A 130,528-nucleotide genomic window follows, 5' to 3' on the forward strand; every position below is an offset into this window, starting at 1 on the left:
TTCAGGTTATCCCCCTGGCTGGAGGTGTTAAAGCAAAACACGTTGCATGCCCATTAAATTCTATTTCACCCCTTCACAGTATCAGGAAAGGCCTGCACGGCCTTGTGCCTACTTCCAGCCTCCAGGCACCAATGTTACTGATAAGGGAAGAAGTCACATCTTCTACCCAGGGTTATGGAGCTCAGTGCAGGGTAAGAATTCAGGTTACCCCCCCCCCCTGGCTGGAGGTGTTAAAGCAAAACACTTCTCATGCCCAATAAAGTCTATTTCAACCCTTCACAGTATCAGGAAAAGCCTGCAAGGCCTTGGGCCTACTTCCAGCCTCCAGGCACCAATGTTACTGATGCCTGTGACATTTGGTGGTGTTAAGCTTCAAGGGGATGAAGTCACACCTTTTACCCAGGGTTATGGAGCTCAGCGCAGGGTAAGATTTTAGGTTATCCCCCTGGCTGGAGGTGTTAAAACAAAACACTTCACATGCCCAATAAATTGTATTTCACCCCTTCACAGTATCAGGAAAGGCCTGCAAGGCCTTGGGCCTACTTCCAGCGTCCAGGCACCTGTGTTACTGACACCTGTGACATTTGGTGGTGTTAAACTTCATGGGGAAGATGTCACACCTTCTACCCAGGGTTATGGAGCTCAGCGCTGGGTAAGAATTCAGGTTATCCCCCTGGCTGGAGGTGTTAAAGCAAAACACTCCACATGCCCAATAACGTTTATTTCACCCCTTCACAGTATCAGGAAAAGCCTGCAAGGCCTTGGGCCTACTTCCAGCCTCCAGGCACCAATGTTACTGATGCCTGTGACATTTGGTGGTGTTAAGCTTCAAGGGGATGAAGTCGCACCTTCTACCCAGGGTTATGGAGCTCAGCGCAGGGTAAGATTTCAGGTTATCCCCCTGGCTGGAGGTGTTAAAGCAAAACACTTCACATGCCCAATAAAGTCTATTTCACCCCTTCACAATATCAGGAAAGGCCTGCAAGGCAGTGGGCCTTCTTCCAGCCCTCAGGCACCAATTTTACTGATACCTGTGACATTTGGAGGTGTTAAGCTTCAAGGGGAAGAACTCACACCTTCTACCCAGGGTTATGGAGCTCAGTGTAGGGTAAGAATTCAGGTTACCCCCCTGGCTGGAGGTGTTAAAGCAAAACACTTCACATGCCCAATAAATTGTATTTCACCCCTTCACAGTATCAGGGAAGGCCTGCAAGGCCTTGGGCCTACTTCCAGCCTCCAGGCACCAATTTTACTGATACCTGTGACATTTGGTGTTGTTAAGCTTCAAGGGGATGAAGTCACACCTTCTACCCAGGGTTATGGAGCTCAGCGCAGGGTAATATTTTAGGTTATCCCCCTGGCTGGAGGTGTTAAAACAAAACACTTCACATGCCCAATAAAATGTATTTCACCCCTTCACAGTATCAGGAAAGGCCTGCAAGGCCTTGGGCCTACTTCCAGCCCCCAGGCACCAATGTTACTGATACCTGTGACATTTGGTGGTGTTAAGCTTCAAGGGGATGAAGTCACACCTTCTACCCAGGATTATGGAGCTCAGCGCAGGGTAAGAGTTTAGGTTATCCCCCTGGCTGGAGGTGTTTAAGCAAAACACCTCACATGCCCAGTACAGTGTATTTCACCCTTTCCCAGGATCAGTAAAGGCCTGCAAGGCCTTGTGCCTACTTCCAGCCTCCAGGCACCAATGTTATTGATACCTGTGACCTTTGGTGGTGTTAAGCTTCAAGGGGATGAAGTCGCACCTTCTACCCAGGGTTATGGAGCTCCGCGCATGGTAAGATTTCAGGTTTCACACCAGGCTTAAGGCGTGAAAATAGAACAATTACCATGCACAACAATGTGTATTTCACCCCTTCACAGTGTCTGGAAAGGCCTGCAAGGCCTTGGGCCTACGCCCAGCCTCCAGGCACCGATTTTACTGATACCTGTGACATTTGGTGGTGTTAAGCTTCAAGGGGATGAAATCACACTTTCTACCCAGGTTTATGGAGCTCAGTGCAGGGTAAGATTTCAGGTTTCACCTCTGGCTGGATGTGTTAAAGCAAAACACCTCACATGCCTTATAAAGGGTATTTCACCCATTCAAAGTATCAGGAAGTGTATTACACCCCTTCACAGTATCAGGAAAGGCCTAGTCTAGTGCGCCCTCCCGTGCAAGTCGTGGAAAAGACTTGCGTTGTAAATGCAGCGATCGAAATGTACTGCGGTGATTTGACCGCGTTGTTAAGGTCGGTTCCCGTCCAAAGATGTCACCTGAGATGTAAACCTAACTCCAGCTGTGAACATCAGCTCAGCAGAGTGCCTCCATGCAGGTACTGGGGTCACCATTTCAGGTGCATTCACACCCTCTGCTCTCATTCTGGGTGCCAATGTAGGTCTCCTCCAGCTCGGCGCTTGGCAGTCAATGCCCTTTGGCTGCATGTGAAGCTACCAGCGCTCAGCCGCCTTGTGATGCCCGTGAGTCTTGAGCCCGGCCCGTGCCCCGCTGCTTGTAAAAATCCCCCGGCTGCCCCCGAGTCGTGGGTGCCACAGCCGAGGGTGCAGGCGCGCGGCGAGGGCCCCCCAGACCCCCGGGCCGGGGCCCCCTGTTGTTGTCTTCGCTCCCCCGCTCGGCCGGCGGAGCCCTGTGTTACTTCGGCCCGTTCCAGAACGCGCTCCCCGCGTCCCCCTGAGCCCCATTGTGACGCCACAGGGCCCGCTCCCTGCAGGAGGCCCCTCCCGCCCGCGGGCCGCCGCTCCCGGCCTCAGAGCGCGAGGGTGGACCGGGGGAAAGGGGCCCGGGGCCCGGGATTCAAGGCACGGGGGCGTCAGCCATCGGGGGAGGGCAGAGATTCACGGCGGATTACAAGCCTCTGAGGACGGGGTCGGCTGAAACGGGGGCGGGCACGGGAAGGGGTTGAAGTTGGGCTTCTTTTCATGTGTGTATGGGAGCGTGTGTTTAACTGATTGTGTTTAAAAACTTAGATAATCCGATAGTAGGAAACACAAAAGTCAGCTCGGAGCAGAGAGCCGAGTGCGCCTCGCACACAGCCCTCTCTCCTCGGAACCAATCAGGGGCTGGCTCCTCCCTATATATGCATGGGGCTCGGGTTGGGAGGTACATTTCTGTTCTGTGACAGCGCCAGCGCCGAGACTTGTATTGCAATGGCAGAAACCGCTCCAGCCGCCGCGGCTCCTGCCATCAACTGGCAGGAACTCATTGCGAAGATTGCAAAAACGGTTGCAGATATGAACATCCACCCGGTGGTGACAATGGTGGCGAATATTATCGCCGGACTTTTCCAGGGCGAAGAAAACACCAGCAATGGCAGCAAAATCTAAAAGAAACTCCCTCTTCGTGATGTGGAATGCTAATGGCATTCAGAAGAAAACTGCAGAACTCCTGCACCTGATGGAAACCATGGACATGGATATAGCGCTTATCTCCGAGACCCACCTTCAAGGAAGCCAGAAGCTCAACATAGCAAACCACAGGGTATACCGCACAGATCGCACCACTGGAGCCAAGGGCGGGGGAACAGCGGTGATCGTCAGCACAAAAGTGAAGCACCACGAGATCTCTCTACCACCAGTTGGGAGCATTGAAGCAACTGGCATACAGATTCAGACAACTGCAGGCCCGCTGCGGCTGAGGCAAGCTAAGCCCAAAGGACCTGGATGCTTTACTGGACCCCAGCATCCCAACACTAATTGGAGCCGACCTTAATGCCAAGCACAAATGCTGGAACTCTCGGACGGGAAACAGCAAAGGACACGCCCTACTTGCCCACTCAAAGAAGGAGGACTTTGTAGTGGCCGGCCCGACTCAACCAACGCACTATCCAGGCTCTGCACTGCATAAACCAGATGTTCTGGACATTGTGGTCATGAAGAATCTCTCCCAGTCTATGGAGCTTGAAACCCTAACAGCGCTGACATCCGACCACAACCCAGTATTGATCACAGTTGGAGACGTACTTGAAGACCAGCAGCAGGGCATCAGACACAACTTCAAGAAGGCGGACTGGTGCCTATACAAGAGATGCCTGGAGGAGACACTGGTCCCAGGTCCCCTGCGAAGCACTGAAGACATTGACCAGGCGATTCACCACTTCACAGCTTCAATCCACACAGCTATTGAGCGCAGCATTCCAGAGCAGAAACTACAACGATGCTCTATCTACGATCTCCCGAAGGGCATCAAGCAGTCAATAGCTGCCAAGAACAGAGCCCGCAGAGAGTGGCAAAGGAACCGCACCCCCGACCTGCTGAAGAAGTATAATGAACTGACAAGACAGCTGAAGATGCAAATAAGCCAGCATAGAGGCGAAAAATGGGAAGCAGCTACAGCCAACCTTAAGGACTCAGACAACTCTCTCTGGAGAATGACCCGCCGCCTGACTGGGAAGAAGGAACCAAACCCACCGATACAAGGGACGACTCACCTGGCATGCAGCAGCAGGGATAAGGCTGAGGTCTTCGCTGACACGCTGGAGGCATCATTCAGGCCCAACCAGGCAAGCAAACTGGCACCAGAAGTAGAGCAAGAGGTCGCCAAGCATCACCGGGAGCACCCACCAGAAACAGAAACTGCACACATTGAGGAATGCTCAATGGGCGAATTACTGGACCTGGCAAAAACACTAAAAAACGGCAAGGCACCAGGGAAGGACAGAATAGTCAACCAAGCCATCAAGATGCTACCAGATACTGCAGTGGATCACCTTGCTGAGATATTTAACGCATGCATGAAGCACCAGTATTTCCCAAACACCTGGAAAGAAGCAAGAGTCGTCGTATTCCCCAAGGCTGGGAAACCACTGCGAGATCCTGCAAATTACCGGCCCATAAGTCTACTATCTGGCCTATCAAAACTCTTTGAAAAAGTTATCCACGCCCGTCTCGTGGACTTTGCGACAAGCAACAACCTCCTTGCCAAAGAACAGTTTGGGTTCCGGAAAGATCACTCAACCAATCACCAACTCCTCAGAGTTGTGGACATCATCAGCCATGGTTTCAACATCAACAAGTCTACCGGAGTAGTCTTTCTGGATGTAGCCAAAGCGTTTGACCGAGTATGGCACGAGGGACTGCTTTATAAACTTATCAAGCTCCAGTTTCCCAGCTACCTGGTCAAGCTACTGTCCAGCTACCTGACAAATCGGACCTTTCACGTGGCAGTGCGAGAAGAATGCTCATCGCCACGCCCAATTCTTGCTGGAGTGCCTCAGGGATCAATCCTAGGACCATTCCTCTTCAACATATTCACAAACGACATCCCCACGGACCTAAAGAAGACTGATCTTGCCCTTTACGCAGATGATGTTGCGGTCATCTCTCAATCCTTCAGCGACAAGGAAGTGGCTAAGAACCTGGAGACATCGCTCTGCAGACTCTCCGAATGGTACAGCGACTGGCAGATCACCTTGAACACGGGCAAAACCACTGCAACATTATTTACCAGGAAGCAGAACAGGAAACACTCACAGATCCTCCTCAACGGGGACGAGGTCAAATGGGAAAACAGCAGCTCCTACCTGGGGGTGACTCTGGACTCTAAACTCAGCTGGAGAAACCACATAGAGAAGACCTGCCAGAAAGCAGCATCCAAACTGGCTGCATTATACCCACTCCTGAAGACCAAGTCGATGCCCATGCAGAGCAAGGTGCGAGTAGTCACTGCAATAATTCGACCAACTATGACATACGCTTCACCAGTTTGGAGTGGCTGCTGCCCACAGCTTCGGATGGACCTACAGAAAGTACAGAACAAGGCCTTACGGATTGCAGCAGGTGCACCTATGTTCACACGAACAGCAGACCTCCACAGAGACTTAGGGATTGAGATGCTGGACGACCATCTCCTCAAACTCAACAGGAAATTCTACACAGGATTAGATCAAAAGGAAAACCCACTGATCAGGAAACTCGCAGACATCTCTACGAACCCATTTGACCGCTACCCGCGTCCCATTGAAGCGCTAACCTTGCGAAACTGAAACAGAAACGCAGCATCCAAAAACTCAGCACTGCTTGAAGGCAAACGCCGGCAGGTACACAAAACCCACCGCTGCCAGATGGCATAACAGCCTCGGCAAGCAACCAAAACTCAACACTATCAGAAGGAACTTGATGGACAAAGACAAGACCCCCTGAGGAAACATGCTGACAATTCTGCATACTCAATCGACCGCTACCCGCGGCCCATCACTGAGATGACCATGTGATGCAACCTCAACTGTGACAAAGCGTCACACATCAATAAGACAATCTAAACAGCGACTAAAAAAATTCAAAATGATTGTGGAGTAATGAGGCTACTGCCTCGGTATCCAAAAACTCACCACTGTCAGAAGGAATCTGACAGACGAAAACAAGACAGCAGACGGGAGGTACATTTCTGTTCTGTGACAGCGCCAGCGCCGAGACTTGTATTGCAATGGCAGAAACCGCTCCAGCCGCCGCGGCTCCTCCCGCTGAGGTCGCCCCCAAGAAGAAGCAGAAGAAAGCAGCGGGGGCCTCCAAGGCCAAGAAGCCTTCCGGTCCCAGCGTGTCCGACCTGATTTTGAAGTGTGTGACCGCCTCGGCCGAGAGGAAGGGAGTCTCCTTGGTGGCTCTGAAGAAGGCGCTGACCGCCGCCGGCTACGATGCGGACAAGAACAAGGGCCGCGTTAAGGTCTCCCTGAAGAGCCTGGTCAGCAAAGGCGCCCTAGCCCAGCTGAAGGGCACCGGGGCCTCCGGGTCCTTCAAAGTGAACAAGAAGCAGCTGGAGGGCAAGAAGGCAGCCAAGAAGACAGCTGCCAAGACCAAGAAGCCAGCGGCCAAGAAAGCTGCCCCTGCCGCCAAGAAGCCCAAAAAGGCTCCCGCGGGGGTCAAGAAGAGCCCGAAGAAGGTCAAGAAGCCAGCAGCAGCCAAGAGCCCCAAGAAGCCCAAGGCTGCCCCTGCCAAGAAGGCTGCCAAGAGCCCAGCGAAAGCCAAGGCGGCGAAGCCCAAAGTAGCCAAGAAAAGCCCTGCCAAGGTAGTCAAACCCAAGGCAGCCAAGCCCAAAGCAGCGAAGCCCAAAAAGGCAGCGCCCAAGAAGAAGTAAGGGCTGGCACCGAGACACTGCAAACACAAAGGCTCTTTTAAGGGCCACCACCCTGTCTAGAAGAGAGCGTGTTCCTCCCCACCTTTGCACCCACCCAATGGCCCCACTTCTCAAAAATAAACGGCACAATACATCCATAGCGCACTTTTCCACACGCGAGTGCCGCGTGTGATCTTGGCCATATAAACGGCTCTTTCGGTGCTGCGTGGATTGAAATCGTTATAACATAGAAAATAAGGGGGTCCGGGAGTTATAAGACCTCCGTTTATAATACATGTGCAATAACGTGTGTGTCTCTGTGCTTTCACTGTACCCGGGCAGACTCTAAATAGTGTCTGCATAAAGCAGATGATTGTGAACTTTAATTGGAGCGCAGGTAACTGCGTGCTCCTGGGTGAGGGTAAAAAGCGGGTCTGGGAGTTATAAGACCTCAGTTTATTATAAACGTGTGTGTGTTGGTGCTTTCACTGTATCCGGGCAGACTCGATATAGCGCCTGCATAAAGCAGACGATTGTGAACTTTCAATCGAGCGCAGGTAACGGGGGCGTGTTCCAGAGTGACCAAGGGCAGTGTGCTTATGACATCTCGGGCTCCTCTCCCGGTTGACCGGGGTCGAGTCGTCCGCGTGACTACAAGTGGATGGACGGACGGAGACAAAGGCTGACCGAGGCGCGGGCTCCGGCGCCATCATCCAAGGGGGGGGTCTCTTTTATCCACAGCTCATTGGACAGCTAGGCTGCAGCCTCCAGTTCAGTATCCAATCGTTGCACACCGCGGGCTATTTTCGAACGTGGGGCGGTCTCCTCAGCCAACCAGAGCAGCCCTCCGTCTGTGAGGGCATAAATAGGGCTCTTTCCCCGGTAGACGCCATTCTTCTCTGCCTTCGCTGAGAGAGACCGCTCCCGCCATGGCCCGCACCAAGCAGACAGCCCGCAAGTCCACCGGCGGCAAAGCGCCCCGCAAGCAGCTGGCCACCAAGGCAGCCCGCAAGAGCGCGCCTGCCACCGGAGGAGTCAAGAAGCCTCACCGCTACCGGCCAGGCACCGTGGCTCTCCGCGAGATCCGCCGCTACCAGAAGTCCACCGAGCTCCTCATCCGCAAGCTGCCCTTCCAGCGCTTGGTGAGGGAGATCGCCCAGGACTTCAAGACCGACCTGCGCTTCCAGAGCTCCGCCGTCATGGCCCTGCAGGAGGCCAGCGAGGCCTACCTGGTCGGGCTCTTCGAGGACACCAACCTGTGCGCCATCCACGCCAAGAGGGTGACCATCATGCCCAAGGACATCCAGCTGGCCCGTCGCATCCGAGGCGAGAGGGCCTAAGGAGACGGACCGACCCGAACAACCACCACCACAACGGCTCTTTTAAGGGCCACCACCCTGTCACCTACGAGCTTCTCTTATCTGTCATGGCATGTGTTTTACAGGTTAGGGAGGGTGTGCTGTGAGTACCACGGTCACTGGGCAACTTATACCGGCTCTGGGGAAACCAGAGCACTCTGTGTTCACAGTGCATAAACGCCTGTTCAATGTGTCCATCTAATAATAAAAAGCCTTTTTATAGGGGGTTGTGCAGGGATCCGCTGGTCTCAAGCCACCGCTTAAGGGGCATCTGTGTCCCCGGTACATCGGGTTCGTGTGTCTGATTTCGGGAACGTTTGCCCCGGGGTGAACTAACGCCGTTCCCCAGGGTCTTAAAAGTACAAACACAACGTTAAACCCGCTCACAGAGACACTGTTCGCCCCCAACATGGAAAACCATAAGCCCGGGGGGGGGGCAGATGTGTGAATTCCCCAGGGGGTTTATTGAACCTCATCGTTACAGTGCTCATGTGACACTTGGTCCCATTCATATAGACATGTTAATTTAAAGAGGCGGAACGGGTTGCCTGCTGTCGGCCCTCGGTCTGCAGCAAGCCCCGTGAGAGCGGGCCTTTCTGCACTTAACATTACCCTTATAAAACACATATTCCAAAACCCATATTTCTCCGGTCATAATAGAAGCACGTTAGCTCTTAGGGGAGGAAGTGGTTGGCCCTTAAAAGAGCCGTTGTGTTTGTTGGGGTGCGCCTGGAACCCTTACTTGGCGCTGGTGTACTTGGTGACGGCCTTGGTGCCCTCCGACACGGCGTGCTTGGCCAGCTCTCCGGGGAGCAGAAGGCGGACTGCGGTCTGGATCTCCCGGGAGGTGATGGTGCGCCGCGAGTTGTAGTGAGCCAGTTTGGAAGCCTCTGCAGCGATGCGCTCGAAGATGTCGTTCACGAAGGAGTTCATGATGCCCATGGCCTTGGAGGAAATGCCGGTATCCGGGTGCACCTGCTTCATCACTTTGTAAATGTAGATGGCATAGCTTTCCTTCCTGCTCCTCTTGCGCTTCTTCCCGTCCTTCTTGGGCGGCTTGGAGAGCGCTTTCTTGGAGCCCTTCTTGGGTGCCGGCGCGGACTTGGCTGGCTCAGGCATGGTCGACGCTCTTTCGCTGCTTGCTGTGGAGCCGAGAGAAATGATGCCTGGGCGTCCGGCACTTGTATTTATAGGCTGGGCGTGCAAAGCAGCTTCTTCCCGTTTCTCCTTTCTCATTGGCAGGCATAGGCAGGGCCCCCACTTCCCATTGTAATGCGGTTCTGGGACACTGATTGGTTAAACAGAAGCCCGCCTCCCTCCATTGAAAAGTACTATCGGCGCCTAGCTGTCAACCAATCAGACGCTCCCGAAGTCTTTATATTACCGGAGTCCAGCAGAAGGAGCAGTACCATTCTCTCTGTTGTGTGACTGAGACCCTAGATCGATCGCCATGTCTGGACGCGGAAAGCAAGGAGGAAAGGCCCGCGCCAAGGCCAAGACACGCTCTTCCAGAGCCGGGCTCCAGTTCCCCGTGGGCCGTGTGCACAGGCTGCTCAGGAAGGGAAGCTACGCCGAGAGGGTGGGCGCCGGTGCCCCCGTCTATCTGGCTGCAGTGCTGGAGTACCTGACCGCTGAGATTCTGGAGCTGGCTGGCAACGCCGCCCGGGACAACAAGAAGACACGCATCATCCCCAGACACCTCCAGTTGGCCATCCGCAACGACGAGGAGCTGAACAAGCTGCTGGGCCGAGTCACCATCGCCCAGGGAGGAGTCCTGCCCAACATCCAGGCCGTGCTGCTGCCCAAGAAAACCGAGAGCCACAAGGCACAGGGCAAAGCAAGCAAGTAAAGGCCCGCAGACCACCGTGGAAACGCACCCTAAACACAAAGGCTCTTTTCAGGGCCATCCACAGACTCCATCAAAGAGCGTATCCGTGCCGAGGTGTTACTCTGGCGGCTTCATAGATGCGGCAGCGCCCGCCACCGTAGCTTTGTAGTGGAGGGCATGCCCAAGCTCTGGCCGTACACTTTAATGTTGTCCCGTCCCAAAGCCTAGCATGAGGCAGACCATATCAATGTTTTTTTTTATACATATATAATTTGTAATTTTCAGGGACACGTTTTGCAGACGTGCCCCAGCCGAGCGGGCACCGAACGCGAGGGTTAGGCGGGCCGCGGTGACAAGTGTGTGGGGGGGGGGCTGGAAGGTAGGAGTGTGCGTGTTTGACTGATCAGTGCACCGGCGGCAGCTGCTGAGCCCCCCATCGGGAGCCCCTGACAGAGAGGCGGGCTGGGAGCGCGCTCTTTTTCAAACAATGTATACATATATATTTTTTTCTTTTCATTTTTGGGGGACACATTTTGCAGGCTTGCCCCAGCCGGGCGCGGGATGTGGGCAGTGCTACGAGGTTGCAGGCGGCCAAACGCAGCGGGGTGGTGCCGGTGAGGCCGCTAACGTGTGTGGCTCCATTAAAACATACAGAGCCTTCTGCTTATATTGGACAGGGGGCTCCGAACGCAGGGGATCGGTGGCCCGCGGTCACAAGGGGAGGCCGGGAAGGGAGGTGCTTGCGTGTGTTTGACTGTGATCTGTGCACCGGCGGCAGCTGCTGAGCCAGCCCATGACAAAGGCGGGCTGGGAGCCTGCTCTTTTTCAGAAGGCAACGGCCGCTCCAGCCCCCGCTTCCTGCAGAAGGCGGGCCGGGTCCGAGCTCTCCCGCCTCACAGGGCGTCACGTGGGCGCTTGGAGCTCCCGCGCAGGTCCGCTGATCCTCCATATAAAGCAGCCGGTGCTGGTTTTCCTCTTCATTTCTGCTCCCAGCACAGAGAAGAGAACATGTCTGGACGCGGCAAAGGAGGGAAGGGGCTGGGCAAAGGCGGCGCCAAGAGACACCGCAAGGTGCTCCGGGACAACATCCAGGGCATCACCAAGCCGGCCATTCGCCGCCTGGCGCGCCGTGGCGGAGTCAAGCGCATCTCCGGCCTCATCTACGAGGAGACCCGCGGGGTGCTCAAGGTTTTCCTGGAGAACGTGATCCGGGACGCCGTCACCTACACCGAGCACGCCAAGAGGAAGACCGTCACCGCCATGGATGTGGTCTATGCTCTGAAGCGCCAGGGCCGCACTCTCTACGGATTCGGCGGTTAAACACTCGACTGGCCCACGGAAAAAAAGGAAAAAAAAAAACAACCCAAAGGCTCTTTTAAGAGCCGACCACCATGTCGTGTGAGAGCTGTGTTTATGAACTATTATCCCCGCAGCGCAGGGCTGCTATCTAGGCCCACACTCGCTCGGGAGGGGAGGAGGGGGGGACCCGGGGAGTTGCTCCGCAGCCACTCTGCTCTGGAAGGCACGGCCGGGAAGGCGGGTTTACCCCGTCCCACGGGCCCGCCACCATGGAGCTCTAAACTAGGGACCAAAGGTGGGTTCAGCCCGGCCCAGGGGCCAGCCACCGTGGAGCCCTTGCCTGGGGACCTACGGTGGGTTTAGCCCGGCCCGGCTGCCCGCCATCATGGAGCCCTTGTCTGGGGACCTACGGTGGGTTTAGCCCCGACCAGGGGCCCGCCATCATGGAGCCCTTGCCTGGGGACCTACGGTGGGTTTAGCCCGGACCAGGGGCCCGCCATCATGGAGCCCTTGCCTGGGGACCTAGGGTGGGTTTAGCCCGGAGCAGGTGCCCGCCATCATGGAGCCCTTGCATGTGGACCTAAGGCGGGTTTAGCCCGGCACAGGGCCCCACGAGTCACGCAGTTCTAAGGGGGGGTGTTTAGACCGGCCCAGGTGGCCGCCATCATGGAGCCCTTGCATGGGGACCTAAGGCGGGTTTAGCCCGGCACAGGGCCCCACGAGTCACGCAGTTCTAAGGGGGGTGTTTAGACCGGCCCAGGTGCCCGCCATCATGGAGCCCTTGCATGGGGACCTAAGGCGGGTTTAGCCCGGCACAGGGCCCCACGAGTCACGCAGTTCACCGACTATTAAGCCCCCCACGCAGTGGGGGCTTACAGCGCCTGCCTGGGAGACAAAGTTGGAGATAGCGCGGGCGTTCCGCCGCCCGGCCATCTGGTCGCCCCTCTGTGGGTCGACCAGATGGCCCAGTGAGCTGCGGCGACCAGATGGCCGGGCGGCGGATTGGCCGCGCTAACTCCGACTTTGTTCTCCACCCAGGAGCTGTAAGCCCCCACTACGTGGGGGGCTTAATAGTCGATAAAATAGGGTTCCCATGCAGGCCCAAGGAAGAGGGTGTGGGATCCTAATTTTTGTGGTGAACCGCCATGTCCGTTTAGGGGTCCCTGTGGGCCTTTAAGCCCCCGTTTTAGTATTTTTATTTTTTGTGTGTGGGCATTTTGGTTCAAGGGGACGATGGCACTAATTCTACCCAGGGCTGGGGAGCTCAGATTCGGGTACAATTTCAGGTTTCCCCCCGTAGATGGAGGTCGGCAAAAAAAACAAAAAAAAAAACATACACGCATTTCTTTTTTTTTTTTAACTAATACCTTAGGTTCAAGGGGACAAAGTCACTTTTTCTTCCCGGGGCTATGGAGCTCCGATTCGGGTAAAATGTCCGGTTTCGCCCCTTAGCTGGAGGTCGGCAACATTTTTTTACATAAACACACACACACATTTCTTTTATTTTTTTTTATTTTACGAACTCCTTAGGTTCAAGGGGACAAAGTCACTTTTTCTTCCCGGGGCTATGGAGCTCCGATTCGGGTAAAATGTCCGGTTTCCCCCCCTTAGCTGGAGGTCGGCAAAAAATGTTTTAATAAACACACACACACATTTCTTTTATTTTTTTTATTTTACGAACTCCTTAGGATCAAGGGGACAAAGTCACTTTTTCTTCCCGGGGCTATGGAGCTCCGATTCGGGTAAAATCTCCGGTTTCCCCCCTTAGCTGGAGGTCGGCAAAAAAAAAAAAAAACACACATTTCTTTTTTTTTTTTTTACTAACTCCTTAGGTTCAAGGGGACAAAGTCACTTTTTCTTCCCGGGGCTATGGAGCTCCGATTCGGGTAAAATTTCCGGTTTCCCCCCTTAGCTGGAGGTCGGCAAAAAAAAAAAAATAAACACACACATTTCTTTTTTTTTTTTTTAATAACTCCTTAGGTTCAAGGGGACAAAGTCACTTTTTCTACCCGGGGCTGTGGAGCTCCAATCCGGGTAAAAATCCTGGTTTAACCCCTAAGCTGAAGGAGGGCCAAAAAAATAATAATTGTATATATATATATATATTTATCACAAAATAATTACAATAAGTCCCTCACAGTATGGGATCTGAAAAAGTGTCTCTGTTCCATTTTTAGTCTCCAGGCACCCGTTTAAAACTGTTAACATTTATCACATTTTATTACGGTTCAAGGGGACTAAGTCACTTTTTCTACAGAGGGCTATGGAGCTCCGATTAGGGTTATATTTCAGGATTTACCCCTTGGCTGGAGGTGGAGAAATACAAAACGTCATTCAAAAACCCTTTTACATTATCAGACATCAGTCTCCCAAGCCCATTTCTAGCCTCCAGGCACAGAGTGGCTATTTCTACGCAGAGCTATGGTGCTCCGCGCAATGTGAGATTCCCCCCAGTTACAGTATCAGCTCAAGGCTGTGGGCCCGTTTGCAGCCTCCATACACCTCTTTTAGTGATACTTGTAACATTTGGCGGAGTTAATCTTCAAAGGGGATACAGTTGCTCCTACTAGCCTGGACTATGGAGCTCCGCGCAGGGTAAGATGTCAGGTTCCACTCCTGGCTGGAGGTGGGAAAACATAATAATTCTTTATTCCAACACTGTATCTAACCCCTTTACAGTATCAGACCTAGGCCTGCAAGACCGTAGGCACATTTCCAGCCTCCAGGCACCTGTTTTAGTGATACTTGTGACATTAGGAAGCCTGCAGCTTCAAGGGGACAGAGTCACTCCTTCTACCCAGGGTAATGGAGCTCCGCGCAGGGTAAGATTTCTGGTTATTCCCCTGGCTGGAGGTGTTTAAGCAAAACACCTCACATGCCCAGTACAGTGTATTTCACCCTTTCCCAGTATCAGGATAGTCCTGCAAGGCCTTGTGCCTACTTCCAGCCTCCAGGCACCAATGTTACTGATACCTGTGACATGTGGTGGTGTTAAGCTTCAAGGGGATGAAGTCACACCTTCTACCCAGGGTTATGGAGCTCAGCGCAGGGTAAGATTTCAGGTTATTCCCCCTGGCTCGAGGTGTTAAAGCAAAACACTTCACATGCCCAATAAATTGTATTCCACCCCTTCACAGTATCAGGAAAGGCCTGCAAGGCCTTGGGCCTACTTGCAGCCTCCAGGCACCAATGTTACTGACACCTGTGACATTTGGTGGTGTTAAGCTTCAAGGGGAAGATGTCACACCTTCTACCCAGGGTTATGGAGCTCAGCGCTGGGTAAGAATTCAGGTTATCCCCCTGGCTGGAGGTGTTAAAGCAAAACACTCCACATGCCCAATAAAGTTTATTTCACCCCTTCACAGTATCAGGAAAAGCCTTCAAGGCCTTGGGCCTACTTCCAGCCTCCAGGCACCAATGTTACTGATGCCTGTGACATTTGGTGGTGTTAAGCTTCAAGGGGATGAAGTCACACCTTTTACCCAGGGTTATGGAGCTCAGCGCAGGGTAAGATTTCAGGTTATCGCCCTGGCTTGAGGTGTTAAAGCAAAACACTTCACATGCCCAATAAAGTCTAGTTCACCCCTTTCACAGTATCAGGAAAGGCCTGCAAGGCCTTGGACCTACTTCCAGCCTACAGGCACCAATGTTACTGATACCTGTGACATTTGGTGGTGTTAAGCTTCAAGGGGATGAAATCGCACCTTCTACCCAGGGTTATGGAGCTCAGCGCAGGGTATGATTTTAGGTTAGCCCCCTGGCTGGAGGTGTTTAAGCAAAACACCTCACATGCCCAGTACAGTGTATTTCACCCTTTCCCAGTATCAGTAAAGGCCTGCAAGGCCTTGTGCCTACTTCCAGCCTCCAGGCACCAATGTTACTGATACCTGTGACATTTGGTGGTGTTAAGCTTCAAGGGGATGAAGTCGCACCTTCTACCCAGGGTTATGGAGCTCCGCGCAGGGTAAGATTTCAGGCTTCACCCCAGGCTTAAGGCGTGAACATAGAACAATTACCATACACAACAATGTGTATTTCACCCATTCACAGTATCAGGAAAGGCCTGCAAGGCCTTGGGCCTACTTCCAGCCACCAATGTTACTGATACCTGTGACATTTGGTGGTGTTAAGCTTCAAGGGGAAGAAGTCACACCTTCAACCCAGGGTTATGGAGCTCAGTGCAGGGTAAGATTTCAGGTTATCGCCCTTGCTTGAGGTGTTAAAGCAAAACACTACACATGCCAAGTAAAGTCTATTTCACCCCTTCACAGTATCAGGAAAGGCCTGCAAGGCCTTGGGCCTACATCTATTCTCCAGGCACCAATTGTACTGATACCTGTGACATTTGGTGTTGTTCAACTTCAAGGGGATGAAGTCACACCTTCTACCCAGGGTTATGGAGCTCAGCGCAGGGTAAGATTTCAGCTTTTCACCCTTAGCTGGAAGTGATGAAGCAAAACACTACACATGCCAAGTAAAGTCTATTTCACCCCTTCACAGTATCAGGAAAGGCCTGCAAGGCCTTGTGCCTACTTCCAGCCTCCAGGCACCAATGATACTGATACCTGTGACATGTGGTGGTGTTAAGCTTCAAGGGGATGAAGTCACACCTTCTACTCAGGGTTATGGAGCTTAGTGCAGGGTAAGAATTCGGGTTATCCCCCTGGCTGGAGGTGTTAAGGAAAAACACTTCACATGCCCAATAAAGCGAATTTCACCCCATCACAGTATCAGGAAGGACCTCCAGGCACCAATTGTACTGATACCTGTGACATTTGGTGTTGTTCAACTTCAAGGGGATGAAGTCACACCTTCTACCCAGGGTTATGGAGCTCAGCGCAGGGTAAGATTTCAGGTTATCGCCCTGGCTTGAGGTGTTAAAGCAAAACACTTCACATGCCCAATAAAGTCTAGTTCACCCCTTTCACAGTATCAGGAAAGGCCTGCAAGGCCTTGGACCTACTTCCAGCCTACAGGCACCAATGTTACTGATACATGTGACATTTGGTGGTGTTAAGCTTCAAGGGGATGAAATCGCACCTTCTACCCAGGGTTATGGAGCTCAGCGCAGGGTATGATTTTAGGTTAGCCCCCTGGCTGGAGGTGTTTAAGCAAAACACCTCACATGCCCAGTACAGTGTATTTCACCCTTTCCCAGTATCAGTAAAGGCCTGCAAGGCCTTGTGCCTACTTCCAGCCTCCAGGCACCAATGTTACTGATACCTGTGACATTTGGTGGTGTTAAGCTTCAAGGGGATGAAGTCGCACCTTCTACCCAGGGTTATGGAGCTCCGCGCAGGGTAAGATTTCAGGCTTCACCCCAGGCTTAAGGCGTGAACATAGAACAATTACCATACACAACAATGTGTATTTCACCCATTCACAGTATCAGGAAAGGCCTGCAAGGCCTTGGGCCTACTTCCAGCCTCCAGGCACCAATGTTACTGATACCTGTGACATTTGGTGGTGTTAAGCTTCAAGGGGAAGAAGTCACACCTTCAACCCAGGGTTATGGAGCTCAGTGCAGGGTAAGATTTCAGGTTATCGCCCTTGCTTGAGGTGTTAAAGCAAAACACTACACATGCCAAGTAAAGTCTATTTCACCCCTTCACAGTATCAGGAAAGGCCTGCAAGGCCTTGGGCCTACATCTATTCTCCAGGCACCAATTGTACTGATACCTGTGACATTTGGTGTTGTTCAACTTCAAGGGGATGAAGTCACACCTTCTACCCAGGGTTATGGAGCTCAGCGCAGGGTAAGATTTCAGCTTTTCACCCTTAGCTGGAAGTGATGAAGCAAAACACTACACATGCCAAGTAAAGTCTATTTCACCCCTTCACAGTATCAGGAAAGGCCTGCAAGGCCTTGTGCCTACTTCCAGCCTCCAGGCACCAATGATACTGATACCTGTGACATGTGGTGGTGTTAAGCTTCAAGGGGATGAAGTCACACCTTCTACTCAGGGTTATGGAGCTTAGTGCAGGGTAAGAATTCGGGTTATCCCCCTGGCTGGAGGTGTTAAGGAAAAACACTTCACATGCCCAATAAAGCGAATTTCACCCCATCACAGTATCAGGAAGGACCTCCAGGCACCAATTGTACTGATACCTGTGACATTTGGTGTTGTTCAACTTCAAGGGGATGAAGTCACACCTTCTACCCAGGGTTATGGAGCTCAGCGCAGGGTAAGATTTCAGCTTTTCACCCCTAGTTGGAAGTGATGAAGCAAAACACTACACATGCCAAGTACAGTCTATTTCACCCCTTCACAGTATCAGGAAAGGCCTGCAAGGCCTTGTGCCTACTTCCAGCCTCCAGGCACCAATGTTACTGATACCTGTGACATGTGGTGGTGTTAAGCTTCAAGGGGATGAAGTCACACCTTCTACCAAGTGTTATGGAGCTCAGTGCAGGGTAAGAATTCAGGTTATCCCCCTGGCTGGAGGTGTTAAAGCAAAACACTCCACATGCCCAATAAAGTCTATTTCACCCCTTCACAGTGTCAGGAAAGGCCTGAAAGGCCTTGGGCCTACTTCCAGCCCCCAGGCACCAATGTTACTGATACCTGTGACATTTTGTGGTGTTAAGCTTCAAGGGGATGAAGTCGCACCTTCTACCCAGGGTTATGGAGCTCAGCGCAGGGTAAGATTTTAGGTTATCCCCCTGGCTGGAGGTGTTTAAGCAAAACACCTCACATGCCCAGTACAGTGTATTTCACCCTTTCCCAGGATCAGTAAAGGCCTGCAAGGCCTTGTGCCTACTTCCTGCCTCCAGGCACCAATGTAACTGATACCTGTGACCTTTGGTGGTGTTAAGCTTCAAGGGGATGAAGTCGCACCTTCTACCCAGGGTTATGGAGCTCCGTACAGGGTAAGATTTCAGGCTTCACACCAGGCTTAAGGCGTGAAAATAGAACAATTACCATACACAACAATGTGTATTTCACCCCTTCACAGTGTCTGGAAAGGCCTGCAAGGCCTTGGGCCTACTTCCAGCCTCCAGGCACCAATGTTACTGATACCTGTGACATTTGGTGGTGTTAAGCTTCAAGGGGATGAAGTCACACCTTCTACCCAGGGTTATGGAGCTCAGCGCAGGGTAAGATTTCAGGTTATTCCCCCTGGCTCGAGGTGTTAAAGCAAAACACTTCACATGCCCAATAAATTGTATTCCACCCCTTCACAGTATCAGGAAAGGCCTGCAAGGCCTTGGGCCTACTTGCAGCCTCCAGGCACCAATGTTACTGACACCTGTGACATTTGGTGGTGTTAAGCTTCAAGGGGAAGATGTCACACCTTCTACCCAGGGTTATGGAGCTCAGCGCTGGGTAAGAATTCAGGTTATCCCCCTGGCTGGAGGTGTTAAAGCAAAACACTCCACATGCCCAATAAAGTTTATTTCACCCCTTCACAGTATCAGGAAAAGCCTGCAAGGCCTTGGGCCTACTTCCAGCCTCCAGGCACCAATGTTACTGATGCCTGTGACATTTGGTGGTGTTAAGCTTCAAGGGGATGAAGTCACACCTTTTACCCAGGGTTATGGAGCTCAGCGCAGGGTAAGATTTCAGGTTATCGCCCTGGCTTGAGGTGTTAAAGCAAAACACTTCACATGCCCAATAAAGTCTAGTTCACCCCTTTCACAGTATCAGGAAAGGCCTGCAAGGCCTTGGACCTACTTCCAGCCTACAGGCACAAATGTTACTGATACCTGTGACATTTGGTGGTGTTAAGCTTCAAGGGGAAGAAGTCACACCTTCAACCCAGGGTTATGGAGCTCAGTGCAGGGTAAGATTTCAGGTTATCGCCCTTGCTTGAGGTGTTAAAGCAAAACACTACACATGCCAAGTAAAGTCTATTTCACCCCTTCACAGTATCAGGAAAGGCCTGCAAGGCCTTGGGCCTACATCTATTCTCCAGGCACCAATTGTACTGATACCTGTGACATTTGGTGTTGTTCAACTTCAAGGGGATGAAGTCACACCTTCTACCCAGGGTTATGGAGCTCAGCGCAGGGTAAGATTTCAGCTTTTCACCCTTAGCTGGAAGTGATGAAGCAAAACACTACACATGCCAAGTAAAGTCTATTTCACCCCTTCACAGTATCAGGAAAGGCCTGCAAGGCCTTGTGCCTACTTCCAGCCTCCAGGCACCAATGATACTGATACCTGTGACATTTGGTGGTGTTAAGCTTCAAGGGGATGAAGTCACACCTTCTACCCAGGGTTATGGAGCTTAGTGCAGGGTAAGAATTCGGGTTATCCCCCTGGCTGGAGGTGTTAAGGAAAAACACTTCACATGCCCAATAAAGCGAATTTCACCCCATCACAGTATCAGGAAGGACCTGCAAGGCCTTGGGCCTACTTCCAGCCTCCAGGCACCAATTGTACTGATACCTGTGACATTTGGTGTTGTTCAACTTCAAGGGGATGAAGTCACACCTTCTACCCAGGGTTATGGAGCTCAGCGCAGGGTAAGATTTCAGCTTTTCACCCCTAGTTGGAAGTGATGAAGCAAAACACTACACATGCCAAGTACAGTCTATTTCACCCCTTCACAGTATCAGGAAAGGCCTGCAAGGCCTTGTGCCTACTTCCAGCCTCCAGGCACCAATGTTACTGATACCTGTGACATGTGGTGGTGTTAAGCTTCAAGGGGATGAAGTCACACCTTCTACCAAGTGTTATGGAGCTCAGTGCAGGGTAAGAATTCAGGTTATCTCCCTGGCTGGAGGTGTTAAAGCAAAACACTCCACATGCCCAATAAAGTCTATTTCACCCCTTCACAGTGTCAGGAAAGGCCTGAAAGGCCTTGGGCCTACTTCCAGCCCCCAGGCACCAATGTTACTGATACCTGTGACATTTTGTGGTGTTAAGCTTCAAGGGGATGAAGTCGCACCTTCTACCCAGGGTTATGGAGCTCAGCGCAGGGTAAGATTTTAGGTTATCCCCCTGGCTGGAGGTGTTTAAGCAAAACACCTCACATGCCCAATAAGGTCTATTTCTCCCCTTCGCAGTATCGGGAAAGGCCTGTAATGCCTTTGGCCTATTTCCAACCTCCAGGCACCATTTTTTGGGATACATGTAACATTTGGAGGTGTTAATCTTCAAAGGGATACAGTTGCTCCTTCTACCCAGGGCTATGGAACTACGCACAGGGGGAGATCGCAGGTTTTCCCCTTGGAAGGAGGCGGAGAAGTAAAACACTTCCCTCAAATCCAAGGTGAAAGGCTGAAATCTTACCCTATGCAGAGCTCCGTAGTTCTGGGTAGACGGAGTGCCATTGTCCCCTTGCAGCTGAGCACATCATAATTTCACATTTATCACTAAAACATGTGTTTGGTGGATAGAAATGTGCCCATGTCTCTGCAGGCCAAGGCCTGATCTTTCAAATGGGTGTATGTACCTTTTAGGTTAGGTGAAGTGTTTTCATTTCTTCACCTCCACTCGTGAGGGAAATCTTGAATCTTACCCTGCCTGGAGCTCCAAATCCCTGGGTAGAAAGAGTGACTTAGTGCCCTTGAATCTGAAAACCTCATAATGTCACAAATATCACTAAAGCAGGTCCCTGGTGGCTAGAAATGCCCCAGAGCCCTGAAGGCTCTATTCTGATATGGTGACTGGGTTATTTTGTGCTGTTTTGGGCCGTGTGAAGTATTTTATTCTTACACCGCCACCCCAGGGAAAGACGTGAAATATTTTCCTGTGCGGAGCTCTATATCTCTGGGAAGAAGGGCTTACTTTGTCCCCTTTATTCTGGAAACCTCATAGTATCAGATATATTACTAAAACAGGTTCCTGGAAGCTAGGGATGGGCCAGGGTACCTGAAGGCTAAGATCTGAAACTGTGAATGGTGTTCATGTACGTCTTGGACTATGAGAAGTGTTTTATTTTTGTTTCCCTCTACCTACATATAAGGCGAAAACCTGTAATTAGCAGTAGACCTCAATCAGGCTGCCAGGCGCAGAATCTGATTTGTCGGCGCAGGTCGCACTCTTGACATGCCATTTGATTCAGGAGTGGTCCCCACCCCAGCAATCGGGCTCAATACAACATTGATAGTCACAGGCCTCACTCTGTACTGTGGGATGTATGATGTAACAATTAGATTGCGGTACATTACATTGCTGTTTTAGGCGCTTTCCACGACTTGCACGGGAGGGCGCTCTAGACTTAGGAATAGTATGATTTACTATTCGAACTCCAGCCTAAGTAAGGTAGGGAAGGTGTTGGAATAGTAAATCGCACTATTCCATAGTCTAGTGCGCCCTCCCGTGCAAGTCGTGGAAAAGACTTGCGTTGTAAATGCAGCGATCGAAATGTACTGCGGTGTTTTGACCGCGTTGTTAAGGTCGGTTCCCGTCCAAAGATGTCACCTGAGATGTAAACCTAACTCCAGCTGTGAACATCAGCTCAGCAGAGTGCCTCCATGCAGGTACTGGGGTCACCATTTCAGGTGCATTCACACCCTCTGCTCTCACGCTGGGTGCCAATGTAGGTCTAACTCGGCCGCCTGCCTCTATTGTGTCACTGTGTGTTTATTATGTTTAGTGTGCCCCCGTCTCCTCCAGCTCGGCGCTTGGCAGTGAATGCCCTCTGGCTGCATGTGAAGCTACCAGCGCGCAGCCGCCTTGTGATGCCCGTGAGTCTTGAGCCCGGCCCGTGCCCCGCTGCTTGTAAAAATCCCCCGGCTGCTTCCGAGTCGTGGGTGCCACAGCCGAGGGTGCAGGCGCGCGGCGAGGGCCCCCCTGACCCCCGGGCCGGGGCCCCCTGTTGTTGTCTTCGCTCCCCCGCTCGGCCGGCGGAGCCCTGTGTTACTTCGGCCCGTTCCAGAACGCGCTCCCCGCGTCCCCCTGAGCCCCATTGTGACGCCACAGGGCCCACTCCCTGCAGGAGGCCCCTCCCGCCCGCGGGCCGCCGCTCCCGGACTCAGAGCGCGAGGGTGGACCGGGGGAAAGGGGCCCGGGGCCCGGGATTCAAGGCTCGGGGGCGTCAGCCATCGGGGGAGGGCAGAGATTCACGGCGGATTACAAGCCTCTGAGGACGGGGTCGGCTGAAACGGGGGAGGGCACGGGAAGGGGTTGAAGTTGGGCTTCTTTTCATGTGTGTATGGGAGCGTGTGTTTAACGGATTGTGTTTAAAAACTTAGATAATCCGATAGTAGGAAACACAAAAGTCAGCTCGGAGCAGAGAGCCGAGTGCGCCTCGCACACAGCCGTCACTCCTCGGAACCAATCAGGGGCTGGCTCCTCCCTATATATGCACGGGGCTCGGGTTGGGAGGTACATTTCTGTTCTGTGACAGCGCCGAGACTTGTATTGCAATGGCAGAAACCGCTCCAGCCGCCGCGGCTCCTCCCGCTGAGGTCGCCCCCAAGAAGAAGCAGAAGAAAGCAGCGGGGGCCTCCAAGGCCAAGAAGCCTTCCGGTCCCAGCGTGTCCGACCTGATTTTGAAGTGTGTGACCGCCTCGGCCGAGAGGAAGGGAGTCTCCCTGGTGGCTCTGAAGAAGGCGCTGACCGCCGCCGGCTACGATGCGGACAAGAACAAGGGCCGCGTTAAGGTCTCCCTGAAGAGCCTGGTCAGTAAAGGCGCCCTAGCCCAGCTGAAGGGCACCGGGGCCTCCGGGTCCTTCAAAGTGAACAAGAAGCAGCTGGAGGGCAAGAAGGCAGCCAAGAAGACAGCTGCCAAGACCAAGAAGCCAGCGGCCAAGAAAGCTGCCCCTGCCGCCAAGAAGCCCAAAAAGGCTCCCGCGGGGGTCAAGAAGAGCCCGAAGAAGGTCAAGAAGCCAGCAGCAGCCAAGAGCCCCAAGAAGCCCAAGGCTGCCCCTGCCAAGAAGGCTGCCAAGAGCCCAGCGAAAGCCAAGGCGGCGAAGCCCAAAGTAGCCAAGAAAAGCCCTGCCACGGTAGTCAAACCCAAGGCAGCCAAGCCCAAAGCAGCGAAGCCCAAAAAGGCAGCGCCCAAGAAGAAGTAAGGGCTGGCACCGAGACACTGCAAACACAACGGCTCTTTTAAGGGCCACCACCCTGTCTAGAAGAGAGCGTGTTCCTCCCCACCTTTGCACCCACCCAATGGCCCCACTTCTCAAAAATAAACTGCACCATACATCCATAGCGCACTTTTCCACACGCGAGTGCCGCGTGTGATCTTGGCCATATAAACGGCTCTTTCGGTGCTGCGTGGATTGAAATCGTTATTACATAGAAAATAAGGGGGTCCGGGAGTTATAAGACCTCCGTTTATAATACATGTGCAATAACGTGTGTGTCTCTGTGCTTTCACTGTACCCGGGCAGACTCTAAAAAGTGTCTGCATAAAGCAGATGATTGTGAACTTTAATTGGAGCGCAGGTAACTGCGTGCTCCAGGGTGAGGGTAAAAAGCGGGTCTGTGAGTTATAAGACCTCAGTTTATTATAAACGTGTTTGTGTTGGTGCTTTCACTGTATCCGGGCAGACTCGATATAGCGCCTGCATAAAGCAGACGATTGTGAACTTTCAATCGAGCGCAGGTAACGGGGGCGTGTTCCAGAGTGACCAAGGGCAGTGTGCTTATGACATCTCGGGCTCCTCTCCCGGTTGACCGGGGTCGAGTCGTCCTCGTGACTACAAGTGGATGGACGGACGGAGACAAAGGCTGACCGAGGCGCGGGCTCCGGCGCCATCATCCAAGGGGGGGGTCTCTTTTATCCACAGCTCATTGGACAGCTAGGCTGCAGCCTCCAGTTCAGTATCCAATCGTTGCACACCGCGGGCTATTTTCGAACGTGGGGCGGTCTCCTCAGCCAACCAGAGCAGCCCTCCATCTGTGAGGGCATAAATAGGGCTCTTTCCCTGGTAGACGCCATTCTTCTCTGCCTTCGCTGAGAGAGACCGCTCCCGCCATGGCCCGCACCAAGCAGACAGCCCGCAAGTCCACCGGCGGCAAAGCGCCCCGCAAGCAGCTGGCCACCAAGGCAGCCCGCAAGAGCGCGCCTGCCACCGGAGGAGTCAAGAAGCCTCACCGCTACCGGCCAGGCACCGTGGCTCTCCGCGAGATCCGCCGCTACCAGAAGTCCACCGAGCTCCTCATCCGCAAGCTGCCCTTCCAGCGCTTGGTGAGGGAGATCGCCCAGGACTTCAAGACCGACCTGCGCTTCCAGAGCTCCGCCGTCATGGCCCTGCAGGAGGCCAGCGAGGCCTACCTGGTCGGGCTCTTCGAGGACACCAACCTGTGCGCCATCCACGCCAAGAGGGTGACCATCATGCCCAAGGACATCCAGCTGGCCCGTCGCATCCGAGGCGAGAGGGCCTAAGGAGACGGACCGACCCGAACAACCACCACCACAACGGCTCTTTTAAGGTCCATCACCCTGTCACCTACGAGCTTCTCTTATCTGTCATGGCATGTGTTTTACAGGTTAGGGAGGGTGTGCTGCGAGTACCACGGTCACTGGGCAACTTATACCGGCTCTGGGTTAACCAGAGCACTCTGTGTTCACAGTGCATAAACGCCTGTTCAATGTGTCCATCTAATAATAAAAAGCCTTTTTATAGGGGGTTGTGCAGGGATCCGCTGGTCACAAGCCACCGCTTAAGGGGCATCTGTGTCCCCGGTACATCGGGTTTGTGTGTCTGATTTCGGGAACGTTTGCCCCGGGGTGAACTAACGCCGTTCCCCAGGGTCTTAAAAGTACAAACACAACGTTAAACCTGCTCACACAGACACTGTTCGCCCCCAACATGGAAAACCATAAGCCCGGGGGGGGGGGGCAGATGTGTGAATTCCCCAGTGGGTTTATTGAACCTCATCGTTACAGTGCTCATGTGACACTTGGTCCCATTCATATAGACATGTTAATTTAAAGAGGCGGAACGGGTTGCCTGCTGTCGGCCCTCGGTCTGCAGCAAGCCCCGTGAGAGCGGGCCTTTCTGCACTTAACATTACCCTTATAAAACACATATTCCAAAACCCATATTTCTCCGGTCATAATAGAAGCACGTTAGCTCTTAGGGGAGGAAGTGGTTGGCCCTTAAAAGAGCAGTTGTGTTCGTTGGGGTGCGCCTGGAAGCCTTACTTGGCGCTGGTGTACTTGGTGACGGCCTTGGTGCCCTCCGACACGGCGTGCTTGGCCAGCTCTCCGGGGAGCAGAAGGCGGACTGCGGTCTGGATCTCCCGGGAGGTGATGGTGCGCCGCGAGTTGTAGTGAGCCAGTTTGGAAGCCTCTGCAGCGATGCGCTCGAAGATGTCGTTCACGAAGGAGTTCATGATGCCCATGGCCTTGGAGGAAATGCCGGTATCCGGGTGCACCTGCTTCATCACTTTGTAAATGTAGATGGCATAGCTTTCCTTCCTGCTCCTCTTGCGCTTCTTCCCGTCCTTCTTGGGCGGCTTGGAGAGCGCTTTCTTGGAGCCCTTCTTGGGTGCCGGCGCGGACTTGGCTGGTTCAGGCATGGTCGACGCTCTTTCGCTGCTTGCTGTGGAGCCGAGAGAAATGATGCCTGGGCGTCCGGCACTTGTATTTATAGGCTGGGCGTGCAAAGCAGCTTCTTCCCGTTTCTCCTTTCTCATTGGCAGGCATAGGCAGGGCCCCCACTTCCTATTGTAATGCGGTTCTGGGACACTGATTGGTTAAACAGAAGCCCGCCTCCCTCCATTGAAAAGTACTATCGGCGCCTAGCTGTCAACCAATCAGACGCTCCCGAAGTCTTTATATTACCGGAGTCCAGCAGAAGGCGCAGTACCATTCTCTCTGTTGTGTGACTGAGACCCTAGATCGATCGCCATGTCTGGACGCGGAAAGCAAGGAGGAAAGGCCCGCGCCAAGGCCAAGACACGCTCTTCCAGAGCCGGGCTCCAGTTCCCCGTGGGCCGTGTGCACAGGCTGCTCAGGAAGGGAAGCTACGCCGAGAGGGTGGGCGCCGGTGCCCCCGTCTATCTGGCTGCAGTGCTGGAGTACCTGACCGCTGAGATTCTGGAGCTGGCTGGCAACGCCGCCCGGGACAACAAGAAGACCCGCATCATCCCCAGACACCTCCAGCTGGCCATCCGCAACGACGAGGAGCTGAACAAGCTGCTGGGCCGAGTCACCATCGCCCAGGGAGGAGTCCTGCCCAACATCCAGGCCGTGCTGCTGCCCAAGAAAACCGAGAGCCACAAGGCACAGGGCAAAGCAAGCAAGTAAAGGCCCGCAGACCACCGTGGAAACGCACCCTAAACACAAAGGCTCTTTTCAGGGCCATCCACAGACTCCATCAAAGAGCGTATCCGTGCCGAGGTGTTACTCTGGCGGCTTCATAGATGCGGCAGCGCCCGCCACCGTAGCTTTGTAGTGGAGGGCATGCCCAAGCTCTGGCCGTACACTTTAATGTTGTCCCGTCCCAAAGCCTAGCATGAGGCAGACCATATCAATGTTTTTTTTTATACATATATAATTTGTAATTTTCAGGGACACGTTTTGCAGACGTGCCCCAGCCGAGCGGGCACCGAACGCGAGGGTTAGGCGGGCCGCGGTGACAAGTGGGGTCCTGGAAGGGAGGAGTGTGTGTGTTTGACTGATCAGTGCACCGGCGGCAGCTGCTGAGCCGAGCCGAGCGGGCACCGAACGCGAGGGTTAGGCAGGCCGCGGTGACAAGTGTGTGGGGGGGGGGCTGGAAGGTAGGAGTGTGCGTGTTTGACTGATCAGTGCACCGGCGGCAGCTGCTGAGCCCCCCATCGGGAGCCCCTGACAGAGAGGCGGGCTGGGAGCGCGCTCTTTTTCAAACAATGTATACATATATATTTTTTTCTTTTCATTTTTGGGGGACACATTTTGCAGGCTTGCCCCAGCCGGGCGCGGGATGTGGGCAGTGCTACGAGGTTGCAGGCGGCCAAACGCAGCGGGGTGGTGCCGGTGAGGCCGCTAACGTGTGTGGCTCCATTAAAACATACAGAGCCTTCTGCTTATATTGGACAGGGGGCTCCGAACGCAGGGGATGGGTGGCCCGCGGTCACAAGGGGAGGCCGGGAAGGGAGGTGCTTGCGTGTGTTTGACTGTGATCTGTGCACCGGCAGCGGCAGCTGCTGAGCCAGCCCATGACAAAGGCGGGCTGGGAGCCTGCTCTTTTTCAGAAGGCAACGGCCGCTCCAGCCCCCGCTTCCTGCAGAAGGCGGGCCGGGTCCGAGCTCTCCCGCCTCACAGGGCGTCACGTGGGCGCTTGGAGCTCCCGCGCAGGTCCGCTGATCCTCCATATAAAGCAGCCGGTGCTGGTTTTCCTCTTCATTTCTGCTCCCAGCACAGAGAAGAGAACATGTCTGGACGCGGCAAAGGAGGGAAGGGGCTGGGCAAAGGCGGCGCCAAGAGACACCGCAAGGTGCTCCGGGACAACATCCAGGGCATCACCAAGCCGGCCATTCGCCGCCTGGCGCGCCGTGGCGGAGTCAAGCGCATCTCCGGCCTCATCTTCGAGGAGACCCGCGGGGTGCTCAAGGTTTTCCTGGAGAACGTGATCCGGGACGCCGTCACCTACACAGAGCACGCCAAGAGGAAGACCGTCACCGCCATGGATGTGGTCTATGCTCTGAAGCGCCAGGGCCGCACTCTCTACGGATTCGGCGGTTAAACACTCGACTGGCCCACGGAAAAAAAGGAAAAAAAAAACAACCCAAAGGCTCATTTAAGAGCCGACCACCATGTCGTGTGAGAGCTGTGTTTATGAACTATTATCCCCGCAGCGCAGGGCTGCTATCTAGGCCCACACTCGCTCGGGAGGGGAGGAGGGGGGGACCCGGGGAGTTGCTCCGCAGCCACTCTGCTCTGGAAGGCACGGCCGGGAAGGCGGGTTTACCCCGTCCCACGGGCCCGCCACCATGGAGCTCTAAACTAGGGACCAAAGGTGGGTTCCGCCCGGCCCAGGGGCCAGCCACCGTGGAGCCCTTGCCTGGGGACCTACGGTGGGTTTAGCCCGGCCCGGCTGCCCGCCATCATGGAGCCCTTGTCTGGGGACCTACGGTGGGTTTAGCCCCGACCAGGGGCCCGCCATCATGGAGCCCTTGCCTGGGGACCTACGGTGGGTTTAGCCCGGACCAGGGGCCCGCCATCATGGAGCCCTTGCCTGGGGACCTAGGGTGGGTTTAGCCCGGAGCAGGTGCCCGCCATCATGGAGTCCTTGCATGTGGACCTAAGGCGGGTTTAGCCCGGCACAGGGCCCCACGAGTCACGCAGTTCTAAGGGAGGGGTGTTTAGACCGGCCCAGGTGGCCGCCATCATGGAGCCCTTGCATGGGGACCTAAGGCGGGTTTAGCCCGGCACAGGGCCCCACGAGTCACGCAGTTCTAAGGGGGGTGTTTAGACCGGCCCAGGTGCCCGCCATCATGGAGCCCTTGCATGGGGACCTAAGGCGGGTTTAGCCCGGCACAGGGCCCCACGAGTCACGCAGTTCTAAGGGGGGTGTTTAGACCGGCCCAGGTGCCCGCCATCATGGAGCCCTTGCAAGGGGACCTAAGGCGGGTTTAGCCCGGCACAGGGCCCCACGAGTCACGCAGTTCACCGACTATTAAGCCCCCCACGCAGTGGGGGCTTACAGCGCCTGCCTGGGAGACAAAGTTGGAGATAGCGCGGCCGTTCCGCCGCCCGGCCATCTGGTCGCCCCTCTGTGGGTCGACCAGATGGCCCAGTGAGCTGCGGCGACCAGATGGCCGGGCGGCGGATTGGCCGCGCTAACTCCGACTTTGTTCTCCACCCAGGAGCTGTAAGCCCCCACTACGTGGGGGGCTTAATAGTCGATAAAATAGGGTTCCCATGCAGGCCCAAGGAAGAGGGTGTGGGATCCTAATTTTTGTGGTGAACCGCCATGTCCGTTTAGGGGTCCCTGTGGGCCTTTAAGCCCCCGTTTTAGTATTTTTATTTTTGGTGTGTGGGCATTTTGGTTCAAGGGGACGATGGCACTAATTCTACCCAGGGCTGGGGAGCTCAGATTCTGGTACAATTTCAGGTTTCCCCCCGTAGGTGGAGGTCGGCAAAAAAAACTAAAAAAAAAACATACACGCATTTCTTTTTTTTTTTTAACTAATACCTTAGGTTCAAGGGGACAAAGTCACTTTTTCTTCCCGGGGCTATGGAGCTCCGATTCGGGTAAAATGTCCGGTTTCGCCCCTTAGCTGGAGGTCGGCAATTTTTTTTTACATAAACACACACACACATTTCTTTTATTTTTTTTTATTTTACGAACTCCTTAGGTTCAAGGGGACAAAGTCACTTTTTCTTCCCGGGGCTATGGAGCTCCGATTCGGGTAAAATCTCCGGTTTTCCCCCTTAGCTGGAGGTCGGCAAAAAAAATTTCAATAAACACACACACACATTTCTTTTATTTTTTTTTTTATTTTACGAACTCCTTAGGTTCAAGGGGACAAAGTCACTTTTTCTTCCCGGGGCTATGGAGCTCCGATTCGGGTAAAATGTCCGGTTTCCCCCCTTAGCTGGAGGTCGGCAAAAAATGTTTTAATAAACACACACACACATTTCTTTTATTTTTTTTATTTTACGAACTCCTTAGGATCAAGGGGACAAAGTCACTTTTTCTTCCCGGGGCTATGGAGCTCCGATTCGGGTAAAATCTCCGGTTTCCCCCCTTAGCTGGAGGTCGGCAAAAAAAAAAAAAAACACACACATTTCTTTTCTTTTTTTTTACTAACTCCTTAGGTTCAAGGGGACAAAGTCACTTTTTCTTCCCGGGGCTATGGAGCTCCGATTCGGGTAAAATTTCCGGTTTCCCCCCTTAGCTGGAGGTCGGCAAAAAAAATAAAATAAACACACACATTTCTTTTTTTTTTTTTTAATAACTCCTTAGGTTCAAGGGGACAAAGTCACTTTTTCTACCCGGGGCTGTGGAGCTCCAATCCGGGTAAAATTCCTGGTTTAACCCCTAAGCTGAAGGAGGGCCAAAAAAATAATAATTGTATATATATATATTTATCACAAAATAATTACAATAAGTCCCTCACAGTATGGGATCTGAAAAAGTGTCTCTGTTCCATTTTTAGTCTTCAGGCACCCGTTTAAAACTGTTAACATTTATCACATTTTATTACGGTTCAAGGGGACTAAGTCACTTTTTCTACAGAGGGCTATGGAGCTCCGATTAGGGTTATATTTCAGGATTTACCCCTTGGCTGGAGGTGGAGAAATACAAAACGTAATTCAAAAACCCTTTTACATTATCAGACATCAGTCTCCCAAGCCCATTTCTAGCCTCCAGGCACAGAGTGGCTATTTCTACGCAGAGCTATGGTGCTCCGCGCAATGTGAGATTCCCCCCAGTTACAGTATCAGCTCAAGGCTGTGGGCCCGTTTGCAGCCTCCATACACCTCTTTTAGTGATACTTGTAACATTTTGCGGAGTTAATCTTCAAAGGGGATACAGTTGCTCCTACTAGCCTTGACTATGGAGCTCCGCGCAGGGTAAGATGTCAGGTTCCACTCCTGGCTGGAGGTGGGAAAACATAATAATTCTTTATTCCAACACTGTATCTAACCCCTTTACAGTATCAGACCTAGGCCTGCAAGACCGTAGGCACATTTCCAGCCTCCAGGCACCTGTTTTAGTGATACTTGTGACATTAGGAAGCCTGCAGCTTCAAGGGGACAGAGTCACTCCTTCTACCCAGGGTAATGGAGCTCCGCGCAGGGTAAGATTTCTGGTTATTCCCCTGGCTGGAGGTGTTTAAGCAAAACACCTCACATGCCCAGTACAGTGTATTTCACCCTTTCCCAGTATCAGGATAGTCCTGCAAGGCCTTGTGCCTACTTCCAGCCTCCAGGCACCAATGTTACTGATACCTGTGACATGTGGTGGTGTTAAGCTTCAAGGGGATGAAGTCACACCTTCTACCCAGGGTTATGGAGCTCAGCGCAGGGTAAGATTTCAGGTTATTCCCCCTGGCTCGAGGTGTTAAAGCAAAACACTTCACATGCCCAATAAATTGTATTCCACCCCTTCACAGTATCAGGAAAGGCCTGCAAGGCCTTGGGCCTACTTGCAGCCTCCAGGCACCAATGTTACTGACACCTGTGACATTTGGTGGTGTTAAGCTTCAAGGGGAAGATGTCACACCTTCTACCCAGGGTTATGGAGCTCAGCGCTGGGTAAGAATTCAGGTTATCCCCCTGGCTGGAGGTGTTAAAGCAAAACACTCCACATGCCCAATAAAGTTTATTTCACCCCTTCACAGTATCAGGAAAAGCCTTCAAGGCCTTGGGCCTACTTCCAGCCTCCAGGCACCAATGTTACTGATGCCTGTGACATTTGGTGGTGTTAAGCTTCAAGGGGATGAAGTCACACCTTTTACCCAGGGTTATGGAGCTCAGCGCAGGGTAAGATTTCAGGTTATCGCCCTGGCTTGAGGTGTTAAAGCAAAACACTTCACATGCCCAATAAAGTCTAGTTCACCCCTTTCACAGTATCAGGAAAGGCCTGCAAGGCCTTGGACCTACTTCCAGCCTACAGGCACCAATGTTACTGATACCTGTGACATTTGGTGGTGTTAAGCTTCAAGGGGATGAAATCGCACCTTCTACCCAGGGTTATGGAGCTCAGCGCAGGGTATGATTTTAGGTTAGCCCCCTGGCTGGAGGTGTTTAAGCAAAACACCTCACATGCCCAGTACAGTGTATTTCACCCTTTCCCAGTATCAGTAAAGGCCTGCAAGGCCTTGTGCCTACTTCCAGCCTCCAGGCACCAATGTTACTGATACCTGTGACATTTGGTGGTGTTAAGCTTCAAGGGGATGAAGTCGCACCTTCTACCCAGGGTTATGGAGCTCCGCGCAGGGTAAGATTTCAGGCTTCACCCCAGGCTTAAGGCGTGAACATAGAACAATTACCATACACAACAATGTGTATTTCACCCATTCACAGTATCAGGAAAGGCCTGCAAGGCCTTGGGCCTACTTCCAGCCTCCAGGCACCAATGTTACTGATACCTGTGACATTTGGTGGTGTTAAGCTTCAAGGGGAAGAAGTCACACCTTCAACCCAGGGTTATGGAGCTCAGTGCAGGGTAAGATTTCAGGTTATCGCCCTTGCTTGAGGTGTTAAAGCAAAACACTACACATGCCAAGTAAAGTCTATTTCACCCCTTCACAGTATCAGGAAAGGCCTGCAAGGCCTTGGGCCTACATCTATTCTCCAGGCACCAATTGTACTGATACCTGTGACATTTGGTGTTGTTCAACTTCAAGGGGATGAAGTCACACCTTCTACCCAGGGTTATGGAGCTCAGCGCAGGGTAAGATTTCAGCTTTTCACCCTTAGCTGGAAGTGATGAAGCAAAACACTACACATGCCAAGTAAAGTCTATTTCACCCCTTCACAGTATCAGGAAAGGCCTGCAAGGCCTTGTGCCTACTTCCAGCCTCCAGGCACCAATGATACTGATACCTGTGACATGTGGTGGTGTTAAGCTTCAAGGGGATGAAGTCACACCTTCTACCCAGGGTTATGGAGCTTAGTGCAGGGTAAGAATTCGGGTTATCCCCCTGGCTGGAGGTGTTAAGGAAAAACACTTCACATGCCCAATAAAGCGAATTTCACCCCATCACAGTATCAGGAAGGACCTCCAGGCACCAATTGTACTGATACCTGTGACATTTGGTGTTGTTCAACTTCAAGGGGATGAAGTCACACCTTCTACCCAGGGTTATGGAGCTCAGCGCAGGGTAAGATTTCAGCTTTTCACCCCTAGTTGGAAGTGATGAAACAAAACACTACACATGCCAAGTACAGTCTATTTCACCCCTTCACAGTATCAGGAAAGGCCTGCAAGGCCTTGTGCCTACTTCCAGCCTCCAGGCACCAATGTTACTGATACCTGTGACATGTGGTGGTGTTAAGCTTCAAGGGGATGAAGTCACACCTTCTACCAAGTGTTATGGAGCTCAGTGCAGGGTAAGAATTCAGGTTATCCCCCTGGCTGGAGGTGTTAAAGCAAAACACTCCACATGCCCAATAAAGTCTATTTCACCCCTTCACAGTGTCAGGAAAGGCCTGAAAGGCCTTGGGCCTACTTCCAGCCCCCAGGCACCAATGTTACTGATACCTGTGACATTTTGTGGTGTTAAGCTTCAAGGGGATGAAGTCGCACCTTCTACCCAGGGTTATGGAGCTCAGCGCAGGGTAAGATTTTAGGTTATCCCCCTGGCTGGAGGTGTTTAAGCAAAACACCTCACATGCCCAGTACAGTGTATTTCACCCTTTCCCAGGATCAGTAAAGGCCTGCAAGGCCTTGTGCCTACTTCCTGCCTCCAGGCACCAATGTAACTGATACCTGTGACCTTTGGTGGTGTTAAGCTTCAAGGGGATGAAGTCGCACCTTCTACCCAGGGTTATGGAGCTCCGCACAGGGTAAGATTTCAGGCTTCACACCAGGCTTAAGGCGTGAAAATAGAACAATTACCATACACAACAATGTGTATTTCACCCCTTCACAGTGTCTGGAAAGGCCTGCAAGGCCTTGGGCCTACTTCCAGCCTCCAGGCACCAATGTTACTGATACCTGTGACATTTGGTGGTGTTAAGCTTCAAGGGGATGAAGTCACACCTTCTACCCAGGGTTATGGAGCTCAGCGCAGGGTAAGATTTCAGGTTATTCCCCCTGGCTCGAGGTGTTAAAGCAAAACACTTCACATGCCCAATAAATTGTATTCCACCCCTTCACAGTATCAGGAAAGGCCTGCAAGGCCTTGGGCCTACTTGCAGCCTCCAGGCACCAATGTTACTGACACCTGTGACATTTGGTGGTGTTAAGCTTCAAGGGGAAGATGTCACACCTTCTACCCAGGGTTATGGAGCTCAGCGCTGGGTAAGAATTCAGGTTATCCCCCTGGCTGGAGGTGTTAAAGCAAAACACTCCACATGCCCAATCAAGTTTATTTCACCCCTTCACAGTATCAGGAAAAGCCTGCAAGGCCTTGGGCCTACTTCCAGCCTCCAGGCACCAATGTTACTGATGCCTGTGACATTTGGTGGTGTTAAGCTTCAAGGGGATGAAGTCACACCTTTTACCCAGGGTTATAGAGCTCAGCGCAGGGTAAGATTTCAGGTTATCGCCCTGGCTTGAGGTGTTAAAGCAAAACACTTCACATGCCCAATAAAGTCTAGTTCACCCCTTTCACAGTATCAGGAAAGGCCTGCAAGGCCTTGGACCTACTTCCAGCCTACAGGCACCAATGTTACTGATACCTGTGACATTTGGTGGTGTTAAGCTTCAAGGGGAAGAAGTCACACCTTCAACCCAGGGTTATGGAGCTCAGTGCAGGGTAAGATTTCAGGTTATCGCCCTTGCTTGAGGTGTTAAAGCAAAACACTACACATGCCAAGTAAAGTCTATTTCACCCCTTCACAGTATCAGGAAAGGCCTGCAAGGCCTTGGGCCTACATCTATTCTCCAGGCACCAATTGTACTGATACCTGTGACATTTGGTGTTTTTCAACTTCAAGGGGATGAAGTCACACCTTCTACCCAGGGTTATGGAGCTCAGCGCAGGGTAAGATTTCAGCTTTTCACCCTTAGCTGGAAGTGATGAAGCAAAACACTACACATGCCAAGTAAAGTCTATTTCACCCCTTCACAGTATCAGGAAAGGCCTGCAAGGCCTTGTGCCTACTTCCAGCCTCCAGGCACCAATGATACTGATACCTGTGACATTTGGTGGTGTTAAGCTTCAAGGGGATGAAGTCACACCTTCTACCCAGGGTTATGGAGCTTAGTGCAGGGTAAGAATTCGGGTTATCCCCCTGGCTGGAGGTGTTAAGGAAAAACACTTCACATGCCCAATAAAGCGAATTTCACCCCATCACAGTATCAGGAAGGACCTGCAAGGCCTTGGGCCTACTTCCAGCCTCCAGGCACCAATTGTACTGATACCTGTGACATTTGGTGTTGTTCAACTTCAAGGGGATGAAGTCACACCTTCTACCCAGGGTTATGGAGCTCAGCGCAGGGTAAGATTTCAGCTTTTCACCCCTAGTTGGAAGTGATGAAGCAAAACACTACACATGCCAAGTACAGTCTATTTCACCCCTTCACAGTATCAGGAAAGGCCTGCAAGGCCTTGTGCCTACTTCCAGCCTCCAGGCACCAATGTTACTGATACCTGTGACATGTGGTGGTGTTAAGCTTCAAGGGGATGAAGTCACACCTTCTACCAAGTGTTATGGAGCTCAGTGCAGGGTAAGAATTCAGGTTATCCCCCTGGCTGGAGGTGTTAAAGCAAAACACTCCACATGCCCAATAAAGTCTATTTCACCCCTTCACAGTGTCAGGAAAGGCCTGAAAGGCCTTGGGCCTACTTCCAGCCCCCAGGCACCAATGTTACTGATACCTGTGACATTTTGTGGTGTTAAGCTTCAAGGGGATGAAGTCGCACCTTCTACCCAGGGTTATGGAGCTCAGCGCAGGGTAAGATTTTAGGTTATCCCCCTGGCTGGAGGTGTTTAAGCAAAACACCTCACATGCCCAGTACAGTGTATTTCACCCTTTCCCAGGATCAGTAAAGGCCTGCAAGGCCTTGTGCCTACTTCCTGCCTCCAGGCACCAATGTAACTGATACCTGTGACCTTTGGTGGTGTTAAGCTTCAAGGGGATGAAGTCGCACCTTCTACCCAGGGTTATGGAGCTCCGCACAGGGTAAGATTTCAGGCTTCACACCAGGCTTAAGGCGTGAAAATAGAACAATTACCATACACAACAATGTGTATTTCACCCCTTCACAGTGTCTGGAAAGGCCTGCAAGGCCTTGGGCCTACTTCCAGCCTCCAGGCACCAATGTTACTGATACCTGTGACATTTGGTGGTGTTAAGCTTCAAGGGGATGAAGTCACACCTTCTACCCAGGGTTATGGAGCTCAGCGCAGGGTAAGATTTCAGGTTATTCCCCCTGGCTCGAGGTGTTAAAGCAAAACACTTCACATGCCCAATAAATTGTATTCCACCCCTTCACAGTATCAGGAAAGGCCTGCAAGGCCTTGGGCCTACTTGCAGCCTCCAGGCACCAATGTTACTGACACCTGTGACATTTGGTGGTGTTAAGCTTCAAGGGGAAGATGTCACACCTTCTACCCAGGGTTATGGAGCTCAGCGCTGGGTAAGAATTCAGGTTATCCCCCTGGCTGGAGGTGTTAAAGCAAAACACTCCACATGCCCAATCAAGTTTATTTCACCCCTTCACAGTATCAGGAAAAGCCTGCAAGGCCTTGGGCCTACTTCCAGCCTCCAGGCACCAATGTTACTGATGCCTGTGACATTTGGTGGTGTTAAGCTTCAAGGGGATGAAGTCACACCTTTTACCCAGGGTTATAGAGCTCAGCGCAGGGTAAGATTTCAGGTTATCGCCCTGGCTTGAGGTGTTAAAGCAAAACACTTCACATGCCCAATAAAGTCTAGTTCACCCCTTTCACAGTATCAGGAAAGGCCTGCAAGGCCTTGGACCTACTTCCAGCCTACAGGCACCAATGTTACTGATACCTGTGACATTTGGTGGTGTTAAGCTTCAAGGGGAAGAAGTCACACCTTCAACCCAGGGTTATGGAGCTCAGTGCAGGGTAAGATTTCAGGTTATCGCCCTTGCTTGAGGTGTTAAAGCAAAACACTACACATGCCAAGTAAAGTCTATTTCACCCCTTCACAGTATCAGGAAAGGCCTGCAAGGCCTTGGGCCTACATCTATTCTCCAGGCACCAATTGTACTGATACCTGTGACATTTGGTGTTTTTCAACTTCAAGGGGATGAAGTCACACCTTCTACCCAGGGTTATGGAGCTCAGCACAGGGTAAGATTTCAGCTTTTCACCCTTAGCTGGAAGTGATGAAGCAAAACACTACACATGCCAAGTAAAGTCTATTTCACCCCTTCACAGTATCAGGAAAGGCCTGCAAGGCCTTGTGCCTACTTCCAGCCTCCAGGCACCAATGATACTGATACCTGTGACATTTGGTGGTGTTAAGCTTCAAGGGGATGAAGTCACACCTTCTACCCAGGGTTATGGAGCTTAGTGCAGGGTAAGAATTCGGGTTATCCCCCTGGCTGGAGGTGTTAAGGAAAAACACTTCACATGCCCAATAAAGCGAATTTCACCCCATCACAGTATCAGGAAGGACCTGCAAGGCCTTGGGCCTACTTCCAGCCTCCAGGCACCAATTGTACTGATACCTGTGACATTTGGTGTTGTTCAACTTCAAGGGGATGAAGTCACACCTTCTACCCAGGGTTATGGAGCTCAGCGCAGGGTAAGATTTCAGCTTTTCACCCCTAGTTGGAAGTGATGAAGCAAAACACTACACATGCCAAGTACAGTCTATTTCACCCCTTCACAGTATCAGGAAAGGCCTGCAAGGCCTTGTGCCTACTTCCAGCCTCCAGGCACCAATGTTACTGATACCTGTGACATGTGGTGGTGTTAAGCTTCAAGGGGATGAAGTCACACCTTCTACCAAGTGTTATGGAGCTCAGTGCAGGGTAAGAATTCAGGTTATCCCCCTGGCTGGAGGTGTTAAAGCAAAACACTCCACATGCCCAATAAAGTCTATTTCACCCCTTCACAGTGTCAGGAAAGGCCTGAAAGGCCTTGGGCCTACTTCCAGCCCCCAGGCACCAATGTTACTGATACCTGTGACATTTTGTGGTGGTAAGCTTCAAGGGGATGAAGTCGCACCTTCTACCCAGGGTTATGGAGCTCAGCGCAGGGTAAGATTTTAGGTTATCCCCCTGGCTGGAGGTGTTTAAGCAAAACACCTCACATGCCCAGTACAGTGTATTTCACCCTTTCCCAGGATCAGTAAAGGCCTGCAAGGCCTTGTGCCTACTTCCTGCCTCCAGGCACCAATGTAACTGATACCTGTGACCTTTGGTGGTGTTAAGCTTCAAGGGGATGAAGTCGCACCTTCTACCCAGGGTTATGGAGCTCCGCACAGGGTAAGATTTCAGGCTTCACACCAGGCTTAAGGCGTGAAAATAGAACAATTACCATACACAACAATGTGTATTTCACCCCTTCACAGTGTCTGGAAAGGCCTGCAAGGCCTTGTGCCTACTTCCAGCCTCCAGGCACCAATGTTACTGATACCTGTGACATGTGGTGGTGTTAAGCTTCAAGGGGATGAAGTCACACCTTCTACCCAGGGTTATGGAGCTCCGCGCAGGGTAAGAATTTAGGTCATCCCCCTGGCTGGAGGTGTTAAAGGAAAACACTTCACATGCCAAATAAAGTCTATTTCACCCCTCCACAGTATCAGGGAAGGCCTGCAAGGCCTTGTGCCTACTTCCAGCCTCCAGGCACCAATGTTACTGATACCTGTGAGATTTGGTGGTGTTAAGCTTCAAGGGGAAGAAGTCACATCTTCTACCCAGGGTTATGGAGCTCAGCGCAGGGTAAGAATTTGGGTTATCCCCCTGGCTGGAGGTGTTAAATTAAAACACTTCACATGCCCAATAAAGTCTGTTTCACCCCTTCACAGTATCAGGAAAGGCCTGCAAGGCCTTGTGCCTACTTCCAGCCTCCAGGCACCAATGTTACTGATACCTGTGACATGTGGTGGTGTTAAGCTTCAAGGGGATGAAGTCACACCTTCTACCCAGGGTTATGGAGCTCAGTGCAGGGTAAGAATTCGGGTTATCCCCCTGGCTGGAGGTGTTAAAGCAAAACACTTCACATGCCCAATAAAGTCTATTTCACCCATTCACAGTATCAGGAAAGGCCTGCAAGGCCTTGGGCTACTTCCAGCCTCCAGGCACCAATGTTACTGATACCTGGGACATTTGGAGGTGTTAAGCTTCAAGGGGAAGAAGTCACACCTTCTACCCAGGGTTATGGAGCTCAGCGCAGGGTAAGATTTCAGCTTTTCACCCCTAGCTGGATGTGTTGAAGCAAAACACTTCTCATGCCCAATAAAGTCTATTTCAACCCTTCACAGTATCAGGAAAGGCCTGCAAGGCCTTGGGCCTACTTCCAGCGCCAAGGCGCTTGTGTTTGTGATACTTGTGACATTTGGAGGTGTTCAGCTTCAAGGGGATGAAGTCACACCTTCTACCCAGGGTTATGGAGCTCAGCGCAGGGTAAGATTTCAGCTTTTCACCCCTAGCTGGATGTGTTGAAGCAAAACACTTCTCATGCCCAATAAAGTCTATTTCAACCCTTCACAGTATCAGGAAAGGCCTGTAAGGCCTTGGGCCTACATCCATTCTCCAGGCACCAATGTCACTGACACCTGTGACATTTGGTGGTGTTAAGCTTCATGGGGAAGAAGTCACACCTTCTACCCAGGGTTATGGAGCTCAGCGCAGGGTAAGATTTCAGGTTATTCCCCCTGGCTCGAGGTGTTAAAGCAAAACACTTCACATGCCCAATAAATTGTATTTCACCCCTTCACAGTATCAGGAAAGGCCTGCAAGGCCTTGGGCCTACTTGCAGCCACCAGGCACCAATGTTACTGACACCTCTGACATTTGGTGGTGTTAAGCTTCAAGGGGAAGATGTCACACCTTCTACCCAGGGTTATGGAGCTCAGCGCAGGGTATGATTTTAGGTTATCCCCCTGGCTGGAGGTGTTTAAGCAAAACACCTCACATGCCCAGTACAGTGTATTTCACCCTTTCCCAGTATCAGTAAAGGCCTGCAAGGCCTTGTGCCTACTTCCAGCCTCCAGGCACCAATGTTACTGATACCTGTGACATTTGGTGGTGTTAAGCTTCAAGGGGATGAAGTCGCACCTTCTACCCAGGGTTATGGAGCTCCGCGCAGGGTAAGATTTCAGGCTTCATCCCAGGCTTAAGGCGTGAACATAGAACAATTACCATACACAACAATGTGTATTTCACCCATTCACAGTATCAGGAAAGGCCTGCTAGGCCTTGGGCCTACTTCCAGCCTCCAGGCACCAATGTTACTGATACCTGTGACATTTTGTGGTGTTAAGCTTCAAGGGGATGAAGTCGCACCTTCTACCCAGGGTTATGGAGCTCAGCGCAGGGTAAGATTTTAGGTTATCCCCCTGGCTGGAGGTGTTTAAGCAAAACACCTCACATGCCCAGTACAGTGTATTTCACCCTTTCCCAGGATCAGTAAAGGCCTGCAAGGCCTTGTGCCTACTTCCTGCCTCCAGGCACCAATGTAACTGATACCTGTGACCTTTGGTGGTGTTAAGCTTCAAGGGGATGAAGTCGCACCTTCTACCCAGGGTTATGGAGCTCCGCACAGGGTAAGATTTCAGGCTTCACACCAGGCTTAAGGCGTGAAAATAGAACAATTACCATACACAACAATGTGTATTTCACCCCTTCACAGTGTCTGGAAAGGCCTGCAAGGCCTTGTGCCTACTTCCAGCCTCCAGGCACCAATGTTACTGATACCTGTGACATGTGGTGGTGTTAAGCTTCAAGGGGATGAAGTCACACCTTCTACCCAGGGTTATGGAGCTCCGCGCAGGGTAAGAATTTAGGTCATCCCCCTGGCTGGAGGTGTTAAAGGAAAACACTTCACATGCCAAATAAAGTCTATTTCACCCCTCCACAGTATCAGGGAAGGCCTGCAAGGCCTTGTGCCTACTTCCAGCCTCCAGGCACCAATGTTACTGATACCTGTGAGATTTGGTGGTGTTAAGCTTCAAGGGGAAGAAGTCACATCTTCTACCCAGGGTTATGGAGCTCAGCGCAGGGTAAGAATTTGGGTTATCCCCCTGGCTGGAGGTGTTAAATTAAAACACTTCACATGCCCAATAAAGTCTGTTTCACCCCTTCACAGTATCAGGAAAGGCCTGCAAGGCCTTGTGCCTACTTCCAGCCTCCAGGCACCAATGTTACTGATACCTGTGACATGTGGTGGTGTTAAGCTTCAAGGGGATGAAGTCACACCTTCTACCCAGGGTTATGGAGCTCAGTGCAGGGTAAGAATTCGGGTTATCCCCCTGGCTGGAGGTGTTAAAGCAAAACACTTCACATGCCCAATAAAGTCTATTTCACCCATTCACAGTATCAGGAAAGGCCTGCAAGGCCTTGGGCTACTTCCAGCCTCCAGGCACCAATGTTACTGATACCTGGGACATTTGGAGGTGTTAAGCTTCAAGGGGAAGAAGTCACACCTTCTACCCAGGGTTATGGAGCTCAGCGCAGGGTAAGATTTCAGCTTTTCGCCCCTAGCTGGATGTGTTGAAGCAAAACACTTCTCATGCCCAATAAAGTCTATTTCAACCCTTCACAGTATCAGGAAAGGCCTGCAAGGCCTTGGGCCTACTTCCAGCGTCCAGGCGCTTGTGTTTGTGATACTTGTGACATTTGGAGGTGTTCAGCTTCAAGGGGATGAAGTCACACCTTCTACCCAGGGTTATGGAGCTCAGCGCAGGGTAAGATTTCAGCTTTTCACCCCTAGCTGGATGTGTTGAAGCAAAACACTTCTCATGCCCAATAAAGTCTATTTCAACCCTTCACAGTATCAGGAAAGGCCTGTAAGGCCTTGGGCCTACATCCATTCTCCAGGCACAAATGTCACTGACACCTGTGACATTTGGTGGTGTTAAGCTTCATGGGGAAGAAGTCACACCTTCTACCCAGGGTTATGGAGCTCAGCGCAGGGTAAGATTTCAGGTTATTCCCCCTGGCTCGAGGTGTTAAAGCAAAACACTTCACATGCCCAATAAATTGTATTTCACCCCTTCACAGTATCAGGAAAGGCCTGCAAGGCCTTGGGCCTACTTGCAGCCACCAGGCACCAATGTTACTGACACCTCTGACATTTGGTGGTGTTAAGCTTCAAGGGGAAGATGTCACACCTTCTACCCAGGGTTATGGAGCTCAGCGCAGGGTATGATTTTAGGTTATCCCCCTGGCTGGAGGTGTTTAAGCAAAACACCTCACATGCCCAGTACAGTGTATTTCACCCTTTCCCAGTATCAGTAAAGGCCTGCAAGGCCTTGTGCCTACTTCCAGCCTCCAGGCACCAATGTTACTGATACCTGTGACATTTGGTGGTGTTAAGCTTCAAGGGGATGAAGTCGCACCTTCTACCCAGGGTTATGGAGCTCCGCGCAGGGTAAGATTTCAGGCTTCATCCCAGGCTTAAGGCGTGAACATAGAACAATTACCATACACAACAATGTGTATTTCACCCATTCACAGTATCAGGAAAGGCCTGCTAGGCCTTGGGCCTACTTCCAGCCTCCAGGCACCAATGTTACTGATACCTGTGACATGTGGTGGTGTTAAGCTTCAAGGGGATGAAGTCACACTTTCTACCCAGGGTTATGGAGCTCAGCGCAGGGTAAGAATTCAGGTTATCCCCCTGGCTGGAGGTGTTAAAGCAAAATACTTCACATGCCCATTAAACTCTATTTCACCCCTTCACAGTATCAGGAAAGGCCTGCAAGGCCTTGTGCCTACTTCCAGCCCCCAGGCACCAATGTTACTGATGCCTGTGACATTTGGTGGTGTAAAGCTTCAAGGGGATGAAGTCGCACCTTCTACCCAGGGTTATGGAGCTCTGCGCAGGGTAAGATTTCAGGTTATCCGCCTGGCTGGAGGTGTTCAAGCAAAACACTCCACATGCCCAATAAAGTCCATTTCACCCCTTCACTGTATCAGGAAAGGCCTGCAAGGCCTTGGGCCTACTTCCAGCCTCCAGGCACCAATGTTACTGATGCCTGTGACATTTGGTGGTGTTAAGCTTCAAGGGGATGAAGTCACACCTTTTACCCAGGGTTATGGAGCTCAGTGCAGGGTAAGAATTCAGGGTATCCCCCTGGCTGGAGGTGTTAAAGCAAAACACTTCACATGCCCAGTACAGTGTATTTCACCCCTTCACAGTATCAGGAAGGACCTCCAGGCACCAATTGTACTGATACCTGTGACATTTTGTGTTGTTCAACTTCAAGGGGATGAAGTCACACCTTCTACCCAGGGTTATGGAGCTCAGCGCAGGGTAAGATTTCAGCTTTTCACCCCTAGTTGGAAGTGATGAAACAAAACACTACACATGCCAAGTACAGTCTATTTCACCCCTTCACAGTATCAGGAAAGGCCTGCAAGGCCTTGTGCCTACTTCCAGCCTCCAGGCAACAATGTTACTGATACCTGTGACATGTGGTGGTGTTAAGCTTCAAGGGGATGAAGTCACACCTTCTACCAAGTGTTATGGAGCTCAGTGCAGGGTAAGAATTCAGGTTATCCCCCTGGCTGGAGGTGTTAAAGCAAAACACTCCACATGCCCAATAAAGTCTATTTCACCCCTTCACAGTGTCAGGAAAGGCCTGAAAGGCCTTGGGCCTACTTCCAGCCCCCAGGCACCAATGTTACTGATACCTGTGACATTTTGTGGTGTTAAGCTTCAAGGGGATGAAGTCGCACCTTCTACCCAGGGTTATGGAGCTCAGCGCAGGGTAAGATTTTAGGTTATCCCCCTGGCTGGAGGTGTTTAAGCAAAACACCTCACATGCCCAGTACAGTGTATTTCACCCTTTCCCAGGATCAGTAAAGGCCTGCAAGGCCTTGTGCCTACTTCCTGCCTCCAGGCACCAATGTAACTGATACCTGTGACCTTTGGTGGTGTTAAGCTTCAAGGGGATGAAGTCGCACCTTCTACCCAGGGTTATGGAGCTCCGTACAGGGTAAGATTTCAGGCTTCACACCAGGCTTAAGGCGTGAAAATAGAACAATTACCATACACAACAATGTGTATTTCACCCCTTCACAGTGTCTGGAAAGGCCTGCAAGGCCTTGGGCCTACTTCCAGCCTCCAGGCACCAATGTTACTGATACCTGTGACATTTGGTGGTGTTAAGCTTCAAGGGGATGAAGTCACACCTTCTACCCAGGGTTATGGAGCTCAGCGCAGGGTAAGATTTCAGGTTATTCCCCCTGGCTCGAGGTGTTAAAGCAAAACACTTCACATGCCCAATAAATTGTATTCCACCCCTTCACAGTATCAGGAAAGGCCTGCAAGGCCTTGGGCCTACTTGCAGCCTCCAGGCACCAATGTTACTGACACCTGTGACATTTGGTGGTGTTAAGCTTCAAGGGGAAGATGTCACACCTTCTACCCAGGGTTATGGAGCTCAGCGCTGGGTAAGAATTCAGGTTATCCCCCTGGCTGGAGGTGTTAAAGCAAAACACTCCACATGCCCAATCAAGTTTATTTCACCCCTTCACAGTATCAGGAAAAGCCTGCAAGGCCTTGGGCCTACTTCCAGCCTCCAGGCACCAATGTTACTGATGCCTGTGACATTTGGTGGTGTTAAGCTTCAAGGGGATGAAGTCACACCTTTTACCCAGGGTTATGGAGCTCAGCGCAGGGTAAGATTTCAGGTTATCGCCCTGGCTTGAGGTGTTAAAGCAAAACACTTCACATGCCCAATAAAGTCTAGTTCACCCCTTTCACAGTATCAGGAAAGGCCTGCAAGGCCTTGGACCTACTTCCAGCCTACAGGCACCAATGTTACTGATACCTGTGACATTTGGTGGTGTTAAGCTTCAAGGGGAAGAAGTCACACCTTCAACCCAGGGTTATGGAGCTCAGTGCAGGGTAAGATTTCAGGTTATCGCCCTTGCTTGAGGTGTTAAAGCAAAACACTACACATGCCAAGTAAAGTCTATTTCACCCCTTCACAGTATCAGGAAAGGCCTGCAAGGCCTTGGGCCTACATCTATTCTCCAGGCACCAATTGTACTGATACCTGTGACATTTGGTGTTGTTCAACTTCAAGGGGATGAAGTCACACCTTCTACCCAGGGTTATGGAGCTCAGCGCAGGGTAAGATTTCAGCTTTTCACCCTTAGCTGGAAGTGATGAAGCAAAACACTACACATGCCAAGTAAAGTCTATTTCACCCCTTCACAGTATCAGGAAAGGCCTGCAAGGCCTTGTGCCTACTTCCAGCCTCCAGGCACCAATGTTACTGATACCTGTGACATGTGGTGGTGTTAAGCTTCAAGGGGATGAAGTCACACCTTCTACCAAGTGTTATGGAGCTCAGTGCAGGGTAAGAATTCAGGTTATCCCCCTGGCTGGAGGTGTTAAAGCAAAACACTCCACATGCCCAATAAAGTCTATTTCACCCCTTCACAGTGTCAGGAAAGGCCTGAAAGGCCTTGGGCCTACTTCCAGCCCCCAGGCACCAATGTTACTGATACCTGTGACATTTTGTGGTGTTAAGCTTCAAGGGGATGAAGTCGCACCTTCTACCCAGGGTTATGGAGCTCAGCGCAGGGTAAGATTTTAGGTTATCCCCCTGGCTGGAGGTGTTTAAGCAAAACACCTCACATGCCCAGTACAGTGTATTTCACCCTTTCCCAGGATCAGTAAAGGCCTGCAAGGCCTTGTGCCTACTTCCTGCCTCCAGGCACCAATGTAACTGATACCTGTGACCTTTGGTGGTGTTAAGCTTCAAGGGGATGAAGTCGCACCTTCTACCCAGGGTTATGGAGCTCCGTACAGGGTAAGATTTCAGGCTTCACACCAGGCTTAAGGCGTGAAAATAGAACAATTACCATACACAACAATGTGTATTTCACCCCTTCACAGTGTCTGGAAAGGCCTGCAAGGCCTTGGGCCTACTTCCAGCCTCCAGGCACCAATGTTACTGATACCTGTGACATTTGGTGGTGTTAAGCTTCAAGGGGATGAAGTCACACCTTCTACCCAGGGTTATGGAGCTCAGCGCAGGGTAAGATTTCAGGTTATTCCCCCTGGCTCGAGGTGTTAAAGCAAAACACTTCACATGCCCAATAAATTGTATTCCACCCCTTCACAGTATCAGGAAAGGCCTGCAAGGCCTTGGGCCTACTTGCAGCCTCCAGGCACCAATGTTACTGACACCTGTGACATTTGGTGGTGTTAAGCTTCAAGGGGAAGATGTCACACCTTCTACCCAGGGTTATGGAGCTCAGCGCTGGGTAAGAATTCAGGTTATCCCCCTGGCTGGAGGTGTTAAAGCAAAACACTCCACATGCCCAATCAAGTTTATTTCACCCCTTCACAGTATCAGGAAAAGCCTGCAAGGCCTTGGGCCTACTTCCAGCCTCCAGGCACCAATGTTACTGATGCCTGTGACATTTGGTGGTGTTAAGCTTCAAGGGGATGAAGTCACACCTTTTACCCAGGGTTATGGAGCTCAGCGCAGGGTAAGATTTCAGGTTATCGCCCTGGCTTGAGGTGTTAAAGCAAAACACTTCACATGCCCAATAAAGTCTAGTTCACCCCTTTCACAGTATCAGGAAAGGCCTGCAAGGCCTTGGACCTACTTCCAGCCTACAGGCACCAATGTTACTGATACCTGTGACATTTGGTGGTGTTAAGCTTCAAGGGGAAGAAGTCACACCTTCAACCCAGGGTTATGGAGCTCAGTGCAGGGTAAGATTTCAGGTTATCGCCCTTGCTTGAGGTGTTAAAGCAAAACACTACACATGCCAAGTAAAGTCTATTTCACCCCTTCACAGTATCAGGAAAGGCCTGCAAGGCCTTGGGCCTACATCTATTCTCCAGGCACCAATTGTACTGATACCTGTGACATTTGGTGTTGTTCAACTTCAAGGGGATGAAGTCACACCTTCTACCCAGGGTTATGGAGCTCAGCGCAGGGTAAGATTTCAGCTTTTCACCCTTAGCTGGAAGTGATGAAGCAAAACACTACACATGCCAAGTAAAGTCTATTTCACCCCTTCACAGTATCAGGAAAGGCCTGCAAGGCCTTGTGCCTACTTCCAGCCTCCAGGCACCAATGATACTGATACCTGTGACATTTGGTGGTGTTAAGCTTCAAGGGGATGAAGTCACACCTTCTACCCAGGGTTATGGAGCTTAGTGCAGGGTAAGAATTCGGGTTATCCCCCTGGCTGGAGGTGTTAAGGAAAAACACTTCACATGCCCAATAAAGCGAATTTCACCCCATCACAGTATCAGGAAGGACCTGCAAGGCCTTGGGCCTACTTCCAGCCTCCAGGCACCAATTGTACTGATACCTGTGACATTTGGTGTTGTTCAACTTCAAGGGGATGAAGTCACACCTTCTACCCAGGGTTATGGAGCTCAGCGCAGGGTAAGATTTCAGCTTTTCACCCCTAGTTGGAAGTGATGAAGCAAAACACTACACATGCCAAGTACAGTCTATTTCACCCCTTCACAGTATCAGGAAAGGCCTGCAAGGCCTTGTGCCTACTTCCAGCCTCCAGGCACCAATGTTACTGATACCTGTGACATGTGGTGGTGTTAAGCTTCAAGGGGATGAAGTCACACCTTCTACCAAGTGTTATGGAGCTCAGTGCAGGGTAAGAATTCAGGTTATCCCCCTGGCTGGAGGTGTTAAAGCAAAACACTCCACATGCCCAATAAAGTCTATTTCACCCCTCACAGTGTCAGGAAAGGCCTGAAAGGCCTTGGGCCTACTTCCAGCCCCCAGGCACCAATGTTACTGATACCTGTGACATTTTGTGGTGTTAAGCTTCAAGGGGATGAAGTCGCACCTTCTACCCAGGGTTATGGAGCTCAGCGCAGGGTAAGATTTTAGGTTATCCCCCTGGCTGGAGGTGTTTAAGCAAAACACCTCACATGCCCAGTACAGTGTATTTCACCCTTTCCCAGGATCATTAAAGGCCTGCAAGGCCTTGTGCCTACTTCCTGCCTCCAGGCACCAATGTAACTGATACCTGTGACCTTTGGTGGTGTTAAGCTTCAAGGGGATGAAGTCGCACCTTCTACCCAGGGTTATGGAGCTCCGCACAGGGTAAGATTTCAGGCTTCACACCAGGCTTAAGGCGTGAAAATAGAACAATTACCATACACAACAATGTGTATTTCACCCCTTCACAGTGTCTGGAAAGGCCTGCAAGGCCTTGTGCCTACTTCCAGCCTCCAGGCACCAATGTTACTGATACCTGTGACATGTGGTGGTGTTAAGCTTCAAGGGGATGAAGTCACACCTTCTACCCAGGGTTATGGAGCTCCGCGCAGGGTAAGAATTTAGGTCATCCCCCTGGCTGGAGGTGTTAAAGGAAAACACTTCACATGCCAAATAAAGTCTATTTCACCCCTCCACAGTATCAGGGAAGGCCTGCAAGGCCTTGTGCCTACTTCCAGCCTCCAGGCACCAATGTTACTGATACCTGTGAGATTTGGTGGTGTTAAGCTTCAAGGGGAAGAAGTCACATCTTCTACCCAGGGTTATGGAGCTCAGCGCAGGGTAAGAATTTGGGTTATCCCCCTGGCTGGAGGTGTTAAATTAAAACACTTCACATGCCCAATAAAGTCTGTTTCACCCCTTCACAGTATCAGGAAAGGCCTGCAAGGCCTTGTGCCTACTTCCAGCCTCCAGGCACCAATGTTACTGATACCTGTGACATGTGGTGGTGTTAAGCTTCAAGGGGATGAAGTCACACCTTCTACCCAGGGTTATGGAGCTCAGTGCAGGGTAAGAATTCGGGTTATCCCCCTGGCTGGAGGTGTTAAAGCAAAACACTTCACATGCCCAATAAAGTCTATTTCACCCATTCACAGTATCAGGAAAGGCCTGCAAGGCCTTGGGCTACTTCCAGCCTCCAGGCACCAATGTTACTGATACCTGGGACATTTGGAGGTGTTAAGCTTCAAGGGGAAGAAGTCACACCTTCTACCCAGGGTTATGGAGCTCAGCGCAGGGTAAGATTTCAGCTTTTCACCCCTAGCTGGATGTGTTGAAGCAAAACACTTCTCATGCCCAATAAAGTCTATTTCAACCCTTCACAGTATCAGGAAAGGCCTGCAAGGCCTTGGGCCTACTTCCAGCGCCAAGGCGCTTGTGTTTGTGATACTTGTGACATTTGGAGGTGTTCAGCTTCAAGGGGATGAAGTCACACCTTCTACCCAGGGTTATGGAGCTCAGCGCAGGGTAAGATTTCAGCTTTTCACCCCTAGCTGGATGTGTTGAAGCAAAACACTTCTCATGCCCAATAAAGTCTATTTCAACCCTTCACAGTATCAGGAAAGGCCTGTAAGGCCTTGGGCCTACATCCATTCTCCAGGCACCAATGTCACTGACACCTGTGACATTTGGTGGTGTTAAGCTTCATGGGGAAGAAGTCACACCTTCTACCCAGGGTTATGGAGCTCAGCGCAGGGTAAGATTTCAGGTTATTCCCCCTGGCTCGAGGTGTTAAAGCAAAACACTTCACATGCCCAATAAATTGTATTTCACCCCTTCACAGTATCAGGAAAGGCCTGCAAGGCCTTGGGCCTACTTGCAGCCACCAGGCACCAATGTTACTGACACCTCTGACATTTGGTGGTGTTAAGCTTCAAGGGGAAGATGTCACACCTTCTACCCAGGGTTATGGAGCTCAGCGCAGGGTATGATTTTAGGTTATCCCCCTGGCTGGAGGTGTTTAAGCAAAACACCTCACATGCCCAGTACAGTGTATTTCACCCTTTCCCAGTATCAGTAAAGGCCTGCAAGGCCTTGTGCCTACTTCCAGCCTCCAGGCACCAATGTTACTGATACCTGTGACATTTGGTGGTGTTAAGCTTCAAGGGGATGAAGTCGCACCTTCTACCCAGGGTTATGGAGCATCTGCGCAGGGTAAGATTTCAGGCTTCATCCCAGGCTTAAGGCGTGAACATAGAACAATTACCATACACAACAATGTGTATTTCACCCATTCACAGTATCAGGAAAGGCCTGCTAGGCCTTGGGCCTACTTCCAGCCTCCAGGCACCAATGTTACTGATACCTGTGACATTTTGTGGTGTTAAGCTTCAAGGGGATGAAGTCGCACCTTCTACCCAGGGTTATGGAGCTCAGCGCAGGGTAAGATTTTAGGTTATCCCCCTGGCTGGAGGTGTTTAAGCAAAACACCTCACATGCCCAGTACAGTGTATTTCACCCTTTCCCAGGATCAGTAAAGGCCTGCAAGGCCTTGTGCCTACTTCCTGCCTCCAGGCACCAATGTAACTGATACCTGTGACCTTTGGTGGTGTTAAGCTTCAAGGGGATGAAGTCGCACCTTCTACCCAGGGTTATGGAGCTCCGCACAGGGTAAGATTTCAGGCTTCACACCAGGCTTAAGGCGTGAAAATAGAACAATTACCATACACAACAATGTGTATTTCACCCCTTCACAGTGTCTGGAAAGGCCTGCAAGGCCTTGTGCCTACTTCCAGCCTCCAGGCACCAATGTTACTGATACCTGTGACATGTGGTGGTGTTAAGCTTCAAGGGGATGAAGTCACACCTTCTACCCAGGGTTATGGAGCTCCGCGCAGGGTAAGAATTTAGGTCATCCCCCTGGCTGGAGGTGTTAAAGGAAAACACTTCACATGCCAAATAAAGTCTATTTCACCCCTCCACAGTATCAGGGAAGGCCTGCAAGGCCTTGTGCCTACTTCCAGCCTCCAGGCACCAATGTTACTGATACCTGTGAGATTTGGTGGTGTTAAGCTTCAAGGGGAAGAAGTCACATATTCTACCCAGGGTTATGGAGCTCAGCGCAGGGTAAGAATTTGGGTTATCCCCCTGGCTGGAGGTGTTAAATTAAAACACTTCACATGCCCAATAAAGTCTGTTTCACCCCTTCACAGTATCAGGAAAGGCCTGCAAGGCCTTGTGCCTACTTCCAGCCTCCAGGCACCAATGTTACTGATACCTGTGACATGTGGTGGTGTTAAGCTTCAAGGGGATGAAGTCACACCTTCTACCCAGGGTTATGGAGCTCAGTGCAGGGTAAGAATTCGGGTTATCCCCCTGGCTGGAGGTGTTAAAGCAAAACACTTCACATGCCCAATAAAGTCTATTTCACCCACTCACAGTATCAGGAAAGGCCTGCAAGGCCTTGGGCTACTTCCAGCCTCCAGGCACCAATGTTACTGATACCTGGGACATTTGGAGGTGTTAAGCTTCAAGGGGAAGAAGTCACACCTTCTACCCAGGGTTATGGAGCTCAGCGCAGGGTAAGATTTCAGCTTTTCACCCCTAGCTGGATGTGTTGAAGCAAAACACTTCTCATGCCCAATAAAGTCTATTTCAACCCTTCACAGTATCAGGAAAGGCCTGCAAGGCCTTGGGCCTACTTCCAGCGTCCAGGCGCTTGTGTTTGTGATACTTGTGACATTTGGAGGTGTTCAGCTTCAAGGGGATGAAGTCACACCTTCTACCCAGGGTTATGGAGCTCAGCGCAGGGTAAGATTTCAGCTTTTCACCCCTAGCTGGATGTGTTGAAGCAAAACACTTCTCATGCCCAATAAAGTCTATTTCAACCCTTCACAGTATCAGGAAAGGCCTGTAAGGCCTTGGGCCTACATCCATTCTCCAGGCACAAATGTCACTGACACCTGTGACATTTGGTGGTGTTAAGCTTCATGGGGAAGAAGTCACACCTTCTACCCAGGGTTATGGAGCTCAGCGCAGGGTAAGATTTCAGGTTATTCCCCCTGGCTCGAGGTGTTAAAGCAAAACACTTCACATGCCCAATAAATTGTATTTCACCCCTTCACAGTATCAGGAAAGGCCTGCAAGGCCTTGGGCCTACTTGCAGCCACCAGGCACCAATGTTACTGACACCTCTGACATTTGGTGGTGTTAAGCTTCAAGGGGAAGATGTCACACCTTCTACCCAGGGTTATGGAGCTCAGCGCAGGGTATGATTTTAGGTTATCCCCCTGGCTGGAGGTGTTTAAGCAAAACACCTCACATGCCCAGTACAGTGTATTTCACCCTTTCCCAGTATCAGTAAAGGCCTGCAAGGCCTTGTGCCTACTTCCAGCCTCCAGGCACCAATGTTACTGATACCTGTGACATTTGGTGGTGTTAAGCTTCAAGGGGATGAAGTCGCACCTTCTACCCAGGGTTATGGAGCTCCGCGCAGGGTAAGATTTCAGGCTTCATCCCAGGCTTAAGGCGTGAACATAGAACAATTACCATACACAACAATGTGTATTTCACCCATTCACAGTATCAGGAAAGGCCTGCTAGGCCTTGGGCCTACTTCCAGCCTCCAGGCACCAATGTTACTGATACCTGTGACATGTGGTGGTGTTAAGCTTCAAGGGGATGAAGTCACACTTTCTACCCAGGGTTATGGAGTTCAGCGCAGGGTAAGAATTCAGGTTATCCCCCTGGCTGGAGGTGTTAAAGCAAAATACTTCACATGCCCATTAAACTCTATTTCACCCCTTCACAGTATCAGGAAAGGCCTGCAAGGCCTTGTGCCTACTTCCAGCCCCCAGGCACCAATGTTACTGATGCCTGTGACATTTGGTGGTGTAAAGCTTCAAGGGGATGAAGTCGCACCTTCTACCCAGGGTTATGGAGCTCTGCGCAGGGTAAGATTTCAGGTTATCCGCCTGGCTGGAGGTGTTCAAGCAAAACACTCCACATGCCCAATAAAGTCCATTTCACCCCTTCACTGTATCAGGAAAGGCCTGCAAGGCCTTGTGCCTACTTCCAGCCTCCTGGCACCAATTATACTGATACCTGTGACATTTGGAGGTGTTAAGCTTCAAGGGGATGAAGTTGCACCTTTTACCCAGGGTTATGGAGCTCTGCGCAGAGTAAGATTTCAGGTTATCGCCCTGGCTTGAGGTGTTAAAGCAAAACACTTCACATGCCCAATAAAGTCTAGTTCACCCCTTCACAGTATCAGGAAAGGCCTGCAAGGCCTTGTGCCTACTTTCAGCCTCCAGGCACCAATGTTACTGATACCTGTGACATGTGGTGGTGTAAGCTTCAAGGGGATGAAGTCACACCTTTTACCCAGGGTTATGGAGCTCAGCGCAGGGTAAGATTTCAGGTTATCGCCCTGGCTTGAGGTGTTAAAGCAAAACACTCCACATGCCAAATAAAGTCTATTTCACCCCTTCACAGTATCAGGAAAGGCCTGCAAGGCCTTGGGCCTACTTCCAGCCTCCAGGCACCAAAGTTACTGATACCTGTGACATTTGGTGGTGTTAAGCTTCAAGGGGAAGAAGTCACGCCTTCTACCCAGGGTTATGGAGCTCAGTGCAGGGTAAGAATTCAGGTTATCCCCCTGGCTGGAGGTGTTAAAGCAAAACACTTCACATGCCCATTAAAGTCTATTTCACCCCTTCACAGTATCAGGAAAGGCCTGCAAGGCCTTGTGCCTACTTCCAGCCTCCAGGCACCAATGTTACTGTTACCTGTGACATGTGGTGGTGTTAAGCTTCAAGGGGATGAAGTCACACCTTTTACCCAGGGTTATGGAGCTCAGCGCAGGGTAAGATTTCAGGTTATCCCCCTGGCTTGAGGTGTTAAAGCCAAACACTCCACATGCCCAATAAAGTCTATTTCACGCCTTCACAGTATCAGGAAAGGCCTGCAAGGCCTTGTGCCTACTTCCAGCCTCCAGGCACCAATGTTACTGATACCTGTGACATTTGGTGGTGTTAAGCTTCAATGGGAAGAAGTCAAATCTTCTACCCAGGGTTATGGAGCTCAGCGCAGGGTAAGAATTTGGGTTATCCCCCTGGCTGGAGGTGTTAAATTAAAACACTTCACATGCCCAATAAAGTCTGTTTCACCCCTTCACAGTATCAGGAAAGGCCTGCAAGGCCTTGTGCCTACTTCCAGCCTCCAGGCACCAATGTTACTGATACCTGTGACATGTGGTGGTGTTAAGCTTCAATGGGATGAAGTCACACCTTCTACCCAGGGTTATGGAGCTCAGTGCAGGGTAAGAATTTGGGTTATCCCCCTGGCTGGAGGTGTTAAAGCAAAACACTTCACATGCCCAATAAAGTCTGTTTCACCCCTTCACAGTATCAGGAAAGGCCTGCAAGGCCTTGTGCCTACTTCCAGCCTCCAGGCACCAATGTTACTGATACCTGTGACATGTGGTGGTGTTAAGCTTCAAGGGGATGAAGTCGCACCTTCTACCCAGGGTTATGGAGCTCAGCGCAGGGTAAGATTTCAGGTTATCCCCCCTGGCTTGAGGTGTTAAAGCAAAACACTTCACATGCCCAATAAAGTCTATTTCACCCCTTCACAGTATCAGGAAAGGCCTGCAAGGCCTTGGGCCTACTTCCAGCCTCCAGGCACCAATGTTACTGATACCTGTGATATTTGGTGGTGTTAAGCTTCAAGGGGATGAAGTCACACCTTTTACCCAGGGTTATGGAGCTCAGCGCAGAGTAAGATTTCAGGTTATCGCCCTGGCTTGAGGTGTTAAAGCAAAACACTTCACATGCCCAATAAAGTCTAGTTCACCCCTTCACAGTATCAGGAAAGGCCTGCAAGGCCTTGTGCCTACTTTCAGCCTCCAGGCACCAATGTTACTGATACCTGTGACATGTGGTGGTGTAAGCTTCAAGGGGATGAAGTCACACCTTTTACCCAGGGTTATGGAGCTCAGCGCAGGGTAAGATTTCAGGTTATCGCCCTGGCTTGAGGTGTTAAAGCAAAACACTCCACATGCCAAATAAAGTCTATTTCACCCCTTCACAGTATCAGGAAAGGCCTGCAAGGCCTTGGGCCTACTTCCAGCCTCCAGGCACCAAAGTTACTGATACCTGTGACATTTGGTGGTGTTAAGCTTCAAGGGGAAGAAGTCACGCCTTCTACCCAGGGTTATGGAGCTCAGTGCAGGGTAAGAATTCAGGTTATCCCCCTGGCTGGAGGTGTTAAAGCAAAACACTTCACATGCCCATTAAAGTCTATTTCACCCCTTCACAGTATCAGGAAAGGCCTGCAAGGCCTTGTGCCTACTTCCAGCCTCCAGGCACCAATGTTACTGTTACCTGTGACATGTGGTGGTGTTAAGCTTCAAGGGGATGAAGTCACACCTTTTACCCAGGGTTATGGAGCTCAGCGCAGGGTAAGATTTCAGGTTATCCCCCTGGCTTGAGGTGTTAAAGCCAAACACTCCACATGCCCAATAAAGTCTATTTCACGCCTTCACAGTATCAGGAAAGGCCTGCAAGGCCTTGTGCCTACTTCCAGCCTCCAGGCACCAATGTTACTGATACCTGTGACATTTGGTGGTGTTAAGCTTCAAGGGGAAGAAGTCACACCTTCTACCCAGGGTTATGGAGCTCAGCGCAGGGTAAGAATTCAGGTTATCCCCCTGGCTGGAGGTGTTAAAGCAAAACACTTTGCATGCCCATTAAAGTCTATTTCACCCCTTCACAGTATCAGGAAAGGCAGGCAAGGCCGTGTGCCTACTTCCAGCCTCCAGGCACCAATGTTACTGATACCTGTGACATGTGGTGGTGTTAAGCTTCTAGGGGATGAAGTCACACCTTCTACCCAGGGTTATGGAGCTCAGCGCAGGGTAAGAATTCAGGTTATCCCCCTGGCTTGAGGTGTTAAAGCAAAACACTTCACATGCCCTATAAAGTCTATTTCACCCCTTCACAGTATCAGGAAAGGCCTTGTGCCTTCTTCCAGCCTCTAGGCACCAATTTCACTGAAACTTGTGACATTTGTAGGTGTTCAACTTCAAGGGGATGAAGTTGCACCTTCTACCCAGGGTTATGGAACTCAGCGCAGGGTAAGATTCCAGGCTTCACCCCTGACTGGAGGTGTTAAAGCAAAACACTTCTCATGCCCAATAAAGTCTATTTCACCCCTCCACAGTATCAGGAAAGGCCTGCAAGGCCTTGGGCCTACTTCCAGCCTCCTGGCACCAATTATACTGATACCTGTGACATTTGGAGGTGTTAAGCTTCAAGGGGATGAAGTTGCACCTTCTACCCAGGGTTATGGAGCTCCGCGCAGGGTAAGAATTTAGGTCATCCCCCTGGCTGGAGGTGTTAAAGGAAAACACTTCACATGCCCAATAAAGTCTATTTCACCCCTCCACAGTATCAGGGAAGGCCTGCAAGGCCTTGTGCCTACTTCCAGCCTCCAGGCACCAATGTTACTGATACCTGTGACATTTGGTGGTGTTAAGCTTCAATGGGAAGAAGTCAAATCTTCTACCCAGGGTTATGGAGCTCAGCGCAGGGTAAGAATTTGGGTTATCCCCCTGGCTGGAGGTGTTAAATTAAAACACTTCACATGCCCAATAAAGTCTGTTTCACCCCTTCACAGTATCAGGAAAGGCCTGCAAGGCCTTGTGCCTACTTCCAGCCTCCAGGCACCAATGTTACTGATACCTGTGACATGTGGTGGTGTTAAGCTTCAAGGGGATGAAGTCGCACCTTCTACCCAGGGTTATGGAGCTCAGCGCAGGGTAAGATTTCAGGTTATCCCCCCTGGCTTGAGGTGTTAAAGCAAAACACTTCACATGCCCAATAAAGTCTATTTCACCCCTTCACAGTATCAGGAAAGGCCTGCAAGGCCTTGGGCCTACTTCCAGCCTCCAGGCACCAATGTTACTGATACATGGGACATTTGGAGGTGTTAAGCTTCAAGGGGAAGAAGTCACACCTTCTACCCAGGGTTATGGAGCTCAGCGCAGGGTAAGATTTCAGCTTTTCACCCCTAGCTGGATGTGTTGAAGCAAAACACTTCTCATGCCCAATAAAGTCTATTTCAACCCTTCACAGTATCAGGAAAGGCCTGCAAGGCCTTGGGCCTACTTCCAGCGTCCAGGCACCTGTGTTTGTGATACTTGTGACATTTGGAGGTGTTCAGCTTCAAGGGGATGAAGTCACACCTTCTACCCAGGGTTATGGAGCTCAGCGCAGGGTAAGATTTCACCTTTTCACCCCTAGCTGGATGTGTTGAAGCAAAACACTTCTCATGCCCAATAAAGTCTATTTCAACCCTTCACAGTATCAGGAAAGGCCTGTAAGGCCTTGTGCCTACTTCCAGCCTCCAGGCACCAATGTTACTGATACCTGTGACATGTGGTGGTGTTAAGCTTCAATGGGATGAAGTCACACCTTCTACCCAGGGTTATGGAGCTCAGTGCAGGGTAAGAATTTGGGTTATCCCCCTGGCTGGAGGTGTTAAAGCAAAACACTTCACATGCCCTATAAAGTCTATTTCACCCCTTCACAGTATCAGGAAAGGCCTTGTGCCTTCTTCCAGCCTCTAGGCACCAATTTCACTGAAACTTGTGACATTTGTAGGTGTTCAACTTCAAGGGGATGAAGTTGCACCTTCTACCCAGGGTTATGGAACTCAGCGCAGGGTAAGATTCCAGGCTTCACCCCTGACTGGAGGTGTTAAAGCAAAACACTTCTCATGCCCAATAAAGTCTATTTCACCCCTCCACAGTATCAGGAAAGGCCTGCAAGGCCTTGGGCCTACTTCCAGCCTCCTGGCACCAATTATACTGATACCTGTGACATTTGGAGGTGTTAAGCTTCAAGGGGATGAAGTTGCACCTTCTACCCAGGGTTATGGAGCTCCGCGCAGGGTAAGAATTTAGGTCATCCCCCTGGCTGGAGGTGTTAAAGGAAAACACTTCACATGCCCAATAAAGTCTATTTCACCCCTCCACAGTATCAGGGAAGGCCTGCAAGGCCTTGTGCCTACTTCCAGCCTCCAGGCACCAATGTTACTGATACCTGTGACATTTGGTGGTGTTAAGCTTCAATGGGAAGAAGTCAAATCTTCTACCCAGGGTTATGGAGCTCAGCGCAGGGTAAGAATTTGGGTTATCCCCCTGGCTGGAGGTGTTAAATTAAAACACTTCACATGCCCAATAAAGTCTGTTTCACCCCTTCACAGTATCAGGAAAGGCCTGCAAGGCCTTGTGCCTACTTCCAGCCTCCAGGCACCAATGTTACTGATACCTGTGACATGTGGTGGTGTTAAGCTTCAAGGGGATGAAGTCGCACCTTCTACCCAGGGTTATGGAGCTCAGCGCAGGGTAAGATTTCAGGTTATCCCCCCTGGCTTGAGGTGTTAAAGCAAAACACTTCACATGCCCAATAAAGTCTATTTCACCCCTTCACAGTATCAGGAAAGGCCTGCAAGGCCTTGGGCCTACTTCCAGCCTCCAGGCACCAATGTTACTGATACATGGGACATTTGGAGGTGTTAAGCTTCAAGGGGAAGAAGTCACACCTTCTACCCAGGGTTATGGAGCTCAGCGCAGGGTAAGATTTCAGCTTTTCACCCCTAGCTGGATGTGTTGAAGCAAAACACTTCTCATGCCCAATAAAGTCTATTTCAACCCTTCACAGTATCAGGAAAGGCCTGCAAGGCCTTGGGCCTACTTCCAGCGTCCAGGCACCTGTGTTTGTGATACTTGTGACATTTGGAGGTGTTCAGCTTCAAGGGGATGAAGTCACACCTTCTACCCAGGGTTATGGAGCTCAGCGCAGGGTAAGATTTCACCTTTTCACCCCTAGCTGGATGTGTTGAAGCAAAACACTTCTCATGCCCAATAAAGTCTATTTCAACCCTTCACAGTATCAGGAAAGGCCTGTAAGGCCTTGGGCCTACATCCATTCTCCAGGCACCAATGTTACTGACACCTGTGACATTTGGTGGTGTTAAGCTTCATGGGGAAGAAGTCACACCTTCTACCCAGGGTTATGGAGCTCAGCGCAGGGTAAGATTTCAGGTTATTCCCCCTGGCTCGAGGTGTTAAAGCAAAACACTTCACATGCCCAATAAATTGTATTTCACCCCTTCACAGTATCAGGAAAGGCCTGCAAGGCCTCGTGCCTACTTCCAGCCCCCAGGCACCAATGTTACTGACACCTGTGACATTTGGTGGTGTTAAGCTTCATGGGGAAGAAGTCACACCTTCTACCCAGGGTTATGGAGCTCAGCGCAGGGTAAGAATTCAGGTTATTCCCCCTGGCTCGAGGTGTTAAAGCAAAACACTTCACATGCCCAATAAATTGTATTTCACCCCTTCACAGTATCAGGAAAGGCCTGCAAGGCCTTGGGCCTACTTGCAGCCCCCAGGCACCAATGTTACTGACACCTGTGACATTTGGTGGTGTTAAGCTTCATGGGGAAGATGTCACACCTTCTACCCAGGGTTATGGAGCTCAGCGCAGGGTATGATTTTAGGTTATCCCCCTGGCTGGAGGTGTTTAAGCAAAACACCTCACATGCCCAGTACAGTGTATTTCACCCTTTCCCAGTATCAGTAAAGGCCTGCAAGGCCTTGTGCCTACTTCCAGCCTCCAGGCACCAATGTTACTGATACCTGTGACATTTGGTGGTGTTAAGCTTCAAGGGGATGAAGTTGCACCTTCTACCCAGGGTTATGGAGCTCCGCGCAGGGTAAGATTTCAGGCTTCACCCCAGGCTTAAGGCGTGAACATAGAACAATTACCATACACAACAATGTGTATTTCACCCATTCACAGTATCAGGAAAGGCCTGCTAGGCCTTGGGCCTACTTCCAGCCTCCAGGCACCAATGTTACTGATACCTGTGACATGTGGTGGTGTTAAGCTTCAAGGGGATGAAGTCACACTTTCTACCCAGGGTTATGGAGCTCAGCGCAGGGTAAGAATTCAGGTTATCCCCCTGGCTGGAGGTGTTAAAGCAAAATACTTCACATGCCCATTAAACTCTATTTCACCCCTTCACAGTATCAGGAAAGGCCTGCAAGGCCTTGTGCCTACTTCCAGCCCCCAGGCACCAATGTTACTGATGCCTGTGACATTTGGTGGTGTAAAGCTTCAAGGGGATGAAGTCGCACCTTCTACCCAGGGTTATGGAGCTCTGCGCAGGGTAAGATTTCAGGTTATCCGCCTGGCTGGAGGTGTTAAAGCAAAACACTCCACATGCCCAATAAAGTCCATTTCACCCCTTCACTGTATCAGGAAAGGCCTGCAAGGCCTTGGGCCTACCTCCAGCCTCCAGGCACCAATGTTACTGATACCGGTGACATGTGGTGGTGTTAAGCTTCAAGGGGATGAAGTCACACTTTCTACCCAGGGTTATGGAGCTCAGCGCAGGGTAAGAATTCAGGTTATCCCCCTGGCTGGAGGTGTTAAAGCAAAACACTTCACATGCCCAATAAATTGTATTTCACCCCTTCACAGTATCAGGAAAGGCCTGCAAGGCCTTGGGCCTACTTCCAGCCTCCAGGCACCAATGTTACTGATGCCTGTGACATTTGGTGGTGTTAAGCTTCAAGGGGATGAAGTCACACCTTTTACCCAGGGTTATGGAGCTCAGTGCAGGGTAAGAATTCAGGGTATCCCCCTGGCTGGAGGTGTTAAAGCAAAACACTTCACATGCCCAGTACAGTGTATTTCACCCTTTCCCAGTATCAGGAAAGGCCTGCAAGGCCTTGTGCCTACTTCCAGCCTCCAGGCACCAATGTTACTGATGCCTGTGACATTTGGCGGTGTTAAGCTTCAAGGGGAAGAAGTCACACCATCTACCCAGGGTTATGGAGCTCAGTGCAGGGTAAGAATTCAGGTTATCCCCCTGGCTGGAGGTGTTAAAGCAAAACACTTCACATGCCCAATAAAGTCTATTTCACCCCTTCACAGTATCAGGAAAGGCCTGCAAGGCCTTGTGCCTACTTCCAGCCTCCAGGCACCAATGTTACTGATGCCTGTGACATTTGGTGGTGTTAAGCTTCAAGGGGAAGAAGTCACACCTTTTACCCTGGGTTATGGAGCTCAGCGCAGGGTAAGATTTCAGGTTATCCCCCTGGCTTGAGGTGTTAAAGCAAAACACTTCACATGCCCAATAAAGTCTATTTCACCCCTTCACAGTATCAGGAAAGGCCTGCAAGGCCTTGGGCCTACTTCCAGCCCCCAGGCACCAATGTACTGATACCTGTGACATTTGGTGGTGTTAAGCTTCAATGGGATGAAGTCACACCTTCTACCCAGGGTTATGGAGCTCCTCGCAGGGTAAGATTTCAGGCTTCACCCCAGGCTGGAGGCGTGAAAATAGAACAATTACCATACACAGCAATGTGTATTTCACCCATTCACAGTATCAGGAAAGGCCTGCAAGGCCTTGGGCCTACTTCCAGCCTCCAGGCACCAATTTTACTGATACCTGTGACATTTGGTGGTGTTAAGCTTCAAGGGGATGAAGTCACACTTTATACCCAGGGTTATGGAGCTCAGCGCAGGGTAAGATTTTAGGTTATCCCCCTGGCTGGAGGTGTTTAAGCAAAACACCTCACATGCCCAGTACAGTGTATTTCACCCTTTCCCAGTATCAGGAAAGGCCTGCAAGGCCTTGTGCCTACTTCCAGCCTCCAGGCATCAATGTTACTGATACCTGTGACATTTGGTGGTGTTAAGCTTCAAGGGGAAGAAGTCCCACCTTCTACCCAGGGTTATGGAGCTCAGCGCAGGGTAAGATTTCAGGTTATCCCCCTGGCTTGAGGTGTTAAAGCCGAACACTCCACATGCCCAAGAATGTCTATTTCACACCTTCACGGTATCAGGAAAGGCCTGCAAGGCCTTGGGCCTGCTTCCAGCCTCCAGGCACCAATGTTACTGATACCTGTGACATTTGGTGGTGTTAAGCTTCAAGGGGAAGGAGTCACATCTTCAACCCAGGGTTATGGAGCTCAGTGCAGGGTAAGAATTCAGGGTATCCCCCTGGCTGGAGGTGTTAAAGCAAAACATTTCACATGCCCAATAAGGTCTATTTCTCCCCTTCGCAGTATCGGGAAAGGCCTGTAATGCCTTTGGCCTATTTCCAACCTCCAGGCACCATTTTTTGGGATACATGTAACATTTGGAGGTGTTAATCTTCAAAGGGATACAGTTGCTCCTTCTACCCAGGGCTATGGAAGTATGCACAGGGGGAGATCGCAGGTTTTCCCCTTGGAAGGAGGCGGAGAAGTAAAACACTTCCCTCAAATCCAAGGCGGCAAGGCTGAAATCTTACCCTATGCAGAGCTCCGTAGTTCTGGGTAGACGGAGTGCCATTGTCCCCTTGCAGCTGAGCACATCATAATTTCACATTTATCACTAAAACATGTGTTTGGTGGATAGAAATGTGCCCATGTCTCTGCAGGCCAAGGCCTGATCTTTCAAATGGGTGTATGTACCTTTTAGGCTAGGTGAAGTGTTTTCATTTCTTCACCTCCACTCGTGAGGGAAATCTTGAATCTTACCCTGCCTGGAGCTCCAAATCCCTGGGTAGAAAGAGTGACTTAGTGCCCTTGAATCTGAAAACCTCATAATGTCACAAATATCACTAAAGCAGGTCCCTGGTGGCTAGAAATGCCCCAGAGCCCTGAAGGCTCTATTCTGATATGGTGACTGGGTTATTTTGTGCTGTTTTGGGCCGTGTGAAGTATTTTATTCTTACACCGCCACCCCAGGGAAAGACGTGAAATATTTTCCTGTGCGGAGCTCTATATCTCTGGGAAGAAGGGCTGACTTTGTCCCCTTTATTCTGGAAACCTCATAGTATCAGATATATTACTAAAACAGGTTCCTGGAAGCTAGGGATGGGCCAGGGTACCTGAAGGCTAAGATCTGAAACTGTGAATGGTGTTCATGTACGTCTTGGACTATGAGAAGTGTTTTATTTTTGTTTCCCTCTACCTACATATAAGGCGAAAACCTGTAATTAGCAGTAGACCTCAATCAGGCTGCCAGGCGCAGAATCTGATTTGTCGGCGCAGGTCGCACTCTTGACATGCCATTTGATTCAGGAGTGGTCCCCACCCCAGCAATCGGGCTCAATACAACATTGATAGTCACAGGCCTCACTCTGTACTGTGGGATGTATGATGTAACAATTAGATTGCGGTACATTACATTGCTGTTTTAGGCGCTTTCCACGACTTGCACGGGAGGGCGCTCTAGACTTAGGAATAGTATGATTTACTATTCGAACTCCAGCCTAAGTAAGGTAGGGAAGGTGTTGGAATAGTAAATCGCACTATTCCATAGTCTAGTGCGCCCTCCCGTGCAAGTCGTGGAAAAGACTTGCGTTGTAAATGCAGCGATCGAAATGTACTGCGGTGTTTTGACCGCGTTGTTAAGGTCGGTTCCCGTCCAAAGATGTCACCTGAGATGTAAACCTAACTCCAGCTGTGAACATCAGCTCAGCAGAGTGCCTCCATGCAGGTACTGGGGTCACCATTTCAGGTGCATTCACACCCTCTGCTCTCACGCTGGGTGCCAATGTAGGTCTAACTCGGCCGCCTGCCTCTATTGTGTCACTGTGTGTTTATTATGTTTAGTGTGCCCCCGTCTCCTCCAGCTCGGCGCTTGGCAGTGAATGCCCTCTGGCTGCATGTGAAGCTACCAGCGCGCAGCCGCCTTGTGATGCCCGTGAGTCTTGAGCCCGGCCCGTGCCCCGCTGCTTGTAAAAATCCCCCGGCTGCCCCCGAGTCGTGGGTGCCACAGCCGAGGGTGCAGGCGCGCGGCGAGGGCCCCCCTGACCCCCGGGCCGGGGCCCCCTGTTGTTGTCTTCGCTTCCCCGCTCGGCCGGCGGAGCCCTGTGTTACTTCGGCCCGTTCCAGAACGCGCTCCCCGCGTCCCCCTGAGCCCCATTGTGACGCCACAGGGCCCGCTCCCTGCAGGAGGCCCCTCCCGCCCGCGGGCCGCCGCTCCCGGCCTCAGAGCGCGAGGGTGGACCGGGGGAAAGGGGCCCGGAGCCCGGGATTCAAGGCACGGGGGCGTCAGCCATCGGGGGAGGGCAGAGATTCACGGCGGATTACAAGCCTCTGAGGACGGGGTCGGCTGAAACGGGGGAGGGCACGGGAAGGGGTTGAAGTTGGGCTTCTTTTCATGTGTGTATGGGAGCGTGTGTTTAACGGATTGTGTTTAAAAACTTAGATAATCCGATAGTAGGAAACACAAAAGTCAGCTCGGAGCAGAGAGCCGAGTGCGCCTCGCACACAGCCCTCACTCCTCGGAACCAATCAGGGGCTGGCTCCTCCCTATATATGCACGGGGCTCGGGTTGGGAGGTACATTTCTGTTCTGTGACAGCGCCGAGACTCGTATTGCAATGGCAGAAACCGCTCCAGCCGCCGCGGCTCCTCCCGCTGAGGTCGCCCCCAAGAAGAAGCAGAAGAAAGCAGCGGGGGCCTCCAAGGCCAAGAAGCCTTCCGGTCCCAGCGTGTCCGACCTGATTTTGAAGTGTGTGACCGCCTCGGCCGAGAGGAAGGGAGTCTCCCTGGTGGCTCTGAAGAAGGCGCTGACCGCCGCCGGCTACGATGCGGACAAGAACAAGGGCCGCGTTAAGGTCTCCCTGAAGAGCCTGGTCAGTAAAGGCGCCCTAGCCCAGCTGAAGGGCACCGGGGCCTCCGGGTCCTTCAAAGTGAACAAGAAGCAGCTGGAGGGCAAGAAGGCAGCCAAGAAGACAGCTGCCAAGACCAAGAAGCCAGCGGCCAAGAAAGCTGCCCCTGCCGCCAAGAAGCCCAAAAAGGCTCCCGCGGGGGTCAAGAAGAGCCCGAAGAAGGTCAAGAAGCCAGCAGCAGCCAAGAGCCCCAAGAAGCCCAAGGCTGCCCCTGCCAAGAAGGCTGCCAAGAGCCCAGCGAAAGCCAAGGCGGCGAAGCCCAAAGTAGCCAAGAAAAGCCCTGCCAAGGTAGTCAAACCCAAGGCAGCCAAGCCCAAAGCAGCGAAGCCCAAAAAGGCAGCGCCCAAGAAGAAGTAAGGGCTGGCACCGAGACACTGCAAACACAACGGCTCTTTTAAGGGCCACCACCCTGTCTAGAAGAGAGCGTGTTCCTCCCCACCTTTGCACCCACCCAATGGCCCCACTTCTCAAAAATAAACCGCACCATACATCCATAGCACACTTTTCCACACGCGAGTGCCGCGTGTGATCTTGGCCATATAAACGGCTCTTTCGGTGCTGCGTGGATTGAAATCGTTATTACATAGAAAATAAGGGGGTCCGGGAGTTATAAGACCTCCGTTTATAATACATGTGCAATAACGTGTGTGTCTGTAATGTAATGCTCAGCCTACTTATGTGTCTGTTAGAATGTTATGAATTAGAATGTTAATGAGCTTAGAGTCAGTTGATCTAAGGGCTGAGCGAGATACAGACTGCTCCTGGTGGGGTTCCTTACTTATATACTTAAATTTCTTATTTATGTATATTTAAATTCCTGTGACCCTATCTTTAATAAATTCACATGAAGATAATCAACAACGAATGGACAATTATTCATAACTTTACATCTGGCGACGTTTTTAAACGAACCTCCGTGTCAATTACAAGAGACTTTTAAAAACGAAACGGAATGGAAAGAATCTATCTTTAAAAAGTAAAAGATAAGGAATTAAACGGAAAAGGAAACCTTCCAAGCAGCTCAAGCTTACTGGCACCGAGAACCCCACCAGTGACCTGCCACCGGTCGCCCTCAACATCTAAAGTGCCATTATCAACATATCCTGCTGCCTCAGCTGCTGTTAAAATTGCCTGACTGCCACCCTGACGTATTCTTCACATAAAAGGCATGTGAGTAACCAGCTTTGTTTCTCAAGCACATAACCTGCTCACATTGCGTTTATTCAGCAATTCAGCTTCTACCCACAGTACCTTTATACCAGTGACTCATACTACGAAGCAGATTGCATGCTTGATCTGATAAAGGTAGGAAAACCCATGTGGGACTCTCATTACCAACTGAAAAGAAATCTGTATAGCAGGAAAGGAGATTGTCAAAATCGGCAAATGTAATGTCTATTTAACATGACAGTTTCAGAGGGAACCGCTTCTCAGGTGAGCCCACTCTCCTCTCAAAGGCAACTGCCAGAGTGTCCTTTCGTGTGTGCTGACACCTCTTCCGAGGCAACAGATTTTCTTGGAGCACCGGACTTTCATTCCCTATAAGATCCGGTGAGCGCTGACATTTTATTTTTAATTAATATCTTTCTCATGTTTGTCCATACTAAATGACAGTTTAACCGCTATGCAAATTCAAACTACACTTGAGCTTCACAACGAGCGCACGCACTGAGAACTTACAACCTCACCTGTCTCCCGTGCCTACCTGATCTCGTCATCCTACTCTATGACGTGAGTCAGCCTTTCTATCACCTCTGGAACTTTTTGAAGCACACTAACACCGAGAGCCACCCAGCATCTCTTACGTCGACGTGCGGCCATTTTAGATTTATCACCTCATTTACAGTCTTCATGTTTTCATCTCTATGTCATTTCAACTTCCTCAATACAGCGATAGACACGCTTTTTTTTAAAATAAAATTGTCTATCGCATTTCTGCATTTTCATCGCAGCGATAGGCCCGCTATCACCGTGTCTCCAGACTTGTATTCCACAAATTACTAACGTACTTTCTATCCATTGTTTTTCAAAAGGAAAATTAGAGCGCAGATCTTCCACAGGTACTGAATTCAATTTCTCTGGAAACTCATCACGACGATCTGCTGTTTATCAGTACTTTTATTTATCACAACACTGCCACCTAATGGTTATTTTCCATCATTGCACTTCAATGATGAATTTATATGCTTATGCGAAATGGAATTTGATAATGCAGACGTCGAAAGTTCCGTTAAGTGTTACCTCGATTATGCAGATCCTATTACCTTTACCTGCTCTACACTTACATTATATTTACAGTTACTTTATTCATAAGTACTTAATGACTTAAATTTTACGATGATTTCAGAATAAGTATTTTACTGTAAACCTTTCTTGATTTGTAGGCATATATAAAATGAAATGATTTTACAGTCATAGTTAATCTCCCGTGCAAATGCACTTTTAACCACACCAATGCAAATGCATTCGTCTAAGCACTGTTCTTTAAATTTTCGGTGGTTTATTACGTGTGGTCCTTTCGAAATACAAATACATTCGTCACTACACTGTTAACTACACCAAGTTTTCTATAAATTGATGAAATGTATTAGGTGTGGTCATTTAGAAATGCAAATGCATTATCTTTATACTCTTAACCACACCAAGCTTTTAAGCTCCACTGGTACAAGCTTTTTATCTCCTCAAGTTCTTTGAAATACAAAAACATTCGACTATGCACTGTTCTTTAAATTGATTATTTGAAATGCAAATGCATTCGTCAGTCTACTATTAACTACACCAAGCTTTTAAGCTCCACTGGTACAAGCTTTTAAGCTCCTCAAGTTCTTTGAAATACAAATGCATTCGACTATGCACTGTTCTTTAAATTGATAGTATTTATTACATGTAGTTCTTTAGAAATGCAAATGCATTCGTCTGTGTACTATTAACCTCACCAAGCTTTTAAGCTCCACAGGTACAAGCTTTTAAGCTCCTCAGGTTGTTTGAAATACAAATGTATTTGACTGTACACTTTTCTTTAAGTTGATGAAATGTATTAGGTGTGGTCATTTAGAAATGCAAATACATTATCTTTATATTCTTAACCACACCAAGCTTTTAAGCTCCACTGGTACAAGCTTTTAAGCTCCTCAGGTACATTTCATGTATTGCAATTTATGCACATGTTGTACTGTTTTTATGCTACTTATGTGTGATGTGTCCCCACCTATTTAATATGTTTAACATACATTCATACTGTTACACACATTTCTTTGTGTGTTATATTGTTTATATGGTGTGTTCCCCACATCATGGTGTGTCCCCACATCTACTTATGTGGTGTGTCCTCATCTGAGTGGTGTGTCCCCACCTAATTTTTCATACTGTTTTATGGTGTCACATCTACATATGTGGTGTGTACTCATCTATTTAATGTGTTTAACATTTTGTGTGTATATTGTTTCATGGTGTGTCCCCACTTCTACTTATGTGGTGTTTATACGGTGTCATGTTTTCTTTTCAGATTGTACTCTTGTATTATTTCATGTTAGCCCGGCCAGCTTTCATGATCTTTGTACCTGAGTCGCTTCCTGTTCGTATTGTGGGAGTACTTTGGTTGTTTGTTTTTGGAAAAAGAGAGATGAGTGATTGAGTTGTCTTCAGTGCCTTCAGTCCCTCTTAATTAATTTTCCAGTCTTCTTCATTGTTTCCTCCATTCACTATTTTATCTTTTCATCTCAGTTTCTCCTTTTATCATTATAAAAATATTCACTACCTTATCTTCTCATTGAGTTGTCTTTAGTGCCTTCAGTCCCTCTTAATTAATTTTCCAGTCTTCTTCATTGTTCCCTCCATTCACTATTTTATCTTCTCATCTCAGTTTCTCCTTTTATCATTATAAAAAGAGAGATAATGTAATGTAATGCTCAGCCTACTTATGTGTCTGTTAGAATGTTATGAATTAGAATGTTAATGAGCTTAGAGTCAGTTGATCTAAGGGCTGAGCGAGATACAGACTGCTCCTGGTGGGGTTCCTTACTTATATACTTAAATTTCTTATTTATGTATATTTAAATTCCTGTGACCCTATCTTTAATAAATTCACATGAAGATAATCAACAACGAATGGACAATTATTCATAACTTTACAGTGTCTCTGTGCTTTCACTGTACCCGGGCAGACTCTAAATAGTGTCTGCATAAAGCAGATGATTGTGAACTTTAATTGGAGCGCAGGTAACTGCGTGCTCCAGGGTGAGGGTAAAAAGCGGGTCTGGGAGTTATAAGACCTCAGTTTATTATAAACGTGTTTGTGTTGGTGCTTTCACTGTATCCGGGCAGACTCGATATAGCGCCTGCATAAAGCAGACGATTGTGAACTTTCAATCGAGCGCAGGTAACGGGGGCGTGTTCCAGAGTGACCAAGGGCAGTGTGCTTATGACATCTCGGGCTCCTCTCCCGGTTGACCGGGGTCGAGTCGTCCTCGTGACTACAAGTGGATGGACGGAGACAAAGGCTGACCGAGGCGCGGGCTCCGGCGCCATCATCCAAGGGGGGGGTCTCTTTTATCCACAGCTCATTGGACAGCTAGGCTGCAGCCTCCAGTTCAGTATCCAATCGTTGCACACCGCGGGCTATTTTCGAACGTGGGGCGGTCTCCTCAGCCAACCAGAGCAGCCCTCCGTCTGTGAGGGCATAAATAGGGCTCTTTCCCTGGTAGACGCCATTCTTCTCTGCCTTCGCTGAGAGAGACCGCTCCCGCCATGGCCCGCACCAAGCAGACAGCCCGCAAGTCCACCGGCGGCAAAGCGCCCCGCAAGCAGCTGGCCACCAAGGCAGCCCGCAAGAGCGCGCCTGCCACCGGAGGAGTCAAGAAGCCTCACCGCTACCGGCCAGGCACCGTGGCTCTCCGCGAGATCCGCCGCTACCAGAAGTCCACCGAGCTCCTCATCCGCAAGCTGCCCTTCCAGCGCTTGGTGAGGGAGATCGCCCAGGACTTCAAGACCGACCTGCGCTTCCAGAGCTCCGCCGTCATGGCCCTGCAGGAGGCCAGCGAGGCCTACCTGGTCGGGCTCTTCGAGGACACCAACCTGTGCGCCATCCACGCCAAGAGGGTGACCATCATGCCCAAGGACATCCAGCTGGCCCGTCGCATCCGAGGCGAGAGGGCCTAAGGAGACGGACCGACCCGAACAACCACCACCACAACGGCTCTTTTAAGGGCCACCACCCTGTCACCTACGAGCTTCTCTTATCTGTCATGGCATGTGTTTTACAGGTTAGGGAGGGTGGGCTGCGAGTACCACGGTCACTGGGCAACTTATACCGGCTCTGGGGAAACCAGAGCACTCTGTGTTCACAGTGCATAAACGCCTGTTCAATGTGTCCATCTAATAATAAAAAGCCTTTTTATAGGGGGTTGTGCAGGGATCCGCTGGTCACAAGCCACCGCTTAAGGGGCATCTGTGTCCCCGGTACATCGGGTTCGTGTGTCTGATTTCGGGAACGTTTGCCCCGGGGTGAACTAACGCCGTTCCCCAGGGTCTTAAAAGTACAAACACAACGTTAAACCCGCTCACACAGACACTGTTCGCCCCCAACATGGAAAACCATAAGCCCGGGGGGGGGCAGATGTGTGAATTCCCCAGGGGGTTTATTGAACCTCATCGTTACAGTGCTCATGTGACACTTGGTCCCATTCATATAGACATGTTAATTTAAAGAGGCGGAACGGGTTGCCTGCTGTCGGCCCTCGGTCTGCAGCAAGCCCCGTGAGAGCGGGCCTTTCTGCACTTAACATTACCCTTATAAAACACATATTCCAAAACACATATTTCTCCGGTCATAATAGAAGCACGTTAGCTCTTAGGGGAGGAAGTGGTTGGCCCTTAAAAGAGCCGTTGTGTTCGTTGGGGTGCGCCTGGAAGCCTTACTTGGCGCTGGTGTACTTGGTGACGGCCTTGGTGCCCTCCGACACGGCGTGCTTGGCCAGCTCTCCGGGGAGCAGAAGGCGGACTGCGGTCTGGATCTCCCGGGAGGTGATGGTGCGCCGCGAGTTGTAGTGAGCCAGTTTGGAAGCCTCTGCAGCGATGCGCTCGAAGATGTCGTTCACGAAGGAGTTCATGATGCCCATGGCCTTGGAGGAAATGCCGGTATCCGGGTGCACCTGCTTCATCACTTTGTAAATGTAGATGGCATAGCTTTCCTTCCTGCTCCTCTTGCGCTTCTTCCCGTCCTTCTTGGGCGGCTTGGAGAGCGCTTTCTTGGAGCCCTTCTTGGGTGCCGGCGCGGACTTGGCTGGTTCAGGCATGGTCGACGCTCTTTCACTGCTTGCTGTGGAGCCGAGAGAAATGATGCCTGGGCGTCCGGCACTTGTATTTATAGGCTGGGCGTGCAAAGCAGCTTCTTCCCGTTTCTCCTTTCTCATTGGCAGGCATAGGCAGGGCCCCCACTTCCTATTGTAATGCGGTTCTGGGACACTGATTGGTTAAACAGAAGCCCGCCTCCCTCCATTGAAAAGTACTATCGGCGCCTAGCTGTCAACCAATCAGACGCTCCCGAAGTCTTTATATTACCGGAGTCCAGCAGAAGGAGCAGTACCATTCTCTCTGTTGTGTGACTGAGACCCTAGATCGATCGCCATGTCTGGACGCGGAAAGCAAGGAGGAAAGGCCCGCGCCAAGGCCAAGACACGCTCTTCCAGAGCCGGGCTCCAGTTCCCCGTGGGCCGTGTGCACAGGCTGCTCAGGAAGGGAAGCTACGCCGAGAGGGTGGGCGCCGGTGCCCCCGTCTATCTGGCTGCAGTGCTGGAGTACCTGACCGCTGAGATTCTGGAGCTGGCTGGCAACGCCGCCCGGGACAACAAGAAGACCCGCATCATCCCCAGACACCTCCAGCTGGCCATCCGCAACGACGAGGAGCTGAACAAGCTGCTGGGCCGAGTCACCATCGCCCAGGGAGGAGTCCTGCCCAACATCCAGGCCGTGCTGCTGCCCAAGAAAACCGAGAGCCACAAGGCACAGGGCAAAGCAAGCAAGTAAAGGCCCGCAGACCACCGTGGAAACGCACCCTAAACACAAAGGCTCTTTTCAGGGCCATCCACAGACTCCATCAAAGAGCGTATCCGTGCCGAGGTGTTACTCTGGCGGCTTCATAGATGCGGCAGCGCCCGCCACCGTAGCTTTGTAGTGGAGGGCATGCCCAAGCTCTGGCCGTACACTTTAATGTTGTCCCGTCCCAAAGCCTAGCATGAGGCAGACCATATCGATGTTTTTGTTATACATATATAATTTTTAATTTTCAGGGACTCGATTTGCAGACGTGCCCCAGCCGAGCGGGCACCGAACGCGAGGGTTAGGCGGGCCGCGGTGACAAGTGGGGGCCTGGAAGGGAGGAGTGTGTGTGTTTGACTGATCAGTGCACCGGCGGCAGCTGCTGAGCCAAGCCGAGCGGGCACCGAACGCGAGGGTTAGGCAGGCCGCGGTGACAAGTGGGGGGGGGGGGGGGCCTGGAAGGTAGGAGTGTGCGTGTTTGACTGATCAGTGCACCGGCGGCAGCTGCTGAGCCCCCCATCGGGAGCCCCTGACAGAGAGGCGGGCTGGGAGCGCGCTCTTTTTCAAACAATATATACATATATATTTTTTTCTTTTCATTTTTGGGGGACACATTTTGCAGGCTTGCCCCAGCCGGGCGCGGGATGTGGGCAGTGCTACGAGGTTGCAGGCGGCCAAACGCAGCGGGGTGGTGCCGGTGAGGCCGCTAACGTGTGTGGCTCCATTAAAACATACAGAGCCTTCTGCTTATATTGGACAGGGGGCTCCGAACGCAGGGGATGGGTGGCCCGCGGTCACAAGGGGAGGCCGGGAAGGGAGGTGCTTGCGTGTGTTTGACTGTGATCTGTGCACCGGCAGCGGCAGCTGCTGAGCCAGCCCATGACAAAGGCGGGCTGGGAGCCCGCTCTTTTTCAGAAGGCAACGGCCGCTCCAGCCCCCGCTTCCTGCAGAAGGCGGGCCGGGTCCGAGCTCTCCCGCCTCACAGGGCGTCACGTGGGCGCTTGGAGCTCCCGCGCAGGTCCGCTGAGCCTCCATATAAAGCAGCCGGTGCTGGTTTTCCTCTTCATTTCTGCTCCCAGCACCGAGAAGAGAACATGTCTGGACGCGGCAAAGGAGGGAAGGGGCTCGGCAAAGGCGGCGCCAAGAGACACCGCAAGGTGCTCCGGGACAACATCCAGGGCATCACCAAGCCGGCCATTCGCCGCCTGGCGCGCCGTGGCGGAGTCAAGCGCATCTCCGGTCTCATCTACGAGGAGACCCGCGGGGTGCTCAAGGTTTTCCTGGAGAACGTGATCCGGGACGCCGTCACCTACACCGAGCACGCCAAGAGGAAGACCGTCACCGCCATGGATGTGGTCTATGCCCTGAAGCGCCAGGGCCGCACTCTCTACGGATTCGGCGGTTAAACCACGGAAAAAAAGGAAAAAAAAAACAACCCAAAGGCTCTTTTAAGAGCCGACCACCATGTCGTGTGAGAGCTGTGTCTATGAACTATTATCGCCGCAGCGCAGGGCTGCTATCTAGGCCCACACTCGCTCGGGAGGGGAGGAGGGGGGAACCCGGGGAGTTGCTCCGCAGCCACTCTGCTCTGGAAGGCACGGCCGGGAAGGCGGGTTTACCCCGTCCCACGGGCCCGCCACCATGGAGCTCTAAACTAGGGACCAAAGGTGGGTTCAGCCCGGCCCATGGGCCCGCCACCGTGGAGCCCTTGTCTGGGGACCTACGGTGGGTTTAGCCCGGCCCGGCTCGGCTGCCCGCCATCATGGAGCCCTTGTCTGGGGACCTACGGTGGGTTTAGCCCGGACCAGGGGCCCGCCATCATGGAGCCCTTGCCTGGGGACCTACGGTGGGTTTAGCCCGGAGCAGGTGCCCGCCATCATGGAGCCCTTGCCTGGGGACCTACGGTGGGTTTAGCCCGGAGCAGGTGCCCGCCATCATGGAGCCCTTGCATGGGGACCTAAGGCGGGTTTAGCCCGGCACAGGGCCCCACGAGTCACGCAGTTCTAAGGGGGGTGTTTAGACCGGCCCAGGTGCCCGCCATCATGGAGCCCTTGCATGGGGACCTAAGGCGGGTTTAGCCCGGCACAGGGCCCCACGAGTCACGCAGTTCTAAGGGGGGTGTTTAGACCGGCCCAGGTGCCCGCCATCATGGAGCCCTTGCATGGGGACCTAAGGCGGGTTTAGCCCGGCACAGGGCCCCACGAGTCACGCAGTTCACCGACTATTAAGCCCCCCACGTAGTGGGGGCTTACAAAGTTGGAAACAAAGTTGGAGATAGCGCGGCCGTTCCGCCGCCCGGCCATCTGGTCGCCGCAGCTCACTGGGCCATCTGGTCGCCCCTCTGTGGGTCGACCAGATGGCCCAGTGAGCTGCGGCGACCAGATGGCCGGGCGGCGGATTGGCCGGGCTAACTCCGACTTTGTTCTCCACCCAGGAGCTGTAAGCCCCCACTACGTGGGGGGCTTAATAGTCGATAAAATAGGGTTCCCATGCAGGCCCACGGAAGAGGGTGTGGGATCCTAATTTTTGTGGTGAACCGCCATGTCCGTTTAGGGGTCCCTGTGGGCCTTTAAGCCCCCGTTTCAGTATTTTTATTTTTTGTGTGTGGGCATTTTGGTTCAAGGGGACGATGGCACTAATTCTACCCGGGGCTGGGGAGCTCAGATTCGGGTACAATTTCAGGTTCCCCCCCGTAGGTGGAGGTCGGCAAAAAAAACTAAAAAAAAAAAAAACATACACGCATTTCTTTTTTTTTTAACTAATACCTTAGGTTCAAGGGGACAAAGTCACTTTTTCTTCCCGGGGCTATGGAGCTCCGATGCGGGTAAAATGTCCGGTTTCCCCCCTTAGCTGGAGGTCGGCAAAAAAAAAAAAAATAAACACACACACACATTTCTTATATTTTTTTTATTTTACGAACTCCTTAGGTTCAAGGGGACAAAGTCACTTTTTCTTCCCGGGGCTATGGAGCTCAGATTCGGGTAAAATCTCCGGTTTCCCCCCTTAGCTGGAGGTCGGCAAAAAAAAAAAAAAAACACACACATTTCTTTATTTTATTTTTTTTATTTTTTTTTACTAACTCCTTAGGTTCAAGGGGACAAAGTCACTTTTTCTTCCCGGGGCTATGGAGCTCCGATTCGGGTAAAATGTCCGGTTTCCCCCCTTAGCTGGAGGTCGGCAAAAAAAATTAAATAAACACACACACACACATTTCTTTTATTTTTTTTTTATTTTACGAACTCCTTAGGTTCAAGGGGAAAAAGTCACTTTTTCTTCCCGGGGCTATGGAGCTCCGATTCGGGTAAAATCTCCGGTTTCCCCCCTTAGCTGGAGGTCGGCCAAAAAAAATTAAATAAACACACACACACATTTCTTTTATTTTTTTTTTATTTTACGAACTCCTTAGGTTCAAGGGGACAAAGTCACTTTTTCTTCCCGGGGCTATGGAGCTCCGATTCGTGTAAAATCTCCGGTTTCCCCCCTTAGCTGGAGGTCGGCAAAAAAAAAAAAAAAAACACACATTTCTTTCTTTTTTTTTTTTACTAACTCCTTAGGTTCAAGGGGACAAAGTCACTTTTTCTTCCCGGGGCTATGGAGCTCCGATTCGGGTAAAATCTCCGGTTTCCCCCCTTAGCTGGAGGTCGGCAAAAAAAAATTAAATAAACACACACACACATTTCTTTTATTTTTTTTTTATTTTACGAACTCCTTAGGTTCAAGGGGACAAAGTCACTTTTTCTTCCCGGGGCTATGGAGCTCCGATTCGTGTAAAATCTCCGGTTTCCCCCCTTAGCTGGAGGTCGGCAAAAAAAAAAAAAAAACACACACATTTCTTTCTTTTTTTTTTTTACTAACTCCTTAGGTTCAAGGGGACAAAGTCACTTTTTCTTCCCGGGGCTATGGAGCTCCGATTCGGGTAAAATCTCCGGTTTCCCCCCTTAGCTGGAGGTCGGCAAAAAAAAAAAAACACACACATTTATTTTTTTTTTTTTTAATAACTCCTTAGGTTCAAGGGGACAAAGTCACTTTTTCTACCCGGGGCTGTGGAGCTCCAATCCGGGTAAAATTCCTGGTTTAACCCCTAAGCTGAAGGAGGGCCAAAAAAATAATAATTGTATATATATATATTTATCACAAAATAATTACAATAAGTCCCTCACAGTATGGGATCTGAAAAAGTGTCTCTGTTCCATTTTTAGTCTCCAGGCACCCGTTTAAAACTGTTAACATTTATCAAATTTTATTACGGTTCAAGGGGACTAAGTCACTTTTTCTGCAGAGGGCTATGGAGCTCCGATTAGGGTTATATTTCAGGATTTACCCCTTGGCTGGAGGTGGAGAAATACAAAACGTCATTCAAAACCCCCTTTACATTATCAGACATCAGTCTCCCAAGCCCATTTCTAGCCTCCAGGCACAGAGTGGCTATTTCTACGCAGAGCTATGGTGCTCCGCGCAATGTGAGATTCCCCCCTGTTACAGTATCAGCTCAAGGCTGTGGGCCCGTTTGCAGCCTCCATACACCTCTTTTAGTGATACTTGTAACATTTGGCGGAGTTAATCTTCAAAGGGGATACAGTTGCTCCTACTAGCCTGGACTATGGAGCTCCGCGCAGGGTAAGATGTCAGGTTCCACTCCTGGCTGGAGGTGGGAAAACATAATAATTCTTTATTCCAACACTGTATCTAACCCCTTTACAGTATCAGACCTAGGCCTGCAGGACCGTAGGCACATTTCCAGCCTCCAGGCACCTGTTTTAGTGATACTTGTGACATTAGGAAGCCTGCAGCTTCAAGGGGACAGAGTCACTCCTTCTACCCAGGGTAATGGAGCTCCGCGCAGGGTAAGATTTCTGGTTATTCCCCTGGCTGGAGGTGTTTAAGCAAAACACCTCACATGCCCAGTACAGTGTATTTCACCCTTTCCCAGTATCAGGATAGTCCTGCAAGGCCTTGTGCCTACTTCCAGCCTCCAGGCACCAATGTTACTGATACCTGTGACATGTGGTGGTGTTAAGCTTCAAGGGGATGAAGTCACACCTTCTACCCAGGGTTATGGAGCTCAGCGCAGGGTAAGATTTCAGGTTATTCCCCCTGGCTCGAGGTGTTAAAGCAAAACACTTCACATGCCCAATAAATTGTATTCCACCCCTTCACAGTATCAGGAAAGGCCTGCAAGGCCTTGTGCCTACTTCCAGCCTCCAGGCACCAATGTTACTGATACCTGTGACATGTGGTGGTGTTAAGCTTCAAGGGGATTAAGTCACACCTTCTACCCAGGGTTATGGAGCTCAGCGCAGGGTAAGATTTCAGGTTATCCCCCTGGCTTTAGGTGTTAAAGCCGAACACACCACATGCCCAATAAAGTCTATTTCACCCCTTCACAGTATCAGGAAAGGCCTGCAAGGCCTTGTGCCTACTTCCAGCCTCCAGGCACCAATGTACTGATACCTGTGACATGTGGTGGTGTTAAGCTTCAAGGGGATTAAGTCACACCTTCTACCCAGGGTTATGGAGCTCAGCGCAGGGTAAGATTTCAGGTTATCCCCCTGGCTTGAGGTGTTAAAGCCAAACACTCCACATGCCCAATAAAGTCTATTTCACCTCTTCACAGTATCAGGAAAGGCCTGCAAGGCCTTGGGCCTACTTCCAGCCTCCAGGCACCAATTTTACTGATACCTGTGACATTTGGTGGTGTTAAGCTTCAAGGGGACGAAGTCACACTTTCTACCCAGGGTTATGGAGCTCAGAGCAGGGTAAGATTTTAGGTAATCCCCCTGGCTGGAGGTGTTTAAGCAAAACACCTCACATGCCCTGTACAGTGTATTTCACCCTTTCCCAGTATCAGGAAAGGCCTGCAAGGCCTTGTGCCTACTTCCAGCCTCCAGCCACCAATGTTACTGATACCTGTGACATTTGGTAGTGCTAAGCTTCAAGGGAAGGAAGTCACACCTTCTACCCAGGGTTATGGAGCTCAGCGCAGGGTAAGATTTCAGGTTATCCCCCTGGCTTTAGGTGTTAAAGCCGAACACACCACATGCCCAATAAAGTCTATTTCACCCCTTCACAGTATCAGGAAAGGCCTGCAAGGCCTTGGGCCTACTTCCAGCCTCCAGGCACCAATGTTACTGATACCTGTGACATGTGGTGGTGTTGAGCTTCAAGGGGATGAAGTCACACCTCTTACCCAGGGTTATGGAGCTCAGCGCAGGGTAAGATTTCAGGTTATCCCCCCTGGCTGGAGGTGTTAAAGCAAAACACTCCACATGCCCAATAAAGTCTATTTCACCCTTTCCCAGTATCAGGAAAAGCCTGCACGGCCTTCTGCCTACTTCCAGCCTCCAGGCACCAATGTTACTGATACCTGTGACATTTGGTGGTGTTAAGCTTCAAGGGGATGAAGTCGCACCTTCTACCCAGGGTTATGGAGCTCAGCGCAGGGTAAGATTTCAGGTTATCCCCCTGGCTGGAGGTGTTAAAGCAAAACACTTCACATGCCCAATAAATTGTATTTCACCCCTTCACAGTATCAGGAAAGGCCTGCAAGGCCTTGGGCCTACCTCCAGCCCCCAGGCACCAATGTTACTGATACCTGTGACATTTGGTGGTGTTAAGCTTCAAGGGGATGAAGTCGCACCTTCTACCCCAGGGTTATGGAGCTCAGCGCAGGGTTAGAATTCAGGTTATCCCCCTGGCTGGAGGTGTTAAAGCAAAACACTTCACATGCCCAATAAAGTCTATTTCACCCCTTCACAGTATCAGGAAAGGCCTATAAGGCCTTGGGCCTACTTCCAGCCTCCAGGCACCAATGTACTGATACCTGTGACATTTGGTGGTGTTAAACTTCAAGGGGATGAAGTCATACCTTCTACCCAGGGTTATGGAGCTCAGCGCAGGGTAAGATTTCAGGCTTCACCCCAGGCTTAAGGCGTGAAAATAGAACAGTTACCATACACAACAATGTGTATTTCACCCATTCACAGTATCAGGAAAGGCCTGCAAGGCCTTGGGCCTACTTCCAGCCTCCAGGCACCAATGTTACTGATACCTGTGACATTTGGTAGTGTTAAGCTTCAAGGGGATGAAGTCACACTTTCTACCCAGGGTTATGGAGCTCAGCACAGGGTAAGATTTTAGGTTATCCCCCTGGCTGGAGGTGTTTAAGCAAAACACCTAACATGCCCAGTACAGTGTATTTCACGCTTTCCCAGTATCAGGATAGTCCTGCAAGGCCTTGTGCCTACTTCCAGCCTCCAGGCACCAATGTTACTGATACCTGTGACATTTGGTGGTGTTAAGCTTCAAGGGGATGAAGTCGCACCTTCTACCCAGGGTTATGGAGCTCAGCGCAGGGTAAGAATTCAGGTTATCCCCCTGGCTGGAGGTGTTAAAGCAAAACACTTCACATGCCCATTAAAGTCTATTTCACCCCTTCACAGTATCAGGAAAGGCCTATAAGGCCTTGGGCCTACTTCCAGCCTCCAGGCACCAATGTACTGATACCTGTGACATTTGGTGGTGTTAAACTTCAAGGGGATGAAGTCACACCTTCTACCCAGGGTTATGGAGCTCAGCGCAGGGTAAGATTTCAGGTTATCCCCCTGGCTTTAGGTGTTAAAGCCGAACACACCACATGCCCAATAAAGTCTATTTCACCCCTTCACAGTATCAGGAAAGGCCTGCAAGGCCTTGGGCCTACTTCCAGCCTCCAGGCACCAATGTTACTGATACCTGTGACATGTGGTGGTGTTAAGCTTCAAGGGGATGAAGTCACACCTTCTACCCAGGGTTATGGAGCTCAGCGCAGGGTAAGATTTCAGGTTATTCCCCCTGGCTCGAGGTGTTAAAGCAAAACACTTCACATGCCCAATAAATTGTATTCCACCCCTTCACAGTATCAGGAAAGGCCTGCAAGGCCTTGTGCCTACTTCCAGCCTCCAGGCACCAATGTTACTGATACCTGTGACATGTGGTGGTGTTAAGCTTCAAGGGGATTAAGTCACACCTTCTACCCAGGGTTATGGAGCTCAGCGCAGGGTAAGATTTCAGGTTATCCCCCTGGCTTGAGGTGTTAAAGCCAAACACTCCACATGCCCAATAAAGTCTATTTCACCCCTTCACAGTATCAGGAAAGGCCTGCAAGGCCTTGGGCCTACTTCCAGCCTTCAGGCACCAATTTTACTGATACCTGTGACATTTGGTGGTGTTAAGCTTCAAGGGGACGAAGTCACACTTTCTACCCAGGGTTATGGAGCTCAGAGCAGGGTAAGATTTTAGGTAATCCCCCTGGCTGGAGGTGTTTAAGCAAAACACCTCACATGCCCTGTACAGTGTATTTCACCCTTTCCCAGTATCAGGAAAGGCCTGCAAGGCCTTGTGCCTACTTCCAGCCTCCAGGCACCAATGTTACTGATACCTGTGACATTTGGTAGTGCTAAGCTTCAAGGGAAGGAAGTCACACCTTCTACCCAGGGTTATGGAGCTCAGCGCAGGGTAAGATTTCAGGTTATCCCCCTGGCTTTAGGTGTTAAAGCCGAACACACCACATGCCCAATAAAGTCTATTTCACCCCTTCACAGTATCAGGAAAGGCCTGCAAGGCCTTGGGCCTACTTCCAGCCTCCAGGCACCAATGTTACTGATACCTGTGACATGTGGTGGTGTTAAGCTTCAAGGGGATGAAGTCGCACCTTCTACCCCAGGGTTATGGAGCTCAGCGCAGGGTAAGAATTCAGGTTATCCCCCTGGCTGGAGGTGTTAAAGCAAAACACTTCACATGCCCAATAAAGTCTATTTCACCCCTTCACAGTATCAGGAAAGTCATATAAGGCCTTGGGCCTACTTCCAGCCTCCAGGCACCAATGTACTGATACCTGTGACATTTGGTGGTGTTAAACTTCAAGGGGATGAAGTCATACCTTCTACCCAGGGTTATGGAGCTCAGCGCAGGGTAAGATTTCAGGCTTCACCCCAGGCTTAAGGCGTGAAAATAGAACAGTTACCATACACAACAATGTGTATTTCACCCATTCACAGTATCAGGAAAGGCCTGCAAGGCCTTGGGCCTACTTCCAGCCTCCAGGCACCAATGTTACTGATACCTGTGACATTTGGTAGTGTTAAGCTTCAAGGGGATGAAGTCACACTTTCTACCCAGGGTTATGGAGCTCAGCACAGGGTAAGATTTTAGGTTATCCCCCTGGCTGGAGGTGTTTAAGCAAAACACCTAACATGCCCAGTACAGTGTATTTCACGCTTTCCCAGTATCAGGATAGTCCTGCAAGGCCTTGTGCCTACTTCCAGCCTCCAGGCACCAATGTTACTGATACCTGTGACATTTGGTGGTGTTAAGCTTCAAGGGGATGAAGTCGCACCTTCTACCCAGGGTTATGGAGCTCAGCGCAGGGTAAGAATTCAGGTTATCCCCCTGGCTGGAGGTGTTAAAGCAAAACACTTCACATGCCCATTAAAGTCTATTTCACCCCTTCACAGTATCAGGAAAGGCCTATAAGGCCTTGGGCCTACTTCCAGCCTCCAGGCACCAATGTACTGATACCTGTGACATTTGGTGGTGTTAAACTTCAAGGGGATGAAGTCACACCTTCTACCCAGGGTTATGGAGCTCAGCTCAGGGTAAGAATTCAGGTTATCCCCCTGGCTGGAGGTGTTAAAGCAAAACACTTCACATGCCCAATAAATTGTATTTCACCCCTTCACAGGATCAGGAAAGAGCTGCAAGGCCTCGGGCCTACTTCCAGCCCCCAGGCACCAATGTTACTGATACCTGTGACATGTGGTGGTGTTGAGCTTCAAGGGGATGAAGTCACACCTCTTACCCAGGGTTATGGAGCTCAGCGCAGGGTAAGATTTCAGGTTATCCCCCCTGGCAGGAGGTGTTAAAGCAAAACACTCCACATGCCCAATAAAGTCTATTTCACCCTTTCCCAGTATCAGGAAAAGCCTGCACGGCCTTCTGCCTACTTCCAGCCTCCAGGCACCAATGTTACTGATACCTGTGACATTTGGTGGTGTTAAGCTTCAAGGGGAAGAAGTCACATCTTCTACCCAGGGTTATGGAGCTCAGCGCAGGGTAAGAATTCAGGTTATCGCCCTGGCTTGAGGTGTTAAAGCAAAACACTTCACATGCCCAATAAAGTCTATTTCACCCCTTCACAGTATCAGGAAAGGCCTTGTGCCTACTTCCAGCCTCCAGGCACCAATGTTACTGATACCTGTGACATTTGGTGGTGTTAAGCTTCAAGGGGAAGAAGTCACATCTTCTACCCAGGGTTATGGAGCTCAGCGCAGGGTAAGAATTCAGGTTATCCCCCTGGCTGGAGGTGTTAAAGCAAAACACTTCACATGCCCAATAAATTGTATTTCACCCCTTCACAGGATCAGGAAAGAGCTGCAAGGCCTCGGGCCTACTTCCAGCCCCCAGGCACCAATGTTACTGATACCTGTGACATGTGGTGTTGTTGAGCTTCAAGGGGATGAAGTCACACCTCTTACCCAGGGTTATGGAGCTCAGCGCAGGGTAAGATTTCAGGTTATCCCCCCTGGCAGGAGGTGTTAAAGCAAAACACTCCACATGCCCAATAAAGTCTATTTCACCCTTTCCCAGTATCAGGAAAAGCCTGCACGGCCTTCTGCCTACTTCCAGCCTCCAGGCACCAATGTTACTGATACCTGTGACATTTGGTGGTGTTAAGCTTCAAGGGGATGAAGTCGCACCTTCTACCCCAGGGTTATGGAGCTCAGCGCAGGGTAAGAATTCAGGTTATCCCCCTGGCTGGAGGTGTTAAAGCAAAACACTTCACATGCCCAATAAAGTCTATTTCACCCCTTCACAGTATCAGGAAAGTCATATAAGGCCTTGGGCCTACTTTCAGCCTCCAGGCACCAATGTACTGATACCTGTGACATTTGGTGGTGTTAAACTTCAAGGGGATGAAGTCATACCTTCTACCCAGGGTTATGGAGCTCAGCGCAGGGTAAGATTTCAGGCTTCACCCCAGGCTTAAGGCGTGAAAATAGAACAGTTACCATACACAACAATGTGTATTTCACCCATTCACAGTATCAGGAAAGGCCTGCAAGGCCTTGGGCCTACTTCCAGCCTCCAGGCACCAATGTTACTGATACCTGTGACATTTGGTAGTGTTAAGCTTCAAGGGGAGGAAGTCACACTTTCTACCCAGGGTTATGGAGCTCAGCACAGGGTAAGATTTTAGGTTATCCCCCTGGCTGGAGGTGTTTAAGCAAAACACCTAACATGCCCAGTACAGTGTATTTCACGCTTTCCCAGTATCAGGATAGTCCTGCAAGGCCTTGTGCCTACTTCCAGCCTCCAGGCACCAATGTTACTGATACCTGTGACATTTGGTGGTGTTAAGCTTCAAGGGGATGAAGTCGCACCTTCTACCCAGGGTTATGGAGCTCAGCGCAGGGTAAGAATTCAGGTTATCCCCCTGGCTGGAGGTGTTAAAGCAAAACACTTCACATGCCCATTAAAGTCTATTTCACCCCTTCACAGTATCAGGAAAGGCCTATAAGGCCTTGGGCCTACTTCCAGCCTCCAGGCACCAATGTACTGATACCTGTGACATTTGGTGGTGTTAAACTTCAAGGGGATGAAGTCACACCTTCTACCCAGGGTTATGGAGCTCAGCTCAGGGTAAGAATTCAGGTTATCCCCCTGGCTGGAGGTGTTAAAGCAAAACACTTCACATGCCCAATAAATTGTATTTCACCCCTTCACAGGATCAGGAAAGAGCTGCAAGGCCTCGGGCCTACTTCCAGCCCCCAGGCACCAATGTTACTGATACCTGTGACATGTGGTGGTGTTGAGCTTCAAGGGGATGAAGTCACACCTCTTACCCAGGGTTATGGAGCTCAGCGCAGGGTAAGATTTCAGGTTATCCTCCCTGGCAGGAGGTGTTAAAGCAAAACACTCCACATGCCCAATAAAGTCTATTTCACCCTTTCCCAGTATCAGGAAAAGCCTGCACGGCCTTCTGCCTACTTCCAGCCTCCAGGCACCAATGTTACTGATACCTGTGACATTTGGTGGTGTTAAGCTTCAAGGGGAAGAAGTCACATCTTCTACCCAGGGTTATGGAGCTCAGCGCAGGGTAAGAATTCAGGTTATCGCCCTGGCTTGAGGTGTTAAAGCAAAACACTTCACATGCCCAATAAAGTCTATTTCACCCCTTCACAGTATCAGGAAAGGCCTTGTGCCTACTTCCAGCCTCCAGGCACCAATGTTACTGATACCTGTGACATTTGGTGGTGTTAAGCTTCAGGGGGAAGAAGTCACACCTTTTACCCAGGGTTATGGAGCTCAGCGCAGGGTAAGATTTCAGGTTATCACCCTGGCTTGAGGTGTTAAAGCAAAACACTTCACATGCCCAATAAAGTCTATTTCACCCCTTCACAGTATCAGGAAAGGCCTTGTGCCTACTTCCAGCCTCTAGGCACCAATTTCACTGACACTTGTGACATTTGTAGGTGTTCAACTTCAAGGGGATGAAGTTGCACCTTCTACCCAGGGTTATGGAACTCAGCGCAGGGTAAGATTCCAGGCTTCACCCCTGACTGGAGGTGTTAAAGCAAAACACTTCTCATGCCCAATAAAGTCTATTTCACCCCTCCACAGTATCAGGAAAGGCCTGCAAGGCCTTGGGCCTACTTCCAGCCTCCTGGCACCAATTATACTGATACCTGTGACATTTGGAGGTGTTAAGCTTCAAGGGGATGAAGTTGCACCTTCTACCCAGGGTTATGGAGCTCAGCGCAGGGTAAGAATTCAGGTTATCGCCCTGGCTTGAGGTGTTAAAGCAAAACACTTCACATGCCCAATAAAGTCTATTTCACCCCTTCACAGTATCAGGAAAGGCCTTGTGCCTACTTCCAGCCTCCAGGCACCAATGTTACTGATACCTGTGACATTTGGTGGTGTTAAGCTTCAGGGGGAAGAAGTCACACCTTTTACCCAGGGTTATGGAGCTCAGCGCAGGGTAAGATTTCAGGTTATCACCCTGGCTTGAGGTGTTAAAGCAAAACACTTCACATGCCCAATAAAGTCTATTTCACCCCTTCACAGTATCAGGAAAGGCCTTGTGCCTACTTCCAGCCTCTAGGCACCAATTTCACTGACACTTGTGACATTTGTAGGTGTTCGACTTCAAGGGGATGAAGTTGCACCTTCTACCCAGGGTTATGGAACTCAGCGCAGGGTAAGATTCCAGGCTTCACCCCTGACTGGAGGTGTTAAAGCAAAACACTTCTCATGCCCAATAAAGTCTATTTCACCCCTCCACAGTATCAGGAAAGGCCTGCAAGGCCTTGGGCCTACTTCCAGCCTCCTGGCACCAATTATACTGATACCTGTGACATTTGGAGGTGTTAAGCTTCAAGGGGATGAAGTTGCACCTTCTACCCAGGGTTATGGAGCTCCGCGCAGGGTAAGAATTTAGGTCATCCCCCTGGCTGGAGGTGTTAAAGGAAAACACTTCACATGCCCAATAAAGTCTATTTTACCCCTCCAAAGTATCAGGGAAGGCCTGCAAGGCCTTGTGCCTACTTCCAGCCTCCAGGCACCAATGTTACTGATACATGTGACATTTGGTGGTGTTAAGCTTCAAGGGGAAGAAGTCACATCTTCTACCCAGGGTTATGGAGCTCAGCGCAGGGTAAGAATTTGGGTTATCCCCCTGGCTGGAGGTGTTAAAGAAAAACACTTCACGTGCCCAATAAAGTCTGTTTCAACCCTTCACAGTATCAGGGAAGGCCTGCAAGGCCTTGTGCCTACTTCCAGCCTCCAGGCACCAATGTTACTGATACCTGTGACATTTGGTGGTGTTAAGCTTCACGGGGAAGAAGTCACACCTTCTACCCAGGTTTATGGAGCTCAGTGCAGGGTACGATTTCAGGTCATCCCTCTGGCTGGAGGTGTTAAAGAAAAACACTTCACATGCCCAATACATTGTATTTCACTCCTTCACAGTGTCAGGAAATGCCTGCAAGGCCTTGGGCCAACTTCCAGCCCCCAGGCACCAATGTTACTGATACCTGTGACATTTGGTGGTGTTAAGCTTCAAGGGGATGAAGTCACACCTTCTACCAAGTGTTATGGAGCTCAGTGCAGGGTAAGAATTCAGGTTATCCCCCTGGCTGGAGGTGTTAAAGCAAAACACTCCGCATGCCCATTAAAGTCTATTTCACCCCTTCACAGTATCAGGAAAGGCCTGCAAGGCCTTGTGCCTACTTCGAGCCCCCAGGCACCAATGTTATTGATACCTGTGACATTTTGTGGTGTTAAGCTTCAAGGGGATGAAGTCGCACCTTCTACCCATGGTTATGGAGCTCAGCGCAGGGTAAGATTTTAGGTTATCCCCCTGGCTGGAGGTGTTTAAGCAAAACACCTCACATGCCCAGTACAGTGTATTTCACCCTTTCCCAGGATCAGTAAAGGCCTGCAAGGCCTTGTGCCTACTTCCAGCCTCCAGGCACCAATGTTACTGATACCTGTGACCTTTGGTGGTGTTAAGCTTCAAGGGGATGAAGTCGCACCTTCTACCCAGGGTTATGGAGCTCCGCGCAGGGTAAGATTTCAGGTTATCCCCCTGGCTGGAAGTGTTTAAGCAAAACACCTCACATGCCCAGTACAGTGTATTTAACCCTTTCCCAGTATCAGGAAAGGCCTGCAAGGCCTTGTGCCTACTTCCAGCCTCCAGGCACCAATGTTACTGATACCTGTGACATTTGGTGGTGTTAAGCTTCAAGGGGAAGAAGTCACACCTTCTACCCAGGGTTATGGAGCTCAGTGCAGGGTAAGATTTCAGGTTATCCCCCTGGCTGGAGGTGTTAAAGCAAAACACTCCACATGCCCAATAAAGTCTATTTCACCCCTTCACTGTATCAGGAAAGGCCTGCAAGGCCTTGGGCCTACTTCCAGCCTCCAGGCACCAATGTACTGATACCTGTGACATTTGGTGGTGTTCAGCTTCAAGGGGATGAAGTCACACCTTCTACCCAGGGTTATGGAGCTCAGCGCAGGGTAAGGTTTTAGGTTATCCCCCTGGCTGGAGGTGTTTAAGCAAAACACCTCACATGCCCAGTACAGTGTATTTCACCCTTTCCCAGTATCAGTAAAGGCCTGCAAGGCCTTGTGCCTACTTCCAGCCTCCAGGCACCAATATTACTGATTCCTGTGACATTTGGTGGTGTTAAGCTTCAAGGGGATGAAGTCACACTTTATACCCAGGGTTATGGAGCTCAGCGCAGGGTAAGATTTGAGGTTATCCCCCTGGCTGGAGTTGTTAAAGCAAAGCACTTCACATGCCCAATAAAGTCTATTTCACCCCTTCACAGTATCAGGAAAGGCCTGCAAGGCCTTGGGCCTACTTCCAGCCTCCAGGCACCAGTTTTACTGATACCTGTGACATTTGGTGGTGTTAAGCTTCAAGGGTATGAAGTCACACCTTCTACCCAGGGTTATGGAGCTCAGTGCAGGGTAAGATTTCAGGTTATCCCCCTGGCTGGAGGTGTTAAAGCAAAACACTCCCCATGCCCAATAAAGTCTATTTCACCCCTTCACAGTATTAGGAAAGGCCTGCAAGGCCTTGTGCCTACTTCCAGCCTCCAGGCACCAATGTTACTGTTACCTGTGACATTTGGTGGTGTTAAGGTTCAAGGGGATGAAGTCGCACCTTCTACCCAGGGTTATGGAGATCCGCGCAGGGTAAGATTTCAGGCTTCACCCCAGGCTTAAGGCGTGAAAATAGAACAGTTACCATACACATCAATGTGTATTTCACCCATTCACAGTATCAGGAAAGGCCTGCAAGGCCTTGGGCCTACTTCCAGCCTCCAGGCACCAATGTTACTGATACCTGTGACATGTGGTGGTGTTAAGTTTCAAGGGGAAGAAGTCACACCTTCTACCCAGTGTTATGGAGCTCAGTGCAGGGTAAGAATTCAGGTTATCCCCCTGGCTGGAGGTGTTAAAGCAAAACACTCCACATGCCCAATAAAGTCTATTTCACCCCTTCACAGTGTCAGGAAAGGCCTGCAAGGCCTTGGGCCTACGTCCAGCCTCCAGGCACCGATTTTACTGATACCTGTGACATTTGGTGGTGTTAAGCTTCAAGGGGATGTAGTCACACTTTCTACCCAGGGTTATGGAGCTCAGCGCAGGGTAAGAATTCAGGTTATCCCCCTGGCTGGAGGTGTTAAAGCAAAACACTTCACATGCCCATTAAACTCTATTTCACCCCTTAACAGTATCAGGAAAGGCCTGCAAGGCCTTGTGCCTACTTCCAGCCCCCAGGCACCAATGTTACTGATGCCTGTGACATTTGGTGGTGTAAAGCTTCAAGGGGATGAAGTCGCACCTTCTACCCAGGGTTATGGAGCTCTGCGCAGGCTAAGATTTCAGGTTATCCCCCTGGCTGGAGGTGTTAAAGCAAAACACTCCACATGCCCAATAAAGTCTATTTCACCCCTTTACTGTATCAGGAAAGGCCTGCAAGGCCGTGGGCCTACTTCCAGCCTCCAGGCACCAATTTTACTGATACCTGTGACATTTGGTGGTGTTAAGCTTCAAGGGGATGAAGTCACACTTTATACCCAGGGTTATGGAGCTCAGCGCAGGGTAAGATTTTTTGGTTATCCCCCTGGCTGGAGGTGTTTAAGCAAAACACCTCACATGCCCAGTACAGTGTTTTTCACCCTTTCCCAGTATCAGGAAAGGCCTGCAAGGCCTTGTGCCTACTTCCAGCCTCCAGGCACCAATGTTACTGATACCTGTGACATTTGGTGGTGTTAAGCTTCAAGGGGAAGAAGTCACACCTTCTACCCAGGGTTATGGAGCTCAGTGCAGGGTACGATTTCAGGTCATCCCTCTGGCTGGAGGTGTTAAAGCAAAACACTTCACATGCCCAATACGTTGTATTTCAGTCCTTCACAGTATCAGGAAAGGCCTGCAAGGCCTTGGGCCAACTTCCAGCCCCCAGGCACCAATGTTACTGATACCTGTGACATTTGGTGGTGTTAAGCTTCAAGGGGAAGAAGTCACACCTTCTACCCAGGGTTATGGAGCTCAGCGCAGGGTAAGATTTCAGGTTATCGCCCGGGCTTGAGTTGCTAAAGCAAAACACTTCACATGCCCAATAAAGTCTATTTCACCCCTTTCACAGTATCAGGAAAGGCCTGCAAGGCCTTGGGCCTACTTCCAGCCCCAAGGCACCAATGTTACTGATACCTGTGACATGTGGTGGTGTTAAGCTTCAAGGGGAAGAAGTCACACCTTCTACCCAGGGTTATGGAGCTCAGTGCAGGGTAAGAATTCAGGTTATCCCCCTGGCTGGAGGTGTTTAAGCAAAACACCTCACATGCCCAGTACAGTGTATTTCACCCTTTCCCAGTATCAGTAAAGGCCTGCAAGGCCTTGTGCCTACTTCCAGCCTCCAGGCACCAATGTTACTGATACCTGTGACATTTGGTGGTGTTAAGCTTCAAGGGGATGAAGTCGCACCTTCTACCCAGGGTTATGGAGCTCCGCGCAGGGTAAGATTTCAGGCTTCACCCCAGGCTTAAGGCGTGAAAATAGAACAGTTACCATACACAACAATGTGTATTTCACCCATTCACAGTATCAGGAAAGGCCTGCAAGGCCTTGGGCCTACTTCCAGGCACCAATGTTACTGATACCTGTGACATTTGGTAGTGTTAAGCTTCAAGGGGATGAAGTCACACTTTCTACCTAGGGTTATGGAGCTCAGCACAGGGTAAGATTTTAGGTTATCCCCCTGGCTGGAGGTGTTTAAGCAAAACACCTCACATGCCCAGTACAGTGTATTTCACGCTTTCCCAGTATCAGGATAGTCCTGCAAGGCCTTGTGCCTACTTCCAGCCTCCAGGCACCAATGTGACTGATACCTGTGACATTTGGTGGTCTTAAGCTTCAAGGGGATGAAGTCACACTTTATACCCAGGGTTATGGAGCTCAGCGCAGGGTAAGATTTTAGGTTATCCCCCTGGCTGGAGTTGTTAAAGCAAAACACTTCACATGCCCAATAAAGTCTATTTCACCCCTTCACAGTATCAGGAAAGGCCTGCAAGGCCTTGGGCCTCCTTCCAGCCCCCAGGCACCTGTTTTTGTGATACTTGTGACATTTGGAGGTGCTCAGCTTCAAGGGGATGAAGTCACATCTTCTACCCAGGGTTATGGAGCTCAGCGCAGGGTAAGATTTCAGGTTATCCCCCTGGCTGGAGGTGTTAAAGGAAAACACTTTGCACGCCCATTAAAGTCTATTTCACCCCTTCACAGTATCAGGAAAGGCCTGCAAGGCCTTGTGCCTACTTCCAGCCTCCAGGCACCAATGTTACTGATACCTGTGACATGTGGTGGTGTTAAGCTTCAAGGGGATTAAGTCACACCTTCTACCCAGGGTTATGGAGCTCAGCGCAGGGTAAGATTTCAGGTTATCCCCCTGGCTTGAGGTGTTAAAGCCAAACACTCCACATGCCCAATAAAGTCTATTTCACCTCTTCACAGTATCAGGAAAGGCCTGCAAGGCATTGGGCCTACTTCCAGCCTCCAGGCACCAATGTTACTGATACCTGTGACATGTGGTGGTGTTAAGCTTCAAGGGGATGTAGTCACACCTTTTACCCAGGGTCATGGAGCTCAGCGCAGGGTAAGATTTCAGGTTATCCCCCTGGCTGGAGGTGTTTAAGCAAAACACCTCACACGCCCAGTACAGTGTATTTCACCCTTTCCCAGTATCAGGAAAGGCCTGCAAGGCCTTGTGCCTACTTCCAGCCTCCAGGCACCAATGTTACTGATACCTGTGACATTTGGTGGTGTTAAGCTTCAAGGGGATGAAGTCGCACCTTCTACCCAGGGTTATGGAGCTCCGCGCAGGGTAAGATTTCAGGCTTCACCCCAGGCTTAAGGCGTGAAAATAGAACAGTTACCATACACAACAATGTGTATTTCACCCATTCACAGTATCAGGAAAGGCCTGCAAGGCCTTGGGCCTACTTCCAGCCTCCAGGCACCAATGTTACTGATACCTGTGACATTTGGTAGTGTTAAGCTTCAAGGGGATGAAGTCACACTTTCTACCCAGGGTTATGGAGCTCAGCGCAGGGTAAGAATTCAGGTTATCCCCCTGGCTGGAGGTGTTAAAGCAAAACACTTCACATGCCCATTAAACTCTATTTCACCCCTTCACAGTATCAGGAAAGGCCTGCAAGGCCTTGGGCCTACTTCCAGCCTCCAGGCACCAATGTTACTGATACCTGTGACCTTTGGTGGTGTTAAGCTCCAAGGGGATGAAGTCGCACCTTCTACCCAGGGTTATGGAGCTCCGCGCAGGGTAAGATTTCAGGTTATCCCCCTGGCTGGAGGTGTTTAAGCAAAACACCTCACATGCCCAGTACAGTGTATTTAACCCTTTCCCAGTATCAGGAAAGGCCTGCAAGGCCTTGTGCCTACTTCCAGCCTCCAGGCACCAATGTTACTGATACCTGTGACATTTGGTGGTGTTAAGCTTCAATGGGAAGAAGTCAAATCTTCTACCCAGGGTTATGGAGCTCAGCGCAGGGTAAGAATTTGGGTTATCCCCCTGGCTGGAGGTGTTAAATTAAAACACTTCACATGCCCAATAAAGTCTGTTTCACCCCTTCACAGTATCATGAAAGGCCTGCAAGGCCTTGTGCCTACTTCCAGCCTCCAGGCACCAATGTTACTGATACCTGTGACATGTGGTGGTGTTAAGCTTCAATGGGATGAAGTCACACCTTCTACCCAGGGTTATGGAGCTCAGTGCAGGGTAAGAATTTGGGTTATCCCCCTGGCTGGAGGTGTTAAAGCAAAACACTTCACATGCCCAATAAAGTCTGTTTCACCCCTTCACAGTATCAGGAAAGGCCTGCAAGGCCTTGTGCCTACTTCCAGCCTCCAGGCACCAATGTTACTGATACCTGTGACATGTGGTGGTGTTAAGCTTCAAGGGGATGAAGTTGCACCTTCTACCCAGGGTTATGGAGCTCAGCGCAGGGTAAGATTTCAGGTTATCCCCCCTGGCTTGAGGTGTTAAAGCAAAACACTTCACATGCCCAATAAAGTCTATTTCACCCCTTCACAGTATCAGGAAAGGCCTGCAAGGCCTTGGGCCTACTTCCAGCCTCCAGGCACCAATGTTACTGATACCTGTGATATTTGGTGGTGTTAAGCTTCAAGGGGATGAAGTCACACCTTTTACCCAGGGTTATGGAGCTCAGCGCAGGGTAAGATTTCAGGTTATCGCCCTGGCTTGAGGTGTTAAAGCAAAACACTCCACATGCCAAATAAAGTCTATTTCACCCCTTCACAGTATCAGGAAAGGCCTGCAAGGCCTTGGGCCTACTTCCAGCCTCCCGGCACCAAAGTTACTGATACCTGTGACATTTGGTGGTGTTAAGCTTCAAGGGGAAGAAGTCACGCCTTCTACCCAGGGTTATGGAGCTCAGTGCAGGGTAAGAATTCAGGTTATCCCCCTGGCTGGAGGTGTTAAAGCAAAACACTTCACATGCCCATTAAAGTCTATTTCACCCCTTCACAGTATCAGGAAAGGCCTGCAAGGCCTTGTGCCTACTTCCAGCCTCCAGGCACCAATGTTACTGTTACCTGTGACATGTGGTGGTGTTAAGCTTCAAGGGGATGAAGTCACACCTTTTACCCAGTGTTATGGAGCTCAGCGCAGGGTAAGATTTCAGGTTATCCCCCTGGCTTGAGGTGTTAAAGCCAAACACTCCATATGCCCAATAAAGTCTATTTCACGCCTTCACAGTATCAGGAAAGGCCTGCAAGGCCTTGTGCCTACTTCCAGCCTCCAGGCACCAATGTTACTGATACCTGTGACATTTGGTGGTGTTAAGCTTCAAGGGGAAGAAGTCAAACCTTCTACCCAGGGTTATGGAGCTCAGCGCAGGGTAAGAATTCAGGTTATCCCCCTGGCTGGAGGTGTTAAAGCAAAACACTTTGCATGCCCATTAAAGTCTATTTCACCCCTTCACAGTATCAGGAAAGGCAGGCAAGGCCGTGTGCCTACTTCCAGCCTCCAGGCACCAATGTTACTGATACCTGTGACATGTGGTGGTGTTAAGCTTCAAGGGGATGAAGTCACACCTTCTACCCAGGGTTATGGAGCTCAGCGCAGGGTAAGAATTCAGGTTATCCCCCTGGCTTGAGGTGTTAAAGCAAAACACTTCACATGCCCTATAAAGTCTATTTCACCCCTTCACAGTATCAGGAAAGGCCTTGTGCCTTCTTCCAGCCTCTAGGCACCAATTTCACTGAAACTTGTGACATTTGTAGGTGTTCAACTTCAAGGGGATGAAGTTGCACCTTCTACCCAGGGTTATGGAACTCAGCACAGGGTAAGATTCCAGGCTTCACCCCTGACTGGAGGTGTTAAAGCAAAACACTTCTCATGCCCAATAAAGTCTATTTCACCCCTCCACAGTATCAGGAAAGGCCTGCAAGGCCTTGGGCCTACTTCCAGCCTCCTGGCACCAATTATACTGATACCTGTGACATTTGGAGGTGTTAAGCTTCAAGGGGATGAAGTTGCACCTTCTACCCAGGGTTATGGAGCTCCGCGCAGGGTAAGAATTTAGGTCATCCCCCTGGCTGGAGGTGTTAAAGGAAAACACTTCACATGCCCAATAAAGTCTAGTTCACCCCTTCACAGTATCAGGAAAGGCCTGCAAGGCCTTGGGCCTACTTCCAGCCTCCTGGCACCAATTATACTGATACCTGTGACATTTGGAGGTGTTAAGCTTCAAGGGGATGAAGTCACACCTTTTACCCAGGGTTATGGAGCTCAGCGCAGAGTAAGATTTCAGGTTATCGCCCTGGCTTGAGGTGTTAAAGCAAAACACTTCACATGCCAATAAAGTCTAGTTCACCCCTTCACAGTATCAGGAAAGGCCTGCAAGGCCTTGTGCCTACTTTCAGCCTCCAGGCACCAATGTTACTGATACCTGTGACATGTGGTGGTGTAAGCTTCAAGGGGATGAAGTCACACCTTTTACCCAGGGTTATGGAGCTCAGCGCAGGGTAAGATTTCAGGTTATCGCCCTGGCTTGAGGTGTTAAAGCAAAACACTCCACATGCCAAATAAAGTCTATTTCACCCCTTCAAAGTATCAGGAAAGGCCTGCAAGGCCTTGGGCCTACTTCCAGCCTCCAGGCACCAAAGTTACTGATACCTGTGACATTTGGTGGTGTTAAGCTTCAAGGGGAAGAAGTCACGCCTTCTACCCAGGGTTATGGAGCTCAGTGCAGGGTAAGAATTCAGGTTATCCCCCTGGCTGGAGGTGTTAAAGCAAAACACTTCACATGCCCATTAAAGTCTATTTCACCCCTTCACAGTATCAGGAAAGGCCTGCAAGGCCTTGTGCCTACTTCCAGCCTCCAGGCACCAATGTTACTGTTACCTGTGACATGTGGTGGTGTTAAGCTTCAAGGGGATGAAGTCACACCTTTTACCCAGGGTTATGGAGCTCAGCGCAGGGTAAGATTTCAGGTTATCCCCCTTGCTTGAGGTGTTAAAGCCAAACACTCCACATGCCCAATAAAGTCTATTTCACGCCTTCACAGTATCAGGAAAGGCCTGCAAGGCCTTGTGCCTACTTCCAGCCTCCAGGCACCAATGTTACTGATACCTGTGACATTTGGTGGTGTTAAGCTTCAAGGGGAAGAAGTCACACCTTCTACCCTGGGTTATGGAGCTCAGCGCAGGGTAAGAATTCAGGTTATCCCCCTGGCTGGAGGTGTTAAAGCAAAACACTTTGCATGCCCATTAAAGTCTATTTCACCCCTTCACAGTATCAGGAAAGGCAGGCAAGGCAGTGTGCCTACTTCCAGCCTCCAGGCACCAATGTTACTGTTACCTGTGACATGTGGTGGTGTTAAGCTTCAAGGGGATGAAGTCACACCTTTTACCCAGGGTTATGGAGCTCAGCGCAGGGTAAGATTTCAGGTTATCCCCCTGGCTTGAGGTGTTAAAGCCAAACACTCCACATGCCCAATAAAGTCTATTTCACGCCTTCACAGTATCAGGAAAGGCCTGCAAGGCCTTGTGCCTACTTCCAGCCTCCAGGCACCAATGTTACTGATACCTGTGACATTTGGTGGTGTTAAGCTTCAAGGGGAAGAAGTCACACCTTCTACCCAGGGTTATGGAGCTCAGCGCAGGGTAAGAATTCAGGTTATCCCCCTGGCTGGAGGTGTTAAAGCAAAACACTTTGCATGCCCATTAAAGTCTATTTCACCCCTTCACAGTATCAGGAAAGGCAGGCAAGGCAGTGTGCCTACTTCCAGCCTCCAGGCACCAATGTTACTGATACCTGTGACATGTGGTGGTGTTAAGCTTCAAGGGGATGAAGTCACACCTTCTACCCAGGGTTATGGAGCTCAGCGCAGGGTAAGAATTTGGGTTATCCCCCTGGCTGGAGGTGTTAAATTAAAACACTTCACATGCCCAATAAAGTCTGTTTCACCCCTTCACAGTATCAGGAAAGGCCTGCAAGGCCTTGTGCCTACTTCCAGCCTCCAGGCACCAATGTTACTGATACCTGTGACATGTGGTGGTGTTAAGCTTCAAGGGGATGAAGTCGCACCTTCTACCCAGGGTTATGGAGCTCAGCGCAGGGTAAGATTTCAGGTTATCCCCCCTGGCTTGAGGTGTTAAAGCAACACACTTCACATGCCCAATAAAGTCTATTTCACCCCTTCACAGTATCAGGAAAGGCCTGCAAGGCCTTGGGCCTACTTCCAGCCTCCAGGCACCAATGTTACTGATACCTGGGACATTTGGAGGTGTTAAGCTTCAAGGGGAAGAAGTCACACCTTCTACCCAGGGTTATGGAGCTCAGCGCAGGGTAAGATTTCAGCTTTTCACCCCTAGCTGGATGTGTTGAAGCAAAACACTTCTCATGCCCAATAAAGTCTATTTCAACCCTTCACAGTATCAGGAAAGGCCTGCAAGGCCTTGGGCCTACTTCCAGCGTCCAGGCACCTGTGTTTGTGATACTTGTGACATTTGGAGGTGTTCAGCTTCAAGGGGATGAAGTCACACCTTCTACCCAGGGTTATGGAGCTCAGCGCAGGGTAAGATTTCAGCTTTTCACCCCTAGCTGGATGTGTTGAAGCAAAACACTTCTCATGCCCAATAAAGTCTATTTCAACCCTTCACAGTATCAGGAAAGGCCTGTAAGGCCTTGGGCCTACATCCATTCTCCAGGCACCAATGTTACTGACACCTGTGACATTTGGTGGTGTTAAGCTTCATGGGGAAGAAGTCACACCTTCTACCCAGGGTTATGGAGCTCAGCGCAGGGTAAGATTTCAGGTTATTCCCCCTGGCTCGAGGTGTTAAAGCAAAACACTTCACATGCCCAATAAATTGTATTTCACCCCTTCACAGTATCAGGAAAGGCCTGCAAGGCCTCGTGCCTACTTCCAGCCCCCAGGCACCAATGTTACTGACACCTGTGACATTTGGTGGTGTTAAGCTTCATGGGGAAGAAGTCACACCTTCTACCCAGGGTTATGGAGCTCAGCGCAGGGTAAGAATTCAGGTTATTCCCCCTGGCTCGAGGTGTTAAAGCAAAACACTTCACATGCCCAATAAATTGTATTTCACCCCTTCACAGTATCAGGAAAGGCCTGCAAGGCCTTGGGCCTACTTGCAGCCCCCAGGCACCAATGTTACTGACACCTGTGACATTTGGTGGTGTTAAGCTTCAAGGGGAAGATGTCACACCTTCTACCCAGGGTTATGGAGCTCAGCGCAGGGTATGATTTTAGGTTATCCCCCTGGCTGGAGGTGTTTAAGCAAAACACCTCACATGCCCAGTACAGTGTATTTCACCCTTTCCCAGTATCAGTAAAGGCCTGCAAGGCCTTGTGCCTACTTCCAGCCTCCAGGCACCAATGTTACTGATACCTGTGACATTTGGTGGTGTTAAGCTTCAAGGGGATGAAGTCGCACCTTCTACCCAGGGTTATGGAGCTCCGCGCAGGGTAAGATTTCAGGCTTCACCCCAGGCTTAAGGCGTGAACATAGAACAATTACCATACACAACAATGTGTATTTCACCCATTCACAGTATCAGGAAAGGCCTGCTAGGCCTTGGGCCTACTTCCAGCATCCAGGCACCAATGTTACTGATACCTGTGACATGTGGTGGTGTTAAGCTTCAAGGGGATGAAGTCACACTTTCTACCCAGGGTTATGGAGCTCAGCGCAGGGTAAGAATTCAGGTTATCCCCCTGGCTGGAGGTATTAAAGCAAAACACTTCACATGCCCAATAAATTGTATTTCACCCCTTCACAGTATCAGGAAAGGCCTGCAAGGCCTTGGGCCTACTTCCAGCCTCCAGGCACCAATGTTACTGATGCCTGTGACATTTGGTGGTGTTAAGCTTCAAGGGGATGAAGTCACACCTTTTACCCAGGGTTATGGAGCTCAGTGCAGGGTAAGAATTCAGGGTATCCCCCTGGCTGGAGGTGTTAAAGCAAAACACTTCACATGCCCAGTACAGTGTATTTCACCCTTTCCCAGTATCAGGAAAGGCCTGCAAGGCCTTGTGCCTACTTCCAGCCTCCAGGCACCAATGTTACTGATACCTGTGACATTTGGCGGTGTTAAGCTTCAAGGGGAAGAAGTCACACCATCTACCCAGGGTTATGGAGCTCAGTGCAGGGTAAGAATTCAGGTTATCCCCCTGGCTGGAGGTGTTAAAGCAAAACACTTCACATGCCCAATAAAGTCTATTTCACCCCTTCACAGTATCAGGAAAGGCCTGCAAGGCCTTGTGCCTACTTCCAGCCTCCAGGCACCAATGTTACTGATGCCTGTGACATTTGGTGGTGTTAAGCTTCAAGGGGAAGAAGTCACACCTTTTACCCTGGGTTATGGAGCTCAGCGCAGGGTAAGATTTCAGGTTATCCCCCTGGCTTGAGGTGTTAAAGCAAAACACTTCACATGCCCAATAAAGTCTATTTCACCCCTTCACAGTATCAGGAAAGGCCTGCAAGGCCTTGGGCCTACTTCCAGCCCCCAGGCACCAATGTACTGATACCTGTGACATTTGGTGGTGTTAAGCTTCAAGGGGATGAAGTCACACCTTCTACCCAGGGTTATGGAGCTCCTCGCAGGGTAAGATTTCAGGCTTCACCCCAGGCTGGAGGCGTGAAAATAGAACAATTACCATACACAGCAATGTGTATTTCACCCATTCACAGTATCAGGGAAGGCCTGCAAGGCCTTGGGCCTACTTCCAGCCTCCAGGCACCAATTTTACTGATACCTGTGACATTTGGTGGTGTTAAGCTTCAAGGGGATGAAGTCACACTTTATACCCAGGGTTATGGAGCTCAGCGCAGGGTAAGATTTTTGGTTATCCCCCTGGCTGGAGGTGTTTAAGCAAAACACCTCACATGCCCAGTACAGTGTATTTCACCCTTTCCCAGTATCAGGAAAGGCCTGCAAGGCCTTGTGCCTACTTCCAGCCTCCAGGCACCAATGTTACTGATACCTGTGACATTTGGTGGTGTTAAGCTTCAAGGGGAAGAAGTCCCACCTTCTACCCAGGGTTATGGAGCTCAGCGCAGGGTAAGATTTCAGGTTATCTCCCTGGCTTGAGGTGTTAAAGCCAAACACTCCACATGCCCAAGAATGTCTATTTCACACCTTCACGGTATCAGGAAAGGCCTGCAAGGCCTTGGGCCTGCTTCCAGCCTCCAGGCACCAATGTTACTGATACCTGTGACATTTGGTGGTGTTAAGCTTCAAGGGGAAGGAGTCACATCTTCAACCCAGGGTTATGGAGCTCAGTGCAGGGTAAGAATTCAGGGTATCCCCCTGGCTGGAGGTGTTAAAGCAAAACATTTCACATGCCCAATAAGGTCTATTTCTCCCCTTCGCAGTGTCGGGAAAGGCCTGTAATGCCTTTGGCCTATTTCCAACCTCCAGGCACCATTTTTTGGGATACATGTAACATTTGGAGGTGTTAATCTTCAAAGGGATACAGTTGCTCCTTCTACCCAGGGCTATGGAAGTATGCACAGGGGGAGATCGCAGGTTTTCCCCTTGGAAGGAGGCGGAGAAGTAAAACACTTCCCTCAAATCCAAGGCGGCAAGGCTGAAATCTTACCCTATGCAGAGCTCCGTAGTTCTGGGTAGACGGAGTGCCATTGTCCCCTTGCAGCTGAGCACATCATAATTTCACATTTATCACTAAAACATGTGTTTGGTGGATAGAAATGTGCCCATGTCTCTGCAGGCCAAGGCCTGATCTTTCAAATGGGTGTATGTACCTTTTAGGCTAGGTGAAGTGTTTTCATTTCTTCACCTCCACTCGTGAGGGAGATCTTGAATCTTACCCTGCCTGGAGCTCCAAATCCCTGGGTAGAAAGAGTGACTTAGTGCCCTTGAATCTGAAAACCTCATAATGTCACAAATATCACTAAAGCAGGTCCCTGGTGGCTAGAAATGCCCCAGAGCCCTGAAGGCTCTATTCTGATATGGTGACTGGGTTATTTTGTGCTGTTTTGGGCCGTGTGAAGTATTTTATTCTTACACCGCCACCCCAGGGAAAGACGTGAAATATTTTCCTGTGCGGAGCTCTATATCTCTGGGAAGAAGGGCTGACTTTGTCCCCTTTATTCTGGAAACCTCATAGTATCAGATATATTACTAAAACAGGTTCCTGGAAGCTAGGGATGGGCCAGGGTACCTGAAGGCTAAGATCTGAAACTGTGAATGGTGTTCATGTACGTCTTGGACTATGAGAAGTGTTTTATTTTTGTTTCCCTCTACCTACATATAAGGCGAAAACCTGTAATTAGCAGTAGACCTCAATCAGGCTGCCAGGCGCAGAATCTGATTTGTCGGCGCAGGTCGCACTCTTGACATGCCATTTGATTCAGGAGTGGTCCCCACCCCAGCAATCGGGCTCAATACAACATTGATAGTCACAGGCCTCACTCTGTACTGTGGGATGTATGATGTAACAATTAGATTGCGGTACATTACATTGCTGTTTTAGGCGCTTTCCACGACTTGCACGGGAGGGCGCTCTAGACTTAGGAATAGTATGATTTACTATTCGAACTCCAGCCTAAGTAAGGTAGGGAAGGTGTTGGAATAGTAAATCGCACTATTCCATAGTCTAGTGCGCCCTCCCGTGCAAGTCGTGGAAAAGACTTGCGTTGTAAATGCAGCGATCGAAATGTACTGCGGTGTTTTGACCGCGTTGTTAAGGTCGGTTCCCGTCCAAAGATGTCACCTGAGATGTAAACCTAACTCCAGCTGTGAACATCAGCTCAGCAGAGTGCCTCCATGCAGGTACTGGGGTCACCATTTCAGGTGCATTCACACCCTCTGCTCTCACGCTGGGTGCCAATGTAGGTCTAACTCGGCCGCCTGCCTCTATTGTGTCACTGTGTGTTTATTATGTTTAGTGTGCCCCCGTCTCCTCCAGCTCGGCGCTTGGCAGTGAATGCCCTCTGGCTGCATGTGAAGCTACCAGCGCGCAGCCGCCTTGTGATGCCCGTGAGTCTTGAGCCCGGCCCGTGCCCCGCTGCTTGTAAAAATCCCCCGGCTGCCCCCGAGTCGTGGGTGCCACAGCCGAGGGTGCAGGCGCGCGGCGAGGGCCCCCCTGACCCCCGGGCCGGGGCCCCCTGTTGTTGTCTTCGCTCCCCCGCTCGGCCGGCGGAGCCCTGTGTTACTTCGGCCCGTTCCAGAACGCGCTCCCCGCGTCCCCCTGAGCCCCATTGTGACGCCACAGGGCCCGCTCCCTGCAGGAGGCCCCTCCCGCCCGCGGGCCGCCGCTCCCGGCCTCAGAGCGCGAGGGTGGACCGGGGGAAAGGGGCCCGGGGCCCGGGATTCAAGGCACGGGGGCGTCAGCCATCGGGGGAGGGCAGAGATTCACGGCGGATTACAAGCCTCTGAGGACGGGGTCGGCTGAAACGGGGGAGGGCACGGGAAGGGGTTGAAGTTGGGCTTCTTTTCATGTGTGTATGGGAGCGTGTGTTTAACGGATTGTGTTTAAAAACTTAGATAATCCGATAGTAGGAAACACAAAAGTCAGCTCGGAGCAGAGAGCCGAGTGCGCCTCGCACACAGCCCTCACTCCTCGGAACCAATCAGGGGCTGGCTCCTCCCTATATATGCACGGGGCTCGGGTTGGGAGGTACATTTCTGTTCTGTGACAGCGCCGAGACTCGTATTGCAATGGCAGAAACCGCTCCAGCCGCCGCGGCTCCTCCCGCTGAGGTCGCCCCCAAGAAGAAGCAGAAGAAAGCAGCGGGGGCCTCCAAGGCCAAGAAGCCTTCCGGTCCCAGCGTGTCCGACCTGATTTTGAAGTGTGTGACCGCCTCGGCCGAGAGGAAGGGAGTCTCCCTGGTGGCTCTGAAGAAGGCGCTGACCGCCGCCGGCTACGATGCGGACAAGAACAAGGGCCGCGTTAAGGTCTCCCTGAAGAGCCTGGTCAGTAAAGGCGCCCTAGCCCAGCTGAAGGGCACCGGGGCCTCCGGGTCCTTCAAAGTGAACAAGAAGCAGCTGGAGGGCAAGAAGGCAGCCAAGAAGACAGCTGCCAAAACCAAGAAGCCAGCGGCCAAGAAAGCTGCCCCTGCCGCCAAGAAGCCCAAAAAGGCTCCCGCGGGGGTCAAGAAGAGCCCGAAGAAGGTCAAGAAGCCAGCAGCAGCCAAGAGCCCCAAGAAGCCCAAGGCTGCCCCTGCCAAGAAGGCTGCCAAGAGCCCAGCGAAAGCCAAGGCGGCGAAGCCCAAAGTAGCCAAGAAAAGCCCTGCCAAGGTAGTCAAACCCAAGGCAGCCAAGCCCAAAGCAGCGAAGCCCAAAAAGGCAGCGCCCAAGAAGAAGTAAGGGCTGGCACCGAGACACTGCAAACACAACGGCTCTTTTAAGGGCCACCACCCTGTCTAGAAGAGAGCGTGTTCCTCCCCACCTTTGCACCCACCCAATGGCCCCACTTCTCAAAAATAAACCGCACCATACATCCATAGCACACTTTTCCACACGCGAGTGCCGCGTGTGATCTTGGCCATATAAACGGCTCTTTCGGTGCTGCGTGGATTGAAATCGTTATTACATAGAAAATAAGGGGGTCCGGGAGTTATAAGACCTCCGTTTATAATACATGTGCAATAACGTGTGTGTCTCTGTGCTTTCACTGTACCCGGGCAGACTCTAAATAGTGTCTGCATAAAGCAGATGATTGTGAACTTTAATTGGAGCGCAGGTAACTGCGTGCTCCAGGGTGAGGGTAAAAAGCGGGTCTGGGAGTTATAAGACCTCAGTTTATTATAAACGTGTTTGTGTTGGTGCTTTCACTGTATCCGGGCAGACTCGATATAGCGCCTGCATAAAGCAGACGATTGTGAACTTTCAATCGAGCGCAGGTAACGGGGGCGTGTTCCAGAGTGACCAAGGGCAGTGTGCTTATGACATCTCGGGCTCCTCTCCCGGTTGACCGGGGTCGAGTCGTCCTCGTGACTACAAGTGGATGGACGGAGACAAAGGCTGACCGAGGCGCGGGCTCCGGCGCCATCATCCAAGGGGGGGGTCTCTTTTATCCACAGCTCATTGGACAGCTAGGCTGCAGCCTCCAGTTCAGTATCCAATCGTTGCACACCGCGGGCTATTTTCGAACGTGGGGCGGTCTCCTCAGCCAACCAGAGCAGCCCTCCGTCTGTGAGGGCATAAATAGGGCTCTTTCCCTGGTAGACGCCATTCTTCTCTGCCTTCGCTGAGAGAGACCGCTCCCGCCATGGCCCGCACCAAGCAGACAGCCCGCAAGTCCACCGGCGGCAAAGCGCCCCGCAAGCAGCTGGCCACCAAGGCAGCCCGCAAGAGCGCGCCTGCCACCGGAGGAGTCAAGAAGCCTCACCGCTACCGGCCAGGCACCGTGGCTCTCCGCGAGATCCGCCGCTACCAGAAGTCCACCGAGCTCCTCATCCGCAAGCTGCCCTTCCAGCGCTTGGTGAGGGAGATCGCCCAGGACTTCAAGACCGACCTGCGCTTCCAGAGCTCCGCCGTCATGGCCCTGCAGGAGGCCAGCGAGGCCTACCTGGTCGGGCTCTTCGAGGACACCAACCTGTGCGCCATCCACGCCAAGAGGGTGACCATCATGCCCAAGGACATCCAGCTGGCCCGTCGCATCCGAGGCGAGAGGGCCTAAGGAGACGGACCGACCCGAACAACCACCACCACAACGGCTCTTTTAAGGGCCACCACCCTGTCACCTACGAGCTTCTCTTATCTGTCATGGCATGTGTTTTACAGGTTAGGGAGGGTGTGCTGTGAGTACCACGGTCACTGGGCAACTTATACCGGCTCTGGGGAAACCAGAGCACTCTGTGTTCACAGTGCATAAACGCCTGTTCAATGTGTCCATCTAATAATAAAAAGCCTTTTTATAGGGGGTTGTGCAGGGATCCGCTGGTCACAAGCCACCGCTTAAGGGGCATCTGTGTCCCCGGTACATCGGGTTCGTGTGTCTGATTTCGGGAACGTTTGCCCCGGGGTGAACTAACGCCGTTCCCCAGGGTCTTAAAAGTACAAACACAACGTTAAACCCGCTCACACAGACACTGTTCGCCCCCAACATGGAAAACCATAAGCCCGGGGGGGGGGCAGATGTGTGAATTCCCCAGGGGGTTTATTGAACCTCATCGTTACAGTGCTCATGTGACACTTGGTCCCATTCATATAGACATGTTAATTTAAAGAGGCGGAACGGGTTGCCTGCTGTCGGCCCTCGGTCTGCAGCAAGCCCCGTGAGAGCGGGCCTTTCTGCACTTAACATTACCCTTATAAAACACATATTCCAAAACACATTTCTCCGGTCATAATAGAAGCACGTTAGCTCTTAGGGGAGGAAGTGGTTGGCCCTTAAAAGAGCCGTTGTGTTCGTTGGGGTGCGCCTGGAAGCCTTACTTGGCGCTGGTGTACTTGGTGACGGCCTTGGTGCCCTCCGACACGGCGTGCTTGGCCAGCTCTCCGGGGAGCAGAAGGCGGACTGCGGTCTGGATCTCCCGGGAGGTGATGGTGCGCCGCGAGTTGTAGTGAGCCAGTTTGGAAGCCTCTGCAGCGATGCGCTCGAAGATGTCGTTCACGAAGGAGTTCATGATGCCCATGGCCTTGGAGGAAATGCCGGTATCCGGGTGCACCTGCTTCATCACTTTGTAAATGTAGATGGCATAGCTTTCCTTCCTGCTCCTCTTGCGCTTCTTCCCGTCCTTCTTGGGCGGCTTGGAGAGCGCTTTCTTGGAGCCCTTCTTGGGTGCCGGCGCGGACTTGGCTGGTTCAGGCATGGTCGACGCTCTTTCGCTGCTTGCTGTGGAGCCGAGAGAAATGATGCCTGGGCGTCCGGCACTTGTATTTATAGGCTGGGCGTGCAAAGCAGCTTCTTCCCGTTTCTCCTTTCTCATTGGCAGGCATAGGCAGGGCCCCCACTTCCTATTGTAATGCGGTTCTGGGACACTGATTGGTTAAACAGAAGCCCGCCTCCCTCCATTGAAAAGTACTATCGGCGCCTAGCTGTCAACCAATCAGACGCTCCCGAAGTCTTTATATTACCGGAGTCCAGCAGAAGGAGCAGTACCGATTTGACATTTGATTTCTGGTGACGACGATGAGCAGCAGCTGATTAGGGCTCTCCCCCCCCCGCCCTCCCGCCCTCGCGCCTCGCTGCCTGCCTGCTCCTCCGAGGTGCTGGGCCTGCGTTCCCTGGCTTGTCCGGGGCCAGGCTGCGCTCCAAGGAGGGGAAGCTACAGCTGATGGCAGCACCTGAGTAGGGCCTCTCCCTCCCTCGCTCCACGCTCTCTCTCCCCACTCCTCTAAGGTGCTGGGCCTGCGCTCCCTGGCTTGACCGGGGCCAGGCTGCGCACCGAGGAGGGGAAGGAGAAGAGCTAGCCCCATTTCACAGCCAGCTCCTCTTGGGTGCTGGGCCTGCGTCTCCCTGGCTTGACCGGGGCCAGGCTGCGCACCAGAGAGGGGGGCAGGCAAGCAGGCTGACTGCCTGAGAATACCAAGGGCTTCCCCCAGACCCTCCCCCAGACCCATCCACCTGGACTGACTGTTCCTGCCGTGGGGGCGTGCTGTCTTCCGGAGAATCGCCGCTGGATTGCCGGGGGTCAACAAAACAGTGAGTACCTGCTAAAACTGCACTTGTGATTTGATTCTGTGCTTTTTAACCTGGTAAATACTATCATATTCTACTGCATTGCTCGCAATTGTGACCTTGTATTAACTGAATTTGTGGTTTCCGCATCGTTTCTTCCCTGCGCCTCTGCTAAACGCTGCGCTATTCCCTGGCATTGTTTAGCATTTGTAATATTATATTGCATTGCCTGCATTTGTGAACTTGCATTTACTGAACCTGTGGTTTTGCATAGTTTGCTACCTGCGCTTTCTGACCTGCTATACGCTGTGCTATCCTCCTGCATTGTCTGCATTTGCATTTGTGATTTTACAACAGCTGATTCTGAGACTGTGGTTTTGCATCAATTGACCTTTTGATACTCTGGATCTTGCGACTCCCTAGCAACACTGTCTGTGAATTTCAGGTTTTTCTTAGCAAAAAACTTAGTGTTACTATACCCGTAGAAGCCCCATAGCTACTACCCTATGTCTACCCAAGGCGACCCACAGCCCCTCCACCAAGCAGCACCAACCATGGATGCAGACGCCGGGACTCAACCCTGCAACACCGGAGACGACACGGAATGGCGCACTCAGGCAAAAAGAAAGGGACGCGACTCAAATCCAAGCTCGCCGGAAAAACATGCAAAGCTTGCCCGCCCACCTCTCATCAGTCCTACAATTCCAACCTCAAACCGCTATCAGGCTCTCCAGCTTACCCAGGACTGCGACGCCAACCCTCAGGACCACGGGGCAGGTGAACCAGGGACGTCTCCAGGTCCCACAAAAAGACTACGGATCCCCCCCATCATCCTGAAGAACTTACCCACACACAAGGACCTCGTGGAGATGCTGGATGAACACTGCGGCTCCCCCTACACGATCAAGCCCAGGCAAGACCACGCCAAGCTTATGCTCACCACCCCAGAAGACTACAGGAGCGTGACCAGCACACTCACCGAACAGAAAATGGAGTATTACACCTTCCCAATGACCACTGCAAAAGCCCAGCGCTTTGTAATACGGGGACTCCCAGCAAATGCATCACTTGACCACATCACTGGGGACTTAGCTGAACGCGGGCTTCCAGTCAAAAATATCGCGCAGATTGCCTCTCCAGCAGACAAGAGCAAGAAATTTCCCCTCTTTGTCGTAACCCTGTCAGCAAGCCACGACGGGAAACCAGCGGACCTTTCAGCAGTCACACGGCTCTGCGGCTGCATCGTAACCACAGAAGCACCTAAAGGGAAACGAGGACCAGTCATGTGCTACAACTGCCAGCGCCTGGGGCACACCTCTGCTTTCTGCCAACAGAAGCCAAAGTGTGTACGCTGCGGAGGTGAACACACCTCCACCCAATGCACAAGGAACCGGGAAACCGAACCAGCAAAGTGTGCCAACTGCGCAGGACCCCACCCAGCGAGCTATCGCGGCTGTCCCTATCTACAGAATGCAAAGAAGGTTGAACACCGCAAGCCACCCTCACAACCACAAAGGTCTTCCCAACAATCATCAGCAACGGACCAGCACCAAAGGAAGACCTACAACCGCAGACCTGCACTGGACCACAGGATCCCAACCCCCAATACAACCGACAACAGTAGAGAAGCACACGTGGATGGAAGGACATACGCGGACGTCATAGTACCGAAACAAGTCAGCCCGCCTCCCACAACAGCACCGGGACCATCCGGTGGAACAGGCTCAACCAGCCCACCTCCAACAACCGCACCGGGACCATCCTGTGAAATAGGCTCAGCCATCAACTGGCAGGAACTCATTGCGAAGATTGCAAAAACGGTTGCAGATATGAACATCCACCCGGTGGTGACAATGGTGGCGAATATTATCGCCGGACTTTTCCAGGGCGAAGAAAACACCAGCAATGGCAGCAAAATCTAAAAGAAACTCCCTCTTCGTGATGTGGAATGCTAATGGCATTCAGAAGAAAACTGCAGAACTCCTGCACCTGATGGAAACCATGGACGTGGATATAGCGCTTATCTCCGAGACCCACCTTCAAGGAAGCCAGAAGCTCAACATAGCAAACCACAGGGTATACCGCACAGATCGCACCACTGGAGCCAAGGGTGGGGGAACAGCGGTGATCGTCAGCACAAAAGTGAAGCACCACGAGATCTCTCTACCACCAGTTGGGAGCATTGAAGCAACTGGCATACAGATTCAGACATCTGCAGGCCCGCTGCGGCTGATCGCCGCCTACTCACCCCCAGGCAAGCTAAGCCCAAAGGACCTGGATGCTTTACTGGACCCCAGCATCCCAACACTAATTGGAGGCGACCTTAATGCCAAGCACAAATGCTGGAACTCTCGGACGGGAAACAGCAAAGGACACGCCCTACTTGCCCACTCAAAGAAGGAGGACTTTGTAGTGGCCGGCCCGACTCAACCAACGCACTATCCAGGCTCTGCACTGCATAAACCAGATGTTCTGGACATTGTGGTCATGAAGAATCTCTCCCAGTCTATGGAGCTTGAAACCCTAACAGCGCTGACATCCGACCACAACCCAGTATTGATCACAGTTGGAGACGTACTTGAAGACCAGCAGCAGGGCATCAGACACAACTTCAAGAAGGCGGACTGGTGCCTATACAAGAGATGCCTGGAGGAGACACTGGTCCCAGGTCCCCTGCGAAGCACTGAAGACATTGACCAGGCAATTCACCACTTCACAGCTTCAATCCACACAGCTATTGAGCGCAGCATTCCAGAGCAGAAACTACAACGATGCTCTATCTACGATCTCCCGAAGGGCATCAAGCAGTCAATAGCTGCCAAGAACAGAGCCCGCAGAGAGTGGCAAAGGAACCGCACCCCCGACCTGCTGAAGAAGTATAATGAACTGACAAGACAGCTGAAGATGCAAATAAGCCAGCATAGAGGCGAAAAATGGGAAGCAGCTACAGCCAACCTTAAGGACTCAGACAACTCTCTCTGGAGAATGACCCGCCGCCTGACTGGGAAGAAGGAACCAAACCCACCGATACAAGGGACGACTCACCTGGCATGCAGCAGCAGGGATAAGGCTGAGGTCTTCGCTGACACGCTGGAGGCATCATTCAGGCCCAACCAGGCAAGCAAACTGGCACCAGAAGTAGAGCAAGAGGTCGCCAAGCATCACCGGGAGCACCCACCAGAAACAGAAACTGCACACATTGAGGAATGCTCAATGGGCGAATTACTGGACCTGGCAAAAACACTAAAAAACGGCAAGGCACCAGGGAAGGACAGAATAGTCAACCAAGCCATCAAGATGCTACCAGATACTGCAGTGGATCACCTTGCTGAGATATTTAACGCATGCATGAAGCACCAGTATTTCCCAAACACCTGGAAAGAAGCAAGAGTCGTCGTATTCCCCAAGGCTGGGAAACCACTGCGAGATCCTGCAAATTACCGGCCCATAAGTCTACTATCTGGCCTATCAAAACTCTTTGAAAAAGTTATCCACGCCCGTCTTGTGGACTTTGCGACAAGCAACAACCTCCTTGCCAAAGAACAGTTTGGGTTCCGGAAAGATCACTCAACCAATCACCAACTCCTCAGAGTTGTGGACATCATCAGCCATGGTTTCAACATCAACAAGTCTACCGGAGTAGTCTTTCTGGATGTAGCCAAAGCGTTCGACCGAGTATGGCACGAGGGACTGCTTTATAAACTTATCAAGCTCCAGTTTCCCAGCTACCTGGTCATGCTACTGTCCAGCTACCTGACAAATCGGACCTTTCACGTGGCAGTGCGAGAAGAATGCTCATCGCCACGCCCAATTCTTGCTGGAGTGCCTCAGGGATCAATCCTAGGACCATTCCTCTTCAACATATTCACAAACGACATCCCCACGGACCTAAAGAAGACTGATCTTGCCCTTTACGCAGATGATGTCGCGGTCATCTCTCAATCCTTCAGCGACAAGGAAGTGGCTAAGAACCTGGAGACATCGCTCTGCAGACTCTCCGAATGGTACAGCGACTGGCAGATCACCTTGAACACGGGCAAAACCACTGCAACATTATTTACCAGGAAGCAGAACAGGAAACACCCACAGATCCTCCTCAACGGGGACGAGGTCAAATGGGAAAACAGCAGCTCCTACCTGGGGGTGACTCTGGACTCTAAACTCAGCTGGAAAAACCACATAGAGAAGACCTGCCAGAAAGCAGCATCCAAACTGGCTGCATTATACCCACTCCTGAAGACCAAGTCGATGCCCATGCAGAGCAAGGTGCGAGTAGTCACTGCAATAATTCGACCAACTATGACATACGCTTCACCAGTTTGGAGTGGCTGCCGCCCACAGCTTCGGATGGACCTACAGAAAGTACAGAACAAGGCCTTACGGATTGCAGCAGGTGCACCTATGTTCACACGAACAGCAGACCTCCACAGAGACTTAGGGATTGAGATGCTGGACGACCATCTCCTCAAACTCAACAGGAAATTCTACACAGGATTAGATCAAAAAGAAAACCCACTGATCAGGAAACTCGCAGACATCTCTACGAACCCATTTGACCGCTACCCGCGTCCCATTGAAGCGCTAACCTTGCGAAACTGAAACAGAAACGCAGCATCCAAAAACTCAGCACTGCTTGAAGGCAAACGCCGGCAGGTACACAAAACCCACCGCTGCCAGATGGCATGATAGCCTCGGCAAGCAACCAAAACTCAACACTATCAGAAGGAACTTGATTGACAAAGACAAGACCCCCTGAGGAAACATGCTGACAATTCTGCATACTCAATCGACCGCTACCCGCGGCCCATCACTGAGATGACCATGTGATGCAACCTCAACTGTGACAAAGCGTCACACATCAATAAGACAATCTAAACAGCGACTAAAAAATTCAAAACGATTGTGGAGTAATGAGGCTACTGCCTCGGTATCCAAAAACTCACCACTGTCAGAAGGAATCTGACAGACGAAAAAAAAAAAAAAAAAAAAAAAAAAAAAAAAAAAAAGAAGGAGCAGTACCATTCTCTCTGTTGTGTGACTGAGACCCTAGATCGATCGCCATGTCTGGACGCGGAAAGCAAGGAGGAAAGGCCCGCGCCAAGGCCAAGACACGCTCTTCCAGAGCCGGGCTCCAGTTCCCCGTGGGCCGTGTGCACAGGCTGCTCAGGAAGGGAAGCTACGCCGAGAGGGTGGGCGCCGGTGCCCCCGTCTATCTGGCTGCAGTGCTGGAGTACCTGACCGCTGAGATTCTGGAGCTGGCTGGCAACGCCGCCCGGGACAACAAGAAGACCCGCATCATCCCCAGACACCTCCAGCTGGCCATCCGCAACGACGAGGAGCTGAACAAGCTGTTGGGCCGAGTCACCATCGCCCAGGGAGGAGTCCTGCCCAACATCCAGGCCGTGCTGCTGCCCAAGAAAACCGAGAGCCACAAGGCACAGGGCAAAGCAAGCAAGTAAAGGCCCGCAGACCACCGTGGAAACGCACCCTAAACACAAAGGCTCTTTTCAGGGCCATCCACAGACTCCATCAAAGAGCGTATCCGTGCCGAGGTGTTACTCTGGCGGCTTCATAGATGCGGCAGCGCCCGCCACCGTAGCTTTGTAGTGGAGGGCATGCCCAAGCTCTGGCCGTACACTTTAATGTTGTCCCGTCCCAAAGCCTAGCATGAGGCAGACCATATCGATGTTTTGTTATACATATATAATTTTTAATTTTCAGGGACTCGATTTGCAGACGTGCCCCAGCCGAGCGGGCACCGAACGCGAGGGTTAGGCGGGCCGCGGTGACAAGTGGGGGCCTGGAAGGGAGGAGTGTGTGTGTTTGACTGATCAGTGCACCGGCGGCAGCTGCTGAGCCAAGCCGAGCGGGCACCGAACGCGAGGGTTAGGCAGGCCGCGGTGACAAGTGGGGGCCTGGAAGGGAGGAGTGTGCGTGTTTGACTGATCAGTGCACCGGCGGCAGCTTCTGAGCCCCCCATCGGGAGCCCCTGACAGAGAGGCGGGCTGGGAGCGCGCTCTTTTTCAAACAATATATACATATATATTTTTTTCTTTTCATTTTTGGGGGACACATTTTGCAGGCTTGCCCCAGCCGGGCGCGGGATGTGGGCAGTGCTACGAGGTTGCAGGCGGCCAAACGCAGCGGGGTGGTGCCGGTGAGGCCGCTAACGTGTGTGGCTCCATTAAAACATACAGAGCCTTCTGCTTATATTGGACAGGGGGCTCCGAACGCAGGGGATGGGTGGCCCGCGGTCACAAGGGGAGGCCGGGAAGGGAGGTGCTTGCGTGTGTTTGACTGTGATCTGTGCACCGGCAGCGGCAGCTGCTGAGCCAGCCCATGACAAAGGCGGGCTGGGAGCCCGCTCTTTTTCAGAAGGCAACGGCCGCTCCAGCCCCCGCTTCCTGCAGAAGGCGGGCCGGGTCCGAGCTCTCTCGCCTCACAGGGCGTTACGTGGGCGCTTGGAGCTCCCGCGCAGGTCCGCTGAGCCTCCATATAAAGCAGCCGGTGCTGGTTTTCCTCTTCATTTCTGCTCCCAGCACCGAGAAGAGAACATGTCTGGACGCGGCAAAGGAGGGAAGGGGCTCGGCAAAGGCGGCGCCAAGAGACACCGCAAGGTGCTCCGGGACAACATCCAGGGCATCACCAAGCCGGCCATTCGCCGCCTGGCGCGCCGTGGCGGAGTCAAGCGCATCTCCGGCCTCATCTACGAGGAGACCCGCGGGGTGCTCAAGGTTTTCCTGGAGAACGTGATCCGGGACGCCGTCACCTACACCGAGCACGCCAAGAGGAAGACCGTCACCGCCATGGATGTGGTCTATGCCCTGAAGCGCCAGGGCCGCACTCTCTACGGATTCGGCGGTTAAACACTCGACTTGCCCACGGAAAAAAAAAACAACCCAAAGGCTCTTTTAAGAGCCGACCACCATGTCGTGTGAGAGCTGTGTCTATGAACTATTATCCCCGCAGCGCAGGGCTGCTTTCTAGGCCCACACTCGCTCGGGAGGGGAGGAGGGGGGAACCCGGGGAGTTGCTCCGCAGCCACTCTGCTCTGGAAGGCGGGTTTACCCCGTCCCACGGGCCCGCCACCATGGAGCTCTAAACTAGGGACCAAAGGTGGGTTCAGCCCGGCCCAGGGGCCCGCCACCGTGGAGCCCTTGCCTGGGGACCTACGGTGGGTTTAGCCCGGCCCGGCTGCCCGCCATCATGGAGCCCTTGCCTGGGGACCTACGGTGGGTTTAGCCCCGACCAGGGGCCCGCCATCATGGAGCCCTTGCCTGGGGGCCTACGGTGGGTTTAGCCCGGACCAGGGGCCCGCCATCATGGAGCCCTTGCCTGGGGACCTACGGTGGGTTTAGCCCGGAGCAGGTGCCCGCCATCATGGAGCCCTTGCATGGGGACCTAAGGCGGGTTTAGCCCGGCACAGGGCCCCACGAGTTACGCAGTTCTAAGGGGGGTGTTTAGACCGGCCCAGGTGCCCGCCATCATGGAGCCCTTGCATGGGGACCTAAGGCGGGTTTAGCCCGGCACAGGGCCCCACGAGTCACGCAGTTCTAAGGGGGGTGTTTAGACCGGCCCAGGTGCCCGCCATCATGGAGCCCTTGCACGGGGACCTAAGGCGGGTTTAGCCCGGCACAGGGCCCCACGAGTCACGCAGTTCTAAGGGGGGTGTTTAGACCGGCCCAGGTGCCCGCCATCATGGAGCCCTTGCATGGGGACCTAAGGCGGGTTTAGCCCGGCACAGGGCCCCACGAGTCACGCAGTTCACTGACTATTAAGCCCCCCACGTAGTGGGGGCTTACAGCGCCTGGCTGGGAGACAAAGTTGGAGATAGCGCGGCCGTTCCGCCGCCCGGCCATCTGGTCGCCCCTCTGTGGGTCGACCAGATGGCCCAGTGAGCTGCGGCGACCAGATGGCCGGGCGGCGGAACGGCCGCGCTAACTCCGACTTTGTTCTCCACCCAGGAGCTGTAAGCCCCCACTACGTGGGGGGCTTAATAGTCCATGAAATAGGGTTCCCATGCAGGCCCAAGGAAGAGGGTGTGGGATCCTAATTTTTGTGGTGAACCGCCATGTCCGTTTAGGGGTCCCTGTGGGCCTTTAAGCCCCCGTTTCAGTATTTTTATTTTTTGTGTGTGGGCATTTTGGTTCAAGGGGACGATGGCACTAATTCTACCCAGGGCTGGGGAGCTCAGATTCGGGTACAATTTCAGGTTTCCCCCCGTAGGTGGAGGTCGGCAAAAAAAACTAAAAAAAAAAAAAAAACATACACGCATTTCTTTTTTTTTAACTAATACCTTAGGTTCAAGGGGACAAAGTCACTTTTTCTTCCCGGGGCTATGGAGCTCCGATTCGGGTAAAATGTCCTGTTTCGCCCCTTAGCTGGAGGTCGGCAAAAAAAATTTACATAAACACACACACACATTTCTTTTATTTTTTTTTATTTTACGAACTCCTTAGGTTCAAGAAGACAAAGTCACTTTTTCTTCCCGGGGCTATGGAGCTCCGATTCGGGTAAAATCTCCGGTTTCCCCCCTTAGCTGGAGGTCGGCAAAAAAAAAAAAAAACATGTCTTTTTTTTTTTTTACTAACTCCTTAGGTTCAAGGGGACAAAGTCACTTTTTCTTCCCGGGGCTATGGAGCTCCGATTCGGGTAAAATCTCCGGTTTCCCCCCTTAGCTGGAGGTCGGCAAAAAAAAAAAAAAACACACACGTCTTTATTTTTTATTTATTTTTTTTACTAACTCCTTAGGTTCAAGGGGACAAAGTCACTTTTTCTTCACGGGGCTATGGAGCTCCGATGCGGGTAAAATGTCCGGTTTCCCCCCTTAGCTGGAGGTCGGCAAAACAAATTTAAATAAACACACACACACATTTCTTATATTTTTTTTATTTTACGAACTCCTTAGGTTCAAGGGGACAAAGTCACTTTTTCTTCCCGGGGCTATGGAGCTCCGATTCGGGTAAAATCTCCGGTTTCCCCCCTTAGCTGGAGGTCGGCAAAATTTTTTTAAATAAACACACACACACATTTCTTTTATTTTTTTTTTATTTTACGAACTCCTTAGGTTCAAGGGGACAAAGTCACTTTTTCTTCCCGGGGCTATGGAGCTCCGATTCGTGTAAAATCTCCGGTTTCCCCCCTTAGCTGGAGGTCGGCAAAAAAAAAAAAAAACACACATTTCTTTTTTTTTTTTTTTTACTAACTCCTTAGGTTCAAGGGGACAAAGTCACTTTTTCTTCCCGGGGCTATGGAGCTCCGATTCGGGTAAAATCTCCGGTTTCCCCCCTTAGCTGGAGGTCGGCAAAAAAAAAAAAAACACACACATTTCTTTTTTTTTTTTTTTTTTAATAACTCCTTAGGTTCAAGGGGACAAAGTCACTTTTATTACCCGGGGCTGTGGAGCTCCAATCCGGGTAAAATTCCTGGTTTAACCCCTAAGCTGAAGGAGGGCCAAAAAAATAATAATTGTATATATATATATATTTATCACAAAATAATTACAATAAGTCCCTCACAGTATGGGATCTGAAAAAGTGTCTCTGTTCCATTTTTAGTCTCCAGGCACCCGTTTAAAACTGTTAACATTTATCAAATTTTATTACGGTTCAAGGGGACTAAGTCACTTTTTCTGCAGAGGGCTATGGAGCTCCGATTAGGGTTATATTTCAGGATTTACCCCTTGGCTGGAGGTGGAGAAATACAAAACGTCATTCAAAACCCCCTTTACATTATCAGACATCAGTCTCCCAAGCCCATTTCTAGCCTCCAGGCACAGAGTGGCTATTTCTACGCAGAGCTATGGTGCTCCGCGCAATGTGAGATTCCCCCCTGTTACAGTATCAGCTCAAGGCTGTGGGCCCGTTTGCAGCCTCCATACACCTCTTTTAGTGATACTTGTAACATTTGGCGGAGTTAATCTTCAAAGGGGATACAGTTGCTCCTACTAGCCTGGACTATGGAGCTCCGCGCAGGGTAAGATGTCAGGTTCCACTCCTGGCTGGAGGTGGGAAAACATAATAATTCTTTATTCCAACACTGTATCTAACCCCTTTACAGTATCAGACCTAGGCCTGCAGGACCGTAGGCACATTTCCAGCCTCCAGGCACCTGTTTTAGTGATACTTGTGACATTAGGAAGCCTGCAGCTTCAAGGGGACAGAGTCACTCCTTCTACCCAGGGTAATGGAGCTCCGCGCAGGGTAAGATTTCTGGTTATTCCCCTGGCTGGAGGTGTTTAAGCAAAACACCTCACATGCCCAGTACAGTGTATTTCACCCTTTCCCAGTATCAGGATAGTCCTGCAAGGCCTTGTGCCTACTTCCAGCCTCCAGGCACCAATGTTACTGATACCTGTGACATGTGGTGGTGTTAAGCTTCAAGGGGATGAAGTCACACCTTCTACCCAGGGTTATGGAGCTCAGCGCAGGGTAAGATTTCAGGTTATTCCCCCTGGCTCGAGGTGTTAAAGCAAAACACTTCACATGCCCAATAAATTGTATTCCACCCCTTCACAGTATCAGGAAAGGCCTGCAAGGCCTTGTGCCTACTTCCAGCCTCCAGGCACCAATGTTACTGATACCTGTGACATTTGGTGGTGTTAAGCTTCACGGGGAAGAAGTCACACCTTCTACCCAGGTTTATGGAGCACAGTGCAGGGTACGATTTCAGGTCATCCCTCTGGCTGGAGGTGTTAAAGAAAAACACTTCACATGCCCAATACATTGTATTTCACTCCTTCACAGTGTCAGGAAATGCCTGCAAGGCCTTGGGCCAACTTCCAGCCCCCAGGCACCAATGTTACTGATACCTGTGACATTTGGTGGTGTTAAGCTTCAAGGGGATGAAGTCACACCTTCTACCAAGTGTTATGGAGCTCAGTGCAGGGTAAGAATTCAGGTTATCCCCCTGGCTGGAGGTGTTAAAGCAAAACACTCCGCATGCCCATTAAAGTCTATTTCACCCCTTCACAGTATCAGGAAAGGCCTGCAAGGCCTTGTGCCTACTTCGAGCCCCCAGGCACCAATGTTATTGATACCTGTGACATTTTGTGGTGTTAAGCTTCAAGGGGATGAAGTCGCACCTTCTACCCATGGTTATGGAGCTCAGCGCAGGGTAAGATTTTAGGTTATCCCCCTGGCTGGAGGTGTTTAAGCAAAACACCTCACATGCCCAGTACAGTGTATTTCACCCTTTCCCAGGATCAGTAAAGGCCTGCAAGGCCTTGTGCCTACTTCCAGCCTCCAGGCACCAATGTTACTGATACCTGTGACCTTTGGTGGTGTTAAGCTTCAAGGGGATGAAGTCGCACCTTCTACCCAGGGTTATGGAGCTCCGCGCAGGGTAAGATTTCAGGTTATCCCCCTGGCTGGAAGTGTTTAAGCAAAACACCTCACATGCCCAGTACAGTGTATTTAACCCTTTCCCAGTATCAGGAAAGGCCTGCAAGGCCTTGTGCCTACTTCCAGCCTCCAGGCACCAATGTTACTGATACCTGTGACATTTGGTGGTGTTAAGCTTCAAGGGGAAGAAGTCACACCTTCTACCCAGGGTTATGGAGCTCAGTGCAGGGTAAGATTTCAGGTTATCCCCCTGGCTGGAGGTGTTAAAGCAAAACACTCCACATGCCCAATAAAGTCTATTTCACCCCTTCACTGTATCAGGAAAGGCCTGCAAGGCCTTGTGCCTACTTCCAGCCTCCAGGCACCAATGTACTGATACCTGTGACATTTGGTGGTGTTCAGCTTCAAGGGGATGAAGTCACACCTTCTAGCCAGGGTTATGGAGCTCAGCGCAGGGTAAGATTTTAGGTTATCCCCCTGGCTGGAGGTGTTTAAGCAAAACACCTCACATGCCCAGTACAGTGTATTTCACCCTTTCCCAGTATCAGTAAAGGCCTGCAAGGCCTTGTGCCTACTTCCAGCCTCCAGGCACCAATATTACTGATACCTGTGACATTTGGTGGTGTTAAGCTTCAAGGGGATGAAGTCACACTTTAAACCCAGGGTTATGGAGCTCAGCGCAGGGTAAGATTTTAGGTTATCCCCCTGGCTGGAGTTGTTAAAGCAAAGCACTTCACATGCCCAATAAAGTCTATTTCACCCCTTCACAGTATCAGGAAAGGCCTGCAAGGCCTTGGGCCTACTTCCAGCCTCCAGGCACTAGTTTTACTGATACCTGTGACATTTGGTGGTGTTAAGCTTCAAGGGTATGAAGTCACACCTTCTACCCAGGGTTATGGAGCTCAGTGCAGGGTAAGATTTCAGGTTATCCCCCTGGCTGGAGGTGTTAAAGCAAAACACTCCCCATGCCCAATAAAGTCTATTTCACCCCTTCACAGTATTAGGAAAGGCCTGCAAGGCCTTGTGCCTACTTCCAGCCTCCAGGCACCAATGTTACTGATACCTGTGACATTTGGTGGTGTTAAGCTTCAAGGGGATGAAGTCGCACCTTCTACCCAGGGTTATGGAGATCCGCGCAGGGTAAGATTTCAGGCTTCACCCCAGGCTTAAGGCGTGAAAATAGAACAGTTACCATACACATCAATGTGTATTTCACCCATTCACAGTATCAGGAAAGGCCTGCAAGGCCTTGGGCCTACTTCCAGCCTCCAGGCACCAATGTCACTGATACCTGTGACATGTGGTGGTGTTAAGTTTCAAGGGGAAGAAGTCACACCTTCTACCCAGTGTTATGGAGCTCAGTGCAGGGTAAGAATTCAGGTTATCCCCCTGGCTGGAGGTGTTAAAGCAAAACACTCCACATGCCCAATAAAGTCTATTTCACCCCTTCACAGTGTCAGGAAAGGCCTGCAAGGCCTTGGGCCTACGTCCAGCCTCCAGGCACCGATTTTACTGATACCTGTGACATTTGGTGGTGTTAAGCTTCAAGGGGATGTAGTCACACTTTCTACCCAGGGTTATGGAGCTCAGCGCAGGGTAAGAATTCAGGTTATCGCCCTGGCTTGAGGTGTTAAAGCAAAACACTCCACATGCCCATTAAACTCTATTTCACCCCTTAACAGTATCAGGAAAGGCCTGCAAGGCCTTGGGCCTACTTCCAGCCTCCAGGCACCAATGTTACTGATACCTGTGACATGTGGTGGTGTTAAGTTTCAAGGGGAAGAAGTCACACCTTCTACCCAGGGTTATGGAGCTCTGCGCAGGCTAAGATTTCAGGTTATCCCCCTGGCTGGAGGTGTTAAAGCAAAACACTCCACATGCCCAATAAAGTCTATTTCACCCCTTTACTGTATCAGGAAAGGCCTGCAAGGCCGTGGGCCTACTTCCAGCCTCCAGACACCAATTTTACTGATACCTGTGACATTTGGTGGTGTTAAGCTTCAAGGGGAAGAAGTCACACCTTCTACCCAGGGTTATGGAGCTCAGTGCAGGGTACGATTTCAGGTCATCCCTCTGGCTGGAGGTGTTAAAGCAAAACACTTCACATGCCCAATACGTTGTATTTCAGTCCTTCACAGTATCAGGAAAGGCCTGCAAGGCCTTGGGCCAACTTCCAGCCCCCAGGCACCAATGTTACTGATACCTGTGACATTTGGTGGTGTTAAGCTTCAAGGGGAAGAAGTCACACCTTCTACCCAGGGTTATGGAGCTCAGTGCAGGGTAAGAATTCAGGTTATCCCCCTGGCTGGAGGTGTTTAAGCAAAACACCTCACATGCCCAGTACAGTGTATTTCACCCTTTCCCAGTATCAGTAAAGGCCTGCAAGGCCTTGTGCCTACTTCCAGCCTCCAGGCACCAATGTTACTGATACCTGTGACATTTGGTGGTGTTAAGCTTCAAGGGGATGAAGTCGCACCTTCTACCCAGGGTTATGGAGCTCCGCGCAGGGTAAGATTTCAGGCTTCACCCCAGGCTTAAGGCGTGAAAATAGAACAGTTACCATACACAACAATGTGTATTTCACCCATTCACAGTATCAGGAAAGGCCTGCAAGGCCTTGGGCCTACTTCCAGCCTCCAGGCACCAATGTTACTGATACCTGTGACATTTGGTAGTGTTAAGCTTCAAGGGGATGAAGTCACACTTTCTACCCAGGGTTATGGAGCTCAGCGCAGGGTAAGAATTCAGGTTATCCCCCTGGCTGGAGGTGTTAAAGCAAAACACTTCACATGCCCATTAAACTCTATTTCACCCCTTCACAGTATCAGGAAAGGCCTGCAAGGCCTTGGGCCTACTTCCAGCCTCCAGGCACCAATGTTACTGATACCTGTGACCTTTGGTGGTGTTAAGCTCCAAGGGGATGAAGTCGCACCTTCTACCCAGGGTTATGGAGCTCCGCGCAGGGTAAGATTTCAGGTTATCCCCCTGGCTGGAGGTGTTTAAGCAAAACACCTCACATGCCCAGTACAGTGTATTTAACCCTTTCCCAGTATCAGGAAAGGCCTGCAAGGCCTTGTGCCTACTTCCAGCCTCCAGGCACCAATGTTACTGATACCTGTGACATTTGGTGGTGTTAAGCTTCAATGGGAAGAAGTCAAATCTTCTACCCAGGGTTATGGAGCTCAGCGCAGGGTAAGAATTTGGGTTATCCCCCTGGCTGGAGGTGTTAAATTAAAACACTTCACATGCCCAATAAAGTCTGTTTCACCCCTTCACAGTATCAGGAAAGGCCTGCAAGGCCTTGTGCCTACTTCCAGCCTCCAGGCACCAATGTTACTGATACCTGTGACATGTGGTGGTGTTAAGCTTCAATGGGATGAAGTCACACCTTCTACCCAGGGTTATGGAGCTCAGTGCAGGGTAAGAATTTGGGTTATCCCCCTGGCTGGAGGTGTTAAAGCAAAACACTTCACATGCCCAATAAAGTCTGTTTCACCCCTTCACAGTATCAGGAAAGGCCTGCAAGGCCTTGTGCCTACTTCCAGCCTCCAGGCACCAATGTTACTGATACCTGTGACATGTGGTGGTGTTAAGCTTCAAGGGGATGAAGTCGCACCTTCTACCCCAGGGTTATGGAGCTCAGCGCAGGGTAAGAATTCAGGTTATCCCCCTGGCTGGAGGTGTTAAAGCAAAACACTTCACATGCCCAATAAAGTCTATTTCACCCCTTCACAGTATCAGGAAAGTCATATAAGGCCTTGGGCCTACTTCCAGCCTCCAGGCACCAATGTACTGATACCTGTGACATTTGGTGGTGTTAAACTTCAAGGGGATGAAGTCATACCTTCTACCCAGGGTTATGGAGCTCAGCGCAGGGTAAGATTTCAGGCTTCACCCCAGGCTTAAGGCGTGAAAATAGAACAGTTACCATACACAACAATGTGTATTTCACCCATTCACAGTATCAGGAAAGGCCTGCAAGGCCTTGGGCCTACTTCCAGCCTCCAGGCACCAATGTTACTGATACCTGTGACATTTGGTAGTGTTAAGCTTCAAGGGGATGAAGTCACACTTTCTACCCAGGGTTATGGAGCTCAGCACAGGGTAAGATTTTAGGTTATCCCCCTGGCTGGAGGTGTTTAAGCAAAACACCTAACATGCCCAGTACAGTGTATTTCACGCTTTCCCAGTATCAGGATAGTCCTGCAAGGCCTTGTGCCTACTTCCAGCCTCCAGGCACCAATGTTACTGATACCTGTGACATTTGGTGGTGTTAAGCTTCAAGGGGATGAAGTCGCACCTTCTACCCAGGGTTATGGAGCTCAGCGCAGGGTAAGAATTCAGGTTATCCCCCTGGCTGGAGGTGTTAAAGCAAAACACTTCACATGCCCATTAAAGTCTATTTCACCCCTTCACAGTATCAGGAAAGGCCTATAAGGCCTTGGGCCTACTTCCAGCCTCCAGGCACCAATGTACTGATACCTGTGACATTTGGTGGTGTTAAACTTCAAGGGGATGAAGTCACACCTTCTACCCAGGGTTATGGAGCTCAGCTCAGGGTAAGAATTCAGGTTATCCCCCTGGCTGGAGGTGTTAAAGCAAAACACTTCACATGCCCAATAAATTGTATTTCACCCCTTCACAGGATCAGGAAAGAGCTGCAAGGCCTCGGGCCTACTTCCAGCCCCCAGGCACCAATGTTACTGATACCTGTGACATGTGGTGGTGTTGAGCTTCAAGGGGATGAAGTCACACCTCTTACCCAGGGTTATGGAGCTCAGCGCAGGGTAAGATTTCAGGTTATCCCCCCTGGCAGGAGGTGTTAAAGCAAAACACTCCACATGCCCAATAAAGTCTATTTCACCCTTTCCCAGTATCAGGAAAAGCCTGCACGGCCTTCTGCCTACTTCCAGCCTCCAGGCACCAATGTTACTGATACCTGTGACATTTGGTGGTGTTAAGCTTCAAGGGGAAGAAGTCACATCTTCTACCCAGGGTTATGGAGCTCAGCGCAGGGTAAGAATTCAGGTTATCGCCCTGGCTTGAGGTGTTAAAGCAAAACACTTCACATGCCCAATAAAGTCTATTTCACCCCTTCACAGTATCAGGAAAGGCCTTGTGCCTACTTCCAGCCTCCAGGCACCAATGTTACTGATACCTGTGACATTTGGTGGTGTTAAGCTTCAAGGGGAAGAAGTCACATCTTCTACCCAGGGTTATGGAGCTCAGCGCAGGGTAAGAATTCAGGTTATCCCCCTGGCTGGAGGTGTTAAAGCAAAACACTTCACATGCCCAATAAATTGTATTTCACCCCTTCACAGGATCAGGAAAGAGCTGCAAGGCCTCGGGCCTACTTCCAGCCCCCAGGCACCAATGTTACTGATACCTGTGACATGTGGTGTTGTTGAGCTTCAAGGGGATGAAGTCACACCTCTTACCCAGGGTTATGGAGCTCAGCGCAGGGTAAGATTTCAGGTTATCCCCCCTGGCAGGAGGTGTTAAAGCAAAACACTCCACATGCCCAATAAAGTCTATTTCACCCTTTCCCAGTATCAGGAAAAGCCTGCACGGCCTTCTGCCTACTTCCAGCCTCCAGGCACCAATGTTACTGATACCTGTGACATTTGGTGGTGTTAAGCTTCAAGGGGATGAAGTCGCACCTTCTACCCCAGGGTTATGGAGCTCAGCGCAGGGTAAGAATTCAGGTTATCCCCCTGGCTGGAGGTGTTAAAGCAAAACACTTCACATGCCCAATAAAGTCTATTTCACCCCTTCACAGTATCAGGAAAGTCATATAAGGCCTTGGGCCTACTTTCAGCCTCCAGGCACCAATGTACTGATACCTGTGACATTTGGTGGTGTTAAACTTCAAGGGGATGAAGTCATACCTTCTACCCAGGGTTATGGAGCTCAGCGCAGGGTAAGATTTCAGGCTTCACCCCAGGCTTAAGGCGTGAAAATAGAACAGTTACCATACACAACAATGTGTATTTCACCCATTCACAGTATCAGGAAAGGCCTGCAATGCCTTGGGCCTACTTCCAGCCTCCAGGCACCAATGTTACTGATACCTGTGACATTTGGTAGTGTTAAGCTTCAAGGGGAGGAAGTCACACTTTCTACCCAGGGTTATGGAGCTCAGCACAGGGTAAGATTTTAGGTTATCCCCCTGGCTGGAGGTGTTTAAGCAAAACACCTAACATGCCCAGTACAGTGTATTTCACGCTTTCCCAGTATCAGGATAGTCCAGCAAGGCCTTGTGCCTACTTCCAGCCTCCAGGCACCAATGTTACTGATACCTGTGACATTTGGTGGTGTTAAGCTTCAAGGGGATGAAGTCGCACCTTCTACCCAGGGTTATGGAGCTCAGCGCAGGGTAAGAATTCAGGTTATCCCCCTGGCTGGAGGTGTTAAAGCAAAACACTTCACATGCCCATTAAAGTCTATTTCACCCCTTCACAGTATCAGGAAAGGCCTATAAGGCCTTGGGCCTACTTCCAGCCTCCAGGCACCAATGTACTGATACCTGTGACATTTGGTGGTGTTAAACTTCAAGGGGATGAAGTCACACCTTCTACCCAGGGTTATGGAGCTCAGCTCAGGGTAAGAATTCAGGTTATCCCCCTGGCTGGAGGTGTTAAAGCAAAACACTTCACATGCCCAATAAATTGTATTTCACCCCTTCACAGGATCAGGAAAGAGCTGCAAGGCCTCGGGCCTACTTCCAGCCCCCAGGCACCAATGTTACTGATACCTGTGACATGTGGTGGTGTTGAGCTTCAAGGGGATGAAGTCACACCTCTTACCCAGGGTTATGGAGCTCAGCGCAGGGTAAGATTTCAGGTTATCCTCCCTGGCAGGAGGTGTTAAAGCAAAACACTCCACATGCCCAATAAAGTCTATTTCACCCTTTCCCAGTATCAGGAAAAGCCTGCACGGCCTTCTGCCTACTTCCAGCCTCCAGGCACCAATGTTACTGATACCTGTGACATTTGGTGGTGTTAAGCTTCAAGGGGAAGAAGTCACATCTTCTACCCAGGGTTATGGAGCTCAGCGCAGGGTAAGAATTCAGGTTATCGCCCTGGCTTGAGGTGTTAAAGCAAAACACTTCACATGCCCAATAAAGTCTATTTCACCCCTTCACAGTATCAGGAAAGGCCTTGTGCCTACTTCCAGCCTCCAGGCACCAATGTTACTGATACCTGTGACATTTGGTGGTGTTAAGCTTCAGGGGGAAGAAGTCACACCTTTTACCCAGGGTTATGGAGCTCAGCGCAGGGTAAGATTTCAGGTTATCACCCTGGCTTGAGGTGTTAAAGCAAAACACTTCACATGCCCAATAAAGTCTATTTCACCCCTTCACAGTATCAGGAAAGGCCTTGTGCCTACTTCCAGCCTCTAGGCACCAATTTCACTGACACTTGTGACATTTGTAGGTGTTCAACTTCAAGGGGATGAAGTTGCACCTTCTACCCAGGGTTATGGAACTCAGCGCAGGGTAAGATTCCAGGCTTCACCCCTGACTGGAGGTGTTAAAGCAAAACACTTCTCATGCCCAATAAAGTCTATTTCACCCCTCCACAGTATCAGGAAAGGCCTGCAAGGCCTTGGGCCTACTTCCAGCCTCCTGGCACCAATTATACTGATACCTGTGACATTTGGAGGTGTTAAGCTTCAAGGGGATGAAGTTGCACCTTCTACCCAGGGTTATGGAGCTCAGCGCAGGGTAAGAATTCAGGTTATCGCCCTGGCTTGAGGTGTTAAAGCAAAACACTTCACATGCCCAATAAAGTCTATTTCACCCCTTCACAGTATCAGGAAAGGCCTTGTGCCTACTTCCAGCCTCCAGGCACCAATGTTACTGATACCTGTGACATTTGGTGGTGTTAAGCTTCAGGGGGAAGAAGTCACACCTTTTACCCAGGGTTATGGAGCTCAGCGCAGGGTAAGATTTCAGGTTATCACCCTGGCTTGAGGTGTTAAAGCAAAACACTTCACATGCCCAATAAAGTCTATTTCACCCCTTCACAGTATCAGGAAAGGCCTTGTGCCTACTTCCAGCCTCTAGGCACCAATTTCACTGACACTTGTGACATTTGTAGGTGTTCGACTTCAAGGGGATGAAGTTGCACCTTCTACCCAGGGTTATGGAACTCAGCGCAGGGTAAGATTCCAGGCTTCACCCCTGACTGGAGGTGTTAAAGCAAAACACTTCTCATGCCCAATAAAGTCTATTTCACCCCTCCACAGTATCAGGAAAGGCCTGCAAGGCCTTGGGCCTACTTCCAGCCTCCTGGCACCAATTATACTGATACCTGTGACATTTGGAGGTGTTAAGCTTCAAGGGGATGAAGTTGCAACTTCTACCCAGGGTTATGGAGCTCCGCGCAGGGTAAGAATTTAGGTCATCCCCCTGGCTGGAGGTGTTAAAGGAAAACACTTCACATGCCCAATAAAGTCTATTTTACCCCTCCAAAGTATCAGGGAAGGCCTGCAAGGCCTTGTGCCTACTTCCAGCCTCCAGGCACCAATGTTACTGATACATGTGACATTTGGTGGTGTTAAGCTTCAAGGGGAAGAAGTCACATCTTCTACCCAGGGTTATGGAGCTCAGCGCAGGGTAAGAATTTGGGTTATCCCCCTGGCTGGAGGTGTTAAAGAAAAACACTTCACGTGCCCAATAAAGTCTGTTTCAACCCTTCACAGTATCAGGGAAGGCCTGCAAGGCCTTGTGCCTACTTCCAGCCTCCAGGCACCAATGTTACTGATACCTGTGACATTTGGTGGTGTTAAGCTTCACGGGGAAGAAGTCACACCTTCTACCCAGGTTTATGGAGCTCAGTGCAGGGTACGATTTCAGGTCATCCCTCTGGCTGGAGGTGTTAAAGAAAAACACTTCACATGCCCAATACATTGTATTTCACTCCTTCACAGTGTCAGGAAATGCCTGCAAGGCCTTGGGCCAACTTCCAGCCCCCAGGCACCAATGTTACTGATACCTGTGACATTTGGTGGTGTTAAGCTTCAAGGGGATGAAGTCACACCTTCTACCAAGTGTTATGGAGCTCAGTGCAGGGTAAGAATTCAGGTTATCCCCCTGGCTGGAGGTGTTAAAGCAAAACACTCCGCATGCCCATTAAAGTCTATTTCACCCCTTCACAGTATCAGGAAAGGCCTGCAAGGCCTTGTGCCTACTTCGAGCCCCCAGGCACCAATGTTATTGATACCTGTGACATTTTGTGGTGTTAAGCTTCAAGGGGATGAAGTCGCACCTTCTACCCATGGTTATGGAGCTCAGCGCAGGGTAAGATTTTAGGTTATCCCCCTGGCTGGAGGTGTTTAAGCAAAACACCTCACATGCCCAGTACAGTGTATTTCACCCTTTCCCAGGATCAGTAAAGGCCTGCAAGGCCTTGTGCCTACTTCCAGCCTCCAGGCACCAATGTTACTGATACCTGTGACCTTTGGTGGTGTTAAGCTTCAAGGGGATGAAGTCGCACCTTCTACCCAGGGTTATGGAGCTCCGCGCAGGGTAAGATTTCAGGTTATCCCCCTGGCTGGAAGTGTTTAAGCAAAACACCTCACATGCCCAGTACAGTGTATTTAACCCTTTCCCAGTATCAGGAAAGGCCTGCAAGGCCTTGTGCCTACTTCCAGCCTCCAGGCACCAATGTTACTGATACCTGTGACATTTGGTGGTGTTAAGCTTCAAGGGGAAGAAGTCACACCTTCTACCCAGGGTTATGGAGCTCAGTGCAGGGTAAGATTTCAGGTTATCCCCCTGGCTGGAGGTGTTAAAGCAAAACACTCCACATGCCCAATAAAGTCTATTTCACCCCTTCACTGTATCAGGAAAGGCCTGCAAGGCCTTGGGCCTACTTCCAGCCTCCAGGCACCAATGTACTGATACCTGTGACATTTGGTGGTGTTCAGCTTCAAGGGGATGAAGTCACACCTTCTACCCAGGGTTATGGAGCTCAGCGCAGGGTAAGGTTTTAGGTTATCCCCCTGGCTGGAGGTGTTTAAGCAAAACACCTCACATGCCCAGTACAGTGTATTTCACCCTTTCCCAGTATCAGTAAAGGCCTGCAAGGCCTTGTGCCTACTTCCAGCCTCCAGGCACCAATATTACTGATTCCTGTGACATTTGGTGGTGTTAAGCTTCAAGGGGATGAAGTCACACTTTATACCCAGGGTTATGGAGCTCAGCGCAGGGTAAGATTTGAGGTTATCCCCCTGGCTGGAGTTGTTAAAGCAAAGCACTTCACATGCCCAATAAAGTCTATTTCACCCCTTCACAGTATCAGGAAAGGCCTGCAAGGCCTTGGGCCTACTTCCAGCCTCCAGGCACCAGTTTTACTGATACCTGTGACATTTGGTGGTGTTAAGCTTCAAGGGTATGAAGTCACACCTTCTACCCAGGGTTATGGAGCTCAGTGCAGGGTAAGATTTCAGGTTATCCCCCTGGCTGGAGGTGTTAAAGCAAAACACTCCCCATGCCCAATAAAGTCTATTTCACCCCTTCACAGTATTAGGAAAGGCCTGCAAGGCCTTGTGCCTACTTCCAGCCTCCAGGCACCAATGTTACTGTTACCTGTGACATTTGGTGGTGTTAAGGTTCAAGGGGATGAAGTCGCACCTTCTACCCAGGGTTATGGAGATCCGCGCAGGGTAAGATTTCAGGCTTCACCCCAGGCTTAAGGCGTGAAAATAGAACAGTTACCATACACATCAATGTGTATTTCACCCATTCACAGTATCAGGAAAGGCCTGCAAGGCCTTGGGCCTACTTCCAGCCTCCAGGCACCAATGTTACTGATACCTGTGACATGTGGTGGTGTTAAGTTTCAAGGGGAAGAAGTCACACCTTCTACCCAGTGTTATGGAGCTCAGTGCAGGGTAAGAATTCAGGTTATCCCCCTGGCTGGAGGTGTTAAAGCAAAACACTCCACATGCCCAATAAAGTCTATTTCACCCCTTCACAGTGTCAGGAAAGGCCTGCAAGGCCTTGGGCCTACGTCCAGCCTCCAGGCACCGATTTTACTGATACCTGTGACATTTGGTGGTGTTAAGCTTCAAGGGGATGTAGTCACACTTTCTACCCAGGGTTATGGAGCTCAGCGCAGGGTAAGAATTCAGGTTATCCCCCTGGCTGGAGGTGTTAAAGCAAAACACTTCACATGCCCATTAAACTCTATTTCACCCCTTAACAGTATCAGGAAAGGCCTGCAAGGCCTTGTGCCTACTTCCAGCCCCCAGGCACCAATGTTACTGATGCCTGTGACATTTGGTGGTGTAAAGCTTCAAGGGGATGAAGTCGCACCTTCTACCCAGGGTTATGGAGCTCTGCGCAGGCTAAGATTTCAGGTTATCCCCCTGGCTGGAGGTGTTAAAGCAAAACACTCCACATGCCCAATAAAGTCTATTTCACCCCTTTACTGTATCAGGAAAGGCCTGCAAGGCCGTGGGCCTACTTCCAGCCTCCAGGCACCAATTTTACTGATACCTGTGACATTTGGTGGTGTTAAGCTTCAAGGGGATGAAGTCACACTTTATACCCAGGGTTATGGAGCTCAGCGCAGGGTAAGATTTTTTGGTTATCCCCCTGGCTGGAGGTGTTTAAGCAAAACACCTCACATGCCCAGTACAGTGTTTTTCACCCTTTCCCAGTATCAGGAAAGGCCTGCAAGGCCTTGTGCCTACTTCCAGCCTCCAGGCACCAATGTTACTGATACCTGTGACATTTGGTGGTGTTAAGCTTCAAGGGGAAGAAGTCACACCTTCTACCCAGGGTTATGGAGCTCAGTGCAGGGTACGATTTCAGGTCATCCCTCTGGCTGGAGGTGTTAAAGCAAAACACTTCACATGCCCAATACGTTGTATTTCAGTCCTTCACAGTATCAGGAAAGGCCTGCAAGGCCTTGGGCCAACTTCCAGCCCCCAGGCACCAATGTTACTGATACCTGTGACATTTGGTGGTGTTAAGCTTCAAGGGGAAGAAGTCACACCTTCTACCCAGGGTTATGGAGCTCAGCGCAGGGTAAGATTTCAGGTTATCGCCCGGGCTTGAGTTGCTAAAGCAAAACACTTCACATGCCCAATAAAGTCTATTTCACCCCTTTCACAGTATCAGGAAAGGCCTGCAAGGCCTTGGGCCTACTTCCAGCCCCCAGGCACCAATGTTACTGATACCTGTGACATGTGGTGGTGTTAAGCTTCAAGGGGAAGAAGTCACACCTTCTACCCAGGGTTATGGAGCTCAGTGCAGGGTAAGAATTCAGGTTATCCCCCTGGCTGGAGGTGTTTAAGCAAAACACCTCACATGCCCAGTACAGTGTATTTCACCCTTTCCCAGTATCAGTAAAGGCCTGCAAGGCCTTGTGCCTACTTCCAGCCTCCAGGCACCAATGTTACTGATACCTGTGACATTTGGTGGTGTTAAGCTTCAAGGGGATGAAGTCGCACCTTCTACCCAGGGTTATGGAGCTCCGCGCAGGGTAAGATTTCAGGCTTCACCCCAGGCTTAAGGCGTGAAAATAGAACAGTTACCATACACAACAATGTGTATTTCACCCATTCACAGTATCAGGAAAGGCCTGCAAGGCCTTGGGCCTACTTCCAGGCACCAATGTTACTGATACCTGTGACATTTGGTAGTGTTAAGCTTCAAGGGGATGAAGTCACACTTTCTACCTAGGGTTATGGAGCTCAGCACAGGGTAAGATTTTAGGTTATCCCCCTGGCTGGAGGTGTTTAAGCAAAACACCTCACATGCCCAGTACAGTGTATTTCACGCTTTCCCAGTATCAGGATAGTCCTGCAAGGCCTTGTGCCTACTTCCAGCCTCCAGGCACCAATGTGACTGATACCTGTGACATTTGGTGGTCTTAAGCTTCAAGGGGATGAAGTCACACTTTATACCCAGGGTTATGGAGCTCAGCGCAGGGTAAGATTTTAGGTTATCCCCCTGGCTGGAGTTGTTAAAGCAAAACACTTCACATGCCCAATAAAGTCTATTTCACCCCTTCACAGTATCAGGAAAGGCCTGCAAGGCCTTGGGCCTCCTTCCAGCCCCCAGGCACCTGTTTTTGTGATACTTGTGACATTTGGAGGTGCTCAGCTTCAAGGGGATGAAGTCACATCTTCTACCCAGGGTTATGGAGCTCAGCGCAGGGTAAGATTTCAGGTTATCCCCCTGGCTGGAGGTGTTAAAGGAAAACACTTTGCACGCCCATTAAAGTCTATTTCACCCCTTCACAGTATCAGGAAAGGCCTGCAAGGCCTTGTGCCTACTTCCAGCCTCCAGGCACCAATGTTACTGATACCTGTGACATGTGGTGGTGTTAAGCTTCAAGGGGATTAAGTCACACCTTCTACCCAGGGTTATGGAGCTCAGCGCAGGGTAAGATTTCAGGTTATCCCCCTGGCTTGAGGTGTTAAAGCCAAACACTCCACATGCCCAATAAAGTCTATTTCACCTCTTCACAGTATCAGGAAAGGCCTGCAAGGCATTGGGCCTACTTCCAGCCTCCAGGCACCAATGTTACTGATACCTGTGACATGTGGTGGTGTTAAGCTTCAAGGGGATGTAGTCACACCTTTTACCCAGGGTCATGGAGCTCAGCGCAGGGTAAGATTTCAGGTTATCCCCCTGGCTGGAGGTGTTTAAGCAAAACACCTCACACGCCCAGTACAGTGTATTTCACCCTTTCCCAGTATCAGGAAAGGCCTGCAAGGCCTTGTGCCTACTTCCAGCCTCCAGGCACCAATGTTACTGATACCTGTGACATTTGGTGGTGTTAAGCTTCAAGGGGATGAAGTCGCACCTTCTACCCAGGGTTATGGAGCTCCGCGCAGGGTAAGATTTCAGGCTTCACCCCAGGCTTAAGGCGTGAAAATAGAACAGTTACCATACACAACAATGTGTATTTCACCCATTCACAGTATCAGGAAAGGCCTGCAAGGCCTTGGGCCTACTTCCAGCCTCCAGGCACCAATGTTACTGATACCTGTGACATTTGGTAGTGTTAAGCTTCAAGGGGATGAAGTCACACTTTCTACCCAGGGTTATGGAGCTCAGCGCAGGGTAAGAATTCAGGTTATCCCCCTGGCTGGAGGTGTTAAAGCAAAACACTTCACATGCCCATTAAACTCTATTTCACCCCTTCACAGTATCAGGAAAGGCCTGCAAGGCCTTGGGCCTACTTCCAGCCTCCAGGCACCAATGTTACTGATACCTGTGACCTTTGGTGGTGTTAAGCTCCAAGGGGATGAAGTCGCACCTTCTACCCAGGGTTATGGAGCTCCGCGCAGGGTAAGATTTCAGGTTATCC

At 50.8% G+C, this 130,528-nt stretch overlaps 7 protein-coding genes across 9 annotated transcripts; 4 read left to right on the forward strand and 3 right to left on the reverse strand.

Moving 5' to 3' along the window:
* Positions 1–6,421: 6,421 nt before the first annotated feature.
* LOC144771494 (histone H1.01-like) lies at positions 6,422–10,483 on the forward strand. 3 transcript variants are annotated; one of them, XM_078655908.1, is made up of 2 exons: positions 6,437–7,068; positions 10,229–10,483. In XM_078655908.1, the coding sequence occupies exons 1-2, from the start codon at positions 6,437–6,439 to the stop codon at positions 10,416–10,418; spliced, it is 822 nt and encodes a 273-aa protein (XP_078512034.1). In that variant the 3' UTR covers positions 10,419–10,483. The 3 variants fall into 3 exon arrangements, with proteins under 3 accessions (XP_078512036.1, XP_078512034.1, XP_078512035.1); XM_078655909.1 differs by lacking the exon at positions 10,229–10,483 and having other exon boundaries at positions 6,437–6,991; positions 7,031–7,084; XM_078655910.1 differs by lacking the exon at positions 10,229–10,483 and having other exon boundaries at positions 6,422–7,084.
* Positions 9,160–9,540, reverse strand: LOC144771493 (histone H2B 1.2-like). The gene has a single exon (XM_078655907.1). It carries the CDS (start codon positions 9,538–9,540, stop codon positions 9,160–9,162), a length of 381 nt encoding a protein of 126 aa, XP_078512033.1.
* Positions 10,484–22,829: 12,346 nt separating the features above from the next.
* On the forward strand, positions 22,830–23,516 carry LOC144771495 (histone H1.01-like). The gene has a single exon (XM_078655911.1). The coding sequence runs from the start codon at positions 22,869–22,871 to the stop codon at positions 23,514–23,516; it is 648 nt and encodes a 215-aa protein (XP_078512037.1). The 5' UTR covers positions 22,830–22,868.
* Positions 23,517–25,574: 2,058 nt separating this feature from the next.
* On the reverse strand, positions 25,575–26,917 carry LOC144771496 (histone H2B 1.2-like). Its single transcript, XM_078655912.1, has one exon. The coding sequence runs from the start codon at positions 26,089–26,091 to the stop codon at positions 25,594–25,596; it is 498 nt and encodes a 165-aa protein (XP_078512038.1). The 5' UTR covers positions 26,092–26,917; the 3' UTR covers positions 25,575–25,593.
* Positions 26,918–64,276: 37,359 nt separating this feature from the next.
* LOC144772420 (histone H1.01-like) lies at positions 64,277–67,328 on the forward strand. The gene has a single exon (XM_078656715.1). The coding sequence runs from the start codon at positions 64,322–64,324 to the stop codon at positions 64,967–64,969; it is 648 nt and encodes a 215-aa protein (XP_078512841.1). The 5' UTR covers positions 64,277–64,321; the 3' UTR covers positions 64,970–67,328.
* A 3,145-nt stretch (positions 67,329–70,473) lies between these two features.
* Positions 70,474–72,076, reverse strand: LOC144772421 (histone H2B 1.2-like). Its single transcript, XM_078656716.1, has one exon. It carries the CDS (start codon positions 71,020–71,022, stop codon positions 70,525–70,527), a length of 498 nt encoding a protein of 165 aa, XP_078512842.1. The 5' UTR covers positions 71,023–72,076; the 3' UTR covers positions 70,474–70,524.
* A 28,611-nt stretch (positions 72,077–100,687) lies between these two features.
* Positions 100,688–101,594, forward strand: LOC144771497 (histone H1.01-like). Its single transcript, XM_078655913.1, has one exon. The coding sequence runs from the start codon at positions 100,947–100,949 to the stop codon at positions 101,592–101,594; it is 648 nt and encodes a 215-aa protein (XP_078512039.1). The 5' UTR covers positions 100,688–100,946.
* The last annotated feature ends 28,934 nt before the right edge of the window (positions 101,595–130,528 follow it).

The sequence above is a fragment of the Lissotriton helveticus genome, chromosome 8 (assembly GCF_964261635.1).
Source record: "Lissotriton helveticus chromosome 8, aLisHel1.1, whole genome shotgun sequence".
Taxonomy (NCBI): Eukaryota; Metazoa; Chordata; class Amphibia; order Caudata; family Salamandridae; genus Lissotriton; species Lissotriton helveticus.

Coding starts and splice junctions, on each gene's coding strand:
- LOC144771494 (XM_078655908.1), top strand. CDS start 6,437: ATGGCAGAAACCGCTCCAGCCGCCGCGGCTCCTCCCGCTGAGGTCGCC. Junction 7,069..10,228: donor GCGAAGCCCAAAAAGGCAGC/GCCCAAGAAGAA, acceptor CTGCTGCCCAAG/AAAACCGAGAGCCACAAGGC.
- LOC144771493 (XM_078655907.1), bottom strand. CDS start 9,540: ATGCCTGAGCCAGCCAAGTCCGCGCCGGCACCCAAGAAGGGCTCCAAG.
- LOC144771495 (XM_078655911.1), top strand. CDS start 22,869: ATGGCAGAAACCGCTCCAGCCGCCGCGGCTCCTCCCGCTGAGGTCGCC.
- LOC144771496 (XM_078655912.1), bottom strand. CDS start 26,091: ATGAGAAAGGAGAAACGGGAAGAAGCTGCTTTGCACGCCCAGCCTATA.
- LOC144772420 (XM_078656715.1), top strand. CDS start 64,322: ATGGCAGAAACCGCTCCAGCCGCCGCGGCTCCTCCCGCTGAGGTCGCC.
- LOC144772421 (XM_078656716.1), bottom strand. CDS start 71,022: ATGAGAAAGGAGAAACGGGAAGAAGCTGCTTTGCACGCCCAGCCTATA.
- LOC144771497 (XM_078655913.1), top strand. CDS start 100,947: ATGGCAGAAACCGCTCCAGCCGCCGCGGCTCCTCCCGCTGAGGTCGCC.